Raw genomic sequence first — 123434 nt, forward strand, 5'->3', positions numbered from 1 at the left:
GGGTGGACATCTGCATCCCTGCCCTTAGATGATGAATCCTAGGCAGAGAGAGAAAAGGCTGGGGGTGCCACAGCACAGAAAGGGAGCGCTGCAGAAGCCCACCTCGGGGCTGCACGGAAGGCGAAAGTGGATGAGCAACAGACCGCGGGGCAGGGGTGGAGGCAGACCCCACAACCACCTGGAAAACAGCTTGGACTCTGAGCTCGCAGCCAGGCCAGCCTCAGCTGGTCCCAGGACCAAGGGGCAGAGCCCAGAACCAGGAAACCCAATGCTTGGGGCCTTGAAGGGCAGGTCCCTGGACTCAAGGCCAAGGAGGCACTTGCGGTCATCCAGGCTGGAGAGGGCTGGTCCTGCCTTGACCTGCAAGAGTCCAAGCCAGGCTAGAGGACCTGGAGGTTCATGGTCAAGATTTGCTTTGTTGGGTAGAGGAGAAGCCCTCATCCATCTCCAGTGACCAATCAATGGACCGTACAAGCCCCTCAGAAAGTCAGCAGCATCCCGGCAGCTGGACCCAAGCAGTGGCTCAGAGCTGGCTAGGCATGCCACCCTGGAGACACTCACCCTGCATCAAACAGCGAAGCAGTGTACAAACCAGCAACAGTACATGGTGGTCCTCCTTGCTGCTCTCTTCTGGCCTCTGCAGTCTGGCAATGGGGGCCTAGAAAGACCAAGACCCCCAAGCATTTCGTGCTCTGATCTTTGGCTCTGCTTGTTCGCCTTAAAGAATGATCGGCTGCAAGCTATCGTCAACCCTTTGACTCCCGAGCAGATGTTTCTGCTGCTGCTTAGCCAGTAGGGCCTAAAGGCATTTTGGGGAAGAAGAAATGCTGAGGCTATAGTATTCTGATCTCCCAAAATCCCCATTAAAAATGCACAGAGCGCCTAAGATAACAAAACTCAAAACTCACGGACACCAGCCGCAGCGCAACTAGGCAGCTAGGCACCCAGAACGTGCAAGCAGGTAGGGATGGAGCACCAAGGGCCGCAACCCGACGTGCCATCAGCCATGGCAGGAGAGGCCAGGGAGGGGGGTCAGCCAGGCCTGCTGGGCCTAAGAAGTGGAGGACCTCCAGGTCCCTGAGAGATACTCACTGGCAAGCTTGGTGGCCCCATCGGCTGCAGGAGAGGAGTCAATAACTAGAGGCAGACACACAGGCTTCCATCTGCAGTGAGCGCAAGGAAGCAGGAGCAGGGGCCCGGTGCTGGAGCAGTCTGGGCCCCGTGAACTCTGGGGCTAATGAAGTGAAACCTCCTTCTAGGACAAAGCCCTGCACTGAGAAGAAACTGCTAGGGAAAGCTTCCAATGGACAGGGATGGGGGAGAGTGAAGCAGAGGCCCAGATAAGAGGCACAGTTTACAGCCCACCTCTTCTGAATATTCATAAAAACTCATCTCTCGGGAGAAACCCGAGCAGCAGAAAAGAACTATAGTCAAAACCCACACGGGGAACGCCTGGAGGGGCTCAGTCGGTTAAGCGTCTGCCTTTGGCTCAGGTCACGATCCCGGGGTCCTGAGATCGAGCCCCACCTCAGGCTCCCTGCTCAGCAGGGAGTCTGCTTCTCCCTCTCCCACTGTTCTCTCTCTCTCTCACCCTCTCTCTCAAATAAATAAATAAAATCTTTAAAACACACACAGAAAAACACTGTATTAAAGAGAGGGTGAGGAAAAGTGATAACCCCCGGAAGACATGCTGCAAAGACATGCCCTTCGAACAGATAAAAACTATACATTTGCTATTTCAAAAGTTTTACATGCCCAGAGCTTCGCCGATCTTCTCACTGGAAGTCTGTACTTTAACCCCTTCTGCCATGTCCCCTGCCCTCCTTCCTCCACCTCTGGCGACCATCAGTCTGTTCGGTTTCTGCGACTTTGTTTTTCTTACAATTCTGCAGGTAGATGAGATCACATCTTATTTGTCTCTCTCTGCCTGATTGATGTCACTCAGCCCAACGTCCTTCAGGTCCACCCACACTGTTGTAACTGGCAGGATTCCGATTTATTTTTGTTTTGTTTTGTTTTGTTTTATGGCTGAACAATGTCTGTTATTTTAGAGAGTAAGAAATATTGTGACCGACAGACTGAGCAAGAATGAGAACAAATGCAAAAGTGAAGCAAGTGGAGAAATAGGAAAATTTGGAAGGAGGTGGCAGAACCAAAAAGAATTAAAACCAGAGAGGAACCTAAAAAGTGAGAGCTGAATCAAAAAGGAACCGAGATGAGCCAACAAGTAGCACAGACGAGGTTTACGAGGTTTAAGAAAAACAAGAAACTTTATGAATCAAAACAAAACCTTGAGACAAAATTACAGACACAGAAGACGGGCAAAGAAGATCCAAGAGATGTGTAAGCGGAATCCCACAAAGAAAACTAGCAATGGAACAGAGCAAGTATCAAAATCTATAATTCGTGAAATTAAATAAAATTTTAATGACATAATAGAAGAGCACACCACCCAGAGTAGGAAACCAATTGACAAAGACCAGAAACATGAGTGACTGGATGTTATATAAGGTCATGAAGGCAACCACAGAAACGAATATTGTAAATACAAAAAATACGCACTAAAATAGAAAAAAGAGACAGAGGGTGTGCCAGTGTGGTGGGCTGAATGTTTCCTCCCCCGCAAATTCCTGTGTGGAAGCCCTTGACTCTGCCGTGTGGTATTTGGAGACAGGCCCTCGGGGTGGTGAGGGTTACGTGGGGTCGTGGGGGGGGGCGTGCAGGAATCAGTGCCATCCGTGCCCACATGAGGGCACAGTGAGATGGCAGTGATCCAAAGGCCAGGATAAAAGCTCTCACCAGAGACCAAGGTGCTGTCAACCTTGCTCTAGGAGTCCCCAGCCTCTAGGAGTCCCCAGTCCCCTAGAACTGTGTGTTCTAGGCCCCCGGCCTATGGTGCTTGGTCACGGTAGCCCCGGCTGACACGTGTGTTGTCTGATACTCACCACATGCCACTGCCACTCCTTCTAAGGTTGAGAACGGCATGTCCCAGAATCACCTTCTCTGAATGGTTCCTAGTAAGACTTTACCAATAAGAGGCATTTTCGAAAGATGTGTAAGTTATCTGTAAAGCAGAATTCTCTAGCCATTGTGCCAACCAGATATAACAGCTTCACAGATGCCGCGGGGAGCTTCCGTTTGGCTCTGGGTAGGAGTGAGCAGTGGTCTCCACACCTCTCCCAGGCTCCTCCTCTCCTGCCCATAGTGACCAAAGGTGGTTGCCTCTGGACCACTCCCTGACCTGTGTGTCCCCTCTGCTCCAGCGTCCCAGGTCAAAGTCAACAGTGACTGTTTCCCTGATCTTCTGGGATTTCCAGACCTTTACCCAAAGCTCCTATTCAGAGAAGCCCCGGTTTCTATAGTAAAGCCTTAATTTCTGGAATACTTGGAGAGACTCTGTTTTCTTGATCAAACTTAAATGGATACTTTCTGTAACAGGAGTCAGATCTGGAGATGAGATTCTGAAATGTGGTCTCCGGCCTGATTCCATTTAAAGGCGCCCACTGCCAGAGGGGACTGGGACACCCGTGTTCACACACGCAGGGGGCCAAAACAATTACTTAAACAACCACCATGAGCCCCACGGAGGTTGTGCGGCTGCACCTAGCGACTCCAAGCCAACGCCAGGTGATAACCCAGAGAGACTGAAGAAAAGGCCCGCAGACAGCAATGGAGATGTAGGTTTACTGGGGGGCCTTTGGGACCGGGTGTCCGGGAAGGGGACAGAGAGCATCCACGACAGGCAACCTCGGTGGGAACCCGCGAGCAGCAAGCTTCCATAGTGAAGCCACTCTCTGTGGCCCTCCCTCCTTGACGGCCAGCGCTCCAAGATCAAGGCCTGCCACCCGACGTTCTTCGTTACAATGGAGATGCTCTGGATTGGCCACTTCTGGAGCCCCTGACCTTGAAGGCTGAATAATACGTACTTCTCCACATCCTGCTTGGTGGGAATTTGGTGGGCGGATGGGAGCTGTCATTTCTCAAGTCAGTGATGAACGGGGGTGTTCACGGTGTGCTCTGCCCAACGAGGCTTCCAGCACGTACCATAGAGGATCAAGCGACAACCTTTTCCTTGACAGTGACAATCCTGCCCAGCAGCATGTACATGATCTGGAGTTGGTGGGCCTCTTCTAACTGCACAGGAAAATGAGGAGGGGAGAAAAAAATGAGCTCAAGGCATTAACTATTCAGTGCACGGCCAAGGTAAAGTATCAGAACACTTCCACGACTGCCTGGAAAAAGCCCCCATCTCTTATAGCCACAGGAGATTTCTGAAAATCCAAACCCAAATTCTGACCCGGTGGGGCGCCTGAACTCCGCATGACACGACCATTTCAACTCGTGGCCACGCGCCCCTCCTCAGTTACATGAGGGCATCAAATGGGGAAGAGGGGAGCCTTGAACACTGGAATGAATTCCATTTGGAAAGACTCCAGCGCAGCTGAAGACGCTGGATGTCCCAATTCCACAGAAACTCTCTTGCTGGTCAAAGCAGCCCTGTCCTTTTTCGAAGGTCATTAACTTGAGGAAACGATAAGGGTTACTCCTGCGTTGACATGTCCTCAGGAGCCCACCTCTACCTCCTGCTTCTAGATCTGCACCTACCTCCAAACCCCGGAACAGTCCGGGAGCATGGCAACAAAATATCTGACCCAGGAAGACATACTATGCACAAGAACTGGACAGGTCTTTTCCATTCCCATTGGCGGGAACTTCAAGAATATGTATGGGAACAGCCCCTACCCCCAGGGTGTTGGACCAAAGTGGGAGAAACGTAATGTTGGGGCTTCCCAGGAATGGGCTTCCAGAACTCAATGGAGATGACAGAGCCCGTGTAGCCCATGGCCAGGGAGCCAAGGAGGACGTAATTGCCATAATAAGAACAGTAGTAACCAGAAAAGCTTGACCCATGGTGATCTTTGACAATGGCTATTGGATCGTGAAGTATGTGAGAGCAAAATGTTTGATTTAATCACACAAAAGTGCTGAGAGTCAACCATTTGTTGAATGACTATAATTTAACATAATTCACAAACAGATGAGCAGCCCTACTGAGACCTTCCTCGACTGGAATAAGCCAGAACCCTCTAGATCTGATCAACAGACCGGCCTGAATCACTATGGTATTGAATCCCGACCCCTTTTCCAGGGCCCAGATTTTATGGAGCCCCCTGAGAAAGGACCCTGCTTGTCTACCAAAAATGTATAATGTACAGATCTCCTTGCCTTCCCTCCAAAAGGCCATTTACTTGGGCAGTTGTAATGGAGAAAAGGAAGGATCCAGATGTGTCAGGGGTAGAGTAGAGCACCCTGGGTCCGAGCCGATGTGAATTCTGGGAAACTCACATCCCCCCTGTGGTCCTTTTTATGGAGGTCAAGCGATGAACAGGGTTCTGATACTGACCCATCTTATACCAAGCTCCGTGGGTCCTCCAAGTCCCCATGTGCTCATCCCCCTTGTTCTGGAAAGCAGGGAGGCACAGACCATCTCAGCCGGTGGTGGTTCCCTGGCTGGCAGGGGGAGGGCTGTTGTAACAGAAATGGCTGAGTGGAATCCCCCAGAACTGCTTCTCTCTCCCCACCCCCACACACAAAACAAAAAACCAAAAGGAATATTGTGGACTCGATCAGTGGTGAATTCAGTTTCACACGTTCTTCCAGACGTGCGGGGTCTCCACCAGAGCAAATCAACATGCTCCCAACACCCAGCAAATCCTTTTTCCCCAAACCCATTATTTATAAAACACAAGCAAATGGGAAGCTTGTTTCCACTGAGCAGCGACAATAGTACCCCTGCCCCATCTTCCCCGGGCCCGTTAACTCTCCAGCCCTGCGTCATGACCTTGCACTCTGGGACTTGGGGACTTTGCCACTCCACGGGACAACACACTGACTCATGGTACTGATGACACTGTGCAGCTCGGACCTAATGAGCCAGAGGCATAAATACTCTAGAAATCTCGGTGAGACATGTGCAGCTGGGACGTGGACCCCACAAAAGGCAGGGGTCTGCGAGCTCAGTGAACGGCTAGTGCTACAGTTGTCTGAGGTGCGCAGCGGTATCTCCTCCAAGCGGAAGTACCAGCCGCCGGAGCAGACGGCTCCTGCGACCAAGCAAGCAGCGTGATGCCTAATGGGCCTCTTTAGACTCGGGATGTAACATGCGTGTCATGCCGTGGGCCCTCCCAGCTGATGCCTGCCGGGTCCGAGCAGGGTCCCGGACAAGAGAAGGCTCTATGGTTCGTCCAGGCGGCCGTGTCCACTTCTCCACAGCTGGGGCCGAGTGACCCAACAGACAGTAGACAGCTATGGCTCTGCAGCCCTGGAGAGGTGGTCGGAGGGTGTCCAGAAGTGGCTATAAGGACCGAATTTTCAATGACACCCCTGGATTTTCATTTAACTTGGAGCGATGGTCAGAAATAGGGGTCTACACTGCCTTGTTGGCGGCACCTGATGGAGGGTGAGGGACTCGGGAGAAACAAGATTGGTCACAGAAGGTCTGGGGAAGACTCTCTTCTAGTGGGCACCAAGCGGGCAGAGAGAGATTTGGGTCCCACATAAAGCCTCCCTAAAGGCCAGCCTCACAGAGGAGACTCCCAACAATCAGATGCACCAGATGACCGGCCCCGATGTGTCCCCAGCCTGTGTCCCCAGCTTCCCTGCTTTGCATGGGCTCAGCAGGACCCTAGTATGCCATCTAGGCTCTGAACCAAGAGGCAACGAAGGGTCCCACTATGCTGTCTGGCATGGCTGATCCTGGTTCCAAGCAGAAACTGGGAACCTACCAGGCAGTAGGGAGCATACACCCTCAGAACTCCCAGGTCCTGGTAGGCATGCGGGGGAAACTCCAGCAACCCAAGAGGTAGGGCCCTAAGGGCATGGAACCTTCAAAGATGCAGGTTTACAGCCCCTCGCCAAAGAACCAAGCCAAGCCGAGATGAGTGCAGAAGGCCAAGGGAATGGTCTGGGACAGGTAGAGGAAAAGGAAGTCTCATCTGCTTCGTCGGAGCTGCAGGAACAAGGGCCACTGTGGGTGTGGATGTGCTCTTCCCCCCTCTCCCCTTCCTGTTCTAGCTCATAGGAAATGTGTTATAGTGGCTGCCCAGTGCCTAGTGTTCAAGTTACAAGATCCAGAAGGGATATGGCACAGGTAGAAGGAATGAACACCACCCAGACATGGATAAGGGGCCGAAAGGAGTTTGGATCTCCTCTTCTGGAAGGAGGGTCAGTGTGTCCTTGGTTGTCAAGGACAGCTGGGTTCTATCAGGTAGGATAGTACTATTTCTTTGTTTAAAAGTAAAGTATAGGTCACCACAGTGAGAGCCCACCTTGCACCCATCAGGAGGTGGCCAGGAAAACAATGGGAAATGCCATGTGTTGGCCAAGACGTGGAGAAACAGCCTCTGCTGGGCACTGTCTTGGGGACTCTGGGAGGATGAAAACAGCACAGTGAGTCCTCTAAAGTGTCAAACTAGAATTATCATAGGGTCTAGAAATTCCACTTCCAGAATATCCCCAAAGGGACTGAGAGCAGGTGTCAAAGAGACATTTGCAAAGAGATACTTGGTGTGTCCACAGCAGCAGGATGGGCAACGGCCAACCATGGGGAAAAAACCAAGTATCTCTCCATGAATGAGAGGACAAGCAAAATGTGGTCCATCCCAGCACCGGAACAGTATCCAGCCTTAAAAAGGAAGGACATTCTGACACTTGCTATGACACAGATGGGCATGAGGACCCTAAGTGGTGTGAAACAAGCCAGTCATAAAAGGACATATACTGTGTGATCCCACTTCTGTGAGGTTTCCTAGAGTCGTGAAATTCAGGGAAAGTAGGACAATGGGTGCCAGGGGGATGGCGGGACTGGAGATGAATGGTTCATGGACACAGCGTTTCTATTTTGCAGGACAGAAAGTTCTGGAGACCGTACAATGAATGTAGTTCAAGCCACAGAACTGGGCACCTAAAAATGGTCAAAATGGCAAATTTTATATTAGGTGCATTTTACCACCATGTTTTGAATATCCTAGAACTTAAAACTTCTTGAAAAGAAAAAAAGATGACCTGAGGGACGCCTGGGTGGTGCAGCTGGTTAAGTGATTTCAGGGTCATGAAATCGACCCCGCATCGGGCTCCACACTCAGCTCGGAGTCTGCTTGGGTTTCTCTCTCCCTCTGCTCCTCCCCTGCTCCATACTCACTCTCTCTCTCTCTCCTCCTCTGTCTCTAAAATAAATAAATAAATCTTCTTAAAAAATGGAAAAGAAGACTTGACACACACATACACACAACCAATGTGATCTGTTCATCTGGCAGATGGAACCAGGCTTCAGGGAAAATTCCAGATCAAACAGATGTACCAGAAGCAAAACAATCTTGAGTTTTCTCTGGAAAATACCTACTTATGCCAGAAAGCTTAGGAACCGTGGCCTCCCAGCTCACCCAGCTCACAGAAGACACCAGCTCACCCAGACCTGAGAAGACACTACGATTCTGCACTAGCCCCAGGGAAAACCGTAACCAGCTTGATGTGGGCACCAGCACACACTTTCAGTGTATTTGTATGTATGCATGACACAAGCATAGATGGGAATGCAGAACATGACCTTGGGACTTAGTGCAACAGCAGGCTGCTCCCCCAAAGCAAAGAGGTCTACCCCCAATCCCCTTGAGGGCCTGACGGCCAGCTTGACTGCTGGTCTCAGCCTCTCTCCTCACCCTCCAGCCACCTGCCCTAGGCTCCTGTCTGGGTCTGCAGGTGTTGACTGTCACAGTGAGCCAATGACAGAGGCTGAGGCCATGGTGGGCTGAAGACTAGACCCCCTCGAACAAGGTGGGGCCTTCTCATGACTCCTTTCCTCCTCGGCTCGCTTCCCCACTGCCTTGTAGTGCTTCCTGAGATCATCACCCAAGTCAACTGCGTACACTGTCCCAAAAGTTTAAGTACAGTTAAAGTGGAGGAGAATCACAGGGACACCAGGCCAGAGTTGCCAGAAGCCTGCCCCGAGTCCAGGCCACGGGGACGGAGAGAAGTGCGAAGTTGGGAAATTTCTGTGCCTTAAGGAAGTGAGGAATTGGAAACTAGGTAGAGAGTATCCAACTGGAAAGATGGGAAACTGGCCAAGATGCTGTGCCCACAAGCATCCTGACCTTGGGCTCCAGGAGGCAGCTCTTCACCTGGGCTGGCAGGGGGCTGGAGGCGGCACCCACCTCTCCAGCCTCATCACACACACCTTCACACTCCTGCCCTCCAGCTGACCTTTCTGTTCTGCTAATACACCAAATCCTTACTACCTCAGGGCCTTTGCACCTGCTGTTCTCATCCTGGATGCTGCAGGTCTTACTCAAGCAGAAAGAGCTTCCAAGACACTGACCTTGCTTTCAAAAGTGCACCTGTATTACTTCTGGATGGCTGCGGCAACAAAGGACCACAAACCCAGGGGCTTAAAACAACAAACATTTCTTCTCCTTAGTTCTAGAGATCAGAAACCTAAAACCAAGGAGGAGGCAGGGCCTGTCCCTTCTGGAGCACCTAGAGGAGACCCCATTTCCTTGTCTTTTACAACCTTTAGGAGCTACCTGCATTCTTTAGCTCGAGGTTCCTTTTCATATTCCTCCGACCTTGTTCATTAGTCATCACTAATGATTCTCCCCACTGACTCTGGTCATCACACCTCCCACCTCATCTCCCCCACCAAACCCAGGGATCACACATCACTTTGAGCCTCCTGCCTCCGTCTTATAGAGATCTTGTCACCACACGGTCTCACCCAGATGATCTAGGATTTTCTCCCATCTCAAGATCCTTAGCTTTATCACCTCTGCCAAGTCTCGTTTGCTTCGTAAGGTCATAAACTGTCAGACCTGGGTATTAGGATGTCAGTATTTTAGGCTTACATTAATTACATCTCCCCGCCCTCTCGCCACATCATTCTCTATCACCATCCTTGCTAATTCTCTGCACTGCGTGGATCTCACTCGGAATTTCTGTGTTGTTTCTTTTATGAGCCCTTCCCCTCCTCCTGTTCTGATTTATCCACCATTTCTTCCCAGCACCATTGTTGGTGTTCAGTAAATATGTGTTAAATGTAGAAAAGAATGGATGGATGGATGGATGGATGGATGGATGGGTGGATGGGTAGGTGGCTGGACGGATGGATGGATGAGTGGAGGAACAAATGCATGAATGAAGAAATGAATAATCTCCCACATGCAAGACAAAGGAGAAGGTAGGCTTCTGCATAAGATTCCCGAGGTGCACTTTCCATCACTGATAGTCCACCTGGTTGGAGAAGGGGGAGAGTGGAGGAGGGGAACCCACTCACCCCTGCCCATCAGGAAAGCCACCTAGACCTCAGAGAGACCTTTTCTTTTTAATCTCCAGAGCTGAAACCAAAAGGGCAAAGGGGTTAACCTAGGAGATGCAGACCAAATCTACACTGGCCTTGTCTCTTGGAGGATCTTAGTCAAGTGGAAGTGAACAGGTCCTAGAGCACATGGCCCAAGGAACCAGCCTATGCCCGTAAGAAGCGACACAGCACTGGCATGTGCCCCCAAAGTGGATGAACCTTGAAGACTTTTACTGAATGGAATAAACAAGATAAGAAAGACCACTAAGTGTGTGATTCCACTTCTATGAAATGTCCCAAATGGGCAAATCCCTGGAGACAGACAGTAGATGCCTGGTCACCAGGGACTGGGGAGGGGGATGTGGAGTGACTGCTCACGGGTACCACGTTTCTTTTGAGGGTGACAGAATGTTCCCGAAGGAGCCTGTGGCGATGGCTACACAACTTTGTGAAGGTACTAAAACCACTGTGTGCTTTAGAGAAGTGAACTGTTTGGTATGTGAAATGTACCTCAGCAGCCCTCTGTGAAAAAAGAACCAGCCTCAAGAGCTGGAGTGAAGGGTGAGCTTGGGGCACAGAGCAAGGTATCAACTGGTCACTGGTCCCTGCCCCCCCCAACTCCATGGGATAACTGGGGAAACTGAGGCCCAGTTTCCTCAGTTCATCAGAAGCAAAGCCAGGACGAGATCCTAGGGCTCTGGATCGCTCCTCCTCTATCCTCACACCTTCCCGCCCAGTACTGGGCATGCAGAGGCAGAACCGGCCCCTGGCTCAGGCACTGCAGTGGGGATGCAGGGGCCCGAGGGGAACACAGAGCTGCTCCCTGCGTCTCCGTTTCCTCACTTCCACAGCCTGGGCACCTTGCAGGCAGGGATCACGATCTGTCTCATTCATCAGTGGATTCCCAGAGCATAGCACAGGGCCTGGCACACAGTAGGTGTTCAGGATGTGCACGCTGAATGAATCTGTAAAACAAGGGATGCTGTGAGGACTGAATGATGGAGCTAAGGCAGGCCCTGGCTCACAGGATGCAGGAGTGGGCAGCTGGGGTTGTCAGTCAGCCCTGCACCTGTCCTCCAAGCACATGGCACAAATGGCAGCAGAAAAGTGAAGTCATCGCAAGGAGGGCCACATCCTGGGCCCAGAGGGGCTATTCACAGCTGCCTGGCAGCTGGGGTCTCATCTACCCCAACTCACCTGTGCCACATGCCTCCCTACCCCAGGGCCTTTGCTCGTGCCGTTTTCTCTGCTAGGGATGCCTCCCTTCCCCTTCTCACCGGTGTCATCCCTGCCCAACATTCCCATGGTCTCCATCGTCTGCTCCTCAAAGAAACCATCCTGATCTACTTGGCCCTCTGTCCAGCTGTGCTTTTACACCTGCTTGGGTCATCTGACTCTGAGCCGCCCTGCCTGACTTCTATTCCCTGAGGGCACAGACTGTTGGGTTCATCGGCCTGGGCCCCAGTGCCTGGCACTTAGCATATGCTCAGTAAATATCTGTGGGGGCAGAATATTCCGTTGGGGGCTGGGCAACCTCCCGGGGTCGGAGGGACCACGGGAAGAGCCACAGGCTGTTCCACACCCCGCCCTTCATCCAGGAGCAGCTGGGCAATGGGGGACCCCAGATGGGTGCTGTCGTGAGCTAGCCCTGCCAGAACCCGCCTCCTGCCCCTAGGGACCCCAGCGGAGGAGGGTCCTGGCCTGCACCCCCAGGAGGGGGCGTAGGGTAGGGTGTGGCGGGGCCGTGGCAGGGGACCATTAAAAATAAAGTTCCTCTCTGCTAGGAGGAGGGCAGGGTGGGAGCAGCACAGAGCGTGAGGACAGGATGTGAGAGAGCAGGGACCATGGCCGTGTGACCTTAGCACGGTCCTCCACTTTGTGGCGGGAGGGTGGGCATGAACGGGTGAGTGCCGCCAGGCCCACACACAGAGCCTGAGGCCACGGTTTCCGGGCACTAGCCCAGTTGGGGGCCCTCTCACTGTCCCTGCAGGAGCCCGGCCTCCAGACCTGTCCCCCTCGAGGCCCTGACATGCTGCTCCACGTGGGGACAGCAGCTGGGGATACTGGGTGGCGAGGGGACCCCAGCAAACTCTGCCCAAGGATGGCACTCCCATTTACAAACATCTCTCCTTAGTTTTGAAAGAAACAAATTTCCAGACCAAATAAGGCGTGGACCTCAGAGCTGCTGCCTTCACACGATTCCTTTTAAGTGTCCAAATGCAATTACACTTGGAACTTGCCTGGATTTGGCCTCCCCCGGCCTCCCCCACCCCCACCTCCCCACGTAAACAAGCAGCCCAGCTGGGCCCCAGCTGGCCTGCCCCGGAGAGGAGGGGAGGGTCACCACTGCTCCCAGCCCAGCCTCCCTCTCGTCCTGGGCGTGGCCAAGAGCTTCAGTGTCCTAGAGCCCTCCCCTCCCGCTCTCCTTAAAACAAGGCCCCAGAGGACCAGCTGGACCCTGCGGGGAACAAACGCACTCTGCGGTGGCACTTGGGCAGGTACATCGGGTTCCTCCAGGGGCCGGAGGCCTGGAGCTCCCAGGGCAGGTGCAAGGGAAGCTCTATTTCTGGGTCCTCTTCCAGATGCCCACCCCACCCCAAGCTGGGCACCATTTGCTCCCACAGGGAAAGCATCCCTTGGGCTCCCGGGGGCATGAGAAAGTTGGTGCAGGGCAAGGGGCGGGGGCCTTCCTGTGTGGCTCCCTAGGAAGCCACTCTGCACCACCCCTGACCTCGCAGCCACCCCTGAGACTCCTGCATCGCCCCCTCAGGCTTTGGCTCACTGCCCCAGGACCCTGAGAAGGCTCAAAGGGTGGGGGCAAGCCTGACTCATCCCCTGCAGAGCAGGCACGCACAGCCCGCCACCCGCACCGACCCCCCCATCCCCAGGCAAGCGCTGTGATTTTCCGCTTGCGCCATCTGATTGCTATTAGGGCCAGGGAAAGGGGGTTCCCAGTTCCATACACCAGCAGGGGGCCCTGGGCAGATTCCAGGTGGGAAGGGGGATGGGGTGGCCCCTGGGTGGCTCCGCTGTCCTGCTGCTCAGCCTACCTCTCAAAAGTGCCTACAACTCTCTCTCCAGGGAGGCCTCGCCTCACTACCTCCTGGCTTCTCTGTATCAGGCCCTGAATACGAGGGGACTTGCCCCTCCCGAGGCTGCATGCTCCGAAATGCCCAGTGGGAGCAGAAGGAAGGAACCAAGCAAGTGCCCAGCCCTGTGCTTTCTCCAGGGCAGCCCCGAGGAGCTGCAGGACCGACGGAGAGGAACAGCTGGACTCAGGCAGCAGTGCTCCTGCCAACATGACGTCACCAGGCAGGGAGATGAGTTCCCAGTGAGGCTGGGGGGGCGGGGGGGGGCTCCTGAGCGGGGCATTCCTTCCCGAAGCTTCATCCCAGCCCTGGCTCAGCCCCTCCTCCCCTCTCCTCCTCCCCTTCCCCCTCCCTCCAGGCCTGGAATTGGGTTTGGGGCGGGTTCTGCTCCCCAAGCCATCTCCTCCGCAGGCAGGCAGGCAAGGGCTGTCCTCGACTCTGAGCTCGCCTTTTCCGAGAGTCCAGGCCTTGCTCGGAGCTGGCCTACTGCCCCGGGGATCCACGGCCAGAGGCGAGTGTCGTGCTCCGTGAAGGAAAGACCTCCGAAGGTCAGGACAGCTGCAGGTAGCTGTGCGGGGGGGGGGGGGGGGGCGGGCCACGGCCCAGGGGAGGGCTTTCTGGCTACCAGGGCTGCAAGGCGAAGGCCGGGCAGGGAGGGAGACCGAAGTGGGTGCTGTCAGGGCACTCGGCCCGAGACATCACGTGGCTCCGAGTAGGAACCCTGAGGCTCCAGAAATGACTCGGGCACACTCCCGTGGCTCTGAGAGTCCCTATCCTGGCGGCAGTGCCCGAGCCCCACACCCTCTTCTACTTCCAACTCCTGCTCTGTCCTCCTGGCTGGGGGTGGGGGGGGTCCCGCTCTGTCCCTACCCCCACCCATGCCAGCCATCCAAGTCTGCTTTCTGGAAGGGTGGGAAGGGAACACCCAGCCGGCCGCGTCCCAAGTGCAGAGAGATGGCTCTCCCATGCCCGCCAGCGAGCTCGCTGCACGGCCCCCCCTTCAGCGGCGCGGAGCTCGGGCACAGAAGGTGGAGCAGCTGCATCCCATCCTGTCCCCCGGAGACGATCCCTGGTGTCCCCAGATTAGCCTCCTCCAGCTGAGCTGTGAGCAGGGGACCCCAGCCTCCCTGTGGTGGGGGGCGGCCGGCGACAGCTGGGAAGAAGGGTTGGGGGCTTGCCGTCTGGCTATGCCCACCTGGGCCTTCCGGAGGACAGCCTCACCTGTCCCCGGCAAGTGTGGGGCCGGGTTGGGGGAGGTGGGCTGAAAGAGGAGGTGGACAGGTGGCCAGAGCCCTCGGAGGCCTGGCGCTTGGAAGGGAGGGTCAGAAGTGCATGGAGCCGGCAGCTTTTGCCCTCTGCTGTAGCAGAAGCCGGATCCCAGCCCGAGGAGCGCACACACTCACCCGTGCTCACACACATGCCACACACACGTCGCACACGTATCTTCTCAAAGCCCTTCCGGGCTCCCTTGGCTTCTAGATCTCTGTAGGGGAGCACGAGCCCTTCGGACTGCCCCAGGCAAGGCAGGAGAAAAGCTCAGAGACACACTAGGGACACCTACCCATGGAAGCGACCCACAGAGGTGAGCTGGGGGCCTGCCCTTCGTGCCTGGCCCCAGCTGGCCACCCTTGGGGGTCATCTGGGTATCGGCGGGGGGTCTACCTGGCTGAGGTGTAAGGACGAGGCTGGCGGCCGGACACGCGCGAGGGCCCAGGCCCAAGGGTGGCATCCAATCAGGAGGACCGCCAGGGGGACTGGGAGCACTGTAAGTAGGGGCAAAGGGAACCAGCAAGGATGGGGGCGAAGCCGGTAGCCTGCGGGCAGGGAGAGCTTGGGCAAGCCCCAGCGTGCAGGGAAGGCCCGTCCGAGGCGGCTGGGCCAGTGGCCCGGCTGGAGGGGGTGTGGGGCTCTAGATGCACACTCAGTGGCACGCACCGGACACGCCCACGTCCTCTGGAGTACAAGGCTCCCGCCCCGCTGTCACCGCATGCCGCGCTGTGACCCACACGCCAGGCACACACACACTTGCCCACACCACGGGGCACATGGCCCCGCTGTCCAAGAGAGGGGTCGCAGGCCATCACTGGCCACCCGTCCCCGCCGGACGACAGGCACGCCTGCCTGGGTCGCATGCTGGCTCAGGGAGCAGAGGGACACGTGCCATGGCGGGCCGGGAAGAACTTCTGGGGGATGCTGGCCGAGGAGCCCAGCGTTTCCTCTGGGGAGGAGGGCATGGCCAGTGGCCTACAGCTCGGCCTCAGCTTCTCCACCCACACAGTGGGACAGCTCCGTGCTTGTCTGCTGGGGCAGGGCTCAAACTGGGGAGCGGGAGTGCATTCAAAGGGGACCTGGGGCACATGGAGCCAGAAGCTCTGCCTGGCCAGGATGGAGCTATCTCTATCAGGCGGGGATGCCCCGCTCCGTGGCTGTCACCCCTTCCAGGCCTCCTGACCTGGGGCCGCCGCTGAGTACAGCTGCCCTTCCTCCGGCCTGGGGCCAGGGCCGCTTCGGGGCTCTCCTGGCCAACTCCCTCCACCTCTTCTTCCTCTGCAGCCCCTCGGGGCTCAACAGTATGCAAATCTCCCGGGCTACAGTGGGCACAGGTGTTACCGAGGGGACCCCTGGGCAGGTGGCCGCACCTCCCTGAGCCTCGGAGGCCCCGTCATAAGGGAACGATGATTCCTGCCTCCTAGCCGGTGACAAGGACCACGGGGGGGCAATAGGCACTGGCTGGCTGGCGTGGTGTCCAGCTCCTGGCTGAGAGTCGCTGTCCCAGGAGTGATGGTGGGGTCAGTGATGCTGACGGCTGACCAGGCTGTCCTGCCTTGCAGTCACCTACTGTGGGAAGACCCTAACCGTAGCGCATTACAAACACGGGGCCTGACCCTACGGCTGGGACTGCCTGCCGGGAAGCCCTGAGCCCCCGTGGCCTGGCACAAAGGACGTGCAAGGCCAATGCGTGTGGGCATAACTGCCTGTCCCCAAAAGCCACCTGGCTTCAGAAATCACAAAGACCAAGCAAGAAGGGGTGAGGCCAGAGGCTTCTCCCCCAGCAAGCAGCAGTGAGCATCTTGGCCGTGACAAAGATGTGAACGAGGAGCCCGGGCAGGAGGGGGCAGTGTGTGCAGACATGACCCACCCTGGACCCCGCAGGACCATACTGTGTCCCTGCACAGCCTGCCTCTGAGGCAGCCAGGTGCTTGCTTGCTGGCCTTTCCTCTAAGGAGACAGCTGTGGGGGCTGGGGCAGGGGCGCTGGAAGGTGGAGGGGCCTTCTAGGCGGGTGGGGATCACGGCTGCCCTGACGCCACCCCTTCTGCCTTTGCCAGGAGAAGTGTGCAGGCCAGCACACAGAGAGCAGAGCCGTGAGAAGTCTGGACTCGCCAGGCCTGGAGATGGTGGGGAACTGTTCCTGGGAGGCCCATCCTGGCAGCCGGAGTAAGGCAAGTGCTGCTGGGCAGCAGAGGGGGCTCCAGGCACAGTGGGGCAGGGTGGAGTGGGAGAGGAGGGGTGGGGTGGGAGAGGAGGGGTGGGGTGGGAGAGGCAGGCTCAGCCCAGCGTCCCCTCCCCCTGCACTCTGCCACGCAGACCAATCCTCTGTCTCAGGACACACTGGTGGGCAGGAGACCCTCTGGGCGATGTGCCCCAGCCCTGCTCCCAGGGGCCCCCCGGTCGCCAGTAGCCCCAGCAGCCTCAAATCCCTTCCCTGTGCATACCCTGTGTGAGCCGTTTCTACCTCAAGCAGCCTTGTTCCGTCTCTTCCCTGAAGAGATGGGGGTCAGCTATATCCCACGGCCCGGCCCTGCCAGGAGACCCGGAGGAGCTGGCTCCAAGGTGTCCCTGAAGCCATGGGCCCCACAGAGCATCACAGGCGCTGGGCCACCCTGCCCAGGCTGCTGAAGGCCAGGGTCTGGTAGTCATGGTTTACGTTTCGGCACCGGCTGTGGCCAAGACCCCAACAAGGCATCAAGCCAACCCACCCCTTCTGCCCTTCCCAGCCCCGTACTTCTCTGAGCTCCTGGAAAACTCCGGAGCCCCCTTCTCAATCCTGGGCAAAGCTCGCTCCACATTGGAAGGCCCTTCTGGGTTCATCTGGTACAACTTCCTCCACATCGGAGAAAACGGAGGCTCACGACAGCACGGTACCTCGACTGGGATGAGCCCAGAGGTCGGAACAGAGCCTGGACTCTTGCCCAGGGCCTGTGGCCTTTGGTCTTCTCCCTTGGTGACCACTGTAGAGCAGCAGCTACGGGAGTAAGAGATGGGACCGGCTGGGGAGAAGTCTCCAGAAATCCCCAGAGAAAAGGCAGAGCCCAGGGAGGGGGGCCGGGCTGAGAACAGGCATTTTCCAAGGCCGCATGTGGCTGGGGTGGTAGCTACACGCCCAGTGACTCACCAGCCCTCCCGCTCTGACTCCGGGGAGGGAACTGCAGCCTTTTTCCAGCCTGTGAGGAGATCTGAGAGATCCCTCGGCATGGGCTTGTCTGGGCACTGGGTCTTGGGGACCACTGCTCCGTGGCCTGAAGTGGTCAAAGCCACCAAGAGGAAAGGATGAGGAAAGAGCGAGCTAAGGGGTTTGGAGGTTGATGAACAGAGATGCTGAGCCAATAAGCGCGCCTGGTATATAAGACCCCCTTAATGTGCTTGCCTGGACCTCAGTCTCCCCAAAGTCTTGCCAGCACCTCCAGTCTCGGCTTGCAGACTCCCTTGACAGAACCCCCTCCCCCCGTTATGGGGTACCTGGCAAAGCTGGGGACCATCTGGAAGGCGGTAGAATGTTCCAGCCTCAAGAACCTTTCCGTTTGTTTCCTTTCGGGGAGAATCCTGAGCAATGGGAACCGATACCCCGCCTGAGACTTGTGGGGGGGGCCTGGCGGGGACTAGGGTGGGGGTGTCAGGCTCAGGCTCTGTGGGAAGGAGTGCTGGATGGACTAGTGACGTCTGCCCGGCCGAAGGAGGGGAGTGCTCTCCTGTGCTCTGCGCAGCCCTGTCGCTTGGAATGGGAGGTCAAAGTGACAGCCTGAGAAGGAATCCAGCTTGTAGATGTGTTATGTTTGGCCCACACGATGTTTTTAAATGAGAACATTTAAAGATCAGGGGAGTTCACATTACGATCTAGGGTTTCCTGGCTTCTCTGGAGAGGGGGGAAAGGATGACGGACGGGCCACTCGGCCCACGGTCCCGTGTCAGCTGCCCCCCCTCCCGCCCCCCAGCACCCACCAGCTGGACAGAGCAGCTGCCACCGTGCTCGGGACAGGTGCTGCTGTGTGCACGCCCCCCAAACCAGTGTCCTGCTCCGGGCCCAGGTTCACGCATTCATCCCCAGCGCAGACCCTGCAGGCAAGAGAGCCCCGTGCCCTCGATCGGCCAGACTGTTGGAGCATCCGAATGCCTCCCCAGAGCGCCACAAGTCTCCACCTCCCTGGGGGGGTGTCTGGGCCACTCCCAAATCCCTCATGATCCAGACACCCAGGGTCACCCCAGCCCTGCAGGGGTCACTTCTACATCCCTCTGTCTCTCTGATCCCGCAACAGGACAGGCTCCCACTCCAGTGAGGGCCAGGGTCCACCTTTTCAATGATTTTATTCTACTTTTTTGAAATAAATATTTTCACGTTTTGGTGTGAAAACGTGCACAGTTTGGCAACTGCACAATTTGCACGGACAGTGCAGTGCAGACGTGTGTGTCCTTCACCAGCAGGTGGCCTTTGGCGCCTGTGTTTTCTCTCGATGCCTCCCAAGACAGACTCTTTCCCAGAACTGTTGGAAGGTAAATTGCAGACATCAAGCCCCCTTTTGCCCCCGAATAGCCTGGGGCCTCCGAGAACTAGGAGCTTCCGGTACAGGCCACAGGGCATCTTCCGACTCAGAAAAGCGAACGCTGGTGCGGCACGAGCATACCCGGCGCAGGCGAGCGTTTCCCCGTCACCCGCTAACAGCCTTCACAGCGACCGTATCTAGGTGTCGTATCTGCTGGCCATGGCTCACCACGGTCCCTCAACATGGGAAGGTTCTTCCGTTGTTCGTATCTCCCGTGACACAGACACCTTTGGACGAGTCTCTTCTGACAGGTGGGCAGTCCCGGGCCTCTATTCTGTCTCACAGGCTCTGCTCTGGCTCCTCCAGGCCGCGAGCTGCAGACTTGGGGACACAGAGCAGGGCACCAGGTGGGAGCAGGGCTGTCTTCTGCTCTAGTTCCAGCCGGTTCCTTGGCTTCGCCCCCGTGATCAGCCGGGACACAGGTGCAGGTCTGGGGGCGGGGTCCGGCCCGCATCACAGGTGTCTCCCCCTCTGCACCCGCCCAGATGTGTCCCGCCGTGAGTGAGGCCCCCGAGCTCTACAGCCGCGGCTTCCTGGCCATCGAGCAGATCACCATGCTGCCGCCGCCCGCCGTCATGAACTACATCTTCCTGCTCCTCTGTCTGTGCGGCCTGCTGGGCAACGGGCTGGTCCTCTGGTTCTTCGGCTTCTCCATCAAGCGGAGCCCCTTCTCCGTGTACTTCCTGCACCTGGCCGGCGCCGACGTGGGCTACCTTTTCAGCAAGGCTGTGTTTTCCGCCCTGAACACGGGCGGCTTCCTGGGCACGTTCGCCGACTACGTCCGCGCCGTGACCAGGGTCGTGGGGCTCTGCACGTTCGTGGCGGGCGTGAGCCTCCTGCCCGCCGTGAGCTCGGAGCGCTGCCTGTCCGTCGTCTTCCCCGTCTGGTACTGGCGCCGCCGGCCCAAGCGCCTGTCGGCCGTGGTGTGCGCCCTGCTCTGGACCCTGTCGCTCCTGGTCACCGGCGTCCACCACTACTGCTGTGTGTTCCTGGCCCCGCGGGGCTCCGGCAGCGCCTGTGGGCGCATGGACACCTTCCTGGGCATCCTGCTGTTCCTCGTCTTCTGCCCGCTCATGGTGCTGCCCTGTCTGCTGCTCATCCTGCACGTGGAATGCCGGGCCCGGCGGCGCCAGCGCTCTGCCAAGCTCAACCACGTCATCCTGGCCATGGTGTCCGTGTTTCTCGTGTCCTCCATCTACCTGGGGATCGACTGGTTCCTCTTCTGGGTCTTCCAGATCCCGGCCCCCTTCCCTGAGTACGTCACCGACCTCTGCATCTGCATCCACAGCAGCGCCAAGCCCGTTGTGTACTTCCTGGCGGGGAGGGACAAGTCCCAGCGGCTGTGGGAGCCTCTCCGGGTGGTCTTCCAGCGGGCCCTGCGGGACGGCGCCGAGCTGGGGGAAGCCGGGGGCGGCACGCCCAACACGGTCACCATGGAGATGCAGTGCCCCACCGGGAACGCGTCCTGAGAGGCAAGTGCCAGCTGGGCGGCAGGGGCCGTAGCCTCCGGAGACCCTCTGCTGCCGAGACAGGAGCTGGGCCGCTGCCACAGTGCCCAAGTGCAAGGAGGAAGGTCTGCTCTGGCTCCTCGTGCCTCCTTCTCCGTGGGCTGGAGGCTCTGGGGTGGCTGGCTGGGAGACCGAGCAGCCACCTACACGCAGGCCCTCTGGCCAGGACAAGCTTCCCCTGCCATTCTCCTCCGTGGCCAGAAGCCGGTCGGCAAAGGAGGGGACGGAGGGGTCACCCAGCCCCATCCCCCTCCTACCCCTTTCAATCAGGCCTCCTTGAAAACAATGTAGCCAGCACCACTGCTCCCCCTCGGGCTGCCGCTTTGCCCCCGTCAGGGCACCTGTTCTCTCCGTTCCGCCCCCTCAAGGCAGCATTGGCGAGCCAACCTGAACGCGACGGTGCTATCTGGAAGAGAGTCCTGGCTAACCTGCCTTGTAGTTCCATCCTTCTGCACCCAACATCCCTGCCCTGAATCCTTTGGTAGACTTTAATGGGGGAGTTTCCGATCATGGCAAGCAGCTAGATGGGAAGCGGCCTCGGGCAGCTGGGGCAGGTCACTCTCATTTCCGACTCCCTGCGGGCCAGCCCCTGGGCAGCCTCCCAGAGCACAGCATGTCCATGCTGCTGTGCACCTGGTCCTCGAACCTCGGCCCACTGTCCAGGAGTCTCTGGGCTCCAGTCCCCACCCAGGAGTGGGCCCTGGCTGTACCTGGCCACCCCAGGCCACCTCCAAGCGCAGGGGCCCTGTGTAGCCAATGCAAGTTTTATAGAAGACAATAAATGTATATCAATAAATGTTTTATATCGTGCACTGAGCAAGGCTTCCTGCCTTCTGTCCTGTCTGCACCTGCTCCACAGTGAGGCCCCGTCGGCGACCAACAGCCCAGATGGTCGCCTTCCCAAGCTCCGCCCCCCCCCCACCCTGCTCTGTGCTCTGGCATTTGTGCTCCTCTCCTGGCTGATCCGTCTACACCTCTGGGGTGCTCCCTCTCCCAAATGGTCCGTCTACACCTCTGGAGTGGTCCCTCTCCTGGTAGGGTAACCACCCCTCTGCCTAATGGAGCTTTGGTCAGCTGCCCTGTCCTCTTGGCTAAAGCCTATGCCATTTCTCACCCATTCAGGGCTCTCTGGTCCCCCTGGAAACAGTCTCCATGTGCTGCTTAATACAGGTCCTGTTGTGGAACACAGCGTGTCCACACAGAGCTCCCTGGGTACGGCTGCTGCTTCTCCTCCTGCTACCTGTCCAGAATGCCCCTCACTCTTGCACACTCTCTGAGGCGGGGCTGGGGCTGGCCTCCCTGAACTTGGCACCTCCCCAATGCCCAGCAATAGGCTGGAGCCCCTCCCAAGAGACAGCTCAACTAGGGCCGGGCCAGAGGCTCCCTGATTGCCCCCTGCCCGCCTCCAGCCAGTCCCCAAGAGGCCCGTCTTGGGCTCCAGGTGTCCAGCCTGGGACCCCAGCCCCATGGCAGGGAAGCTCTGGGGGAACCTGCTCATTACATAGGCCCAAGGACAGACCAGGGCAGAGGCACCAGTGGCCCAGGCTGGGGGAAGGCCCCCATCTGCAGAAAGCAGGGAGAGGGCCGGGAGGGAGCCGGCTAACAGAACCACCAGCCGGCCCACCCAGGGTGCGGCGGTACCTCCAGCCTCTCCTGCTGGCCCAGGTGGCACCTGGCATTCCACCTGCAGACCCTGAACTTGCTCTGCCTTACCCTGGTCAACCCAGAGCAAGGGCCGAAGGACCACCCTGGGGTGGGCTGACCCCCAAATGCATTTCTTGGCGACCAATCCCCACGTGGTGGACTCGTTCCTCCTGGCCTCTCCAGGCCTCTGCTCCTGTGCTCCCCATTCCAACAAGTACAGCGGCTCCTCCATCAAGGTCCCTGCTCTGCAGAGAGAGAACCCCGAGTGTCTGGAGGCAGAAGAGCTTCAGATAGCGGAGGCCGGGGCGCCGGCCTCTCCCACTCCGCGCATGGGGTGCACCCGCCCCGTCCTCGCACACTCCCCCCACCTCCTGACCCATCCCCCAACCCCGAAAGCCAGTCCAAGAATCCCAAAAAAGCAGAGACACTTCTGACACTTCTGGGGAGTCAAAGAAGCCAAGTCAGGTCCTGAGGATACGAACGTGGGGCAGGATCCATTCAATGGGAAAGCTTCTACCAGCAGGCCTCCACTGGAAAGAAATACCTCCTAGTCCTAAAGACGGACAAGGGGGCCTCTGAGGAGCCACTGTCTTGGGACCCAGTGAATCCGAGTCCCTGGGGGTTCACCTCTTCCTCAGGAGCTCCCACCCTAGGCCTCTGGCCCTGAGTCTAATGCCAGGAGCTACCCCCCGCCACCCCTCTGGGAGCATGAACTGACCTCCTTGCCTGGGCCCAGCTGCAGCAGCTCAGAACCCCAGTCCAGTGGGCAGACGGGCAGCCTGACTCACTGCAGGACCTGGAGATCGGGGAGGGGCTGGAGCCCCACAAGAATACACATCTGGCCGTGCTTAGTGGGCAGCGGGCTGGGAGGGTGGGGGGTGAACCCCAGGATCGGCCCTGCCCAGCCTCTGGACCCTCCTCAGGTGCGGATCCCTACAGTCTTCCCCGGGAGTAAGGCCTCTCCTCCCCCATCCAGTCCCCAGCCACATGGGGACTGCCGGCACATCCTGTCCACCCCGGACGACCTCCCATCTGTGCTCATGGAGAGGCGGGAGCAGAGGAGAAAGGCTCGCTCCTCCTCCCGCCTTGGGTATGGAGTTACAAAAGGGCCCAGGGAGCTGGCTGCAGGGGTGGGGCACAGAAGCCTCTGTGGTCCCCCACCAAAGGCAGCTCAGCTGGGACCACCCCAGCCTCCTTCTTTCTGGTGTCTGGGAAAGTCAGGAAGCAGAGGGACCCGAGCATCACAGATCTCCACCATGGAACTCTCTGGAACAAGGGGTCTAACCGCCCTCCCCTGAACACTGCACAGGAGTCGAATTCAGGGGGTGCATATCGACATCCCTACTAAGGAACTCGTAGATGGCCCCACAAGGAACAAACACTGGTCTCCCTGCCACTCCAGTTGTTACTAAGCACAACCTGCTACCACCACCGGATATGTGGGGCGAGGACTGCAGAGCCGCCAGGGTTGGGCTGTGGGGCCCTGCTTTCGGTGCCCCCCGCCACGGCTGTCTGGACAAGCACACTCCTGGATGATGCACGTGAGAAACAGGGCCAAATGTGCAAAGTCAAGAGCAAGCCTCAGGGAGACAGGGTACTGCCACCAGAAGCCGTGGGCCTGGGTTTTCTCACAGATCCAGCACAGGCCTCTGGAGCAGGGGCAAAGTGTCCCTTCTAAGAGAGAACAGGGCGGCCAGGAAGGAGGAACAAGGAAAGAACCAATCCCAGACTGGGGAGCAGGGCACAGATTGCCATTCGCAAGGGACCTGCTGTGTGCAGGGGGCCCTGGGCTAAAACCTCCACCAGCTCATGGGGTGCCTGGGTGGCTCAGTGGGTTAAAGCCTCTGCCTTTGGCTCAGGTCATGATCCCGGTGTCCTGGGATCAAGCCCCACATCGGGCTCTCTGCTCAGCAGGGAGCCTGCTTCCTCCTCTCTCCCTGCCTGCCTCTCCGCCTACCTGTGATCTCTGTCAAATAAATAATAAATAAAAATTTTAAAAAAAAAACCTCCACCAGCTCATTTAATCTGCACAGCTGGGATCCCAGGGACAGGCTGCTCGAACCCAGGGTGGAGTCCCCGTCACATCCCACCGCTCTGGTGGCCACGTGCTTGCCCCGGAACCCAGGCCGCTAGCAGCGGCCACCAGCAAAGCACCGGCAATAGGGGCCCCGGGGATGCCGCACTGACTAGACAGGACAGGCCCATCACAGTCCAAGGACAGCCCAGACTGGCCTTGTTGGAGCCCACAGTCCAGCGCCTGAGACCAAAGGAGGGCGCAACCCAGGCTTGGGCAGCTGGCAGATGAAGCGGGCAGGCGGCGGGCCGGGGCCTCGTGCTCGGCACACAGCACAACACACGGCCTGAGAGCTGAGGCCTCTTTGCGTCTTCCTGGCCTGTCTCCGTAAGACCAAACAGAACGCCTCTCCGGCATCGGCCTTGCTGGCTCCCACCCCCTGCTGGCTGTGCTTGTGAGATAACCGAGTTTTCTCTTTGGGGCCAGAATTCTGAAGCCTGAGATCCTTTCACACATGCACTTCTTGGTCTAGAATCCTCTGCCAAGACACTCCGTCTTTTCCAGGAGCCGCGGGATCCATCTAGAAAGTGGGATGAAGGGATGGGTCCATTAACAGTCACCTCTCCCCGGATGGGAAGAAGCCCAGCCCAAGGAAATGTACTCTTACAGACGTGCGTGACCAGACCAGGGAGCTACCAAAACACGTCGCAGAGATCACCCCGTCCACCGGGTCCCTTCAGGGCAACTCGGAATGCGAGCACGGAAGTCGTGTATCCGAGGCCACTGGGAGCTGGAGACAACAGGGCTCCCTGTTCACAGAACAAAAATTCATGGAAAAGTCCGCGGCAGTGAGTCAGAATGCCAGCGCCAAGCTTCCTGGCAATTTGGGAGAAGGCTCACTTACTCAGGCAGATTTTGTCAAAAAAAAAAAAAAAAAAAGGAAGAAAGAAAGAAAGAAAAGAAAATTCTGGCGGTTGACATTAGGCACAATAAAATGAACTGTTAACGCAGTCGATGATCTCTGACACACGTATGTACACTCGCGACCTCACCAAATCGCTGCGAGGAAGGTCTGTGTCCTCCCCCGAAGAATATTTCCATCACCCCCCCAAGAATATCCTAGCGCCCCAGAGTCCCAGGCCCCCACCCCCGCCCCGCACCCTTGTGCTTTAGGCCACTCTAGGTCACACAGGACAGACTGCTCCCGGCCGATCTGCACAGCACGTGATAAGTAACAGAAAAGAGTCTGGTCGGCCCGGGGCGAGGGTGCGGAGGGGTGGGTGTCTCGGAAGTTCACCGACTGCCCTACCGGGGAGCTCCATCAGCGATTTCCAGCAGGCGCTTCCCTCCCGCCGACCATTCCCAGGGCTGCCACCGGAACGTGTACTCGCATTCTCCGCTCCCCCCACCCAAGACACAGGATCCGAAGTCCATTCCGGGGCCCGCCTGCCCAGGCCTGGGCCCAGGACCCGGGGGCTGTCCGCCCCTCGGTCCATCCCACCCAGAAACTCGTCCTCCAGGGCCGCGATCCTGCGGCAGCGGCTGCCGCGGGCAACACTCACCATCCCCGGTGGAACAAGCGCGGATCTCCAGAATCCCACCCGGGAAAGCGGCGAGCGGAAGGCACGCGGGGCGGCCACCGCGCACTCCACGCCCGACGGAAGCGGTGCGGTGCGGCCCGGCTGCGCAGGGCGGGCGCGGCTCAGCCAGTGCGCACCGCAGCCGCCGTCCAAGGCGCTGCCCGTCACCCGCGTCCTGACGCCCGTGGCCTCAGGTGGCCCGTGGGGTCTGCCGGTCCTCGCCGTGTCACCAGCACGACCCAAGCCTGAGCTCGGGTGCGGGCGGCGTCGGCTGCCCGCCTCCTCCCGGTCCCAGGTTCCCCTGGGGTTAGGCTCCTGGGCGGCACGTGACAGAAGCCGCACTGAAGCGCGCAGGCGCACGCACTCATGCGCACGCGCACGAACTACTCACACACACGCACCAACTCGCGCATACAAACGTACCCGCGCACGCACGAACTCATGCACGCGTACAAGCGTACCCAGGCACGCGCACGCACGGGCCCACACTGGAACAGGATTGGCTCATGTAGCTGAGACGTCCGGGTGCGGTCGCGGGCCGGGAAGAGCTGGATCCGGGCCCCTGATTCCAGGGACTCTGTCCATCACCTGTCAGGAGTCGGGAAATGTGAGCCCCTGTACCTGCCAGGCCCAGTTCTAGCCACAGAAGGTACCAGAACGAGACCGCTCCTGCCAGGAAGCCCGTGTCTTCCTGGGTCACCTGTGTCCCCGCCCCTTCTCAGGCCAGGTGTTACCTCCTCGGGGTAAGACGTCCACCACCCCGGCTCGGCAAGCCCAGAGTAAGAGCCTGGGACAGCCCGAGCTGCTCCTCTGACATGGGGATGCTCTGTGTCCACTGGGGACACCCATGAGCACAATGGGGCCTCTCTGTCCTCCGTCACCTGCCCATGACGTAAAGGGTGTTGGTGACACTTCGACATCGGAGCTCCGTGCCTCTCCTCTCTTCACTCACGTGTCTTCCCACAGCTGAGGCCAGAGGTCTCCCACACCCAGCTCTCCTTCACATCCGGGACTGGGCATGAGGGTGGGCAGGACAGCCCCAGGCCCCAGCCACCCGTCAGTCAACGCGTGTAGACCCCAAGCAGCCACCATGTCCCGCGGGGCATCTGACCGCCAGGCTACACAGCTGTGAGGTCAGCCTCCATCTGAACCTGGAGGGGGCTCACTTTTAGAGGACTCATGAATTCCCAGGCAGGAAAGTGGGTTCAGCCAATGTGGGGAAAGGTCACCAACTGAGGTCAAAATGATCCCCTCTCTCTTGCCTCGAGTGCTGTACTCAAGTTATTGAGAGAGACCGGAAGGGATTCCATGAATTTCAGTGAGGCCTCGGATGCTCAGAGGGGTCCCCTAAACCACAAAGCTCCCCAGCGAATAGGCGGACAAACTCAGGCTTGAAATGGGGCCCTGGAGTCCAGGGTCCAGGCTCCTTCCTTTCCACCCCTCAGCAAGCAGAGCCCTGGGCAGGTCCATTAGCCAGAGCATCTCTCCATGCAGAGGGCTGTGTCGACATAATGGCCTCTCCCGGCCCACAAGAGACCCTGTTTCCTGCACAGCGCTATGTTAACTCCGAGATGATAGGGCCTGCTGATGCTCTGAGGCCTCTTTGGCTGTCCCAGATGGCCTTCAGGCAGGGAGACACTGCCAGGATGGCACAGGAAGGGCGTGAACACTCCCGCAGCTCCTCACGGCCCCCAGCCTTATTCTCATTTCCCTGAAAGGCATCCCCCACCCTAGATGGGCAGCCTGAGAGTCCACACCCAGCTAGGTCCATTAGTCCCCAGCCAGCTTGTCTGCAGGCCTCCTGGGTGGGGTGGGTGCCTTCCTGTATTTATGCCTCAAGCTCCCCTTCCAGCATCTCAGAGAGCAGAGTGAAGGTATCCCAGGGACAGGACTCCTGTGAGGCCACGGTGGGGAGCAGCCAAGGCGAGCTGGGAGAAGCCCTGCAGAGCCGGGAGCAGGGAGTGGGCCGGAGCAGCTCGGGGGCATGGAGCCAGTGGAGCTGCCTCCAGGCGTTGGAGTTAGGCACCAGAGCCCGACCATCCTTCCCCGAAGGATTGAGCACTATGTCGGGAGCAGGTAGGAGCCTCACATTTTTACTCTCTGGGTGGAGGAGAGCATGGTGGTGACGGGTGGTGCCTAGCAACAGCCCCGGGGCAAGAGCCCCTGTTCAGCCAGACATGGCTGGGTGGCCCGGGAGGTGCCTCAACTTCCCCGAGCTGGCATCTTCCAAATAAAACGGACGACAGAAGCCTAGCTCACAACCATATTTAAAGTGGTTCAGATCACCCCCAGGGAGCCAGCCACATGGGGAGCCCCCATCAGTGGTGACAGCCAGGCCAGGACAAAGGAGGGATATGCAGGTGTCAGGTGAGCACAATTGAAGAAGACATTCACTTTGTTTTGGGGAAAGCAGCAAGTCATAGGTTTTCATTTCTGTAAAAACGTTATATGGAAATGCACAGAAAAAAATCCTTCAAGGGTGTGATCCCACCGTTAACACTGGGAGGCAGCACAAGGGCATAGCAAAACCTACATCCTCTTGACCCTCAGACCTTTTAAAGGAGACTTTTACTGTCTCATCTAGGTGACCTTTTAAATGTTTAATGTACAAGGAGAGATGAACGTATTAGCTAGAAATGACATTTCCCTAAGACGTCAGGGGGGCTAGTCAGAAATTCAAACAAGGCTTCTGAAGACAGGAATCCTACAGCTAACTCGACAGGTACCGTCTTCTAAACCATCACCTTTCACGTGTGATCACTGAGCACTGGCTACATGCAGGCCTGGGCCCAGGGCGGGGAGGGCGGGGAGGGGCTCTAGTCAGATGCTGGCCTGCCCGAGGGGCTCACAGGCCCAGTGACAGCCAGCGTAGCTCAGAGTCGGAGCGAGTGGGGGGCTCAGGGAAGAGCCCAGCAGAGGGGAGGCAGCGGGGGAGGAGAGTAGGCTCCAGCACCTAGTCTCAGAAGTGCATAGGTCTTACCAGATCACGACCCACCCTCCGGATCTCGGATCTCGTTTCGCCTTGAACACCTAGTACAGGCCCATCTCTGAGAGAAGCGCAGCGGCGTGGTGCCTCAACAGATCATTGAGGGGGACACAGTTGGCCTATAGTGGTCAGGACGAGGTCCCCTCTCTCGCCAGCCCCCCACATCCCTCCTCTCTTCTTCCTTCTTTCACTGGAAAGGAGGAACCTTCCCGCATGGGGTCCCACAAGCTTGGTGGGTTCCCCACTTCTCCCATCTCTCCTGGGCAGTGCCCAGCTCTCAGGCCGCTTGCCCGCAGTACCGACTCTGCCCCCAGGCGCACTCCCCCCGCCCCCCTGCAACCGTGACCGGGCCTGTGCCCTCCGGTCTCCCTCTGCTGAGCAGCTCCTGTTCTCGTCCTCCGCCCCTGGTCCCATTTCTCTACCCTCGCCTCCCCCCTGCCCACTACAACACACCCCTTCAAAGGGTCACCCACACCCCTGCCTCCACAGCTGCCTCCTCGGCACATCTGGGGGTCTCTGTTGCCGAGAGCCGCCCCGCCTGCAGCATGCCCATCCCTCCATGCGCTCTGTCCCCACTGCCGCTTGGCTACTAAAGCTGCTCTCCCGGCAGCCGTCAGCCCCTCTGGGAGTTCCCACCCCGAATGCTGCAATTCTTGCTTGTCGATGGTCTCCCCTTCAAGCGGCATCCCCAGGGAGGTCTGTAGCCCAGGACCCAGAATAGCCCTGGCCTGGTCCGCCCTCTGTCCCCATCAGCGGGTATCAGGTGACAGCTGAGAAGCAGCCCAGGTGTGCGGAGGGCCCCTGTCCAGGCTTCTGAGACCCTGACCAGAGCAGAGGGTTGGGGGGCACTGTATGCACTCAGAGGTGGGGTGGGGCACTGGACTGGGGGAGGGCGTCAGTCGGCCCACAGGGTGACCTTGTGCATCCCGCCCTGCCCGAGTAGCAGGTGCCACCCGCGTCCTCCATCCCTGGGGTGCGGCCCACACACTCCTTACTTAGCGTGGGGCTTCAAGGACACTCCTTCGCTGAGCCTGGCACTGGGCAGGGACCAATCACTAGTGGCTCGGGAGGGCGGTGTGTAAAGGGTTCCGCTGACTGGGGAGGGGCCAGGGGAGCAGGGTCCCAACCCCCTGCACAGACAGACAGCACAGACAGCAATGGAGAGGCCCCCTCATAGCAGCCTCTCCACCGGGCCTCTCCCTGCCACCCTCCAACCTCAGCACCTTCTAGCAGGTCCCTGCCTTGTTATGTACCCCCTGGGGGACAGGGGATAATCATGTCTATTGTACATTCCCCACCCTGGACCGTGAGTTCTATGAGGACGGGCTTTCTGTGTCCTGGCCACTGCTGTACACAGATCACGTGTGTGTGCAGACCGCTATGCACGTGTGTGCATCTGTACTGTGTCTCTGTGTGTATCTGTACTATCTGTGTGTGCATCTGTGCTCCTGGGTGCGGACATGTATTCTGCGCATGTCCATACGCTATCATCTACCCCGTGGGACACAGAGCACCATGTATGTACCTGGCACATAGTAGAAGTTTGATCAATGTTACTTAAACATCTGTGGATCCTGCAGGAGGGCCTCCTGACTGTGACGACAGGGCACCTATGGAGGCTGTGTGGGTCATGGTCCCACCCTCCCACTGTGGATACAGAGAAACTCAGAGAAAACATAATCCCCCTCCTACCCAGCCCTGGAGAGGTAGGGAGGGAAATCTCTGGGTCCTAGAGTGACATCAGATGGGGCTTGGGTAGGGTGGGGATGAGGAAGGGCTGTGGGGCTGGGAAGTCCCTTGGAGTTGGAGCAGAGGGGGCTCCACAAGGCCAAGCCCAGGAGCTCCCTGATGCTTAGACAAGCAGCTTTCTGCACAGAATGCCCTCAGGAGCCTCCCCCCTGCCTGAGACTGTGGGGGAAGGGTGCGTGAGCCGAGTCAGGCGCCAATTTCAGGAACTAAAGCCCCGGATTTGCAGCATTCACGGTAACAGAGTCTGAATTTACAAACGTCTGCACGATGCCACATCTCCGACCCATGAACCCCCCCCCACAGATCTGCTCCTGGACCAGTGACACCCTGTGGATACCAACAGAAACCAGGGCCAAATCCTGGTAGCAGATCTCAGCATTGAAAATGAAGAGGCCTGGGGCACCTGGGTGGTTCAGTCGGCTATTTAGTTTCAGGTCATGATCCCAGGGTCCAGAGACTGAGCCCCCCATCAGGCTCCCTGCTCAGCGGGGAGTCTGGCTCTCCCTTTCCCACTGCCTCTCTGCCTGGCTTGTGCGCTCTTTCCCTCTCTCTCTCCCTCACTCTCATAAATAGATAAAATAAAAAATAAAATGAAGAAGGCCACGACATAAAAGGCACACTTGACAGGGACGGCATGATCATCTTGGATTTGTCCCCACTTAACAAAGATTCCAAAAGCCGAAGAGAAAATGACAAAACTTACTTGTGGCAGATAAAAATATTCGTAGTGCTATGAAATATATCTGTAACAAATTTATGGAAATTTAAATTTTACGTATTTTCAGTGGTTTTTTATGTTAAAATATTTAGGCATGAACAACAGTGAGGACACTACAAACCAAAACGCATGAAACAGCTAAAGAAATACTTAGGAGTCATCCAGAGCCCAAAATGCCCTTTAGAAAGAGAAATTTTGACAGTTGCCTAGCAGTTCAACACAAGAAGCTGAAAAACAATCACAAGGTAAATCCAAAGAAAGTGAAAGAAGTAAAAACATCAATTAAAATTGGAACCGGGGGTGCCTGGGTGGCTCAGTGAGTTAAGCGTCTGTTCAGTTCAGGTCATGATCCCAGGGACCTAGGATCGCGTCCCACATTGGGATCCCTGTTTGCAGGGAGCCTGCTTCTCCCTCTCCTCCCTCTTCATGCTCTCTCGCTTTCTCTCAAATAAATAAATAAAATCTTTTTTTTAAACAGAAAATTGGAGGGTGCCTGTGTGGCTCAGTGGGTTAAAGCCTCTGCCTTCGGCTCAGGTCATGATCCCAGGGTCCTGGGATCGAGCCCTGCATCGGGCTCTCTGCTCAGTGGGGAGCCTGCTTCCTCCTCTCTCTCTGCCTGCCTCTCTGCCTACTTGTGATTTCTCTCTGTCAAATAAATAATTAAAATCTTCTAAATAAATAAATAAAACAGAAAACTGGAAACAAAAAAATAATAGAGACGTTTAAGAAAAAGTTCTCGTAAAACTGAGCCTCTAGCAAACTGATTTTTTATAAAAGAAGTGAGCACACTAATTAAAAATGGAAGATTGAATTAGGGCTTTATAAATTATAAGGGAATATTGTGTAGATTATTTACAGTATCTACCAATAAATGTGAAACCATAAGCATGAAGAATTACCCAGAAAAATAACATTGCCTACTCTAACTCAAGAAGAGATTCAAAATCTGATTAAACCTATTATATAGTTGCACTTGTAATTTTCTTTATACAAAGCCATGCCTGTCTCTTAACAATCACATAAAAATAACCTGACCAGATGGTTTTACCTTCTGCCAAATCTTCAAAGAAAGATAATCCTTACATGCTACAAATTGTTCCAGAAGGTAGAGAAAAAAGGTAATCTCTCCAAGTCACTTTATGCAACCAGTATAATCTTATATCTTTGAAATAAAAAACAGACAAGGATAGTACAAGAGGGGAAAATTATAGGCTAATTTCACTTATGAACATGGGGGGACATTTTCTAAATAAAATCAGGATACCTGAGGGGAAAGGAGAGTGACCAGAGCAAATAGAAATGGTCTATCCTAAAAATGTAACAATGAGTAAATACCAGAAAACTTACCACTATAGATCCACCACATAAAGAGACAAAGGGAGGAAAAAAAGAAAGTGATTAAGTAGATGCAGAAAAATAATTGTGATAAATTCCATCATTTATGATAAAAACTCTCAGACAACCAGGAAGGGAATTTTCTCACCCTGATAAAAGATAATACCACAAACTCAGAGTAACCATCACATCTGATAGAGAAACTTTAAGTTTAGGGAAAAGATAAGTGCACCTGATTGCAACTATTGCTCAGCAGACTACTAGATGTTCTGAGCTATGCTATAAGACATGAAAAAGAAATTAGAGGGATAAGGATAACAGCAAAGAAAATCAAACTTGTCAACAGAAAAATGGATAGGTATGGCCCGCTATATTAGGACATTTGCCTGATTAATAAAAACTACAAGAATCAACAGGGTTCCTCCACACCACCAATCATCAAGAGGAAATACATCAGAGGCATTTCTGTGTCTAGCCACAAGGGAGGAACTGGTACTGGACCAGCCCTCCCACCGTCAACAACCAGAAAACTGGAGAAAACAGAAAACTCAGCAGTGTTCAGATACTGGACAAGAGGCATCCCCGGAGTGTGAACTCCAAGAAAAGGGAAATAGAAGAGGTGAGCCCTGTGATCACCCCAGCTTTATGCCTGAAGATGCTCTCTGGATAGTGGCAGGGAAGTGGGGGAAACCAGCCAGAGCTCAGTGGTCTCCCTGAAGGATGAAACATCATGAAAAGGGCACAGAACAAGTACTAAGTGGCTGTCAACCACACAACACAGAGCTCACACCAAACCACTTATGTATTTTAAACACACATGCCCATAAAAGCAGTGTGTAGGACAGAGAAGCCAGAACAGAGTTTTAAGGGTCCCATATGTAAAGGGAACTTGGTAAGTTAACAGGGAAAAGAAAGCCTTTGATAAAAGTCAATACTTCTTCATGATTAAAAAAAATAACAATAAAAGGGGCACCTGGGTGGCTCAGCGGGTTAAGCTGCTGCCTTCGGCTCAGGTCATGATCTCGGGGTCCTGGGATCGAGTCCCGCATCGGGCTTTCTGCTCAGCAGGGAGCCTTCTTCCCTCTATCTCTCTCTCTGCCTGCCTCTCTGTCTACTTGTGATCTCTCTCTGTCAAATAAATAAATAAAATCTTTAAAAAAATAATAATAATAAACTCAAAACGCAAGAGAACCTCTTCACTTGACAAAGGGTGTTTAGAACAACTTGGGGTATGTCACAGCGGGGCTGGCAGAGTTGGCAGAATGGGAGCCAGGAAAGCGGGGGACGGGCCAAGCCTCCTTGGTTATGTTTCTTATAAACAGAACCCAGGGAAAAGCCTTGAAGATGGACAGTCAGGGTGTGGGGCCCCAAGAAGTCCCTTGGGGCTCCAGCAACACAGAACCTCAAGTCGGTCCATATTCTTTCCACAGGATGAACAAGACTTTATACGATTCCCATGTCCAGAATCCCCCCCTAAGCGACTCCATGATAAACCCAGTGGACACCATTCCCGAGGTGCTGAGCATCCTGGCCACATTCATCTGCGTGTGCGGCATGATGGGCAATGGCCTGGTGGTCTGGCTGCTGAGCTGCCCAGGGCAGAGGACCCCGTTCTGCACGTACATCCTCCACCTGGCCGTGGCTGACTTCCTCTTCCTCCTCTGCACGACTGTCACCCTCTATCTCGACCCCACCCTGCTGGCCTATGAGGTGATGGAGAGAATGAGGTCCTTCACCTACACCACCAGCCTGACCCTCCTGACGGCCATCAGCACGCAGCGCTGCCTGTCTGTCCTCTTTCCCATCTGGTACAAGTGTCACCGGCCCCAGCACCTGTCAGCCGTGGTGTGTGCCCTGCTCTGGGCGCTGTCCCTCCTGATGAACGTGCTGGTCTCATTCTTCTGCAGGGAGTTCTGGGTCAGCCTAAAGCAGTGTTACACGGTGGACTCCGTCTTCAGTTTCCTCATCATGGGGATCTTCACCCCAGTGATGACCCTGTCCAGCGTGACCCTCTTCGTGCAGGTGCGGAGGAGCTCACAGCAGTGGGGGCGGCCGCGGCCCATGCGGCTGTACGTGGTCATCCTGGCCTCTGTCACTATGTTCCTCATCTGCGCCCTGCCTCTCGGCCTCAGCTGGTTCTTCCTCTATTGGCTGGACCTGCCCCAGAACCAGAAGACTCTTTTCCACCACATGGCATGTCTCTCCTCGGACCTGAGCAGCAGTGCCAATCCTGTCATCTACTTCGTGGTGGGCATCCAGGGACATGGGTGCTCGCGGGAGTCCCCGGGGGCCATACTCCGCAGGGTGCTGAGGGAGGAGCCTGATGGGGAGGGGGAGACACCCCCCACCGGCACCAACGAGCTGGGGGCCTGAGAGCCTGGGCGCCCCGGGGATCTGCATGCCTTCCCTGCCCAGTCTGGCCTGCTGTTAACAGCCCCAAAGCCTTGCCCCTCGCCCTATTGGGGTCTCTTTCTTCTAGGCCAAAGCCCCCCATGCCTCAGTGTGGTCTGGCTCTCACAACGGGACTTAGCTGGGAAGACAAAATGCAATTTTTCCTGGGTGTCACGGGGCTCTCCTTCGCTGAGGCCTGGCCTGTGGAACCTGATTGTCCCCCCAGGCTCTGTGGGTGGGTAGCCTGCTTCCGTGTGAATGCAGAAGCACATTCTCCCAGCCTCCTGCTCCCCTCCAAGGACATCTTTGTGCAGGAGGCAGCGTGTGGGTCCTGTGACTTTGTGGCCTGATGCCGGTCCTTGGACACATGCTGGTGGCATCAGCTGACCGCCAGGGGGATGCCCGTGGTCTGCCTGCCACCAGGGGTCCTGCTGACCCCTTCCATGACTGCAGTTCTTGGCCAGCCATGTCCACCACTGACCAAACTCACTGGCCGTAAGCCAGGAGACAGCCTCGTCCTCCACCTGGCCCAGGACAGCGCTTGACCCCTGGCCTTTGCCTTCGGGTCGCTGTGCAGCTCCACACCTGGCAACCATGGCAGGTCTCTTTGCTTTGCTCAGGGAGGCTGCCCTGGAGCCAGGAGAGCCCCTGCTGACCCCCTGGAGATGCACAACGGATCTTGATGGGACTGTGCCCAGGAGACAGGGGCAAAAAAACTGGATAGGGGTCTTCCCAGAGTTGCCACTGGTCCTAAAAATGTGTAGGATGTTAGTGACATTACAAGAATGGGTTGTGACGGGTGCTGGGTGGCTCAGTCAGCTAAGCGTCTGCTTTCAGCTCAGGTCATGATCCCAGGGTCCTGGGATCGAGCCCCATGTCAGGGTCCCTGCTCAGCGGGAAGCCTGCTTCTCCCTCCGCCTCGGCCCTTCCTCCCTGTCCATCGCTCATGCTCTCTTTCTTGCTTTCTCTCAATTAAATAAAGAAAATCTTTTGAAAAAAAAAGAATGGGTTGTAAAGCTAAGTAGTATCTTTAAACTATTTACAACACAATTTTTGATCAACCATGCTAAAAAAAAAGATTGTATTAATCCTCAGTTCCCTTTATGGAAAATATTCAAAACTGTTATATGTAAAAAAATGTCAAAGAGTACGCAGCAAGAATGGTAGAAAAAATATTGCAGATGTTTTCCTGTATTTTGTATTATTTGTGGTATTTGTCACTTCTAAAAATCTACAGTTTGCTATGATTTCTTGTCCTGTTCTAAATAAATGGTCATTGTTGCATCTAACTTTGTATTTATGATTTTGTTTTCTTTTTCTTAAGGAGCATCCCCCTCTTGTTGATAATCTGTACTTGGATGGAGGACAGAGGAATTACCAAACTCCAGGATGGTCAGCAGGACTCAAAGGGGTGACCACTGCGCTACTGTCATAGACATCCATGAGTAGGAGGATCCCCAGGACCACAGGGCAGGGGCTGCTTCCAATGGCCCAGGATACCTCATGTGAACAGAATGACAACTCAAAACTCTAATGTCTTGTTTTGAGGTTAGGACTGCAATTCAGGGACTCTCTGTGACACTGTGGAAAGAAATCTGTGAGTACTGAGTGCGTCTTCAGTACACAACCCACACCCTCCACAGCTGGGGCCAGCCACTCCAGCTTGTTCATGAATCTGTGATTTTTTTTTTCTCCCTTCTAGAGGGCAAACTCCCTGTGAGGTGGGCCTGGCTATTTTCAGCCTCATCCAAGGCTAATGGCAAAGACTGACATCCTTCAAAAAGAACTTGACTTTCAGAATGAAAAAACAAGTCCGTGCATGAGCTGCCACTTCGCTTTATCTATTCTGAGACTATGTTATTAAGAGCATACAAATATAGGAATGTTTTTCATCCTGGGGAGTTGGGGCTTTGGTGACAAATTATGAAGTTACTGTCATTGATCCTAGTCATGATACGCCTTATGATCTATCTCGTCTGATACTAACTTGGCTGCCCCAGTTTTCTTCTGGAGGGCACTTGCGTCTCCTTGCCTTCTTTGACTTTCAACCTTTTGGCATTCTTAACTGTTAGATCTATCACTTTTAAACAGTTGAGAATTGGGTTGAGCTGCACCTTTGGACATTAAACCCAACACTACAGTGAGCAGGCCTGTGGCCCTCCATCCCTCCCAGCTGTCAGTCCTGAAGAGCTGTACAGGTGAGCAGTCCTCACTAAGCTGTTTCAGTGATTGAGGAAAAGGACGGGCTCTGGTTCTAATCCCGACTCCGTCACCACTGTCCTGGGTGCCCTTGGGCCCACCTTGCACCCTCTCTGAGCTGTCTTCTCATCTGTATACAGGGACAATCACCTCCCTCCTCTACCAACCTTCTATGTGGAAAGGACACACAGGTCCCGCATCCATCCATCACTGGGCACTGAGAAGCACCATCCCAAAGGTGGAACCCTGGGCCTGTGGTGGGTCAGAGATATATGGGCACAGCCCAGCCCTGTCTGAGCTATCCCAGGCCACTCTATCCTGTCCCAGGGCCACCAGGGTCCGTTAAAAGATGTCAGCGCAAGGGGACTTGCAGGCTCCCAAAGGATGAACGCTCCTTTCAAACAAGGCCGTGATTTATTTGGCTCTTGAGTCTTCTATGTTGCATTTTCTGAGGCAGGGCTGAACTCCGTCCTGCACTGGGGCATTCCGCTTCAAACTTGGAAAGCCCAGGACCTACTCAGGAGAGTAAACAGAGGGCTGGCCAGGGGCACTAGGATGAAGAGAAGTCAAGATGACAGGGACAGCCGGGTTGACGGTACACAACCTCCCTTCCAGTGCACTCTGCTGCCAAGGACCGCCCCCCCCCGCCCCCGCCCCAGAGGCTCCTCTCACCTCCCTTTTGTCAAAGGGAACATTTGCCTTTTCCAGACCTGGCTCCCTGCGGTCTGTCCGGGGCAGAGCCAGGAGCGTGCAGAAGAGGGAGATGCAGAGAGAAAAAAGAGAAAGGGGCCGTCACCTCCCGAAGCCTTCCTCCTTCCCCAGACTCCTCTCCCTTCTCAAGCATCCATGAGGGAGTGGGGAGGCGGGGAGAAAGGGCCACTTAAGAGAGCCCCGAGACCCTGCAGGTGTAGGTGTAGAGAAGCATCTCCGGCCCCACGAGAGAGGCACACAGGGTGCCGTGGCACAGTGACCGCCCCGCAGAGTGCTCAGCCCTCCGAGAGTGACCTGAAGCTGCCTGTCCTCTGGCCAGGCTGTTCTTCCTGCACAAACAGAACCTGACCACCGGGACAGGGATGCGAATCAGGACCCTGGGCACGCCCGCCCCTGCCATAGGGCACAGCCCTGGCCCCACCCAGACAAGCCCCATCCCAAGCCCAGCACCCGCTCCAGCAGGCCCCTCCATTTAAGCTATGCCCCAGGCTCCACACACCCCCAACACTCCTGCTCTGCCGGCTGCAGACCCTCCCAGGCCGCGCCCGAGCCCCACCCCCAGTCCCGCTTTGCCTAGCAAGCTCCACAAGAACACCCCGGCCGGCCCGGCCGAGCTCCCGCCGGGCCCCGCCCCCCACCCTCAGCCTCCTAAAAAGGATTCCCCCAGCAAGGGCTGGGAGTGTCTTGCCTGGCTGAAGAGGGGCAGGCCTGCCTGGAGAAGGGGCAAGTACCGGGGAGCCCGGGAAGCTCCAGAGCCCCCCCGCGAGAGCCCCTCTCTCGTGCACAGAGCCTCCAGCAGCCGCATCCCCACCCTGGAGTCCCTGCCCCCTGAGCCTGGATCCCAGGGGCGCCTGAGACAGCCTCCCCTTACCCAGCCGGGTCAGGGGAGGCCATGGGCTAAGTAAAGGCCCCCCTGCATGACGACCACAGCCACCCCCTTCTCCATCCCCAGCTGCGACACTGACCCAGGACTTCCCATTCCAGGGGATTTCTCGTAGGGAAAGAATTCACTGAATCAGCCCTACAGGTTTACAGTGAAGATGAAATGAGATAAAGCAGGGGAAGGACCGCATAAGGCCAGGCACATAATATGGACTCAGCACGGGATTATAAACCAGTCACGACTTGCGGGGGGCCGGCCCCCACGATGGGCCTGGCATCGTTCTTAACACTATACAGCCATGAACTGTACAGTCCCCCGCAGCACTGGGAGGTGCTTCTACCAGCACCTCCTTTTACAGCTGAGGCAGCTTAGGTGGGAAAGGGCTGACTGGCTTGTCAGAGAACCAGGAGGCTGCAGAAGGAGGCTCTGCGGCCAGGTATTCAGCTCTAGAGTCCCTGAGCTCGGCCCACGTGCTGTCCTGCCTCTGGAGGGTGGGCAGCAGCGTGGGAGAGCGCATCGCTGCATTTCACACTCCGCAGCAAACTCAGAGCCCAGCCCAAGTTCACATTCGTAAACACCAAGCAGATGACAAATGCCTAGTATTCTCCAAAGTAAAACAAACCAACCTCAGGTTTGTATCCGGCGACAAGCCCAAGAACAGGAATATGGGGCCGTTCTGAAAAGGAGACAAAAGTGAAAGCACACCCTGGTCAGAGCAGAGGACCCCCCAGCATCCTGGGCAGAAGGTGGGAGGGTCCTCACCGGGTGTGTTAGGATGCCTGTGGCTGATGCGACAAAGGACCACAAGCTGAGTGGCTTCAAACAACACAAATTTATAATCTTACGGTTTAGGAGGTCTGAAATCTAAAATGGATCAGCAGGGCTGAGTTCGTCCTGGGCGCTGTGGAAGGGAATCTGTTTCCTTGCCTTTTCCAGGTTCTGGAGGCCATTGCCCTCCTCCATCATCAAAGCCGGTCAGCCGCCCCCTTCACCTCACTCTCTCTGCTACACCCCATCACCTTCCTCTCCCAGGCCTGCCTCCCTCTTTCAAGGATTTATTAAGTCCACCCAGACAACCCAGAATCACCTCCCCATCTCAAGATGCTCAATTATATCTGCAAAGTCCCTTCACCATTAAGGTCACTCACATCCTTAATGGTGAGGCTGTGAGTGACAAAAACATCCTTGGGGGACCATTATCCTGTCTCCCATCCTGCAAAATGGCCTATCCAAGAGATGAGACCTACAGAGTGTGCGTAGGGCTTTCTTACAAAAACCAGTGGTCCCTTCTCTATAAACTGATAGTGAAGCCAGTAATCAACTCAGCCGGCACCCCCATCCACAGAATTATCCATCAGCTCTTAGTACCGTACTCTTAAATAAAAATAGAGTCGAAGATCTCCAGGGTAAGTTTAAACATGAAAGACAAGATGGGAAAACAAAATGGAGAAAGAAACTCCGAGGAAACAGACCGTGCAGGGTGCTGCAGGAAGCCGCAGAAAATACTGCCTTCCAGCGTCAGGCTGAAAACGATCCTCAGCCTCCGGTCCAACCATCAACCGGAGTCTGAGACCGGATAAAGAAAAGTCTTCCAAAAAAACCCAAAAACAACAACAACTCTACCATACCTTCACTCTCTAAAGGCCACTAATAGCAAAAAGCAAGAAAGAGGGGTTTTTAGTTTTATGAGAGTGTTTGAGGCTGTGCATAGGAAGTGCATAAAAGGGCGCCTGGGTGGCTCAGTGGGTTAAAGCCTCTGCTTTCAGCTCAGGTCATGATCCCGGGGTCCTGGAACCATGCCCCGCATTGGGCTCTCTGCTCAGTGGGGAGCCTGCTTCCTCCTCTCTCTCTGCCTGCCTCTCTGCCTACTTGTGATCTCTGTCTGTCAAATAATAAATAAAATCTTAAAAAAAAAAATGAGGAGGTGTCTTAACCCCTCTCTTCAACCCCTCATCTCCCACAGTCTCTCAGCAACCCTGTAGGTTCCAACACCCAAAATATTCTGCATCCGCCCAATTCTCTCCATCAAACCTGCACTCTCTCTGTCCCTGCAGGCTGTTTTCTACAATCCTGGGGGTCTGCCAAGGACCTCATACAGGGTGGCTCTAAGCAAAATCCAAGTTCCCTTCCATGGTCTCTGAGGTCGCACCCACTTGGACCCTCCAATCACTCTGTCCCGCTCACACTTCCCTCCTACTGACTCCTCCACAGTGCCCGCCGGGTTCCTGTCTCTGAGCCTTTGCACTTACTCCTCTTCGGCCGGTGGGACTGAGAACTAGTTGACATGCATCTCTCTACAAGTTTAAGGTGTACGGCATTATGGTTTGACTTACACACCCCGAAATGATCACCCCCGATGGGGATTCGGCTAACATTGCAGTCCCTCCTCTCCATGATCTTTGCATGGCTTCCCCTTCTCAACGTTAGATCTCAGTTCCAATATCATCTCCGCAGGTGTTACCTCTTTGGAGAGGTCTTCTAGGATCCCAGGACTTTCCCCTGGCCACTCTCTGAGATACTCTGACTTCACTGTCCCTCTCCCCACCCCATCCAGCATCACTTCCAGAACATTCCATTCCCAAAGGCATCAGGAACCCTGATGCTCTGTTCACTCCACGCCCCACTGTACCCCAGGATTGGATAGCACCTGCCACTTCACAATATATTTTGAAGAAATGAAGAATCCAAAAAAAAATCATAAACGATCTTACTCGGGAGTGAGCAAACATTTTTCCGTCCTGAGTCCAGGATAGGAAACATTGCAGTCTTTGAGGACGACCCAGTCCCCACAGCTACCTGGCACCACCACTTCAGTCAAAAACAGCCACAGGGAAACACATTGGAATCAAACTTTGCCAACAGACACTGAAATTCACATTTAATACCACTACGTAGGTCTTCTTTTGACTTTTATTTTCCCAACCATTTAAAAAAGTTAAACGTATTCTTAGCTTGCGGGCCATACAAAAAAGGCGGTGGTGGGCCAGATTTTGGCCGGTGGCTCTACGTGCTGATTCATCTAAATAAGAAACACCAGGGGGAGTGGTTTACCAAATTATGGGGAACCACACGATGCAACCCCAGGAGGCTATTTAGAACGACAGTTGTGACAAATACAAACAATATGGGAAACGTTTGTGTCTCATTCGGTGAGAAATAGTGGAGCTCACACGGGCCTGGAACGTTTGATGGCAACCGTGCAAACGTGTGAAGCGTGCGGAGGGTAATCTGCAAAATATTAAAACAGCTGGGCTCAGTTAGCATATCATGGGCAGTTTTTATCATGATTTCTTCACTTTTTTTTTTTTTTTCCCGAGGAGAACCATTATAACAAGGCACGGCTCCGGTCGCAAAATGAGGTTTCGGAGGCTGGGGGAAGCAGTGTAGCCGGTGACTAAAATCCTAACTTTCGGCTGGAAACGGATTTGATCCCGGCTCTGGTCCTTAAGCCTCCTGGGACCTTGCCGTGGCTCTGCCCCCGCTTCCTCTCCGGGGCTGCTGCGAGCAGGCAGTGTGCACCAGCGTCCGGCAGGCTCCCTACGCGTGGGTACCACTGGGACCGCAGGTGTGGAGACGCCTCTCCCACGGGGACCTTCCTCGAGCCTTAACTGCAGCGCGTGGTGTCCTCCTCGGTCACGGTCCCTCACGGGCACCTCCTGGACAACGGTCTCCCGTGTCTTGGTGGTCAGCAAGTGCCCCGCACGCGTCCCCCGGCCCGCCAGCAAGCCCGGCCCAGCCCACACAGGCACTAGCCGCGCTCTGCTCGCTCGGAGGGAGGCGACCTCAGAGCTGCGGAGCCGAGGCGGGGAGGCCAGACCGGCCAGGGAGAGTCAGCAAGTCTTCTCGTCGGCCTGTGCCTCAGTTTCCTCACCTGAAATATGGAGCTAGCGAGCACACGCCCCTCACCGAGGAGAGTAAGGGCCAAAGGAGTGGGCGTCACGAAGAACCTGGCGGACAAGGCAGGCTGGAAGTCTGGGCGCTTTTCAAGAAGTCAGGGGAGGACGGCGGGGTCGGGGGTGGGGTGGGGGCGCTGGGATGGCGCAATCCATCCAGCATCCAGCTCCTGGTTTCGGTTCAGGTCCTGATCTCGGGGCCGAGCCTGAGCCCCTCACCGTGCTCCGTGCCCAGTACAGAGTCTGCTTCAGACTCTCTCCCGGGCGCCTGGGAGGCTCGGTTGGTTAAGCCACTGCCTTCGGCTCAGGTCATGATCCTGGAGTCCCAGGATCAAGTCCCCCATGGGGTTCCCTGCTCAGTGGGGAGCCTGCTTCTCCCTCGGCCCTCCCTCCTCTCATGCTTTCTCACTCTCTCTCTCTCAAATAAATAAGTAAAATCGTTTAAAAAAAAAAAAAAGACTCTCTCTCCCCCTCTGCCCCTCCACCCCTCTCTAAAATAAATAAATAAATCTTAAAAAAAATAGTCAAGGGGACTCAAACTGACCACCTGAGACAAGTGAAAACACGTTCACGTAAAAACATGTACACGGATGTCCACGGCCAAAAATGTACCCAACTGAGTGCATGACTAGGAACGATCCATGAAGTGGGGTCTGGCCATACAATGAAATCGTGTTTAGCCGAGCAGAGGAAGGAAATCCTGAGCCGTCGGTGAGCCTTAAAGCGACTCTGCTGAGTGAAAGCCGCCAGACACAGAAGGCCACGGAGCGTATGAGTCCGTATACGAGAAATGTCCAGACTGGGCGAATGCATAGAGACAGAAGACAGGCCTGTGGCGCCCGGGGGCAGAAGGAGAGGTGACTGCTAACAGATACGGGGCTTCCTTGTAGGGTGGTGAGAACGTTCTGGGGCCACAGATAATAGCTGTACATCCTTACGAAGCCCACCAAACCGCACGCCTTATAGCGGTTAGTTTTAGGTTTTGTGAATTTTACCTCCACAAAAAAAAGCAGCGCCCGGGGAGTGGGTCTGGGGTGGGGGGCTGTCGAGAGCCAGGCCAGGAGTCCTAACCAGCCCCTCACACACACACACACACACACACACACACACACGGCTCTGCCACCCAATACACATGCACTGGCACCCCCGGGAGGCAGACTCTGGGGGAGCAAGGGGAAGAGCTCAGACGGGGACCCTCTCCCTGAAGAAGACAAAGAGCTCCCAGGAAGCTTCACTTCCACCAAGAGGCTGCAGCCTTCCGGGCGTCTGTCCCCTGCCCGGTGCCGCCCACGGTGAGCCCGGAGGGACTCCCGCAGAACAGACGGCCGGCAGGTGCCACATGGCCCGACAGGACTGGAAAATCCAGAATTCCTCATACGCATACATCCCTGAGCCCGCACAACTTCTGGGCGGCACGTGCGGATTAAAAGCGAAAGAAATACATGATTATTAAGAACACTGGGGCGGCCCTTCCTCAACCACTCATGGTTCACCTGGGCCAGAAACCTGAAGATCTTCCCCACCCTTCGCGCCCACCGTGGGTCAGCCGGGCGAGCTCTGATGCCCGAAGCCGCGAATGTTCTACACTTGGGCCTCGCCACCCTGCCCAGCGCCCCCACACACTCTTGCTGCCCTCCCAGCAGGGCCCCCTATGCGATCCCCACTCACCCCGGGCACCTGCTCCTCATGGTCTCCCCAGAGCCATCTTCCTACAACACAGCTGGGGCCTGTCTCCTCTCCCCGTCACCTGCCTTCCCCTCCTCCGACCCGTGTGAGACCCACAGCCACAGTCAATGGACCACACGGGGCCCCAGATGGTGCGCGTGGACCCCAGACCCAGCGGGAATCCCGCCCGCCCTTGCCTGTGACCCGCTCTGCCGACGGCCGCCAAGCCAGCCAATAGGAGTCATTCTGTTCCGGCGACAAAACCCGTACTCAGCATCAGCGGAAACTTGAAGGAAGACAAGTGCAAACAAGATAGTAAGAATCCCACCAAATCCCAAAGGGGACAGACGTTCACAATCTGGCCTTACGCCTTGTCACCTTCTTTTGTGCGTAGACAGGTGTTCCGCAGAAGTGGGACACGGAGTGCACAGTTCTACGTGCCCCCGTTACCAGTAAACACTCCCGCTCGTGACCGAGTGTTGCAATGATAAAATGATCCCCCTGGTTCACTTTACACAGTGTCCATGAGAAGACTTTTCACGTCACAGAGGAGCCTTGGGGTACAGAGGACGGACGGAACCCCCACACCGATGGAGGTTCGCGAAACAGACACGCACCACGCGCTCCCTGAAGGCTCGGGGACGGGGGCCCCGGGGGCCCCGGGGGCCCGGGAGGCGGGGTACGGCGGTGTGAGGGAGGAAGGAAGGGGTCGGTGAGGCCCGAGGGCACGCCCGGAGTCCGGTCCCTCCCTGGGCACGAGCACGTGACTACCGGGTATCTGGGGACAGTCCTCATGCCAACGGGAGACAGAAAGAATATGGAACAAAAATGAGGCAGGAAGCAGCAGACCTCAAACAACACACCAACACCCCCCAACACCAAAGACAAGGCGCGACACAGAGGGACACAGGAAATAGTTCTTCAACCATAAAAACGTGGGCAAATGTTTACGACCTAATTAGAAGGGGCGCCTGGGTGGCTCAGTCGGTTAAGCACCTGCCTTCGGTTCAGGTCATGATCCCGGGTCTTGGGATCGAGCCCCGAGTCCGGGGCAGGGGGCTGCTCAGCGGGGGGCCTGCTTCTCCTGCCTCTCCCCCTCCTCCCTCCCCCCACCCCGCTCATGCTCTCTCTCTGTCTCTCTCTCAATCTCAAATAAATAAAATCTTTAAAAAAAAATTAAAAAGAGCAGAGGAATCAGCACAAGGGTGCAGAAAATGTTCCTGGACAGAAGCATGAAGAGACACCGCCCTAGCTACCGAGGGGGGCACCCAGGTGGCGCACTCAACAAGGGACGCCTGGAAAGCTCCAAGAGGCCAATGCTCCCGCCCCGGGGTGGGGGTCACAGAAAGAGCCACGTGGGCACCACACGCGCAGACCCCTGCACGGAGGCCTAACCCCACAGGGCTTCCCTGCACAGAACCACATCTGTTCACTCTGATGGCCCTGCACACCTTCCAGTCCGTTCGTTTCACTCTTGGTCACCGCCCGGCCCACCACCTAGCACGTGGACTTCACGGCCGGCCACTGGGAAGACGAAAACGGAGCACGAAGCTGGCGGTGCGGGCCGACACGCGCGGGCCGTTCCCATCAAGCTCCGCGTTCCGTCCGCCCGACTCCAGAGACCCCTCTTGCGTCCAGGATGGCCGCTCTGCCTGCCCAGCTGAGAATCAAGGCAGGAGGCTGGAAGGCCGGGGGATCCTCTGGGATCTGGTCAGGAACAAGGGAAGCCACAACAGGTGCCCCGAACCACGGGATCTGATCTGGGACACTGAGATTCACAGAGAGAATCACCTCGGGAAGCAGCCACCACCTTCAGCACGGGGAGGACGGATGGGGACAGAGAGGGTGTCCAGAACTCAGGAGCTCACAGGACGAGTCCCACAGAACTCCAGGGGCACCGCGCGGCCTCTGAGGTCAGGCGAGAAGCTGCTTTGGGAAGTACCAGGAGAGGCCCGGACAGGAGGCAGCTGCCACAGGGGGAATGCTGGGAAGGACAGGGAAGGACAGGACCACAGGCCCTCCTCCCCACTCCCAGTCCCCTCCGGAGCGTCCGCCCAGAGTCGGAGAGCAGAGGAGAAAGGGGCATCTGGAGCAGAAGCGTGTGGTGGGAACACCGCGGCCCTGGGGTGAGGCCGCTGCTGGGGTCCGGGGACAGGCAAGCAGGTTTTGAAACCTGAGCAAAGAGGAGCGGTTGGCAGATCGGGGTGCAGGGCAGAGAGGTACATAGTGACCACAAGCATTTGGGGGCCTGGAGGACGAGGCGCAGATCTGGAAGGTGTGTGACTGTCCTGCGGTGGCCGTGACAAATGGCCACAGACGAGATGGCTGAAAACAACAGAAAATTACTCACTCATGGTTTCTGGAAATCCGAAATGAAGATGTGGGTACGCTCCTTCCAAAGCTCCGGGGTGGGGGATGGGGTCCTCCTTGCCTTTTCCAGCTTCTGGGGGCCCCGGGCGCTCCCTGGCCTCTGCCTTTGACCTCCCACGGGCATCTCCTCCTCTTGTGTGTCTGTCCCCTGTGTGTCTCTCAGAAGGTCACCTGTCATTGGATTCAGAGCCCACCGGCCCCCAGAACAAGCCCATCTCAAGATCCTTAACGACCTCTGCAGACCCTTTCTCCAAAGAAGGGCACCCACACAGGTTCTGGGTATGAGGATGCAGACGTATCTCTTGGGGATCACAATTCAGCCCACGGCCAGGCGGCACACCAGGCCACTCGGGTTGGGACATGAGTCTGAGATGCCTCTTAGATCCCTAAATGGGATGTGAGTAGGTGGTCACTCGGAGCTGGGGGAGGACAGCCCAGCAGACCACAGCTGGGGACCTTCAGCGAGCGCCCGGCACTTAGAGCCCGAGGCTGTGCAGAGGGGCTCAGGTCTGGTTTGCAGGATACAAGCCTGGGACCGGACTCCAGAGTGTGGGGTTTGTTGGGAGAGGCCACGGGGGAGAAGGACGGCCACAGGCAGACTCAGCACTAGTCAGAGAAGACACGGTCTTAGCTGGAGACCATTGCCATCAGCGTGACCCCACGGCGGCTCTGCTGATCCCACAGGAGGCAAAGGGCTGGCCTCGGAAGTCTGCCCTGTCCGAGTTCCTGAGCCCCAGAACCCACGGGCACGGGTAAGCGTCTCATGCACCCTTGGTAACGGGAACAGCCTTTTCTCCTCTATTGAGTCAGGAAATCCTGCCCCAGCTTCTAGCCTCAGAGTGGGACCTGGGCTCTGAGCCCCCCTGAGAATCGGCCCTGTCTGTCCCTGTCACCCACGGGGAAGCACCTGGCAGGCCCACGGTGTCCACACCGCTACCTGCCCTGCTGGGTTTCTGGAACATGGAGATGTTTATCTTCTTTGGAATGTGGCTCCATGTTTTTAAAACTTTTTCCATTTTGTGTGTCGCTGCTGAGTCTGAGTCAGGCCAGACGGGGGCGAAGGGGGGCCGTGCCTCCCAGCATAAACTTGCCATGTCACCTTGACCTCCTACGAAGCGAGCTGCCCTCCATGCTGGGGCCTGGGGACGTGCCCGTGGGGTGAGCCTCCTGCTGCCTCACCGCTCAGGAATGAATGCCACGAGACCACGACGGTTGTCCCGAGCAAGCCGTGGCGGACTGCTGCCTGGCCTGGAAGACAGCTGCATGTGGGCTCGGTGGAGGGAGAGGAAAGTCATTCCTGGCTGCAGGGGCCCTCCCCGCTCAACGACCCTCTGGCCACCCGCAGGAATGTGTTTTCCCGTACATTCGGAGACCTAGCTAGCGGGCTGGAGGGGCTTTGCTACGGCTCCGCCCCGAAGATCTCTGAGGAGGGGACAGAGGAGGACAGGGAGGAGCAAGCCACAAGCTCGGTCCACTCTGTCCTCTCGACTCGAGGGACGAGTATAAGAGACACCAGGACGCTCCTTCATCTGCGACAGAGGATGGAGCAGAAACTCCCTGCACAGGGTGGGCTGTGTGATCTCCCTCTCGCACCCCCTCCCAGCCCACAGCCAGGGCCGCCAGCAGCCCCTGCAGCGGCGCTGAGCAAGCTGGAAGCTGGTGTCCCTTCCTCTGAGTGGCCACAGCCTGAGGGCACGACTCAATGGAGAACAGCAGCCCCAACTCGGCCCCAAAGCTCCCCCTGCACGGTCGGACGCGGGGGCCTGATGCGGAAGGTGCATGCTCAGGGCGAGGGTGAACACGCGTGCGTTCCCCGAGGACGGTCTGGGCACTGCGCTCAGTGGGGAACAAGGGGCACAAGAAACCCTTCGGGGTCTGTTTCTCGAAGTCCTAGAATCCCTGTCTCATTTGATGATAAGAACCCAAGCACAGCTGTCCCATAGAAGGAGAGTCACTTCCGATTCAGAGCAGACCCCAAAATGATGGTTTCCAAATACGCCCGACCACATAGCCTATCAGCCACACGTACTTAAATTAAACACCATGACCGAGTGGGATTTATCCAGGAGTTTGAGCTTGGTTTAACATTCAAAAATCAATTAATGTGGGCCACCTGGGTGGCTCAGTGGTTAAAGCCTCTACCTTCAGCTCAGGTCATGATTCCAGGGTCACGGGATCGAACCCTGCATCAGGCTCTCTGCCCAGCGGGGAGTCTGCTTCTCCCAATAAATAAAAAAATAAATAAAATCTTTAAAGAAAATCAATTAATGTACTAGAGGCCATATTAACAGAATAAAGGACCATCTCAAAGGGCACAAAAAACCTTTGATGAAGTCCCAAGTCTATGCATGATTTAAAAAAAAAAAGTCTAATAAAACCTGTATAAACAAGTAAATGGGGATGCCTGGGTGGCTCAGTCGTTAGGCGTCTGCCTTCGGCTCAGGTCATGATCTCAGGGTCCTGGGATCGAGCCCCACATCGGGCTCCCTGCTCAGTGGGGAGTCTGCTTCTCCCTCTCCCTCTGCCCCCCAACTTGTGCCATCTCAAAAAACTTAATTAAAAAAGTTTTTTTAAAAGATTTTATTTATTTGACAGACGGAGATCACAAGTAGGCGGAGAGGCAGGCAGAGAGAGAGGGAGGGGAGCAGGCGCCCCGCTGAGCAGAGAGCTGTATGTGGGGTTTGATTCCAGGACCCCGAGATATGACCTGAGCTGAAGGCAGAGGCTTAACCCACTGAGCCACCCAGGTGCCCCTAAAAGTGTCTTAAAAAAACAAGTAAATAACTAAATGAATACATAAAGTGTCCTCAAAGCAAGGACAGCAGGGAACGTGCGGCCTCATCGCCGCACCGGGTACGAGGGAGCGGGTGGGGCGGCGGTGGGCAGAGCCGTCTGCGTCCCCCGCCGTCCGCAGAGCCGCAGGCTTGCAGGGGTGGCTTTATGATCTGGCGACGGCAGCACACCGGCCACGAGGGCAGGGCTGAGAGACGAATGGCCAGGCAGCCGCACGCAGGACAAGGGAGCAAAACAGTCCTCGCACTGGACACGGTGTCCCGGCAGCCCCAGATCCACCCGCCCAGATGAGCCGTCTGCCTCCTCGCCCCCCTTTTCCTCCAAGCAGAGAAGTTTCCAGACCAAATAAGGCTGCGGCTTTTGCAATGCTCCCAGCACACACCACAGGTCCCTTTAAGTGCCAGGTTATAACTCGGGCCTCCAACGTCCCAAAGCAGCACGGTGCCCGTCAGCCCGCCGGTCCCTCGGGTAACGGTCCAAACAATCCGGGTAAACACAGAGCGGGCTGGTCCCGTCCTTGGCCCACCAGCAGGGGGTGAGGGTGAGCCCCGTTATCCCCAAGGAAGCCAGGTGTGCCCACGCAGGGCTGACTGGCTCCTGAGGCCCCGGGCGCCCTCCCCAGGGCCCCGCATGGGCAAGGCTGTGGGTCAAACCCTCCCGAGGCACCTGCCCCTCCTGACGTCTACAGCTTTGCAGACCTTCCCTGAGCACGCACGTGCCAGGCGGTTTTGGGGGCCCTGGGACCTTAAAGCCTTTCACCTGCACAGCAACTCGGGGGGGGGGGTGGCAGGTCCTGTTATTCACCCACTTTACAGATGGGGAAACAGAGGCAGGAGCCACACAGCCCATATGGGGTGAATCTTGAATGAACCCCCAAACTGACCTGGTCCACACTGGGGCTCCATCCTGTGCCATGTTGCCCCCTAACCCCAAAATGAGAGACGGGGCTCCCTGCTCAGTGCCCACCCGGAAGGGAACCCTCAGCGCTGGGCAGCTCCTCCAGAAGGGCTGTGGCCCGCAGGTTACCAGCAAGACCACCTTCACAGCCTGGGAAGATGTTTGGCTTGGCGCTTTTTTTTTTTTTTTCCCTTTTTTTTTGGGTTACCCTGTCCGGGCCAAATGTAGAACATTCTTCAAGCAACCAGCTACAAACATCATCCTAACAAGGTCTCCCTGGATGAGAAACAGAAACGTTTTGTGTTGCAACGGTCAACTCTGACATTTTAACAATGCGTCAAAACCAGCCTGAATGGAGGTTGGTGGGGGAGGGCAAAGGCTCCTGCAAGGGGCAGGTGGGCGTGGCAGCCACAGCAAACCCTGTGCCTGGCACTGCCACGGAGCAAACCCTGTGCCCGGCACTGCCATGGAGCCTGACCCAGACCTAGGGCTTAGGACACACAACGCTGCCCACAGATCCTTCTGTGGATGTCTTGGCCTGGCTAGAGGTGAAGACTATTGTCAACCCCATCACCGATGAGCAGAGGAGCTCAGGGAGGTGGGCACTTGCGGAAGCCCACCCAGGGCCTTCTGATTCCGGAGGCCTCCCACCACCCCAGCCCGTGCTGTATTGCCTTCCTTCCTCTACTTCGAGCTCTTCCTGGCAAGGTGGCCCCTGGGAAGAGCTCTCTCTAGAGCAGAGGTGTCCTGATTCGATACTGCCTCCATGCTGGGACTGAGTATGCCCAGTAAAGATGTACAGACAAAGGCACGACTGGACCAGCAAAGATCGTGCTAGCTGCAAGTAACAGAAACCTAAGGCAGACCTTCTCCAGCTAAAAAAAGACACTAGTTCAGGACACTGGGAAGAATGGGGTGGAGGTCAGGTGTGGCTGGATCCAGGTGCTCAAACCACATAATTGTGTTATTTTCCTACCCCTGTTTACCTGTTTCTATGCTGGCCTCCTTCCCGCCTACAGACAGGCTTCCTCTCTGCCAGCCACTCTCAGGAAAAAAAGCGAACATCTTTATTTCAGCATCCGCATGTGGACCCCAGGCTAGATCCCTGATGGGCCCTGTTTGGACTCTGGCCCATCCCTGAACCAGGCCTTGCTGTGGCCAGAGGATCAGAGTTTATTACCACAAAGACAGGGAGAAAAAGCAAGCATCCTCAGCATGCGAGACAGGTGCCACTGTGTCCCTCGAGGACAAACACCGCTCTGTGTGCACAGATCTCACTTCCTCGAAATCTTGTTTCCCACCAGCCACTGGCTGCTAGGGGCGTCAAGAACTTTAGCTAGCCATCTGCAACGCTCCACGTGGCTCCTGCAGGGGGCGGCACCCTGTGCTGAGACAAACCAACCAGAGGACTGTGTTTGGCATGCGTGCACACGCGCGCACACACACACTGCCATGGGGTCCCCACTGCTTCCCCTTCCTGCACAATTCAGTCCTAAAGCCAGCTGACAGGAGCAAGGAAGGCGTCCACATAAGGAGGAGGTGGGGGGCCAGGTCCACCCTGGGCAGGGAGAGAGGGTGTCCCCTCTAGGCAAGGGAACGGGCTGGCCCTGGAAGAGGGTGGCCCCGCATCTGCGAAAGCAGACAGTCCGAGTGCATGAGCCTGGGGCCAAAGACACAGTCAATAAACTAGCTAAATAAAGGGTACTTGGGGACCAGTGGCAGGACAAGACAGAGAAGGCTCCTAAGAACAACAAAGACATCGTTTTTCTTTTTTAAGGATTTTATTTGTCAGAGAAACAGAGAGGGAGAGGGAGGGAGAGCGCTCACGAACAAGTGATGGGGGAAGCAGAGAGAGAAGCAGCTCCCCGCTGAGCAGGAGCCCGATGCGGGGCTTGATCCCATGACCCCGGATCATGACCTGAGCTAAAGGCAGACACCTAACTGACTGAGCCACCCAGGTGCCCAGAACAACACAGACATCTTGAACGCTTGGTCAGGGAGGCTGAGGTCACAGGGACACAAATGGCATTTTGGGTCAGCAGATGCAAGTTCTGTGAGACCAGGTCTGGTGAAGGCAGGTGGGTCAACCCTGGGTTCTGAGCCCGCAGGAAGGCAGGGTCTCTGCCACCTGCCTTTCCTCCCGGGGGCGGCAGCCTCTCTCCTGCCATCTCTCCATGGAGGCTGGCCTGGTTTGGACCAGTTGCGACTCCAGCCTTCCCGACTTCAAACTTCCGTTCTGATAAAAATGCCAAGGGTTTTTTCCCTCCCCTTTGTCGTCTGTGAATGGGGACAAGGCCCCCACAGGAGCCCTGCATGGCCACCTCCTTGCTCTGGGTGCTGCCAGTGCCTTCGAGATGCCGAGCGCTCGGAGCAAACGTGGGCTGGCCCTGAGCTCTGGGCCACTCCGGGAAAGGCACGGGGCGCAGAGAAGGGAAAGCGTGTTCACCACAGACACATAACACACACAGCAGGCGGTGCGCGTAGATCTTTATTTTACTCTTAAATAATTTATGTCCCACTTAAATAAAACTCTGAGACGAAGACATCACATCCGTCTGAGGCCGTCCTCCCTGGAGCAGCTGGTGGAGAACACTGGGGAGCACCTGTGGGCGGGCTCCTGCTTCATGTTGGCCACACCACCGCTCTGCGGAAGCTCTTTCCCGCGACCGCCGCCCACGGAGGGCTCACCCGGGCCACATGCCTCAGTGGACTCCAGACCTCGCAGGAGCAGGAGCGGTCTGAGCTGTGTCCGCTGCCCTGCACAACCAGGACAGGGCCCCACAGCCGGCAGGGAACAGGACGCAGACGGAAGCAGGCCTCCGCGAAGGCAGCTACATGTGGACGCATGGGAGAGGTGCCCGGCGTTCTCAGACACGTGATCTGACTTTTCAGGTGTGCTCCCTTCTTCCGGCGGCCTGAAAGCTGGCCAGCCCCGGACGGTGGGAATTTCCTCGTACGAAGACTGAGGGGGTATCAGTCCGGGGCAGGGGGACTCTCATGACAGCACCCCAAGGTTCAGATGGTGGGATTTCTGTTCTAACTAGGAAGACACTGGGAAATGCTCCAGGCAAGAGAAGGGGGACAGGGGCACACACGGGCCAACCCACACCAATTCCAGAGAGAGGGCCACACGGCAATGACCACATGCCCTGGGCACCCTCCCCCGAGAGCTGTCGGGGGGAAGAGCTCATCTCCAGAGTCCAGAACCCCACCCTTGCTCCCAGACACCGTGCCCCACCTGGCTCCGGTACAGGCAGGTGGGTCAGGTTGCGCACTGTCACGGAGCAGCTACAGGGAAGCAGAAAGCAGCCCTGATGTTTTCCAAAGACAGCAGCTCTGGAGCTGCGCGCAAAGAGCCTGCCCGTCACTTGTCCTTCTCCCGCCGCTTACTCTTCCTCTGGCCGCTCAGTTCATCCAGCTTCTTGTCCAGCCTCCTCTGCAGCTGGGCCCTCTTGGCGGGGTCCAGGGACCTGTCCTTGGTTCCACTGCCGGCGTAGAGGATTCCCTCCCGGCTGATCCTCTGCCGGGCGTGGGCACGAGCCCTCTCGCCACAGCCATGGATCTGCGGGGGGGACACAGCAGTCAGCGCGGAGCCTAATGGGAACAAAGGCCCTGCAACGTGGCCCATCGCAGAGTCCGGGGACCGTTAAGTCCCAGCACGAGGTCTCGGAGGGGCTCCCTCCTCTTCCTGCAGCCGGGCCCCTCCCCATCAGGCTGCCGGGGTGGGGGGTACGAGGAAGCACCCTCCACCCCCGCCCTCAGCTCAGCCCGAACATCCTCTGAGCACACGCGGACGCACGGCCGGATCCCCACAAGCTCCCGACGGGGGGCGACGCGCGCACAGGGCCGCCGGCAGCGGTGTCGCAACAAAACGCCAATGCGCTGTCGGCGTGACCCTGCGGCCACGCTGCCCTTCCGTGAGCTCCAGCCCAAGTGCAACCGCCGTCCCCTCCGGGCCTAAGGCTCCACTCTTTAGTCTGTCCCCAGCGCCAGGCCTGGGGCGGGGCCCCGGAACATGCCTGACCCCACAAAGGGCCCCCGTTTCCGGGAAACTCTCACGTAGCTCCTCCTTTAGAAAGGAGAGGAAGGAAGACGGGAGGAAACCCTCCGAGCACCTCCAGCACCAGGCGTGACAGCCAGCACGCAGGTCACGGGGCCTTCCAGAAAGCCCGTGCTTCCCCGCTGCACACACCGAGGGAGTTCCCTTGGGAACTGCCGGGTGGGACCCCGTTTGGACCTCGCTTGTCGGCGCCCCCAGCCCTGTGCCCAGCTAAGACCCCTGTGGCCCGCCACCCACGCAGCACCTGTCCCCCTCCCTCCCTCACTACGGGGTGTCCCCACCCCGCCCCTCCTGGGCAGCCCTGGGCCCGCAGGCTGCCTACCACGGCTCCCCCAGAGACAGTCGTGCGGCGCCATGCCCTCCACGCGGCCCAGGACCCCACACGCCGTGTCCCCGCTCCTCACCGCATCCCAGTCAGGGGGCAAAGACTGAGACACGGCACCCAGAGAACGTGTGGGGAGAGCGGCCCCGGGCTGAGGCAGAGTTCCCTCGCCCACGTCCCAGAAGAAGCGGGTGACAGCTGGTGCTTGCGGCCCGTCCCTGCCACCCAGCCCTGTGCCATTTCTGCACAGCCTCAGCCCACAGAACATCTCAGGGCAGGGCACCTGTGGCCCTGCCCGCAGCCAGCATCCCGTCACACGGACACGGTGCCAGTGCCCTCCTCGGCCCTGCCACCAGCCGCACGGGGCGGGCGTGCTCTCGGGCCGGGAGCGGGAGCCACCCGGGGCTGCTGCCTCTCACCGCCCTGCACAGAGACCTGCACAGGCTGTGCCAGGAATGCGAGCTGGTCGCCCAAACCTCACACCTGATGATCTCTAAATGTTCTAGATAAACAGATCCTAAAACGCCTCATGCTTTGTCAACAGGAACAAATACAGACCGCGTACACGTGCGCGTGCATGAGGAGAAGACAGTGTGCGCGGGCGTGCGCGTGGAGGGAAAGGGGGAGGAGGAGGGGGAGGAGACCCTGCCCCAGGGGGACGCCCAGTCTAGGTTCCGAGGCAGCAGAGGGCCCTGTGGGTAGGCAGCCGCACCCCTGACCCAGAGTGGGACACACCCGGACCCCCACGCAGCTCATCTGAGACAGTGCCAGGACAGGTGCCACGTGCCCTCCCCACACCCACCCCTCACCAGCCTCCAAGAGCCCCACCGCCACCTCCCATCGGCCCGAAGCAGAAATCCAATGGCCCCTCTGGGTCCTCCTTCCTGTGCTATCGTGACCCACAACCCATCAGGGCCCACGCCCACCGCCCCACGCTCTCCACGACCCACCCCAGGACATCCCAGCCTGGCCCTGAGCTTCCCCGGTGCTGCAGCCAGCGCTCCGGCAACACGGCAGGCGCTCCAGAACCCCCACAGCTTCCAGAACCAGGGCTCAGCTACTCGGGCAGAGGCTTCTCGGCCTGCACTCCGTCCCTGCCTCGCTCTGCTCCCAGCTGGACAAAGGCACCCCTCCCTGGGGCCTTCACACGTGTCCTCCCCAGCCCAGCCCCCGCTCCTGCTGCCAGCTTGGCCCCGGATCCTCCCACACCACGGTCGGCACGTGGCACCAGATGTGGTCTCACACCAGGTGCCTACAGGTCCTCACTCCTCGGGGCAGAGATGAAGCCTGCTCTGGCCCCCAGCTCCCCAGGCCTGGCAGACGACATTCCCATCCAAACAAGCTCAAGAAATGAATGAAAAAGCAGCCGGCCAGCCAGCCCACTTCAGACCCAAAGCCAGACCCCCAACCTCCCCTAGCCTAACCCACTGACGGACCCCAAAGACACTGGTACAAAGTCCTCTCTGTCCAGAATTCCCACCAATTTTCTCACAATTTGTCAAGTGTGACATTTTACTTTCTCATACCCTGATGCACTCAAAACAAAGCACGGGTCTACACCCATTCAGAAAAACCCAGCGCTCACCCCCAGCTCCCATCTGTGCGTGGAGCTCGTCTGCCCAGAGCCCTGGAGACACAGCCGCCCCGCCGCCGTACCTCGGGCAGGTGGTGGCTGAGGCAGAACCGGCGGCCGCAGTGCAGACAGAGCTGGCCCAGGGTTGCCACGCTGGCTGTGCACTTAGCAAGGCCACAGGTGTTATCAGCCTTGATGGCGGCCGCGACCAGGGCCTCGAAGTCCTCCTTGCCGGGCAAATCTATGGCCGTGTTTCCTAGGGAAGAAAAGGGTCACTCAAACAGGGAAGAACGTGGACGTCGGGCCCATGGCTGCCCCGAGCTGCCGCGAGCAGCTCCCACTCTCGGTTCACAGTGATCAGGCCAACGGCCCTCAGTCAAGCCTGGTGTCCGTCCAGCTGGTAGCGGCCGACCTTCAGCGGCCTAATACCCGGCCCTACCAGGAGGTGTGGGCAGCACACGGACTTCCTAGAAGGGGCTGGCATGGCACGTGCCCCCGAAAAGCCCATCCTCTTTAATCAAGAAAACTTCTAAGCACGAGGACGCTCCTCACGATGGGAGCTGCACCAGGGAGCCGACGGCGTGCTCGGATGAATCCGGCGTACTCGCGGGTCCCCGCGGTAGGGGACCTCGGCGTTCCTGACCAAGTACACAGAAACCTTTTGAAGAACAGAAAATGCTCACAAGTGGAAAACGAACCCGAGACCGCGCCTAAGTGTAGCTCTGTGAAACAGGCGTGCACGACCGGAACACACAGGCGCGGACAGCCGGGGAACACCAGGACGGCATCCACCAGGAGGCCGTTGCCAGTGACTGGGGGCACTGCACAGACGAGACACTTCCCTGAGCGAATTCTTCACACTCGGCTGGTACGCAGGTCAGGACGGTCGGCCGCGGAGGGGACCCAGGGGAAACGGGGACCTCAGCCCCCCTGGCATCTCAGCCGGCCGCGGCCACACCGGTCCCTCCATACAGGCACAACTCTGCCACGGTCCCCAGCCCTTCCCCCAGACGGGCTGAGGAGCCCGGCTCTACCCCCTCACACATGCCGAGCAGCTGCGCAGCAGAGGGCAGGGGCGAGACAGACACGCTGAGGCCCAGGAGCAGCGGCAGGAAGCTTGGAGAAGGGCTGACGAGGTGCCCACTGCTCGCCGGCGTTTTCAGGAAACAGAGAAGACGCAGGGACGAGGCACAGAGTGTTCAGAATGACACCTCAGTGTTCCGACCGCTTCTCCCACGGGACGGAGCGCCTGTCACTGCCCCGACGTCCCGAGCAGCAGGCAGCCCTCGCTGCATTCAGCGGCAGCCTCCCCGGGGGGCCACCGCCATGGCTCTAGGGGCCTGCTCAGACCATCCTCTGCTTCTCAGCTGCGACGACCTCGGCAGAGCCTGGGGACCAACTGGACAGGGTCACGTTCTGAGCCTGAGGGGCAAGGTGAATTCTGAAGGTGGCGGCCTAAAGAAACTTCAAACCTAAGTGGAGCTACCGTCGCCTAAACAGGGCAAAGTCTCCCCAGGATATTGTCCTCCAGTGAGCGCGCCATACACGTTGCCGAGCGCAGATCAGGACCCCCATCACGGTGTCCCCGCACCTGCCCTTCACGGCACAAACCATCTTCTCAGTGCGGCTTAGAAAAGCACCTAACGGGCGCCTCAGTGGCTCAGTCCTTAAGTGTCTGCCTTCAGTTCAGGTCAGGGTCCCAGGGTCCTGGGATCAAGGCCCACAACACGCTCCCTGCTCAGAGGGAAGTCTGCTTCTCCGTCTCCCACTCCCCCTGCTTGTGTTCCCTCTCTCTCTGTGTCTGTCAAATAAATAAACAAAATCTTTAAAAAAAAAGAAAGAAAGAAAGAAAGAAAGAAAAGAAAAGCACTTAACATTCCTTTCCTCTACGCACCACTTCTTTTCCTCTGTCCACAGAATGGATCGGCTACGGCCTCAGGCCCGAGGCTGCTTTCCAAGACCAAGAGTCCTGTGTGTACAGCTTTGCTCAGAGGAACTCAACGGAAGAAAGAAGACACAAGCGGCTCCACGGGCGTGCTCGGAGGAACAGCTGGAGCACAAGGTTACCCAGAGGCTTCAGAAAACCCAAGTCTTCCAAGCTCAGCGCCCGTGGATGCACGATCTCAATGAGGCACGGGGGCGGCGAAGCAGAGCCCCAGGGGACACGTCAGTGTGCAGCCACCACAGCGCGCACAGGACCGGGACGCAGGCCAGCGGGACGTGCGAGAGCCCGATCAGGTCTGGCAGAACAAAGCCGTCACCCAGCACGGATTCTGCCTGCCTGAGAGCTCCTGTCCACTGTCCTCGTCTCCTCCACCAGGCTCTTCCCCAGCAGTGTACGCACCCCAAGGTCCTCCTGCATTTCTGTGTACTTGGTCAGGAACGCCGAGGTCCCCTCATGCTGTGACCCGCGAGCACGCCGGGATTCACCCGAACACGCGGTCGGCTCCCTGGTGCGGTTCCCATCATGAGGAACGTCCTCGTGTTTAGATGTTTTCTTGATTAACAAGGAGGCCAGGCCCTGCCTGAGGATCTGGGGACGCGATGGTCACCGTAAGCAATCACGGCCCCCAGAAAGCTCACATCAAACCAGTTAAAAACAAGTAACAAGATGCCCAATAAGGGCCTTAGCACCCAGGGGAAGTCCCAAACCTCTCCAAGGGTGACGGCGGGCTTCAAGTGGGAAACACCACAGCGAAGGGGACGCCAGGCTGGCACCACCCCCATCAGGTGAACCCACTTACCTTTTGCTTCTTTCTTCTTCTTCTTCTCTGGTAACGTGCGCAGCCCAGAGCGCGAGGCCTGCTGCCCGTCCCTGGCGGCCCCGTCCGTGGCGGCCCCGTCCGTGGCGACCCTGTCCGTGGCGACCCTGTCCGTGGCGGGCCGCTCCTGCTTGCTCTTGGCTCTCTGCAGCCTTTCCAGGTGCAGGGCCTTCAGATTCAGGGTGTCCTGGCTGCGCTGCCCCCCAGCAGGGGGCCCGGTCTGGGTGGGGCCGGGCGCATCCGCAGGGGTGTGGTTGCCGGCCCCGGCTGGAGGCGGCGGGGCTGGCTGGGCTGGCGGGGCTCTCTTGCTCACGGTGATGAACCTCTTCTTCCCTTCCCCGGAGCTGTCGTGCCTCAGCCCGTGCTCCTCAGCTATCTGGTGGACCCACATCCTGTCGTGGGAGTTCAGGGAAGCAGGAAACTCCAGCTCAGTTTTCTCGCTCGCCACAAACTCGGCGATCTTGGCCCGGAAGTGCTCCGCGGGGTCTCTGGTCGCCGCTCCCTCTGGGCTGCCTCCATTGAGGCTGGGCTGAGAAGGGCCCTCAGGGCCCGAGGGTTTCCCACCCGTCCTCTTCCGCTCCAGCCCGGCGGCTGCTCTGGACGCCCGGGTCCCGTCCCGCGGCCGGCCTCCACGAGGCTTCCTGGCTGACACCGCGGAGCTGTGGGGCTTTGCCCCAGCTTGGCTGGGGCCCTGGGAACCCTCGTGGGAGTAGTTTTCAGGGACGATGTCGTCAAGATACTCAAAGGCCGTGCGCACTTCCCCGTGCTCCGTGAAGTGCCCCAGCAGGGTCTTCAGGAAGGCGTGGCTGCTGACAGTGCGAGAATCGCACACGACCGCCACGTGGCGCCGAGCGCGGGTGACCGCAACGTTGATCCGCCGGTCCTCAGCGAGGAAGCCCACGTCGCCTAGGAGCAAGCCAGGGTGAGTGGCAGAGTGGACCCAAGACTAAGGAACGGGAAATGGACTCTTGCACGGAGCAGCACAGGTCACCGAGGGGATCACCCAACACCCCCCGCACGGAGCACCGGCCCGCCCCCACCTGGCAGCCTGCCCAGGTGTCCTGCTGCCCTCCCAGGGCTCCCCAAGTCTGGCTCCCACCGCACGTGGTCTGGGCGTGGCGGATGCCAAACCACTGTTTGTCTCCAAGTACAACCTCCTCCCTCAGCCCAGCTGGGGGGGTGACTGCAGCCAGCAGCAGGGACAGCATGAGCGGTGCTCCAGGACCTTAGCTCCCTAGCCGCCCCACTCCGCTGTCCTCGGCTCTCCGCCGACGGTGCCTTACGAAGCCCAGACAAGCCGTTTCTGGGTGCAACACCGAACGAAGAGCCGCAAACTGCAGTGGCACTGAAGCCGGGCCCTGAGGCTAACGGCGCCCTGAGGCCAAAACCCGAGCTCTGTGTTGCAGGGGCCTCCCTGTCCCAGGAAGGGTGTCCAGGCGGTCCCCGAGAGCGCACCCGGACTCCCATGCTGCTTGACCTCATGCTCTGCTCCCTCTGCTGGGGACACCACGCCCCACTCCCGCAGCACCCCAGGGACCACGCCCACCTCCTGCGGCCTTGGCCCCCAGCGGGCTCCGGATGGGCCCCCACTGCCCCCCACTCCCTGCCTGCTCTCTCACTGGGGCTCAGCACAGCCCCCAGTGGAACCCCAGTCCGCCCTCTGTGCCACCCAAAGGGACTCTGCTGAGTCCCACATACCTTTCCTATTGGATCTGACGAAGGACAGGACCACAGCCTCCTTCTCTCGGCCTTGGAAACCATCGACAGACTTAATTTCAAGCTCGGGGTACCTATGGGCAAGGCTCTGCCTGAGCAGGTCCACCTGGAACACAAGGAAGCCACGTCCTCAGCTCGGCTCAGGCCGGGGCGGCCTCGACACTCAGCGGAGGGCCTCCCACTGCAGCGCGGTCCCCGCCGCTGTCTCATAGCTCAGCGAACTCACACAGCAGCACACGGACAGGTCAGATGGGACCCCGTACCCCAGCACGACACTGACCCCGCAGAGCCACCAGCCTCAGATGCCCCGGTGGGTGGTGCCTGTGACCCAGGAAGGGGTGGCGACCGAGCCACAGACCTCACGGTATTTTGCTGCGGCTGCATTTTCCCACCCAGACAGACAGGCTTCGCTGACAAGCACACAGGCATGGAGAGAGAAAACGTGAGAAACCCTGGAAAGAAAGGAGCTGGCAGATGATGCTCCCACTGACCCGGAGACGGGAAGGATCCTGCTCTGGCCACAGCAACCAGCTCAGGGGCAGGGGCTGGGGCCAGACTCATAAGATTCTAAGCTGAGAGCCTGTGGGGGAGATGCCATGGAGGGACTAGTGGTCCAGGGCCACCCTATAAGGATGCCCAAGGCAGCCAGGGCCACCGGGGAGGTGGCCAGAAAACAAAGCCAACCAGGGAAGGGGGCGGGGAAGAGCAAGAACAAGGGGCGGGTGGGCGGACAGAGATGCTCGCCGATGTCACATGAGCCCCAGACGCAGTCGTGAGGCAGTTGATTCTACCTGGAGTTTACAGCCACAGATGCTACATGACCCGTCCTCGGGCACTTGGGGGTGACTGCGCCCCTGACACACAGACAAAGCAGCCCCTCGCACCTGGAGGTTGTACGGCGTGATGACGGCGATGTCACTCGCTTGGACACCAGCGTCCACCAGGGCCTGGATGTGCAGACTGACGAGGCGCACTTCACCTGGGGGGCAGGAAGCAGGCTGTTGGCCCAGGTCACCCCATGCTGTCCCGTCACCCGTGCTCGTCCCTTCAGCCTGCCGCCCACTCTGACGGATCTTACATCGCGCCTGGGGTAACGCCCTGAGCCGCAGGGTCGCAGGTCCGGCCTACGAAGATGCAGGCCGTGTAGCTGAGCCTCAGTTTACCCAGCAACACTGAGCGTGCAACCCGGCAGGCTGGTACTAGGGTGAGCAAGGGTCTCGCCCAAGCCTGAGCAGGCAGAGCTCCCGGGCCTACTGCTCCCCCGAACTAGTGCTGCCAGCCAAGAAGGGCACTGCGAGGGCTCCTGTCTGCCTCGAACCCCCCAGCTCATCGGGGACGGGCTCCCACTGCCCCTTTCCTCCCGCCCCGCTCAGCTCCTCTGAGGTCGGCAGCTGCAGACACTGGGGTTTCTACAAAGAGGAGCCCAGGGTCCGCGTCAGCCAGAAAGCTGGCCCCGTCCGAGCGAGCTCACCAGGATTCCCCTTAGACTGGTCGTCGTCCTCCTCCAGCTCAAAGAGCCCGCAGCCGGCCGTGTCCACGAGCAGCAGGGGGACGCTCGTCTCCTCCGTGGCAGCCACTCCTGGGAGGTCCCTGCACACAGCGGGAGACTGAGCATGTGAGGCCAGCGCGATGACGTGGGACCGAGGTCCTGACCACAGAACTCGCGTCTCCCGTCACCCCCCGGGCCGGGCTCTTCCCACGGCAGAACGGGGCTGCTCCACAGGGAACAGGGGGCGCGAACGGCATCAGAGACCGAGCACCCCACGCCAACTCTCCAGGGCAAGGCCCCTCTCCCGTCATGAAGATCAGCCTCAGAGGTAACTTTGTCTCTAAAATCTCTCCTGAACGCAGTTCACAGGGCCCTGGGGGAACCAAGTCAGGCCGGGTGGGCAGGACCAGGCCACTCACCGCAGGAGGTGCCCCGCCACGGCAGGGTGGGCGGTGAGCCGCCCGCTGTAGAGGGCGTCTGAGGCCCAGCGCATGATGGCCTGGTGCATGCGGTACTGCACCGTGAGCGTCCGCACCACCTGCGCGCCGAGCTCGTCCGCCAGCCGCTCCATCAGGCTCCGCGACAGCCCCGCCAGCGCCGCCCTGCGCCAAGACAGCAACCGGGGAGAGAGGCCTGAGTGCCCGCGTCCAGCCTGAAACCAAAGGCCAGGGAGGAAGGCAGTGCTAGAGCCTCAGAACCCAACCCCCGCCACGTTAGGACTGAAAATTAAGGGTGTGGTCACCCCAGCGATGCCTGTGGCCTCACGCCAGGACCTGCGACTATGCGACCTGACGTGAAGCTGGGCCCAGTGGAATCATGGGCGCCTTCTAAGAGAAAGACAGGAGGGTCAGGCTCAGGGCAGACGACGCGACCAAAATGAACCCTCCCCTGGAGCTTCCTGCCACCATCCGTGACCCCCGGACGCAGAGTTTGGACTTCCGACGTCCAGAGCCGGAGACAATCCACCTGGCTTACGCTGGTGATCCGGCAGCAACAGCAGCCGCGACGGACAGACTCTAAAGGGGCAGCACGCGCCGGCCTCAGCAGCCCCACAGCAGGCCGAGCTAGTGGCACCCGCGCTCCCTCCGCGCTTCCCGGGAACGCTTCCCGCTACTGACTCACCCGAGCCCCACAAAACCTCAGGAGGTAGCTCCTGTCGTGCTCCCCACTGCCCCAGGAGGTGAGCGAGACACGGAGAGCTCAAGGGACCAGCCCAAGGCCACCCCGCCAGGGGGCTGCAGAGCCAGGAGCATCTCTCCTCCACGAAGGCGCAGCAGCTCCCTCCGAGCCGGGGAGGCTAGACCCGCACGAGAGCTCCCCGTGCTTCAGGGGCTCGCTCCGTGGGCTCGTAAGACCTCGGGGTCACCCTCTTCCCACACGGCGCCTGCTGAACCCAAGTTGCGCCAAAGACATAAGCGAGGCGGCTGCCAGTCCCAACCACAGTGCAGGACGGGCCGGCACGCATCCTGCCGGCACGGGAGGGGGCGTCCCTGCTCTGTGACTTACATCCTGGCTGGGCCGGCCAGGAACCCGCAGACTGACTCGCACCACCGCGAGGGAGCCAGGAGTGCTCGGGAACACTGAGAGGCACTGAGACCGGCTGGTCACGGGGTGCCCCGGGGGGCTCACCCGAGAGACTACTGAACGGAGGAGGGCACAGCCACCCCGTGTCCGGGAAGGAGCCGTCCGGATGGAGAGAGCAAGGGCAGAGACCAGTGTGGCCAGAGCAGTGGGTGAGGGGAGCGGCGGGAACGAGGTGAGGAGGGGGCTGGGGGCGGCTGAGCTCACTCACGCCAGGGACTGCCACTGCGTCTACGGCACATGGGACTGGAGCCTACGGAAGCGCTCCCTGTGGCCTAGGTCGCAGGATGTGCCGACAGGACTCAAAGACTCCACGCCAGGCCAGGGGCGGACTGACCCAGAGGCCAGTTGGCCGGCCCACAGAACCATCCCTCAGACCCCACCTGGCCGGAACGGGCACATCGACCAGCTGGCCATGCCGGGGAAACTCCATCCACCTGGCCCGGACTGGGCACAGTGCCAGGAGCCACGACTACGGAGACGCACACAGTGACTATGAACCCCGAGCTTGGGCACACGCAGCCTGTCCCCCGACACCTACAGCGGCACGCACAGTACAACGGGCAGGAGACCCGCAGGGGAGGGCATGTCAGGGCTTCTTGGTCACCACACCCTGGGCTGCACCAAAGGGGTGGCGGGCAGGGCGGACAAGGGCTCCGTGGGCAGGGCCCTTACTTGTGAGAGACGGTGGTGGGGGGCAGCTGCTTGTGATCGCCGGCCAGGACGCACTTCCTGGCCTTCAGCAGCGGGATCCAGCAGCTGGCTTCCAGGGCCTGTGCGCACTCGTCGATGACCACCACGTCGAAGTGGCCGTCGGGCAGCAGCTTCAGAGGGCCGTCGGAAGAGGCACCTGGGGAAATCGGAAGTGTGAGCCTTCGCCGAAGGTGCTGGCTGCGTCCCACCGCTGCGACCTCACCGAAAGAGACCCCACAGGCCGGCTGGTTCAGAGCCCAGTCTGACATTCAGAGTGTGTAAGAGGTGTGCATCTTGGAATAAACATCTGGGAAGAACATTAAGAACATCTGTTCCAGCCCACCTGTGTTTCAGTGTGGGGCAGTGCACCCCCAGGAAGGGCCACCCCAACATTCCAAGCATCAGAATCCATCACCCCTTGGGGCTGGGACCAAAGCCTTAGAAGGGATCTGATTTCTAGTGTTATTTCTATACCATTTTCTAAATGTAAACCTTCGTTAATTCCCCCGTAAGATGTCCTACTGGACACAAAGAACAATGAACCAAGCATCAGTCCGGCAGGGAAGGGAGGACACACACCCCCGCCGCCGCCGCCGCGTACTTGACAACAGCCCCAGCTCCTCCTTGGAACAGCCTGCCCTGGCAAGAGCTCACGTGCGAGCAAGACCCGGACCCCACGCAAGCCTCATAACCAGCAGGGGCCCAGGCAGGCCGCCCGCCTGAGCCTGCTCCTCGTCTACAAACGCGGGCACCACCTGAACTGCACAGGCCCGTGACGATGACCAAATCCTAACACGGCACACAGGCGCTAACACAAAGGACACAAGGTGCCTGCCGCAAGCTGGGCGGTTTCAGCGACTCTGAGACTCAGACGTGTGTCCTCATGAACCCCGCAGGACAGGGTTTGCAGGGATAGCTGGAGAAGCTGCTGGAAGAGGCTTGGTGGGTTCAACGTACGGACACGACTTCATGGTGCAAAGAGCAGCACGTCCAAGAGACCCAGTCTAGCTCCCTCCCAACAGGACGGGAAACTTAAGGACCACAAGCTGACCTTGCTGAGCTGGCGGGGGTGCGGGGGGAGGCTGCACTGTGGTTTCAGGAAGCACCAGATTTAAAGATCTGGTCCAGTGGAGAAGGACCTCTGCACACCCTCTCCCTCCACTAAAACGAGAACACAGGCAGCATTGCCGGAATCCACCTTCTCAGAACTCTGCAACCTAGCAGCTTGGAGCAACCCAGGGAGTGTTTGTTTTAAAGATTTTATTTATTTATTTGTCAGAGGGAGAGAGGGCGAGAGAACACAGGCAGACAGAGGGGCAGGCAGAGGCAGAGAAAGAAGCAGGCTCCCCGCCAAGCAAGGAGCCCGATGTGGGACTCGATCCCAGGACACCGGGATCATGACCTGAGCCGAAGGCAGCCACTCAACCAACTGAGCCACCCAGGCGTCCCGGGAGTGTTTGTTTTAGAAGACGCGGCTCTCGGGGCGCCTAAGAGCCTGAGTCCATTAAGCCTCTGCCTTCGGCTCAGGTCATGGTCTCCGGGGCCTGGGACCGAGTCCCACGTCAGGCTCTCCGCTCAGCAAGAGAGTCTGCTTCTCCCTCTCTCTGCGCTCTCACTCTCAAATAAATAAAATCTTTAAAAAAAAAAAAAAAAAGTCATGGCTCAGTCTGGGCCAGAACAGCGAGCTCTGCGGTGTTCCTGCGGGAAAAGCCTTGCCTGTGTCCCGACTTCTGTGGGAGCCTTGAAGCCAAGGGCCAGCGATCATGGGGAAAAGCCGCATGAACTCCCTTGAAGTCCCATTCCCTGAGAAACGCCACAGCCGGGGCCGTCTACCAGCGCCCCGGGCGATCCCACTACCAGGACGGTCTTTATTTCCCCCAACTTGGAGCTGCCCTGATGCAGACAGTCCTTCCTCCGGGCAGTTGCCCAAAACCATCCCTCTCTGAGGCAACGTGGAACAGCTGGAGAGAGCAAGAGGTAACCAGAAAGCTCCCAAGGAAGAGTCGGGAAACGAGAAAAGCTCCAGTGTCCCTGGGGAACCCGGAGGGAGACACACACACGCACACACGCATCGGGCTACGCGCGTCCACATGCAAGACACGAGGAGGCCCCCAGTGCTCCCAGCTGGCCCACCCCTGGCTCTGCACCAACAGAAAGTGAGGCCTAAGGGCTGTAAAAAGTGCACCCCAACACGCACACTGAGCCCCCTGGCCAAGCCCAGCAGACATGCTGCTTCTGGAGGAGGGACGCTGCACAGTCCTTCCTGCCCAAGCTGGCGGCTTCAGTGGCCTCGTGGGACAACAGAGGCCTTTCCGAGTCAGCGCTGCAAAGTCGCTCAAAACGGAACACAGCAAGCCCCGGAGAGGAGGGGCCCCGATTTCCAAACCAGTTACAGACCTCACAGATGTTCTTACAACTAGGAGATGACACGGACAGCTTCAGACCTACGCATTCGATCGGTGAGATGACCAACAAATTCCTCCCATTCCTCGAAGACAGCAGCCCGCTCAAGGACACCTGTTCCTGTATCACTACCAAACTTCCTTACCAGGACAAGTCCCCGGCGGACCCCACCCACCCTCTCCAGACAACTCTACGCCACTCCAGCCTGCCCCAGGAAGCAGGAGGGCTTGTCCCAGCCCCTGGGGGTCACAGCCGGCCTGGACCCGCCCCCCTCACCTGTGTTTGTCGCCAGCACCACCGCGGCCGACCTGAGGCTCTCCAGCATCGCGGCCTCCTCCCTCTCCTTCAGCTCCTTCCTCAACAGCTTGATTTCACCCCAAACGCCGCTCTTCTCTCTCTTCTCCTGGGTCTGCCTGTTCTTCGCCTGCGAAGGAAAACCAAGAACACACACGCATGTGCGCCGACTCCGCACCTACTTAGCTCTTTCACGCCCATGAAGCAATTGCGTTCATGACCAGCTGGCGCACTCCATAAGTTTCTCGAAAGGCACTAAAATGTCCAAAACCTGTCTTGAAGGAGCAACAGACCCACACAGGTGAGCAAATGCCTGACACCCCGTGTGGCCCTCCAGCCAGTGTCACCTGCACAGGGACAGGCAGAGGGCGGAGTCCGGGCCCTCAACCCACATGGCGTTTTGAGCTTAACTCAGATGAAACCAGGAACCGGGACCCACGCTCCCGAGCACAGGCCCCGCACAGGCTCTATGCAAGAAGGGCCCCTGCCGTCCAGATCTGGGTCCCCGCTGCTTCCCAGTGAGGCCATCCTTCAGCGGGGATTCCACACTTGCCAAGAGAACAACAAATCTTCAGCCTATAAAATGCTTGCCTAAGCCTCGACTTTCTGTAATACTGAACAGGACACCCTTCCTATGTGTGATTTCCGCTGTGGAGGACGGGGTGTGGCCGGCTCGGCCGGAAGGGTCTGCCTGCGTCTCCCTCCCGGAGAAGACCCAGGTCAACGGGGACAAGAGGCAGAGTCCTCCACGCTGTGGCGGAGGCAACACCATCCGTGCGTACCGCTAACCCCTCGGCCCTCGCGTGACACGCCTCATCCTGTCCCCACCTCTGCTGGGCCCACAGGGGCATCTGGAGCACCACCCAGCACTCCGGCACCACCGTGAGGCCGTGAGACCAGCTGACGGCGAGCACGCGGAGGGGACGTGAACTCAGAGAACCAGCGAGCTCCCGAGCACTGGACTGCAAGATAAAACGTGTCTCCAAGGAACCTGTCACTGCTGCGTCTGTCCCACAGGGAGGTGTAAGATGGACCAAAAATTGGAAAGATGAGTTTTTGAATTTTCACTTTAAAGCTGCTGGGGTTTTTCTTGCTGACGTTACCCAGCCACGACCAGACCCAGGGATGCTTAGAGACGTCTTCCTGACGACGACCCTCACCTGCTCACGAAACTACTCCGAAAACAGTCGAGTCCCTACTACGTGCTGAGTACAAGTTTCTATCAAAAGCGGCCAGTCCTTTATTTCTTAATAAAACTGAGGGGGAAACTTTTTTTTAATGAGCAGTCCTGAAGTCTGAAATTCTTTTTTTTTTTTGAAGTAGACTCCAGGCCCACTGCGAACCCCTACACAACCTGAGACCAAAACCTGAGCTGATCAAGAGCCAGACACTTAATGGACTGAGCCTCCCCGACATCTGAAATCCTTAAAAGAATTGACAGAGACCAAAAAAGGGAGAGGAACACAGACAGAAGTGACTCCTAGGAAAGTCTGCGGGTCAGAACCCACGCAGAGCGGTGGCAGGGAGGAGGCACGTACGAAGGCCTGATCGATGTCCTTCCTGATGTCTGCGACAATCTGGGCGCTGTCACTCCGCGCTAACACCGCGTCGAGGGAATGCTGCTGAATGGAGTCGAGCAGGCGGGCAGGGTGCCCGAGGCGCACGATCCTCTGCTTGCTGCGGGCCAGACGCTCCACCAGGTTGTCCACGGCGACGTTGGAGGGAGCACAGCACAGAACCTGCGGGAGCACAGCTCCACTTAACCACTTGAGCTCGCGAGAAAACGAAGACAGTCTTGAAGGCAGAGAGGAGGCCGGAGTGTGCACAAGCGGTCAGAACACAAACACGGGGCTGGCGGGAAGGGTGGGCGTGGCCTAGAGGACTCAGACTGCCGCAGACTCTACGGGAGCCGGAACGTGGGTCTGCAGAACTAGTCACCGAAGCACCAGGAGCTTAAATCATCTGCGACCAGAGAAGAAAGGCCTCGAAGGTGAAAGCAGGCCCTGAAGTGACCGGGTCCGGCGACCAGCGCACCACCTGCGGAATCACCTCATCATCTGACAAAGTGGAAGGAGGGAACATCTTTCTGGTGGGCTCAGTCCTGCTCCTAAAACTATTTTCTGCAGTGATTTCAATCAGGAGAGAAAAGCCTCAAGTGCCACTGTGAGGAGCAGGTGACAGCCGGCAGGGGCGGCGGGGAGAAATGGCCCCGCCCACACGAGCCTCAGAAGCGGGCCGCTGCGGCTGACCCCGACCCGCACCCAGGGCCTGAGCGGGAACAGGGGCGTGTTCTGTCTGCCTGTGCACACAGAGGCCGTCCAATCACGCCTCCAGACCCGCTTCCTACCGGTGAGTCGTCACTCTCTCAAGTTTTCCAGTGCCTCCACCAAGTCACTCACTCGTAGGAAACTACTGGACAGCTCCGTGACCCAGCGCCAGACCCCCCTTCGCCCCGAAGCAGCAGCACTTCTGCCTGCAGAGGAGCGTGGGGCTCGGAGCCGGGCCCCGGAGAGCGTCGCCCTGAGTGCACACCCTGGCCTTGCCACCCGCGGCTCGGGACTGGGGCGTGTGCCCTCAGCTCTGTGTCCTCCAGAAACGGGGGGCACCGGCTGTCCCCAGCACCCGGGGTTTCTGTGAGGATTACTGGACAGCACTCAGAAGGGGAACTGCTTCATAAAAAACACCCAGTACAATGTTGACATTATTCTAATTCTTACCATGATCTGACACCTACAAACAAGAAAGATTTTCTAGAAGTTTCGCACGTGCTCAGAATCCATGATGACTCACGATGACGCGTGAGGAAAAAAGACCCTTTCCCAGCCAACAAAAACGTAAGTGAACGGTGACACACAACACTCGCCTCGGAAGGTCGGACAGCGGCGCACAGCACGCGGGCAAGCGCGGTCCTGACCAGGCTGGGACCCAGCCGCGCACCCGCGAGCCGGGCACAGGAGCTCACGCGTGTTCACAGGAGCTCACGCGTGTTCACGGGGCCCACCTTTAAGCCCTGCCTCACAGCCTGAAGGATGATCTCGACCACGGTGGTGGTCTTCCCGGTGCCAGGAGGCCCGTGGATGATGGCAAGCTCTTTCTGGGACAGCGCGAAGGAGACGGCTTCCTTCTGGGAGGCATCCAGGCCAGGGTTGCAGAACGGCAGCGGCTCTGCGGGAGAGGACAGTGTTAGGCTCTGGCTCGGCGCGGCTGGCGACTGCTCCGGGCAGACGGAGCTGGTGGAAGGAAGAGCCGCCCGCGGGGCTCGGAACCTCCCCGGGAGCCAGCCAGGAGACACAGGAGCAACCTGCCGGGTCTCCCACCAGGACAGGAAGTGGCAGACCACGGACCACAGGCCCAATGCAGCCGGCCGCCTGCTTCCGTGAGTGCAGTTTTCGGGGGCCCAGCCACGCCCGTTCACTGGCCCGCGGTCTCTGGCTGCCACAGCGCCCACAAAGCCGAAAATATGTACAATCCATCCCTTTATTTGAAAAGTTTGCCAACTCAGGCTCCACGGTAACAGACCTTCCTGAAGTAAATGTTTCTTGGAACCTGTTCCTCCCAGGGGCGCCTGGGTGGCTCATTAAGGCACTGGACTCGTGATTTCAGTTCAGGTCATGATCTCAAGGTCACCAGACAGATGAGCCCCACACGAGGCTCCGTGCTCAGCAGGGGGCCTGCCTAGGACGCCCTCTCCTCTCTGCCCCTCCCCTCCACGTGCGCCCACTCCAGCTCACTCTCTCAAAACTAAAAAGAAAATAAAAAATCAACAAAAATTAAAATAAGTTATTTATTTCTACCACGTTGCCCCTTTTTAAGTGCCCGTAAAATGACAAAAAAGAATTAGGAGCAAATTTTGGAATCCTGTTTCTCCACTGAATCTTCCACAATGACCCGTCATCTGCTCCCGTGCTGGATACTCTGAGAGTGGCCACTGCGGGTGCAGAGTCGCAGGCCCTGTACGTGGAGACACCGGACCCGTGAGTGAGAACTCCCGGGCACGGGGCCCTCGTCCAGGCTGGCCAGACAGACACAAAGCTGAAAAGCAGGAGCAGACCTGACCCAAAGTCTCGGCATGTCCCACTCCGCACCGCTTCCCTTTTCCTTAAACGCCCGCCTAACCACAACCTACCGTGCTCCCTAAAACACGGTATATAAATTTCTAATTCAGCTTCCACTGCACAGCAGCCTCTCGATAAATACTTGACAGAATAAAACGCTGAAACGTGCGTGCCTTCAGAACCCGGACAGGGGCCACCCAGCAGCCCTGTGATTAAAGCCAACACGACCCTGCGTGCTTGGCACAGGCACGACATCGCATGGGCGCAGGATGACCCCCATCTCCCCAGGCAGCAGGAGGGACTGAAGGCTTCACTGAGGCCATGCTGGGAAGGTGGCAAAATCAGAATGTGGAGGATCGGCAAGTCACGGCAGCCGCTTGAGACAACATGCTCCCCTCAGAACTGGAGTTCTTCAAGACCACAGAGGGCTGGGAGAAAGCGCACCAACAAGGAAGGGGTGCGTGCGAGCATGTGTGTGCACGTGTCTGTAGGAGAAAGACCCGGTGTTCCACGTGGAAAAGACTAGACTAGACACAAACACAGGGAGATTGACTCCAGATGGCAGGTTCGCAAGGCTTCTGTTTCCCTCGTTAACACAGGTCTTCGTTTCCAAATATTCTATAATTAACACCTAACACGGTACTCTTCTCATCAGAAAGGAACGACCTTCAATTTGAAGGACGCCGAGAAACAATCAAATGCCTTTAGAATATGAACTTCTCAAACAAACACAAAAACACTATTAAGCACAGACTGTGCTCAGCCATCCTATCTCCACAGACCACTGAGCTAGAACATCCTTACATCCTCAAAGAACATACAATCGTTCGAGAGGATGCTGTAAAGTCGACAGAACGAGCTGCACCTCTGCACCGAGTACGAGAGTCTAGTGCGCGTGAGTCACTCAGATTTACAGAAGACACAAAGACAGATGCCGTCTAACCATGTGTCCCCGAACTCTCGCTCCAGCACCGGAGGCCCTGCTGTTCTCGGAGCTTCCACAGTGACTCTGAGCAGAAAAGAAAACACAGGGTTCTTACGGATCTCACTGGCAGCACTGGGGGCGGAGCCACCAAAGAGAACGTCTATGAGTGAGCACGCGGGGCCGGAATGGTACTTCTTTAGTGTGATCAGAGCCCTGCCAAGGGAGAAAACTAGAATTAGGAGCTTTGGTGAAAACCAGACATAGATTCCCTGCCCAAGCCCCTGCCCAGCACGGCCACCGCAGCCGCCGGCTCCCACGAGCGGCCCCCAGTGACTCCACACGCAGCCCAACAGCTCTCAGTGTCCAGCAGGACACGCGGTCAGGGTGAGCGATGCTTGAGGAAAAGGAACAGGGGATTCCCAGTCACACACACGCCCTTACTTTTTCAGTCTCTTGTAAGTGACATCATTGGCCAGTTTTAACAGCCTGTAGGTCTGCTCCCTGTCCAAGCTCAGCTGGAAGTCCTGGGACTCGTCAAAGGCCACCGTGACCGATCTCTGCGTGATCCGGGTCAGGATCCCCGTGGCCAGCTGACTCCCTTCGTCGTACAGACCCACTATATCGCCTGCAGAAACACAGATTCACGTTACACGAACACTGAGCAGACTTAAGCCGTGGGTTATTTCATGTAATAAATTCCAGCATATTTCAAATAGCCCATCACTATTGCTTTCTTTAGAAATGAAATCAGTAGCGGTAAAAGTCTTATTTTTTTTTTAAGATTTTATTTATTTATTTAACAGAGAGAGATCACAGGTAGGCAGAGAGGCAGGAAGGGAAGCAGGCTCCCTGCTGAGCAGAGAGCCCAATGCGGGGCTCGATCCCAGGACCCTGGGATCATGACCTGAGCCAAAGGCAGAGGCTTTAACCCACTGAGCCACCCAGGTGCCCACAGTAAAAGTCTTTTAACCAACACCTCAATTAAACATGAAAACCGACTTGAGACCGATGAACTATTTAAGACAAACACACCCGTCAATAGAACACTTCAAGGGCCGCTCGCTCTGTGCCAGACACCGCTCTAGGCATGGGTCTGATGGGGAACAGGACACAGACATCCGCACCAGAGGTTTTAAGGAAAGATGAAGCCCAGGAGGCGATGGGGAGAGACAAGGACATCATTTTAGAAACATAAGGCAAGGGCCCCTCTGAGTGGTGACAGGTAAGCAGGAGGGCCCTGAACAAAGCGGGGGCCACAAGCACATCTAGGGAGGAACGTTCCAAGCAGAATGGGAACAAGGGAAGGAGGGAGGGAGGTCATGTGCCGCCCACTCAGCACGGGTCTCCCCACTTCCTGTGGTGACTGCTGGGCGATTCCCTCATCGGCCACGTGACCCTGACACCAGGGGAGGAGCGCCGGAGCCAGTCCCAGCGTCCCACATCCCTGGCCACAGTGACTGTTCGGGGATGAGCACGGGACCAAACCTGCCCGAGATGCAGTGAGACTTGGCCTGGCCCTGGGAAGAGGCCCTCCGTCTGTCCAGCCGGATCAGGAACCTGAGGGCATGTTGGGGCCGGGAGGGCTATCATGTGTCCCCTGAGAAGGAAGCCAACCCAGAAGAGGGCAAATCCAAGAAATGGAGAGAAATTAAGTCCAAGCGACCTCCTGTGAGCCCTGAAGTCAACTTCCTAGTATCGCAACCAATGCAATCCTTCTTCCCCACGTCAATTTGGGTTGGCTTTAAAATAAGATTATTTTAAAGATTTTTATTTATTTATCTGTCAGAGAAAGAGAAGGAGCACAAGCAGGAGGCGTGGCTGGTGGAGGGGAAGCAGGCAGCCCGCTAAGAGGGAGCCCGACGTGGGGCTCAATCCCAGGACTCTCAGATCATGACCTGAGCCGAAGGCAGACGCTTCACCGACTGAGCCGCCCAGGCGTCCCTGGCTTGGCTTTTCAACACCTGGAACAGAAGACAGCTCTGACCAAAACAAACTCCACTCAGATAAAGCCAGAGCCACTCACAGATTTCCACCCCCCCATTCCCCTTATTCTGCGTCAGAAAGTGAACACCACGGGTGCCTGGAACAACCAGGCACGAGACGCGCTCCTAGCCGGGGCTGTTTTCCGCCAGCGATGAGCTTCATCTGCACCTTGAACCTCTCTCGGGCTCCTTCCCAACGTTATCGAGACAAGCAGCAGGCGGCAGCAGTGCTCCTGGGGCAGGGTCTGGTTCTGTGTGCGGGGCCCACTATGGGGCTAAGCACGCTGACCCCACGCCTGCTTGGACCTCCCCACCAGCGCCCTGCAAGGGGTCTATGTTTCTAGGCCAAGCCTGCAAACTGCTCTTCAGAGGATGAAGAGGTGACAACCCACCTCGATCTGATCCACAGTTGCAGTGACACAGCAGATTTCCACAGAAATGCCGCTTCCTTGGCTTCCCGTATGGGAACGACTCAGCAGTTTCTGCGGTCACAGCGCACGGTGCGGGCTGCTGCATCCACTACTGAACGTGCGTCCACTCTCGGACTGCACAGTGTATGACCCCCCCACATGGACATTCGACCCTGGCGGCGAATCAGAAAGGGGCCACCATATCGCCCCCAGCCCCACCTACCGACGCGGGCGGCGACGAGCTCTAGCTCCGTTAACAAGAACGTGGAAGACCGGACTCCACCCCGCGGCCCCCTGCATCCCCTGTCTCCGAATCCAGCCGGTACTCCTACAACTTTGCGCAAGAGTTTGGGAAATCAGAACAGCAAATGAGAAACCCCCGTCCCCACCAAAACAAGATGGAGAGTTTTCTAGAGCCAAGAACAGCGGTGGCAAGGCTGCTGTCTCCAGGTCTGAGGGCGACGCCAGACACCCCTCGTCTGGGTTCAGCGGCTCCTCGCCGCCGCTGCTCCTCTCCAGCAGGGCGGGCACGCGCGGCCCCCGGGCGTGCTGGGCTCAGGAAGCGGAAGACAGAACTGCACACGGCACCACGGCGGTCCGAGACAGATAGGACGGCAGTCGCGTGGAGTTCTGCACTTTCTAGGAGCCGTGATAAAAAAAATTTAAGGGGCGCCTGTGTGGCTCAGCCAGTGAAGCATCTGCCTTCGGCATGATCTCAGGGTCCTGGGATCGAGCCATGTTGGGCTCCCTGCTCTGCGGGGGGCCTGCCTCTCCCTCTACTTTTGCCCCTGTTCATGCTCTTATCAAATAAATAAAATCTTTTAAAAACATTTTTCTTAAAGACACACGTGAATTGATTTTCGTAACAACACGTTTTAACTCAACACACGACAGATACTATTTCCACACGTATCCGAAATGACTCCGGAGATAGTCTCAATTTTTCTCTACTTGGGCTTCAGAATCCGACGAGCACCGCACACACGGCACTCACGCCCGCCGTCCGGGCGCCCCGAACCACCGTGGCCCGCGGCTGCCATCCTGGACACGCTGACCTGGACTACCGAGAAGCCACGGAAGAGGCGAACTTCTCTAAGCGTTCATCGTCCGCGTTAACTCTCCCGCTAGCCCCGTGCGAGCCGGGCTTCGCGGAGTGCCAGGCACGGCCCGGAGGCCAGCGGGTGCAGCGCGCGCCTCCGCTGCAAACGCACAGACCTGACGTAAAGCTGTTGCTGGGAAGCACCGCGGCCGCCACACATCTCCTGGGCTCCAAGGTGACCAGCAGCCGCCCGTAGAGCCCCGTCCGCTGGCTGGACACCTGCAGCTTCAGCAAACACACGCCTCGGCTCTGGAGTTCTTTCAGGGAGATGTTTTCCTGCCAAGACCTGGAAGACACCCAACGCTGAGGGTTCAATATTTACACTCCACCAGCTTTTACTTCCACCCACCCGGGATGAATGTAAAAGGGAGAGGGAAACAGACAAAGATCTGTGCCCAGGCTCTAAATAAAACCCCAACGGGCTCCGTATCTGACCCTGGCGTCCTGCCCCTCCCCATCCCATCCGGCTGGTACAGCTGGTCTCTTCACCTGCTCTACCCGCACTCTGCAGTCCGGTTCCCCTGTGTCACTAAGCCCATCGGTGCCCCCCATCACCACCTGCCATCTATACCCGCACGAATCCACTCTGCCTCTCATCCTCACCACCACACCCCTGCTTCAAGCCACACCCCTCATCGTCTGGACCAGACAGAGCCTCCTGCCTCCAAACTGGCTGACCTCGGGGTGGGGGTGGGGGGGCTTGCCCCGACCAGTCACAAGCAGCAGCGCCCACGCGATCCACCTGAAATAGAAATCTATCTGCTCCCCTTTGGAAGCTAATAGAGGGAAACTTCACCAAAGTGGAGGGGGGAGACCAGCAGGAGCAGCACCATCCGGTCAGTTACAGACCCTGACAGGACAGAACCCTCCATCACGCAGCAGGGAGAGATGCACATTGCACACCCTCAAGAAACCAGCCACCCCTGCAACTCAGTCAGTGAGCAACAGTCACCCACGTGAACTCCTGCCTTTCCGGAACAGGCTTCCGTTCAAAGAGACCCCTCCCACGCCCTCCTTCTCCGTGAAATGAAGGTCCTCTCCGTCACCGGCTATGCTAGCCCAGAGCGTGGACCACAGCTCCCTCGGCCCGAACTGCAACTCTCTGCTGTGACGGATAAACCCATCTGGCTGTTTTATTTTTAAGGTTAATGCCCCCCCTCCCCCGCCAGCCATCCGCTGGGCACGGAACACCACACGCTTGCCCACGAGGCCCTGCTCAGTCTGAGCGCTGCCAACCTCTCCGCGGGCGCTCACTGCTCTGGGTACCGAGCGGAGGGCCTGACCGCAGCCCGTCCTGCGCTCACAGCAAACCTGCCAGGTGGGAACAGTCCCACTTCGCAGGCGAGGTGGGTGGCTGCGGCTCAGGGATGGACCCTGCAAGGTCCCACAGCCACACGTGGACCTGCGGTTCTACGTAGGTCGTTGCCACCACAAACGCCCGGACCTCCGGACCCAAAGCCTCTCGCACAAACCCCTGCACGTCTGCAGTGCAGCGACTCACTGCCAGGCCCAGAATCAGACTGCCTCCCCTCTAACCCCGGGCAAGTCACCGAAGCACCCGCTGTCACAGCTCCCCGGGCACAAAATCTTAACAACACTGAGAGTTCCAGGAGCCTGCGCGGCCCTCGGTGAGCGCTGGATGCTACTATTTCATGTGTATCCACCTTCAGAAGCAAACAGAGCTCGCTCCGCAGCCCCTGTCCCTGCACCTACTCCAGGAAGCCTCCCCCTCCACCCACCGCACGCATTTTTCTGTGAGCCTGGCACCACCGGTCCCCGAAGCCAGCCTTAGCCTCACCGGGCCGGGGGCTGGTCTTTCCCCGCGCCTGCGCGCTCACGCTGCCCCGTCCCCGCGACGCTCACGGCGGGAGCACACCAGCTGGAAGGCCCCGCTACAAGGACCCGAGCCCACCCCCTGGCCCAGGTCCCCCGACCAGGCCCAGATCCCTGCCCACCCCTCTGCCCACGGCCAGACCCACCCCTGCCCAGGACCCCTGCCAGGCCCAACCCCTCTGGCCAGGCCCAACCCCTCTGCCCAGGACCCCTGGCCAGGCCCTACCCCTCTGCCCAGGACCCCTGGCCAGGCCCAACCCCTCTGCCCAGGACCCCTAGCCAAGTCCAACCCCTCTGCCCAGGACCCCTGGCCAGGTCCAACCCCTCTGCCCAGGACCCCTGGCCAGGCCCTACCGCTCTGCCCAGGACCCCTGGCCAGGCCCAAGCCCTCCCCCACCCTCACCCCCGCCCCGCTCCGCCCAGGCCCAGGCCCAGGCGGCCGCATCCTCGCGCCCTCCCACCGGCCCGCACCGGAGGAGGAAAAAGGGCCAAGGACGCGCTGAGGCTAGTTAAGACCCAGGACGGAAAGGTCGGGAGTGGGGGGCTCCAGGCCGAAAAGAAAAGGCTTCTCAAGGGCCCCGAAACGGGTCGGGCCGCCCGGGAGGCGACAATCCAGCTCCAGCGGCGGCCGAACCCCCCCAGCGCCCCGGGCGGGACTCAGGGCGGCAGGGAAAGTCTCTGCCCGAAGCCGGCCGCGCTGGGGAACTGCCGACCGACCCCGTACCTGCGCTCCTCGACCTCCGCGTCTCTCTCGAGCTCCAGCAGGTCCAACTGCTTGGTCACGAAGCTCTCCACAGCCGCCGAGGCCATGGCCGCCGCCCGGCCGGGGCCCGGAGGAACTGAGGGCCGGCTGCCGCGCGGGGCGGAGTTCCCGGGCCGGACCCTGTGCGTCGACGCACAAGGTTCGAGCCGACGCCGTTTCCGCTTCCGGCCGAAGCTGCGGGAAGATGGCGGCGGCCGTAACAACGCGGGCCGTGACGGTCGCCTTCGGACGGCTGGTGTCCGCGTGCAGCCGCAGCGTCCTGAGAGCGTCAGGGCCCGGAGCAGGTGAGGAGGGTGAGAAGAGGGAACGGGGCGTGCGGGTTCGTGTCCGCCCCTTCGGTGTTGACCCCTTTTTTGGTGAGCGAGTATAGTACTCGCTTTGCAGCTGGGGAAACCCGGGTTGGGATCCTGGTTCCTTTCGTTAGCGGCTTCGCTGCTGACGTCAGCTCTCCGGCTCGCTTCGGTGCCTGTGTTGCCGGGGGAGCAGACTGAGGCTCGGTTCGGACAGCTTAGGTGACTTGCCCAGGGTGACACGGCTGGGCGGTGGGACGAGCGTGACTCGTGATTCAGACGGGTCTGTCCGGCTGCGAGCTGTGCGGGACCGTGGCCGCGGCCTCGAGCCGCTCTGTGCACCCTCCGGTGGCCTCCTCTGGAAACCGGTGGTGAACGTCCTTGCCGAACCTTAACCCCTTCGTCAGAAGCAGCAGCCTTGTTCTTAGGAAGTTCAGAAAAGTTATCTCCGTCTAAATCAGTGTATTTTTGCTTGAAATGATTGGTGTGTGTATTTGTGTACAGAAGTGTTTAATTGTGTTTTAAAACTGGGTCCAAATGTATGTTTGATATTAAAGAATTGTTCTCTTTTTTAGATGTGGTAACAGCGCCTCCGTTGTGTGTAGTTCTTAGTGAGGATATTTACTTTTGATAGAAGCATGCTGGCGTCTTCACTGATTTAGCAGTATACCTGTGGTTTACTTAAAAATAATTGCCAAGTTGGGCCAGAGGCAGGGTGAATCAAAAATCTCGGTCGTGAGTTGGTAACTGGTGAGTCGGCTGCTGGAGGGCTGGAGACTGACGATTCTGTTTTCTTTACTTTTGTGTGCTTGACGTCTTCCATTAGTGAAACTCGGGTTTAAGCAGGGAGGGACGATTTCACAAAAGCAGTGGGAGTTACTGTAGCCTACCGACTTAAAACCACCTCTGGAATGCTGTGTTCGATTCCAGACCCCCGCTTTCGGAAACACAAATAACATGGAGTACAGACAGGGTGACCGGAGTGATAGGCAGGTGGGACCTTGAAGAGTGAGAGGGAGAAACAGGATGGAAGACACACCACAGTCCTTCTCCTTACAGAGCTAAAGGACGACCCCCCCGCCCCCGAGGAAAGGAAGGAGCACATTTGTTCCTTCTGGGGTCCAGGGCTAAGGCAGGACCGTAGCTCAGAGTTACAGGGAAGCAGATCAGGTGCAGAAACTTTGCAGCTGAGCCTTCCGCAGTGGGGCGGCCCCCAGGAGAGGTGCTGAGTCCCCCGTCAGAGCATCTTCCGAGGGGGGCGTCATGTGCTGACTCAGCAGAGTGGGCTTCCTTCATTCACCCACCATTTATTGAGCACCTTTTCTGGATCAAGCAGGGGTGGGGAAGGGGTGGAATACAGGAGTAATAAGCATAAGTAAGCCCTGCTTTAATGAACTGGCATTTGGGTGGGGGAGGGGGGTGTGGCAAGACAGGCAGTGTCTAAAAATAAGTTACATAGTATGTTAGAAGCCTTTAAGTCTTATACAGAAAGATAAAGGGTGAAGTGGGAGAGAAGGGGTCAGTTTTAAATAGGACAGTCAGGGAAGGCCTCTCTACTGAGATGCTGTTTGAATGGACACAAAAAGAAAATGGGGGAGGGGGGCCAGAGGAACAGCAGTCCAGGCACCCAGACTTCAAGGCAGGCGCATGCCTGGCACGTTATGGGAATGGCCAGGAAGCTGGAGTGGCAGATGCAGAGTGAACAAGAGGTAGGGCCGGAGAGATGGGGGGGGGGGGACGCATCATGCAGCCCACGCCCTAGAGGCCCCTAAGGGCTTTGGCTTTTTCTCTGAATTAAACAGAAAGCTCTTATGAGAGTTTCAGCAAAATAGTGACAGGATCTGACCTAAGTTTTCACAGGATCACTTTAGCAGCTGCAGAGAAAGGAGGTAATGGGGAAAGCAGGCTGTTAGTAACAACTCAGGCAAGAGGTGGTGGTGGCTTGGAGGATGTAGGTGGGCAGAGCCTGGATCTCTTAAAGAGAGAGCCAGGAGGATTTGCTGATAGCTCTGAGGGTATGCGAGAGGACGGGGTCAAGAGTGACTGAGATTTCTGGCCTGCGCACTGGGAGGATGAAGATGCCATGGTGGGGAGTGCGGTGAAGAAGCAGGCGGGGGGGTGGGGGGGTCTGGAGCCTTCGTAGGTTTTGAGATGCCTCCTAGAGTTGTGAGTGGTGATAGCAAATACACAAGTGGATCGTCAAATCCAGGCTGCGGGTGTAAACCTGGGAGTCGCCAGTGTAGACAGGATATTTAAAGTCATTTCTCTGGGTGCAGTCAGCAGAGTAATGGTCATAGAGAAAGAAGAGATAAAGCCGAAGGTCTAAACCCCAGGCACGGCAAGGTAGTAGAGGAGAAACCAGCCCACGACACCAATAATTGGGAACATTTGCTAACAGGTAACTATAGAAAGGTGAATTTCAGGAAATGTAAATCACAGCTCAATATAAAAAAAAAAATACATCAGTAGATGCAAAAAATAGTTGACAAAAGTCAACATGCGTTCATAACAAAAACTCAGATAGATACAGATGAAACTTTTATTTTTTTAATTTAAGTTGACTCCATGCCCAACATGGGCTCGAAACAACCCTGAGATCAAGGGCCACGTGCTCTACCATCTGGGCCAGCCAGGAGCCCCCACGAAGGAAACTTCAGGAACAAGACATCTTCAGACGAATGAATAAATAAACCCTCGACAGTTCCTGAGTTGCCGTCCTCTGCTTCTCACTCCTAAGCTCTGCATTCTGGGCCCTTCGCCGGGTAGACCGTGATTGCCTTTGTCCCTTGGCGTAGTAGTCGTCTGTCGCTGCAGAACAAGAGTTACCCCAAAACTTAGCAGCTGGAGATGACCAGCATTTGTCGTGTGCACCACTTCCAATGGTCAGGAGTCCGGGGGCCGCTTAGCTGGATGGTTCTGGAACTCTCATCAGCTGGGGCTGGACTTTCTGTTTCCAAGCTCACACCTTGGCCGTGGGCAGGAGGCCTCCGTTCCAGTCTTAGAATTTAATCTCAGAAATGCCATGCCCTTGGTGCACCTGGGTGGCTCAGTCGGTTAAGCATCTGCCTTCAGCTCAGGCCATGATCTCAGGGTCCTGGGATTGAGCCCCACCTCGGGCTCCATGGTCCATGGAGAGCCTGCTCTTCCTCCCCCTCTCCCCCTGCCTGCCGCTCTGCCTATTTGTGCTCTCTCTCTATCTCTCTGTCAAATAAATAAATAAAATCTTTAAAAAAAAAAAAAAACCTGCCGTGCCCTTCCTTCTGCCACATGCCATTGGCCACAGAAACCAGCTCCATTCAGGAAGTGGGCTCCGCAGGCTGTCTCGGGGGGAACAGAGCTGGATCTGAACCCACCAGGCATGTGGCGGTCAAGGAACAGATCAGTGGGTGAGCGGTTCTGGTTTTAGGCACTTTCCCGTGGTGTGATGAACACATCTCGGCACACGCGAGCTGTAACTGTGGGCGCTGCTGACCCTGGCCTTCCCGCAGGTGCGTCGGGAGCCGGCGCCCTAACTCGGGCGCCCGCAGAAGCAGTTCTTGTGTGTTTTGCCTTCTGAAGAGCGGTGACGTTTCTTACCGGTGACGATCGCTGTTTCTTGTTCCCTCAGCTTCCCTGGGGTCCACTTCCCGAAGGTTCGGTTCGCAGAGCACGGCGGTTCCGGAAGGGTAATACCGAGATGTGGGTTTGGGTGACTTGTCCTTTGTAGGACTGTCTTTCTCAAGTCAAAACAGTAGATGCTTGGGTTTTCAAGAACATCTACGTTTTCTCTTAACTTTTTGATGGTATTTTTTTAAAAACCCTTGACATAAACGTAGACAGGACATCGAGTGTCCGGACAAATGTGCTGCTAGGGCTTATGCAGCTGATTCTGTTAAGGAAATTTCATGGCTCCTAATTAGAAACTTCTGAGAAGATGGAATCACAGGAAGGATCAGAATTTTTAGGGAGAACTTAAATATCATTTGGAAGAAAAGTCGCACCCACTAGTAGGAATATCCAGGAGCAGTGGAGGATGGCAGTTCAGAATTAGGAAGCTCCTGGGCCCTCTCCTGGCCCCGCCCCTTGCCGGCCAGGGTCCTTGAGCTTTGTTTCCTGTCCTGCCAGATGGAGATGTTAGTATCCCTCTCCGTAGGGTTCTGTGCGCCTGCAGTGGATTTCTACATTTGAAGAGCTTAGGACAGCGCCGGGCAGTGACTTGTCAACAGTGTTGGCATCACAGGCTCAGAAGTGGGGAGATTCAGGGGGCTCTTAGGTTTCTCAAAAAACAGAATCAGGTTATAGAGAGAGATCCTAAGGGGGAATGTCCGTTACTTTGCCCTTTCTGTCTCTTCCCCATGGAGTTCGGGTTTCCCGCGTCCGTTGTTTTGCTGTCTGTAGCAGGGGATGGCCAGGCCCTGCAAGGAGGCTGGGGCTCCCCCGTCAGACCCCGTTCCTCCTTGTCCATCAGAGGTCCCCAGGCCACAGCTCAGGAGCGTGTTTCCAGGTGCTCTGAGCTGAGCGCAGTGGACGAGCTCCGTTTCATTTCCTTAGCCGGTTGACGCCCCGGCACCCAGAGCTCCGCTGTGGGGAGCGCCTGCTGGCTCCCCGCACAGCACAGGGGCCCGGGGCGGCTGCGGAAGCAGCTCTTCCCCGGCGAGCTGCCTTTGTTCCTTGCAGGAGCTCTGCCACAGAAAGACTGACCTTTCCCTCTGGCGGCAAACAGCAGCAAGAGCTTTAAAATGGTTCTGAGTAACTGAATTCGATGTGGGTTCTCCCGAACTCTCCCCTCTTTGTAGTCTGCAGAAATTCAAGGCCAAATGAGGGCAGGAAGTGAGACAGACCTTGCCTCCTCCTCTTGCCCGAGGGCTGCCCTCCACGCACAGCTGACTCCTCTGCTACAGGACAGACAGACTTCAGTGCCGTGGCCCTGAGCACGTCCCCATACCACCCAGTCCGCGCAGCCCTGGGGGCAGGTGCTTTTATGCCCATTTGCTCCATGAAAGAAACTGGAGCGCGGAGTCGTGAGGTGGTTGCCAAGGTCATGTTCACCTGGTGCCGAGGCGGGGTTCAGTCCCGGGGCTCCTGTCTGGGCATGAAGGCCGAGCAGGCACATGCCTGGTAGGAGTTAGGGGTCAGGGTGGACCGGCCAGGGGCAGAGCAGGGGTGTTCCTGTCGTGGGAGCCCTGCCCACAGAGCCCTAGAATGTCGGGGTGATGCACAGGAGCCCAGCGGGGAGGCAGAGAACTCTTGGCCTGGCGGGGCAGGGGGCTGTTGGATGGCCTGGGTGGGTAGTTATTCCCAGGAGGGACTCTTCTGGAATAAAATGGCTGGATTTCCCGTTTTGATTACTGAGGGATAAGTGGGTGTTTCTTGAAACACAGGGTCATGTGGGAGCTGTCCCCAGTGCCACCAGGGGGTGGGTCTGTACCAAAGAGTCCCATGTCGGCAGGGCAGCGCCGGCCCTCTGGCCTGAGCACAGCCATTTCTTACAGATTCTGAACTGTCTTTTCCCACGGACGGGCCACACACGCGTCACATGTGTTTTACAGATACGTTCCTAAAACATCGCTGAGTTCACCACCTTGGCCAGAAGTTGTCCTGCCAGACCCCGCTGAGGAGACCAGACGCCATGCAGGTGACCCAGGCGGACGCCGGAGCGAGGGGCGGGGAGGAGGGCCTGTCCCCGGCCACAGAACAGGATCTCACGTCTTCACATGCCCTGAGACCCAGCGTGGGGTGAACGCTTAGGCTCATTTTTGCCACTGGACACAAAAACGTAAACCCTCGTTCATTGCGCAGATACTCCTGAGCACCCGCCGAGGTCAAAGAGGGCGGTGCGAGGGAGGGAGCGGCCCTGGGTCCCTCTCCATCTCCCCGCCGTTGGCAGGGTGCGGGGAAGGGAAGCTTTCTCCGCAGCCGGGGGAGCACTGGGTGCTGGTGCTGCCCCGGGGGGCGGAGAGGCTGTCAGGGAGCTGCGACGGGAGGAGGGACAAGGTGGCCGGCCACCACCGCGTGAGCGAGCGCAGGCCTCCGTTTTCCTCACAAGGCTGGAGATGCAGGTCCGCGTGGGGCGTCTTCCAGTTTTAGTTTGTTCTGTTTTTTAAAGATTTTACTTATTTATTTGATAAAGACAGCGAGAGAGGGGACACACGCAGGGGGAGTGCGAGGGAGAAGCAGGCTTCCCACTGAGCGGGGAGCCCGATGCGGGGCTCGATCCCAGGACCCCGGGATCATGACCAGAGCCGGAGGCAGCCGCTTAATGACTGAGCCCCCCGGCCGCCCCCATCTTCCAGGTTTAAAGTACCATTTGAGATGCGGCGCGAGGTCAGCGGTGTTCTGCCCTTCTCCAGCCGCGGCTCTGGCCTGACTCTGCTTCGGGAACGAGAAGTGTGTGTTCCTCTCCAAGTGCCCAGCCCCAGGCCAGGCGGGGTGGGTCAGGGCTCATAGACGCTTACCTGACAGTGACCGGGGTGGGAAAAGCAGGTGATGAGCCGAGGTGAGGCTGTGGAGCCCAGAGCTGTGCGGGCAGCAGCTTGAAGGTAGAATCTAGCACAGGGGGGGCGGTCATTCTGCTTCTCCCGGGTGCAGAACGGCCTCTCCTTTCACTTGGCCAGCCCTCTGGCTTTTTCTTAATAAAGACCGGGAACCCCACAAGGTGAAGGTCTCCCCCGCGCCGCCCAGTCAGAGGGACGGAGCCAGGCACGCTGAGTGCTCAGGCCAGAGAACACAGGCGGCCGTGGGGGACACATGTCTTTAGGTGCCTCCCGTGCCAAGGAGCCCATGCCCCTGGGAAGGGCAGGTTGAGCCCCAGCTGTGCGGAGAGGCACGGTGACACCTGTCACACCCACCCCCGCCGCCACTGGAGCTTGCCGTCCTATGAGGGAGAGCAGGGGGCACGGGGCCTCATAGGACCACCGCTGCGGGCCTGGGCTGTGTGGGGCCGCGTGGCTGCCATGCCCGGTGTGAGTGGCCGACCGGCCGCCGCCATCCTGGCTTTCTCCCCCACAGAGGTCGTGCGGAAGGTGAACGAGCTGATCGCCACGGGCCAGTACGGCCGGCTCTTCGCCGTGGTGCACTTCGCCAGCCAGCAGTGGAAAGTGACCTCCGAGGACCTGATTTTAATCAATAACAAGTTAGACATCGCGTGTGGAGAGAGGATACGGCTGGAGAAGGTGAGACCGTCCGCGTCTCAGGGCGCAGTCACCAAATGTGCCCTCCTGCCCCCGGGTTCGTCCTCAGGAGGCTTTCTCGGGTCGGCAGGCGAAGGCGAGCAGAGCCGGAGGCAGGAGCCAGGTGTCCCCCCGGGTGCGGGCGGCCAGCGGAGCGAGGGCAGGTGCGGGTGGCTGGCCCCAGCCCCGGAGACTTCGTGCAGGAAAATATGTGTGCCGAGGTCCCACGTCTCGGGAATGTTCTCCCGGAGAAAAGAATGAGCCTCCCAGGTACAGGCAGAGGGTTTTCAGCCGCGTGGCCGTGGAGGGTGTCTCGGCGGGAGCGCTGCGCCGGCGTCGGGTGGACGGCGGCTGCTCCCGGCGCATCCGGCTGGCACTGGTGGGCTTTCCCGGCCATTCCACGCCCTCGGCCTGCGAGTCTGGCGTTTCCACCCACCACTGAAAATGCTTCCTGCTGTTTCGGGCGGCCTTTTTGTTTTTTCTCTTACTCTGTTTATAAAAGCATACAAAGTCTAAGTTCTCAGGGGTGCCTGGGACGCGCAGTCAGTGAAGTGTCTGACTCTTGGTTTTGGCTCAGGTCATGGTCTCAGGGTCGCGGATCAAGCCCCGCCTTGGGCTCCCCACTTGGCGCAGGGTCTGCTTGGGGCTTCTCCGTCGGTGCACTCGCTCGAGCTCACTCCGTCTCTCTCAGATAAAGCTTAAAATATATATTTACTCAAGTGTTCTGCACTAGCTTTCTATACCTTTCTTCTTTTGTGACTGCAGACTTTTTGAGTCTGTACACCAAGGGGAGCATTAAATGCTCTTTTGTTTCGTATAAAGATTTTACTGATTTATTTGTCAGAGCGCGCACAAGCAGGCAGAGCGGCAGGCAGAGAGAGGGAGAAGCAGGCTTCCCGCTGAGCAGGGAGCCCGATATGGGGCTCGATCCTAGGACCCTGGGACCATGACCTGAGCTGAAGGCAGCAGCTTAACCGGCTGAACCACCCAGACGCCCCTAAACTCTGTTTCTAAGATGGTCCTCCCGGCCTTCAGTCTGAGCTCCGAGCTGCGCTGACTGACCGTGTGGACTGCAGGAGCCACCAGAGCTCCCTTCTCCCGAATGCCACGGGGGCTCTGTCGTGAGCTCCTCAGCATGGGCTCGTTTACTCCATAACGTCTAAAGTAGGAGGGGGGCGCCTGGGGGCTCAGTCGTTAGTGTCTGCCTTAAGCTCAGGTCATGGTCCCAAAGTCCTGGGATCAAGCCCCGCATCGGGCTCCCTGCTCGGCGGGAAGCCTGCTTCCCCCCTCCCACTCCCCCTGTTCGTGTTCCCTCTCTCGCTGTGTCTCTCTCTGTCAAATAAATAAAACCTTTAAAAATAAAATAAGTAGGAGACTCGAGTGTATCTGAGAAGATTTCTAAAAAGACATTTTTTTAAAGGTTGCTTTTTTTAGTAATCCCTACACCCCATGTGGGGCTTGAACTCACGGCCCCAAGATCAGGAGTCACGCATTCCACCAATTGAGCCGCAGACGCCCCCCAGAAAGATACTGTTTGGAAACCTGTCGCATGAACAAAAACATTCTCAAAAGGACCACGCGATCCGATTGCTTGTCCTCACTTAGGTTGAGTGGCAGAGAACGCGTCAGCCTGGAAGTCACTGTGAGACGGTGTCTCGGTTATTTGTCGTCAGAGTCCGCTGATGTCGCTGTAAAGTACGCTTCGTCTGTCGATGTTTAGGTTTTATACGATCCGGTATTTTCCTTTTTTCTTTTTCTTTCTTTCTTTTGTTGTTGTTGTTGTTGTTGTTGTTGTTGTTGCTGTTGAAGATTTTGTTTACTTGAGAGCAAGGGAGCATGAGGGGGAGAGGGTCAGAGGGAGAAGCAGGGTCCCCACTGAGCAGGGAGCCCAGTGCGGGGCTCGATCCCAGGACCCCGGGTCATGACCTGAGCTGAAGGCAGACACCTAACTGACTGAGCCCCCCGGGCGCCCTGATCAGGGATTTTTCTTATCAGTAAAATTTAAGATGGCCTTCCAGCATCTGCTAAAAACACCGCTGTCCTCGCAATGCAAAGATGTCTTCATCTGAGGCCACACTTGGCCACGCCTGGGCGCGCCGAGGACGGTTTCTGGACCGTCCACATGGACGTTCCCAGTCTTTAAAAGAACAACCTGAGCCTCCGTCTCGGCGGGGTCAGCAGCTGTGAACCGCCTCAGGGACGCCACGGCGTGGCTCTCCCGCATACATCGTACCTTCCAATAAAAAGTTAAAAAAAAGGCCATCGTTATTTGCACGGGACGGTTGACACTGTCCTCCGGGCGGGCGATCAGCATGTCAAGTGCTCAGGGACACTGGTCCGGGCTCTGCCGTTGGGCCGGCCCAGGAAGGTAGGCCCCGCACTGGGGCCAGGGCCGGCCACCTCCCCGCCGTTCGATTCCCGGGAAACACTGAGGTGACGGGTACCTTCTTCCCGCTCCGGTGTTTGCGCTGCTGACTTTCCTGGCACTGGGTGACACGCCCGCTTCGTTCGCAGGTCCTGCTGGTTGGAGCTGACAACTTCACGTTACTCGGCAAGCCGCTCCTCGGGTAACACGCGCACTTGTGCGGGGCTTTTTCTGGGACTCAGCGGGCTGTGGGGGGAGGCCAGATAGAGCACGCCCGGGCCCAGCTAGTGCTGCTAATTTATTCCTATGGGGCTTGTAAGATTTGTTGACAGACTACCCTGTTCTTTTTTTGTTCTTTTTTTTTTTTTTTAAGTAAATACTACATCCCCCGTGTGGGACTTGAACTCACAATCCCAGAATCAAGTCCTGCGCCCTTCCAACCGAGAGAGCCAAGGGCCCACGTGCTTTTTGGGTTTTTTTTTTTTTAAAGTTCTATTTATTTGTTTGACAGAGATCACAAGTAGGCAGACAGGCAGGCAGAGAGAGAGGGAGAAGCAGGCTCCCTTCCGAGCAGAGAGCCCGATGCGGGGCTCCATCCCAGGACCCTGAGACCATGACCTGAGCCGATGGCAGAGGCTTTAACCCACTGAGCCATCCAGGCGCTCCTGTTTTTTTATTATTATTATTATTAAATTACAGCTCACATAGAGTATCATGTCCGTTCTCTATACCTTACCCAGTGCAGATCTTCATTGGCCTAGTTACCCTCTGTCTCCTCCCAAAGTGATTACAGTCTGATCAGCTGGATTCCCCAGGCCAAGTCACAGCCCCGTGACTGATTTATTTCGTGACCAGAAGTTCACACCCCTTGATCCTATCCCCTCAGCCTTTGCCCCTTCCTTCTACACCGGGCTCGATCATGCTTCTTGGTGGTTTTCAAAAAATATCTGTAGGAAGGACGTGTTACTTTTATAATTGGAGAAAAAGAAAGTAAAGGTTTGTTTTGGAAATTCTTACAGAAGTCATTAGTAAGATCGAAAAATAATCGAGAAGGTATGTCATTGATTATCCTTCTCCCTCCTAGAAAGGATCTCGTTCGTGTAGAGGCCACAGTCATTGAAAAGACAGAATCATGGCCAAAAATCAATCTGAAATTTAGGAAAAGGAAAAACTACAAGAGGAAAAAAGGTAAGTTAGAGAAAGCGTGGCAGGTGTCCTGTCCCCGCCCTGCTCCGCGGGATGGTCCTGCGGCTGTTGGGGGTCCGGGGCCACTGCGATGCACCAGCCACAGACATGGGGGAGAGAGCTCTGCCCCAGTACTCTGGGTCCGGCGTGGAGGGGCAGATGGAGGCCCGTCTTAAACAAGCCAGAGGTGTGGAGGGAGAGGGCCCCGGGAGCTCCAGGCCCTCGCCACAGCCCGACCCCGCGTGCCCCGGGAGACACGGACGCAGACACCAGAGGCAGCAGTCACGTCCCACACAGAGACCGGACAGAGAAGCGGGACGTGGCGGTTGCCAGGGGGCCCTCTCAGCGCAGCGTCACAGAGAACGGGAACGAATCTTGGAGCAACACCCGACCTTGTGCCTCCGGGCACATATGTCCGTCCACATACGCTTGTACCTACACGTGTGTGTGACGGAACATGGGAGGGCGAGGAGAGGGAGCCCGTCTGCAGGGCCTCCGGGGGAGCAGGGAGGCAGGAAGATGGGGGCTGTTGGTTGATAGAGAAGGGAGAGCCAGAGGGGCCTGGGGGCCGGGGTGGGGAGCGTGGGCTTCGGTGCGCCCACGGTGGGGGGACGCCTCGGACGGGAGCTTGGCTCTCTGCAGGGCCGTCCCCGCAGGAGCTTCTGCTGGAAGTCACCTCGTGGAGGCTGCTCAAGGCTGGGCCCGTGGGCTGCGGCGGCCTGTCTGGGGAAACCTGTAGCCCTCACAGTCCTTGGTCACCACGGGAACTGCTGGCCTGAACTACCAGTAGTGGGGAGTTAGTCAAATACCCTGACACCATGGGGTGGCCTTTACCACAGGTCAGTCACCAGGAGCCTCTCCTCCGCCCTCTGCCCCCCCCAGGCAGCCCACGGGTCTCACCACATGCCAGGAGAAGGAGGGCCAGGCTGCTCCCGGCCTCCGAGGCCCCGGGTCTTACAGCCTGTGCTGCTTCTGATGGGGGCTCACGGAGCACGGGGGTCCCTCAGGAGGCCCTCATGGCACGTGGCCGGCAGGGCCCACACAGGGTCTGGGTGCCCCCTGGGGGGGGCTGGTGCCAGGCTGACCCACGCTCATTCGCAAAGAGCAGGAGGTCCGGTGGCAGGGTCTCCCCGCGGCTCGTGAGCACGCCGGGTGCGGCCAAGCTGTGACCCTGCTCTCTCTCTCCCAGTGATCGTGAACCCGCAGACTGTCCTCCGGATAAACACCATCGAGATCGCTCCACGTTTGTGCTGACCACGAAGGCCATGTTTACAGAATATAAAAATAAACGCCTGTTTTCTGGAGACCGTGTTTCTGAGTTCCGATACAAAAAGCTCGGCATTCCTTTGGCCGGTTGTTCGAACCTGAGCACCGTGTCTGTGAGCTTCGTTCCGTAAGCAGCTCCCTGAGCTGGAGAAGCTGGGATTTGGGAAGAGTGACAAGCACGGCCCTCCCAGGGCTGCAGATCGGAGGCCTGCTCAGGAGACAAGGTCGTGTTCTTGGCTACTCTCCACTGCACCGAATGTGGTAGGGCCCAAGGGCGTGGTGCAGGGGGCGCAGCTGGGACCCGGGAGCTAAGGCCAAGAGAAACAGTCTGGATTCCGCTTCTGGTGGGGTGCACAAAGCCTGAGCAAACCCAGTCTCTGAGCGGACTGGTTGCTAGTGTTCTGCTCTTTTAAGAAGCTTGGATTCAAACCAGTTTGGGCCCAGAGCCCTTATTCTTGTCCTTTGCTCCTGGTCCAGCAGAGAAGGAGGGTCACAGTGCAGGGGGCTGGTGCTCCAACCAGGACGCGGAAGGACAGGCAGCAGGGGGCGTTGGGGGTTGGAAAGCCCGTGATGCATGACATGTTCGGGGTGGAGGGACAGTGGCAGAGACAGCCGAGGGGCCGGAGGCCTTGCGGGAATGGATCCAAAAAAGCCACCTGTCTTGGGAGGCTTTGGGGTGGCCCAGATCTGTGTGGGACCTGTCAGGCAAGGAGGGACAGCAGGTCCTGAACCCTGAGTGGCTGCGGGAACAGGAGAGTGGGTAGGGACAAGGAGCTCTTTGGCGGCTGGGCCCCCTGAGCTGTGTCATTCCCAGAGGCAGGGCCTTCCTCCCAGAGGACAGCCGGGGCTTGCGAGCACACAGAGGACCTTCTGTGGAACCGTAGTGGATGTTTCCTTCTGCAGGAGTGCTCGGAGAGTCCCGTGGGGGTCGGGGCCGTCCCTACCACGCGGACTTGATGGCCACAGAGCCGGTGACCCCTGGGGACACTCCCCCTGTAGTACCCTCCGTGGACGGCAGGGGGCGCAGTCCCGCAGGACGAGGAGGCCCAAGGGGGCTGGTGGGGGCTGTGATGCTGGGGTGTGAGGGGTGGCGGGACCCAGACCCCAGACCAGGACTGCTCTCCCCCAGGGCCAGGCTGCGAACTTCCGCGGATGTCCCTCAGGCCAGCAGGAATCCCCTTCCACGTTCTTTGCCTCTGGCACAGCCACATGCTGGAAGCATCGAGTAGGTTCCGGAGAGCCTGCTCCAGCCAGCAGTATAGTTCTGGGGCTGCGGGGTGGTTCTGGGGCCACACAGCTGGGGTGTGAGCCCCAGACCCGTGCACCCTGGGCCTCGACTGCCTCCCCCGTCCAATGGGGGAGGTCGCAGTACCCGCTTCACCGGACCACCGCGGGGACGCCGGGTAACGGGGAGTGCTGGCTCGGTGTCCGCCGAGCGCATTACCCAGAACGAGACGCGGCCGCTGCTCTGGGAAACGGGATGGGCCTTCCGGGCATCAGTGGGGCTGTTGAGCTCGTGAACATTCACTGCTTTTACAAGCTGGGCTGGGCTTGGGGCAACTGGGGGGCTCAGTTACGCATCCGACTGTTGATTTCGGTTCAGGTCATGATCTCAGGGTCGTGGGTTCAAGCCCCGCGTCTGCTTGTTCCTCACGCTCTGCTCCCCTGACTCTTGTGCATGCACGCCCCCTCTTTCTCCCACAAATAAATAAGTAAACCTTAAAAAAAATTCACAAAAAATTGGACTGGGCTTGTTCACAGCAGCCAGAGTGCGGACAGAACTCCAGGGTCAGCAGGCGGGTGGAGAGACGTAGGTGGCCCCTCGTGCGGTAGGACGTTGTTCAGCCACAACGATGACGAAGTCCCCAGCGGCTGCCGCGTGGATGGACCTTGAGTGACCCTGGGTGGAAGAAGCCGGTCACAAAAGGACACGTGTCGTGTGATTGCACTTGAATGAAACACCTGGGATTTGCAAATCCGCCGAGAAAGCAGGAGAGAGGCTCCCAGGGCTGCAAGCCCTGGGGAAGAGGGAGTTCTTGCTTGATGTCGGAGGTCATGGAAAATCTGCAAGCAGATGGGGGTGAAGGTTACACAACATTGGGAATGTCATGACTTTAAAGTGACTGAATTGTCACTTTAAAATAGTTGAGGAGGGGCGCCTGGGGGCCTCAGTGGGTTAAAGCCTCTGCCTTCAGCTCAGGTCATGATCCCAGGGTCCTGGGATCGAGCCCCACATCGGGCTCTCTGCTCCGCGGGGAGCCTGCCTCCCCCTCTCTCTCTGCCTGCCTCTCTGCCTACTTGTGATCTCTGTCTGTCAAATAATACATAATCTTCAAAATGGTTGAGGACGGGGACGCCTGGGTGGCTCAGTTGGTTAAGCAGCTGCCTTCAGCTCAGGTCATGATCCCAGGGTCCTGGGATCGAGCCCCACGCGGGCTCCTCGCTCAGCCCGCGGGGTCTGCTTGAGATCTTCTCTCCCTCTGCTTTTCCTCCTCCCTCTTCTCACCTTCTCTCTCTCCCAAGAAAATGGTGAAGATGGTAAATTCTATGTGACATAGATTATGCCACAGTAAAAAAAAAGAAGAAAATCGGACTAGTTTAATGACATCCATTGACTTAAAAAAAAAAAAAATTACCCACGTCTGTGTTTTTGCAGAGTATGAACATGAGCTCGTGGGTTCTTTGCGACACAGCAGTGCTGTTCTGGCCGTGGATGGTGGACGGGCGCCCCAGGGTTGGCAGGGCACCCTGGCCCTGCTCCTGCTCTGTCCCCGTCCCGCTGCCCCCAGCTCCCTCAGGCCAGCTTTCTGCGTGCTTTTCCGCGGGAACGCCTTGCAGCTCCGGGAACGGCCTGGGCTTCACCCAGGGCCTCCAAGCACCCGCCCGCCTCACCTGTTAGCCCCTCTGCACAGCGGCACCGACCTTGGCCTGACCCTCTCTGACCGTTGCCCCTCAGCGTGGCGCCCCACTGTGCTCCCCTGGCCTGCAGAGCGCACTCACCCTCTCCAGGCCACCACAAGACCTCCTGGCCGATCCCAGCATATCCCAAGAACACAGTGGGGCATCGGGTGTTGTAAGGAGACCGTGGAAGGGGCCAGTGGGAGGCAGGACAGCCCCAAGGTTAGGCACAAGGGCTAGGTCCCCTCCACCACTAACCCACTAACCCACCCCTAGTGGTCCCCTCCACCACTAACCCACTAACCCACCCCTAGTGGTCCCCTCCACCACTAACCCGCACGCCAGGCTGCTGTGGGTATGAGTCACCAGCTCGGATGGGGCTGCTGGGCCATCCCACCTCAGGGGACACTTCCCCGGGTCACTGTCTGATCGCCGCCTTCTTCCTGGGGTCAGTGCATGTGTATTCACATGCCCCAGGTTCCCCGCTGGCCTCCCTCCTGCCCTCCCTGCACGGCCAGGATGACTCTGCCTGGCTCTCTAGCGAGGCTGATGGCCCAGGGGTTTCGTGGAGGAGATGAGCCGTGTCTACCGGAACCACGCTCGGACCGAGTCTAGAAGCATCAGAGATGTAAACTGCGCAGGCACAGGAGGAACTCAGCGATGGAAGCAGGCACATGGCTCCCGGGAGCCTGCAGGAAAGGCTACACGTGGCTGCCACGCTGGCCTTTCCTCCCGCCATCCCCACACCCCGGGCCTCAGACTCCAGGGGCCAAGGGTCACTTCCGTGAAGGCAGGGCACAGCGCATGGCTCTAGGGGACCGGTGCCACACCCCGGGAGTCTGGGCACACTTCGACCCACTTCCTGTGCGGCGACACTGTGGGGACTGAGGACACATTAACTGGGGACACCTAACGTCCCCTAAAGATGCCCTCCGGGTTTCTTCTCTCTTTGCTCCTGCTCCTGCTGCCGGGTGATGCAGCGCCCCCTCCTCAGCCGGGCCAAGAGTTCAAGGTCCACGTGAGAACAGAATGGTGAGGTGGGGGTCTTGCCCTGCCCACCCCCCCGAGCTTCTCACCAAACTTCAGGGCCGGCAGAGTCTATCAGATTGTCTCCGGGAACAATCTCTGAGGGACAGAGCACATCGGCAAGGATTATTTTATTTTATTTTATTTTTAATTAACATATAATGTATGATTGGTTTCAGAGGTGGAGGTCAGTGATTCATCCGTTGCATGTAACACCCAGCGCTCATTCCATCACGTGACCTCCTTCATGCCCGTCACCCAGTCACCCCCCCCCCCCGCCCCAGCAACCCTCAGTTTGTTTCTTTCCTATGATTAAGAGTCTCTTATGGTCTGTCTCCCTCTCTGGTTTCATCTTGTTTTGTTTTTTCCACTCTTACCCTATGATCCTCTGTTTTGTTTCTAAAATTCCACATATCAGTGAGATCATACGATAATTGTCTTTTCGAGGGGGGTTTCTGAATCGTGCAAAGGACAGGGTCTGTCGGCCGGGGAGGTCGGCCTCCGTGCCCCGAGTGAGCCCAGGAGACTCCTCGGTTTCCTGTCGGTGCTGGGGGCACAGGGGCAGCGCCGGCCTGGCCCCGCACCAGCGCCCGTGCTGGGGGAAACGTCCTCATCGTCACGGGCGTGGCTGACGGCGGACGCACGTGGTGCCCCGCCCCCCCGTGTCTGGCCTTCCGGGAAAGTTCTCCAGGGATGACGCCGTGCATGCAGGTGGGCACACCTGGTATGTCCGCCCCTCCCGGGGGTCTCCACTGGAACTGCCAAGTCCGGGCTTTGTAAAGAAACTGGTATTTCCCCTGGTAAGGGATGTTTTCCTTAAGAAAACCTTCTAAGTCTCCGAAGGCGCCAAAGGGAACCTGTTCCCTTGAACAGCCTGAGGCTGGACGTGGGAGCCAAGTGTGTCTTCTGATGTCCCCCCTTCTGCGAACAGCCCCAGGCCCCGCCCCCACCTGCTGCCCAGAACTTCCTGGAGCTCAGCTGAGGCTTGTAGAGTTCTCTCTCCTGGAATGTTGGGACTGGAATAAAATGTCCTAGGATGGCTCCGGTGGTTAGGCGTCCCACTCTTGATCTCCACTCAGGTCATGATCTCAGGTCACGAGTTCGAGCCCCACACTGGGCTCTGCTCTGGGCTGTAGAGCCTACTTCTGTTTGTTTTTAAAAAAACAAAACAAAACAAAAACAAAAAGCAAAAACAAAAACAAAAAAACTAGGATACCCAGAGAAGATTCTCAAAGTCATTTCAAGCAGCAGAATTCGAGGCCTGGGCTCAGAGCCCTCCATCACCCCAGAAAATCCCCTCCCCCCACTGCACCTTCGCCTCCGGCTAACACCCCCCTGTTCCTGCGCCCTCCCCAGTGACCACAGGGTTAATGTTACCGTATGAAGAGTCGCCTGGGTGGCTCAGTGGGTTAAAGCCTCTGCCTTCGGCTCAGGTCATGATCCCAGGGTCCTGGGATCAAGGCCTACATCAGGCTCTCTGCTCAGCGGGGAGCCTGCTTCCTCCTCTCTCTGCCTGCCTCTCTGCCTACTTGTGATCTCTGTCTGTCAAATAAATAAAATCTGTAAAAAAAAAAAAAGTTACCGTATGAGCACGTAGCCTTGCTGAGTCTGCCGTGTTCATGACGCAGGGTCTGGGCGCAGTTCTCTTGGTGGGATCCCTTCACCAGCTCAGGGCGGGCGGCCCTGTAAGGGTCCCGGTTCTCACGGGTGAACACTTTCTCCTCCTGAGCCATCAGTCTTATTCTCCAGAAGGACCCGTGAGCCCTTCCCTGGCCATTCAGTCCACCTGGCCAGGACCTCAGGGCACGTGCCCGGTGGTCACCTGGGCGAGCCTCTCCTCCTGGCTGGCAGGGAGCTGCAGCCCTCTGCTTTGTTTCATTTTATTTTATTTTATCTTATCTTATTTTATTCTATTTGGCATATGGTTTAAATCTTTTATAACTGATTTTGTTAAATTATGCATCACACTCTCTGGTAACAAGTGATGCAGAGTGGGATTCTACGGAATAAAAACCATTCTTCGAAGCGGTCTCTTCTCTGGCTTTAGTTGTGGGGCTTGTTCTGTCCGTCTTCAGGTCAGTTTCTGGGATATTCAGGATGATTTGATAATTACCTGGTCGTGCTCACGGGACAAGACAAGCCTAGGGTCCTCCTGCGCTGCCACCACCTTCCTCCCTCCTCTGCCTCCTCTGCATCCCACTGTTTGAAAAAATAGAGCTCTTTTCTCTAAGATTTATTTATTTATCTATCTATTTAAGAGTGAGCCCAAGCAGTGGGGAGGGGCAGAGCTAGAGGGAGAAGCAGACTCCCCGCTGAGCAGGGAGCCTGGCGTAGAACTTGATCCCAGGACCTTGGGATCATGACCTGAGTCAAAGGCAGACACTTCACCAACGGAGCCCCCCGGACTCATCACCAGTGAGGTACAGCGAGGCCGTCAGATCGGGAGTCTGCTGTCCTTGAAAAGACAGTGTGCTGCTCACAGATCCCGAGAGGCAGGGGCGCACTGCCATGGGGGGCACACAGGAAAGCACCAGGTTCGGTCAGGAGGCAGAGGGAGACGGGAGCTGTGGGCAGGAGCCTTCCCTGTGGTTTCTGTGGGACAAACAGGCGGGGGCAGAATGAACAGGCTGAGGCTTGGCTAGTCTGGATAATTTCAGGGGATCTGGGACCCAGGGGCTGTCCCTGGCTGTCTGGACCTGCCGTGGGCTCCTCAGGACGGGAGACAGAGGCCCCGAGCGGGAGAGCCCAGTAAGACAGGTGGGGGGGGGGGTGAGGGCTCTATGTGGGCTTCTTGGCACTGGAGAGTCGCCCTCTCGGGCTCGTTATTCACTGTCTCTAGGAATCGCTAACCCTGGAGGCGCCGTCCCCCCGGAGTCAGCAAGGCCCCCAGCGCCAGAGCTTCAGAAACACAGAAGATAAAAGACGCGGTTGACACACACACAGGCCAACAACACGGAAAATTTGTGAGCATCTAGTCCCTGCACACGAATCAGAGCAAACAACCCCATTGTCCACTGGGGCCAAGTCCAATACGGCCACGTGCGCGGTGACGCCCAGAACATGGCCAAGCCCTGTCCATGCTGCCTTTCTCCCAGGACAGCTGCCTAGTGCTCACACACATGCACACACCCACACGTGTGCACATGCACACACGTGCACACACACATGCACATATGTGCACACACCCATGCGTGCACACCCACGTGTGTACACACGCACACACACATGCACACACACAAGCGCACACAGCAACCAGGAGACTCCCTCCTCTCTCGAGTCCTCACTGAGACCCGGTGTCATGCAGGAGGCCCAGGCAGGGGACACTGCAGTCAGCTGGGCGACCGGCCGACCCTTCGACGGACAAGGAAGGAGCAGCGTGGGGCCAGGAGAGGACCCCCCAGCAGGACACTGACCATGATGCCACTCAGAGGAAATAAACAGCACTGAGTTCCCAGCACCCCGGAGGAAGGAAAGAGTTCGAAGGTTCTGGGAATTGTCCATCAGGCAGTCACTACGGGGGAGGGGACCAAGAGGCCAAGAGACACCATTACGAAAAGCTGGACTGGAGAGAATAAATCCCTTTGTGGCCACAGTAAACACGGGCGAGCACCTGGGTGGCCCAGTTAATTAAGCCTCTGCCTTTAGCTCTGGTCATGATCCCAGGGTGCTGGGATTGAGCCCCATGTCAGGCCCCACAGGGAGCCCGCTTCGCCCTCTGCCTCTGCTGCTCTCTCTTCTGCTAACTTGCCAACTCTCACTCTCTCTCAAATAGATAAAATCTTTTTTTTTAAGAATAACTACAGGCTTTGTTGCAAGCACATTTCGATGTGTCTCATGCTGTTTCTCTGGTTTGAGAAGCAGCTGAGCCACATTCTGTGCCCCGTGTCAAACTAACTGCCACCTGGGGCCAGATTCCCAGAGCGGAGCCCTGCCAGGGCGTCCAGGTGGCATGCAGAAGCCTCCGGCTCCGGGCGAAGTCTGCGCTGGCGCGCAGCAGACCCTTGGTAAGTACAAGTACCTGTTGGGTAACTGGGCCTTGGGCATCAACAGAGATTAAAGGAACTCTGGCCTTTCTTGGCCGCTCGTGGGGGCAGGAGCAGCCGTGGCGTGTCGGTCCCCTGTCGGACTCTCCCGATCTCTGCTCCCAGCCACGCGGGAGAAAGGCCACCTTCATGTATGCGGTTCTCGGACCACACGCTCTGCTTCTGCTCCTGGGGGGCTCAGGCATCCTATCGTCACCCAGAAACCAAAGGCCTCTGGCCACTCAAGGGAAGCCCAAGTCCAAGCTCAAGCAGCCTCGGGGCAGCAAGACACGTCACAGCCCAGCCCTGAGCGCACACAGGTGCATACCACTGCCAGGGCCGACCCGGAGAACGGAGGCAGCCCCACTAGACGGTCGTGCTGCGTTGAATTGTGTTCCCTCAAAATTCTTAGGTTGGATCCCTTACCCCTGGCATGGCAGAATGTGGCCTTATTTAGACAGTGTCATTGCAGATGTGACCCGTTCAGATGAGGTCGCACTGGCCTAGGGTGGGTCCTGATCCCTGGAGATTGGGTGTCCTTAGGAAAAGGGGAAACGTGGGCACGCACACTGGGAGGACACACTGTGACATCGGGAGCGACACAGCCACAAGCCGCTTCAGCGGGAGAGGCCTGGGACTGCCCCTCCTGGCGCTTGCTGCGGAGCCTGGCCCTGCCCACCCAGTGATCCCAGGCTCCGGGCCTCCTGCACCATCTCCCGGCCTCCTGCACCATGCGACCACAGACAGACGCCCGCTGCGTGAGCCCCTGGGTCTGCAGGACCTTCATCCAGCAGCCCCAGGAAACGAAGACAGTGGTGAAGATGGGGGGCGGGTGTGAGCACATTCTTGAGCCCGGAGCTCCGATTCCCACCGTCTGATGTCCCACCTGGCTCCCCGCGTCTAGCCCTGGGCTTGAGCTATACGGGCTCTTCGTTTTCCTTCAAAAGCCGAGCCAGCTCACAGAGACCCGGTTCTTCCTCGCTCTGGTGGCCGGAGTCCCTCCAGGGACTGCCCAGAGTGAGCTGCCTAGAGTCATGGAGGAGCAAACCCGTCAGTCCCAAAGACCCACCTGCCGGCTTGTCGGCTCTTCACCTCGACAGGGTGTGGCCCCGACCAGCCCAAGCCGCTAAGACGTAACCCAAAGCACCTCGGGTCAGACCTCCTAGGGGCCGCTAAGAGCAAAGACTCCAGTCCCAGCTACTTTTCCTTCCTTCTAACTCCCATCCCTGCTGATCCCTTAACCCCGAAGGCAGCCACGGACCCCAGGGGTGTCCCGAACGGAACCCAGGCTGTGTGTGCTTGAATCCACTCTAGTCCACCCTTGGTAACGAAAGGTCACCTTTCAAATGTAGGGACCCGAGGCCAGGGCGAGGGGATGTGTAGGGAGATCAGGAGCTCTTTCAGAAATCTCTCTAGGACCATGGCCCTGGCCCCCAGCCATGTACTTTTCCAGCAACCCTGCCAGGACCCGACACACCCCTCCCCTCCTCCTCCTGCTTGGACCAGCGGGTCATGTGCCCTGCCACTCACTCGACCCTTCACAGCGGTGCTTGGATGGTTCCTCCTGGACCCGTTTCCTTTGGCAGCACAGCGGCGAGCTGATGCCTGAGCACTGTGAGAGCCTCCGGCCCAGCCTTCCTGCCTCCGTGTTTGTCCTTCTCTGCAGACGCAGCCCCAGCCCACGCACTCGGTCTCCAAGCCTCGCTCTCTGTCCCCCGGGGAGGCCGAGACGCCAGCAGACAAGGACAACATAATCATAGCTTCGGCGTCCTTCGGAAAGCCCGGCCGGGCGCCCCACCCTGGTGACAAACTGTTGGCCAACCCGGGCTGGTGGAGCCCGCTGCTGTCTGTCGCCACCGGCCACGGAGCCTACCTGCGGGGTCAGCCCCCAGCTCTGCCCTTGTAAGCCGTGGGAGCTGGGAACAAGTGGGTCAGCCTGTCTCTGGCTAGATGTTTGCTGCAAAATGGGCAAAATAACTGTGGGTAAACCAATATATATATATATATTTTTTTTCTTTTTTTAAGTAGGCTCCACACACAATATGGGACTGGAACCTATGTCCCTAAGATCAGAGTCTCATACTTTTTTTTTTTTTTTTTTTAGATTTTATTTACTTATTTGACAGAGTGAGAGATTACAAGCAGGCAGAGCAGCAAACGGAGGGAGAAGCAGGCTCCCCGCCGAGCAGAGAGCCCAATGCGGGACTCCATCCCAGGACCCCAAGATCATGACCTAAGCCGAAGGCAGAGGCTTTAACCCACGGAGCCACCCAGGCGCCCCAGAATATCCAGCTCTTAATCTCAGGGTCCCGAGTTCAAGCCCCACATTGGGTATGAAGACTACTTAAAATAGAAAGTTACAAATATATTCCTGTGAAGTCTGTGTAAATAAATGGCAGAATGAGCGACTGAACGACGGATACATCGTGCTGGGAGAGAGTCCTGGCCAGGTGATTTCTCAGTCCAGTTACGCTCATAGAAAATTTTCCCACACAGACGCGATCAAATTCCTGGGTAGGGTCCCCGCCGAGCAACTGTGGAGATGCAGGGAGGCAGGGCAGGGACGCCCTCTGAGAACAAAGCCAGTCGTGCTGGTTGTTCACTTTGTTTCTAGTTTTAACATTTTATTTATTTATTTTAGAGAGACGGAGAGAAAGAGAGAGTGCACCTACGCACGGGCTGGGTAGGGGGGAGGCGGCGGGGAAACAGGGGCAGTCAGAGAGGGAGAGAGAGAATCCCAAGCAGATTCCCCACCGAGCAAGGAGCCCAACAGGGGGCTCGATCTCACAACCCTGCGATCATGACCTGAGCCGAAATCAAGAGTCAGATGCTGGACCGACGGAGACCTGCGGGGCCCTTGTTCTGGTTGTTTTCGTTGCCACAGACAGACATGGGATATTTGGGAACAAAGTCAAGCTTGAGGAGAGGGCCTGTCTTGATGCCTCTCATCACCGAAGACCGTGTCTGTGATGGGTTCGAACACACACTTACCCAATTCCCGGCATGGGAAGCTGCCCTGTCCACACTGCATTCAGGGTTAAGGGTCTTCAAATCGCAACAGGACACTTGTTCCTGGAGGGTCTCCCAATCCGGTCTGGCCCATGTCTCGACTAGTTACCAGGAAATGTTTGTTCACGACGAACGAGCTGTCGTAAGATACCATTTCACTTGGGCAAAAACTGCAGAAAAGTATATGTTTGTCCAACCATGGACTGTCTCTGGAAGACGGGAGAGCGTCTCTTCAGAGTGGGGAGCTGGGAGACCAGAGGACGGGGACGCATGCTTCACGTACGCCGTTTTGCACCTTTGGGGTTTGAGCCATGGGCAAGTATCACTACCTGTGCGACAGAAGACGTTAAACTCATTCAGAGCAGCCCGCGTGTGACCCCAGCTTCAGGACGCGGCGCTCACAGCCCCTCCGTGCAGAGGCACAAGGAGCTTCTGTGCACGTGCGCAGAAGAATCAAGAGCAAACTCTGACCGCCTCGCATCCAGAATGTCCCGCAGGCCCTTCCATGAGTTACCACTCCATCCCCAAAGGATCGCACCATACGCGTCCAGGACTCGAGGAACAGCACCAACAGGACATACAGAGGTACACGGACACAAATGTGTTGTCAGAGACTGACTCACACAGTTCCCGAGGCTGAGATGTCCCACCATCCGCCACATGCAAGCTGAAGACCCAGGAAAGTGTGATTCCAGGCAAGCCTGAGGCCCGAGGCCAAGTCCAGGGCAGAAGATGGCGGCCCCAGCCCAAGCAGAGAGGGCAAACTCACCCTCCCTCTGCTGGTGTGCTCCATCCAGCCCCCAAGGATGGGACGGCGCCAGCCCGCATCGCTGGGGATGAGGGCGACCCTTTTCCCTTAGCCCCTCCCATGAAAGGCTAATCTCTCTGGAAATACCTTCAAAGACGCCCAGAAATTACACTTTTCCAGCTCTCTGTACACCCCTCAGCCCGGTCAGGCTGATGTAAAATCAACCATCACATCCATGAATTTCCCACAATCAACCTGCAAGGCAGGTTTCAGGATCCCTGCCTCACCAGCGACAGGCCTGAAACCCGGGAAGTTACGCACACACCCTGCCCGGCGTGGAGGCACCTGGATCTGAGACCTACCAGGGAGGTAACAAAACGCAACAGAGCAAACCACCTGCCTAATCGGCTTTATTCAGTGATTTACGAATTGTGCAGCAGCCCCTGTGGCAGGTAGAGGGGACTCCAGGGACCTGTACAGAACCGAAGGATTGATTTTGCAGGTGGAAACAGGACAGACAAGGAGGTTATTAGCAAAAGAAAAGAAAGGATTGTTTTAAGCAGGGTCACCTCCCTTTGAGGGTGGGGCAAGGGGCGGGTCTATCAAAGTTGACCTCACTAGGCCTGGGAGGGGCTGCAACTTTAGAGTAAGTGTGAAATCTTGGTCGGGAATCATGACAGTGAGTGGAAGTGACTCCATTTTCGCTCTGTTGTTTCTTTTCTTTCTTTTTTTTATTTTTAAATAAGATTTTATTTAGGGGTGGGCGCCTGGGTGGCTCAGTGGGTTGAGCCGCTGCCTTCGGCTTGGGTCGTGATCTCAGGGTCCTGGGATCGAGTTCCGCATTGGGCTCTCTGCTCAGCGGGGAGCCTGCTTCCTCCTCTCTCTCTGCCTGCCTCTCTGCCTGCTTGTGATCTCTCTGTCAAGTAAATAAATAAAATCTTTAAAAAAAAAAAAAAGATTTTATTTAGGGGCGCCTGGGTGGCTCACTGGGTTAAGCCTCTGCCTTCGGCTCAGGTCACGATCTCAGGGTCCTGGGATGGAGGCCCTCATCAGGCTCTCTGCTCGGCGGGGAGCCTGCTTCATCCTCTATCTCTGCCTGTCTCTCTACCTACTTGTAATCTCTCTCTGTCAAATAAAAAATAAATAATCTTATATTTTATAAAAAATAAAAAATCAGGGACGCCTGGGTGGCTCAGTTGGTTACGCAGCTGCCTTCGGCTCAGGTCATGATCCCAGCGTCCTGGGATCGAGTCCCACATCGGGCTCCTTGCTCAGCGGGGAGCCTGCTTCTCCCTCTGCCTCTGCCTGCCACTGTGTCTCCCTGTGCTCACTCTCTCTGTCAAATAAATAAATAAATAAAATCTTTTAAAATAAATAAATAAATAAATGAAAAATCTTTTTTAAAAAGATTTTATTTATTTGAGAGAGAAAGAACATGAAAGGGGGGCGGGGAACAGAGGAAGAAGCAGACTCCCCAATGTGGGGCTTGATCCCAGGACCCTGAGATCACAACCTGAGCCAAAGTCAGACTCTGAACTCAATGAGCCATCAGGTGCCCTCTTTTTTTAAAAAAGAAAGAAAGAAAGAAATTCCTTTTATTCCCATTACCCAAACTCTACATCCTTCTCAAGAAGTAATAGCTGATGGCAAAATCTTCCAGACTTATTTCAACCCATTTATCTCTATTAAGTGTAATATAATACGCATTTTTAAAAAATATTTTATTTATTTATATTTATTTGAGAGAGAGAGAGAGAGAGAGCGCGAGCATGGGGGGGGTGGGGCAGAGGGCAAGAGAGAACCTTAGGCAGGCTCCAAACCCAGCCTGACCAGGGCTGGATCTCTCCACCCTTGAGATCATGACCTCAGCCAAAATCAAGAGTCAAACCCTCAACAAACTGAGACACCCAGGTGCCCCACATTTTTTTTTCCCCCACAATGCCTGTAGGGGAGGAAAAAGGTCTTTCCTCCCCCCATTGTAGGTTGTGCAGCTGGGGCCCTGGGAATGAGACTGGCAAAGACAGATGAAGGCAAGAAGATCAAACAAGTTTGCTAACGCGCCCGTGAGTGTGGACGTAGGGAAGAGCAGCCAGGGTAGTGGTTGGAATTTGGGCTTACATACACCATCTTCTCATAACCGTAAGAACCACCCAGGTTAAAACTAAGGGGAAGGGGATTTGGGCAGCAAGGTGGGGGACCGGGTGCGGGGAGAGGGGGGAATAGTGGGAGAGGGGGCTAAAGAATGGTAATCGAGGTTCAAGCTCCGAGGTTTTTGAGCAGATCAGGGTCCCAGCCTCCCACTGATTTGCCCCAGAGCCCTCCACTTCCTGTGTGAGAGCCGAGAGCCAGAGCCGCCTTACAAATGGAAATTACCTTTATAAATGTAAATTTCCTGTACAAGAAACCCCCTTGTGACCTGTTTTTAGAGCTTTCCCTGGATCCGCTGGTTTTCAATGGCAATTTTGAACTAATCTGACTCAAAATAACCCAAAGGCCAAAGAGGCCTATTTGGGGGTGGCTTGTGCTGGGGCCCCAACCCTGTTGGGCTGCCCCCACCTCCAGCATCCTGAGAACAGCTCCCAGAATTGTGCTCCAAGGACCCTGGGCCTAGAGAAGTCCACCCAAGGTGTTGATCTCACGATCCTCGATGTACAGTGTCCCAAATTCTGTAGGGTGTTGCATGGCTGAGGGATCGCTGTTGGGGCCACTGCAGCCCGCTCTGGGCTGGATCCCCACAAAGCATAGGGTGCCTTAGGAGTCCAGGAAAAAGGCAATCCCATCAGATGTTAATGTTTGTTTCCTTCCCAGCCACAAAACCTCTCCAAAAGCAGCCAGTCCTTACTGCAAGCAGAAACAGTGGAACCACACTTGGAGAAATAGCTCAGTGTGTGTGTGCGTGCGTGTGTGTGTGTGTGTGTGTGTGTGTTAAAAGCATTCATTTTTGGAAAGAAAATCAAATGCAAAGTGAATGTCATACTTCCAAGCCTTATGGAGCAGATTTGGCAAATTGCTTCGAAAGTATTAGCATTCACAAACTCTGATCTGGTTTTATCAGTTCTAGGAATTTGTCTTAAGGGGGACACCTGGGCATCTAGGTTGGTTAAGCCTCTGCCTTCAGCTCAGGTCATGGTCCCAGTGTCCTGGGATCGAGCCCCACATCGGGCTCTCTGCTCCACGGTACGCCTGCTTCTCCCTCTCCCACTCCCTCTGCTTGTGGTCCCTCTCTTGCTGTGTCTCTGTCAAAAAATATAAATAAAGGGGTGCCTGGATGGCTCAGTGGGTTAAAGCCTCTGCCTTGGCTCAGGTCATGATCCCAGGACCCTGGGATCGAGTCCTGCTTCGGGTTCTCTGCTCAGCAGGGAGCCTGCTTCCCTTCCCTCTCTCCTGCTTGTAATCTCTGTTAAATAAATAAATAAAATCTTTAAATAAATAAATAAACAAATATATACATAAATAAATCAAACCTTTCTAAAAAAATAGCAAAATATAAAAGAAACATTAAAAAAAGAAACATGCATTCATTAAAACAGGCGGGGACATAATTCTGTACAGCCTTTTTGAAGAGCCATTTGGTGATTTGCCAGAAAATGTGGAGTGCCCTAACCTAGGTCTCCTTTCTTGGCGTTATCTTACCAAATGGCTGGAATGATCTCCCCCTGCAGCCGTCCAGTGCTGTTACACCCAAAACAAAATCTCACTTCACAGTTAGCTGCAAGGCCCTCTACGACTTGAACAGCTGCCTCCTGCAGCCACCCTGGTCTTGCTGTTCTCAGACCGGCCGAGCCCCTTCCACCCTCAGACCTCTGCCTCTGCGGCTCTCTTCGTGGGCGGCGCTGGCTGCTATGGAGGGGGACCCTTTCCTTACACCATCTGGGGGTCTCCGTGCAACTGTCCTCTCCTCACGCTGGGCTGCCTGCTCCAAACTCCTCCCCACCAGGGTGCCAGGATCCAGCATGCTTCTGGAAAAAAGAAAGAAGTTGATGTACGTTTTGCGTCATTTACCGGAATAAGATCCAAATGGACCTAAGTTTTATTTATTTATTTTTAAAGAGTTTGTGTATTTATTTGTCAGAGAGAGAGAGAGCACGCATGAGCAGGGGAGCGGAAGGCAGAGGGAGAAGCAGACTCCCTGCTGGGGAGGGAGCCTGTTGTAGGACTTGATCCCAGGACCCTGGGATCATGACCTGAGCCGAAGGCAGACACCCAACCAGCTGAGCCACCCAAGTGCCCAAAGCCAAGTTTCCAATGCAAAATCTGGAAGCCTACAAGTGCCAGAAGAGAGTGTAAGAAAATTTCTTCATATAATCCTAGCATGGGGACAGTTTTCTCCATGAGTCGATATGCAGAAGCCATAAAAGAAGTAGATTTAGGGGCGCCTGGGTGTCTCCGTCGTTAAACATCTGCCTTCTGCCCAGGTCTTGATTACAAGCTCCTGGGACCCAGCCCCGAATCAGGCTCCCTGCTTGGTGTGGAGCCTGCTTCTCCCTCTCCCACTCCCCTGGCTTCTGTTCCCTCTCTCGCTGTGCCTCTGTCAAATAAAAAAATAAAATCTTTAATAAAAAATAAGAGAAAGATGGGGCACCTGGGTGGCTCAGTGGGTTAAGCCTCTGCCTTCGGCTCAGGTCATGATCTCAGGGTCCTGGGATTGAGCCCTACATCGTGCTCGCTGCTCAGCAGGGAGCCTGCTTCCCCCTCTCTCTCTGCCTGCCTCTCTGCCTGCTTGTGATCTCTCTCTCTGTCAAATAAATAAATAAAATCTTAAAAAAAAATAAGAGAAAGAAAGCAAAATTCAACAGAGTAGATTTGAAGATCTAATTGGCTTTGTTAAATGATTCCCGAATTAGGCAGCATCCCACCAAGCAAATAGAAAGGAGTTCTGGGAAGCTGTACCAATGGAAGGCTTTTGCAGGCAGAAGGGGGCAGAAAAAAGGAGTTTCTAGCAAAGAGTGGATTGCCTCGGGCAAGGTTACCTTCCTTTAGGAGAAGGCAGGGGCCTATCAAGCAGATGACCTCTTTAGTATTGATCAGGAAAGTCTAGATGGGTTTGTTCAAAATTCCCCTTCTGGGAGGGGCTGAAACTGGTGTTAGGAGTTAAGTCTTAGTTGTCTGGTGTGGAACTTAGCACGGTTGACTCCATATTGGGAACTGTCATGTCTTTTTTTTTTTATTTTTTTATGTATTTATTCACTTTAGAGAGAGAGAGAGTGGGAGCAGGATGGGTCAGAGGGAGAAAGAGAGGGAAACTCCTCACTGAGCTTGGAGCCCCATGCAGGGCTCGATCTCATGACCCGGAGATCATGACCTGAGCCAAAACCGCAAGTCGGACACTCAAAGGGCTGTGCTACCCAGGGGTCCCATGGGGCCTTGTCATGCCTTTTTAAACAACGGTTATAATCATAATTACAGGTCATAGCAAGTGTTTGTGAGGATGTAGAGAAAGGGGAACCCTCGTGCATCACTGTTGGGAATGTAGAATGGGGCTTAGCCTAAAAGAGGAAAGAAGCTAAATGTTTCTCAATAGACAAATGCATAAAGAAAGTGTGGTCTATTCATACAAGGGACATTGTCATATAAAAGGCATTAAGAACTGACATGTTACGGCACAGATGAACTTCTAAAACATGTTAAGTGGAAGAAGGCAGACATACAAGGCCACATAGTATCAGATCCCATTTGTACGAAATGTCCTGGGCTGGCAAATCCACCCAGAGCAAAAGGGCGTTTGTGGTTGCTTAAGTCTGGGAATGTTGGAGGAAAGTGACAGGTGACATTTGGGGTAATGAAATGTTTCTGAAATTGATTGTGGTGATTGTTTCACAATTCTGTAAATATACTAAAAACCATTTTGAAATGGTTTGAAATATACACTTTCTTATTTTTTTTTTCAATGTATACGTTAGCCGGCTGAATTCTGTCATACAGAATTTTATTGATAATGCTCATTATAAAAAGACATGCTGGTTAAAAAGTTATTTTTTTTTCAGCTCAACCTATGAAAAGGTCAACAACGTAGCAGAAAAAATAGGCAAAACATATGAGCAGTACACGGAAAGGAAATACAAAAATTCCCCCAAGTTTGTGAAAAGATCCTCAGCCTTACTCATAATGAGTAAATGAAAAAAAATGCAAATTAAAACTGCATGAAGACACCATTTTCACTTCTCCCGCTGGGGCACATCCAGCATTTGGGGAGACCTGGAGAAACACTGCTCTCATCCCGAGCCAAGGGGAAGGCAAACCAGGAGAACTCCAAGGAGGGTACGAGGGCTAATTCTATTTGTCAACTTTACTAGGCCAAGGAGGGGCCCAGGTATTTTGTCAAACATGATTCTGGGTGTGTCTGGGAGGCTGCTTCTAGATTAACATTTGAGTCAGTGGATTAAGCAAAGCAGATTGCCCTCCCTAATGAGGGTGGGCCTCACCCAATCAGTTAAAGCTTGAAAGGATGACTTCCCCCTGAATAAGAGGGAACTCCTAACTGCCTAGGAGAGAACTAGCTGCCTTGGAACTGGGACATTAATTTTTTTTTTCCCTCTGTCTTCAAACACTCTTCCTAGGTCTTGAGTCTGGGGGCCTTCCCACTCTGGAAGTACACCCCCAGCTCTCCCGGGTTTCCATCTGGGCCTCCCTGCACAGTTTAGTACTTGACAGGCTCCCTAACTGAATGAGCAGATCCCTCACAATAAATCTCTATATCACATTAAGGCATACGTATAATATCCGGTTGGTTCAGGGTCTCCAAAGAACCCTAAGTCATACAGAAGGCAACTCAGTGACGTACATCAACAGTCAGCACACATGACCTTGACCCGGCTGTCACAGTTCTGAGGATCCAAGCAAAAGTTAAACTTACCGGTGGAAGGACTGACCTTTGTGCCGCTGTTCATTGCAGCAAGGTTTATAAAGCAAACGGCAGGAAACTCTAAATGCCACAGGGCACAGATAAATCATAGTAAAGTATGCGATGGAACACTGAGTACCTTCAAACAATAAATAACCTTAAAGGAAGCTATCTATGCAATTACAGGAAAATAACCCAAGACATTTTTTAAAAGGCAGGAGTGGGGGGCGCCTGGGTGGCTCAGTGGGTTAAAGTCTCTGCCTTCGGCTCAGGTCATGATCCCCGGGTCCTGGGATCGAGCCCTGCATCGGGCTCTCTGCTCAGCAGGGAACCTGCTTCCTTCTCTCTCTCTATCTGCCTCCCTGCCTACTTGTGATCTCTGTCTGTCAAATAAATAAATAAAATCTTTTTAAAAAATAAAATAAAATAAAAGGCAGAGGGGACATCTGGGTGGCTCAGTCATTAAGTGTCTGTCTTTGGCTCAGGTCATGATCCCAGCGTACTGGGGTCGAGCCCCCGCATCCTGCGATCGAGCCCAGCATTGGGCTCCCTGCTCAGCGGGGTGCCTACTTCTCCCTCTCCGTCTGCCTGCTGCTCTCTCTGCTTGTGCTCTCTCTCTCTGTGTCAAATAAAATCTTTTAAGGAAAGAAGGGAAATACACACACCTCCTCATTTTGTTGTTGCTGTTCATGATTTTTTAAAAGTTTTTAGTTAAATCCCAAGTAGTTCACCTACAGTGTAATCGTAGTCTCGGGTGTACAATATAGTGGTTCAACAAATGCATACGTCACCTGGTACTCATCACAAGGACGCTCCTTGATCCCCATCACCTGTTTCCCCCAACTCCCCCCCACCTCCCCTCTGGTAACCATCTGTGTCTTCTCGAAAGCTCAGAGTCTATTTCTTGGTTTGCCTTAGTATACTCTCTAGCTCCCTCCATGCTGTTGCAAATGGCAAGATTTCATTCCTTTTGATGGCTGAGTTATATTCCAGTGTGTGTGTGTGTGTGTGTGTGTGTGTGTGTACCACATCTTCTTTATCCATTCATCAGCCCATGGACACTTGGACGGTTGCCGTAATTTGGCTGTTGTTGATGATGCTGCTATCCACATGGGGTACATGTACCCCTTTGAATCTGTATTTTTGTGTCCTTTGGGTAAATACCCAGCAGCGTGATTGCTAGATCATAGGGCAGCTCTATTTTTAACTTTTTGAGGAACGTCCATACTGTTCTCCAGCGTGGCTGTACCAGTTTGCGTTCCCACCAACGGTGCAAGAAGGTTCCCGTTCCTCTGCATCCTCGCCAACACCTGTTGTTTCTTTTTCTTTTTCCCCCACACCTGTTGTTGCTTGTGTTGTTGAGTTGAGCAGTTCTGACAGGTGTGAGAGGTGAGCTCTTTGCACTTTTGATTTGCGTTACCCTGGTGATAAGTAACATACGTACTCGTTTTTGCTTGTTTTTTTCTCCCCTTATATTGTTATAAGGAAATACCGGAAGGATAATACGAGAGCCATAAGAGTGGTTACCTGTGTGTTAGATGCGCAGGGGTGTGGCTTTTCTCTAGATATTTTTTAAAACATTGATATTCAAACCATATTAGTGATTTGCGCATATTCCTTGTTCAAAAAAAATACAATATCCCGTCTTCACCCACATGCAATGTACCTGTTCACTGCGCTCCTGGAGAGTGAAGCTGGGAAGGTGCGGCACACAGCGGTGCTCACGAAGCACGTTTGGGGTCAGAGTGACACTGGAAACAAAATGAACACGAGGAACAACAGAGAAGGCTTGAACTAAATGAAGGTGCGCTCAGACTGTGGCATATTGTTAAGCTAGGAGGTAGGTCCAGACCAGCTGATTTCCGAAATATACTGTTAAGGGGGAGAGTGGGAAGCAAGTTCCGGAACTATAGACACAACCAAGTCTGATCTCCCTAAATTAAAACCATGTATTTCTAGAGGTGTGATGTAAGAAGTGGGAAAGGGCTGGAAGAAGATACAGCCCACTCAATTTTGGTTACTTCCACAGAGGGGAGGGGAATGGGGGTGGGAGGGGAGGTGACAAGGGGGCTTCGGGACAGCTGTCATTTGTCCCCAAGAGAATCCATCTATTGGGGAGAATGAAAAACGTCAAATCAAGAAAAACAGAATAGAAGCACTTCTATGCCCTACAACCTGCATTCTGTAGACAAGCGGGGAAGGACAGGACAAAGATCCCTAGAAAGCAAGGCAGGAGGGTGCCTGGGAGGCTCCGTGCATTAAGCAACTTGGCTCTTGGTTTTCTCTCGGTTCATGGTTCTCAGGGTCCTGGGGTCCAAGCCCTGCCTCCCCTCTGGGCTCCCTGGGAGTCAGCCTGAGTTTCTCTCTCCCTCTGCCGCTCCAACTCGTGGGCGCGCTCTCTCTCAAATAAATAATAAATCTTAAAAACAAAACAAAATACACACAGAGAGAGGAAATGCCGCCCGGTGTTATGTAGTGAGATTCCAACCAAAGTCGCAAAGCTTTTTATTTGACCGTTCGGTGTTTCCTGTGCTTCCACGATCAACGCGCAGTAACTGTGTCGCTGGAAAGCGTATTGGAGACGCCCCTGAGCCACCTGGCGCGCCCGGCGGCGGGACCGGTCCGCTGCGCGGCCAGCGGCTCTGCGAGGGGGGTCCCCGGCTCCGGTCCCCGCCAGACTCCGCCGGCGCTGCAGGCCTGGGCAGCCCCGTTCCCTCGCCCCCAGCCCGGCCGCCTCTCCCGCCCACTCCACCCCCACCGGGGCGCAAAGGAGCTGCCCAGCGGGGCCCTGGGACGCAAATGGGGCTGTGGGTGGGCCCCGAGGGGAGCCTCGGACGGCAGGGACGGAGGCGAGCGAGGGCGGGCGCCCCTCCCCGGCCTCCGGGACCCTTCCCTCCTCCCCCACCCCGGGCCACGCGGGGCGTCAGGGACTTTGACCGCGCCCTCGGCCCCCGCCGCTCCCAGGGCACCTCGGGGGCCCACCGCGTCAGGAGGACCCCCAGCTTCCTGCGCGAAAAGCACAAATTCCGGGGAACAGCGCGACTGGGCGTTTGGAACTGAAGCTACGTCCTGCAACTGCCGGCGACCTCCGGTCCGCTGCCCCCGCCCCGTCTCCTCCGCGCCGGTCATTTCCGCGTCCCCACCCCATCCCACCCCGGATTTCCCGGCTCCTGTCTCCTCCCGTGTCCTCTCATCCAAAGCGAGTGATCTCAAGGAAATAGGGTATCTGGCGGCCAGTTAGCGTCCAGCCAATTTCCCTCTTTTCCATTCCACAAAGGCTCCGGCGAGCTGCTGGGGGACCCGGGCTGCGGTTTGGGATCTGCAGTGGGGCGGGGAGCCGCCTCCGGTCTTAGGGAAGGCGGACTGTCCTGCAGCCGGGCCCTGCGGGAAGACCCAGAAGGGGGGATTATCGGTCTCTTTGGGAGAAATCTGGAGCAGGGAAATTTTGGCGCAGGTGGTTTCGGAACTGGACTTTGAAGGCCAAGTGGAAATTTTCCAGGCAGGAAAGAAGACCATCAGTTGTATTTCAGGGTCAAGGCCAGAGTGGTAGGGGGGCACCTGCAGGCTCCAGGCATGGGGAGCTGATGTGTGGGTGCTGTGGGCATCCACCAAAATGAAGTCTGGACCCACAATGGACTGTTAATCCAGCCATAAAACGGAGAAGAGTCCTGAGACCTGCTACAACATGGCTGAGGGGTGAAAACATGGAAGGAGTCGGACACAAAAGGCCACATAGGGCTGGGCGCCATGCACGTGAAACACGGAAACACCCGGACAAACAAATCTGTAGAGTCAGGAAGTAAAGTGGTGCTTGCCAGGGGCTGCAGGTCTGCGAAGAGCACTGCTATCGGGAATTGGGTTTCCTTAAGGAGGAATGTGTGGGGAATGTTCTGGAACTGTGTTGTGGTGATGGGTGCACGACCTCGTGTATACATTAAAAACCACTGAACTGTACACTTCATTTTTTTTAAAGATTTATCTATTTATTTATTTGACAGACAGAGATCACAAGTAAGCAGAGAAGCAAGCAGAGGGAGAGGGGGAAGCAGGCTCCCTGCTGAGCAGAGAGTCTGATGCAGGGGCTCAATCCCAGAACCCTGGGATCATGACCTGAGCCGAAGGCAGAGGTTTTAACCCACTGAGCCACCCAGGCGCCCCTGAACTATACCCTTTACAGGGATAGTGTTATAGTACAGGGGAGTCATATCTTGTTTTGTTTTTTTTTGTTTTTTTTTTTTTTGTTTTTTTTTAAGTGGGAGAACTCACAAGGGCTGGGAGGGGCAGAGGGAGAGGGAGAAAGAGAATCTTAAGCAGACTCTGTGCTGAGCACAGAACCCAACATGGGGCTCGATCTCACAACCTTGAGGTCATGACTGAACCCAAATCAAGAGTCAGATGCTTAGCCGTCTGAATCACCCAGGCAGCCTATATCTTAGATTTTTAAAAAAGTAGGAGGGCTGCGAACAGAGCCCCATTTTGTAATAAGGAACAAGAACCTACTTGGGGCCTCACAGGTGGGCAGGGCCACAGCCCAACCAGAACTCAGATGCCCTCTGAGCATTTTCTCTGGAGAGTCTGGACTAGGTCTGATTTACCCCATCTCCTTTCCTAACATCTAGCCCATGGCTGAGCACAAAGACAAGAGGTGGGTGGGGAAGGCATCCTGGGCAGCAGGAACAGTGGGAACAGTTGCCCAGAGGCAGGGAGTGGGGTGAAGTCTTGAGGGAAGGAGCACAGAAGTCAGTGAGGCTTGTAAGCCCTGGCTGGGCGGCCCTTCAAGTGAGTGTTTAGGAAGACCTTCAGGGCAGGCCCGGTTTCATGGGTGTGTCACCCACGCAGTCACAAGAGCCAATAATCTCTAGAAGGACCCTGTGGTTGGTTTAATGCTCAGTTGTCACCATCTTGAAATGCTTAATAATTTTTGAACAAGAGTCTCTGCATTTTCATTTTGCTTTGGACCCGACAAATTATGCAGCTAGCTCTGCCTGAGGCCACAGGGTGCATCAAAGGTATTGTGACTCAGAAGGTGATCTTAGGCACACCGTGAAGAAGAACAGGTAGGAGTGAAGTTTAGGGCATCCTGAAGAAGGCTTTGTGATGGGTTGAGGGCCTACAAAGGAAGGGCCCGATGGGAGGGGCAAGAGGAAGCTAATCCTCCAGGGCCACTCACCCACCCATCCATCTCTCCATCCACTCACCTGTCCATCTGTCTACCCATCTACCCAACCATCCATCCATCCATCTGCCTAACCATCCATCCATCCATCTACCCAACCATCCACTCACCCATCAATCAATCTTCCGGCTCACATTTCTGAGACTCTATGATGGGGGAGGTGAGGTTACAAGGGTTCCCACCCTTCAGAACTCATGGTCTATTGAAAATACAAGCTAGCCTCGCCTACCTCGTGTTAGGCCATGCACCCCTAGTTCTACTCCCCATTTTGTTTTTCCTCCTTTGCCCTTTCTTTTCACATGAAAGAGTATTTGCTGCTTGCCCCCCTCTCCTACTGGAATGTGGGCTTCTGAGGACAGGGCTTGGCCTGAGGCTCTAGCACTGTTGGGTTCCAGTACCTGGAACAATTCTGGCAGTCTGGAGGTGCTCAGAACATGTTTGTCCAATTAATGAATAAATGAACAAATGAATGAATATGGGTAGGACTAGGGCTGGATTCAGATTTTTTTTTTAAGAGAAAGAGAACACATGCTCAAGTGGGGGAGGGAGAGTGAGAGGTAGAGGGAGAGGGAAAGAGAGAATCTTAAGCAGACTCCATGCCCAGCACAGAGCCTGACGCGGGGCTTAATCCCAGGACCCTGAGATCATCACTGGAGCCCAAAACAAGATCTGGCCACTTAACTGACTGAGCCATCCGGCCACCCCTAGATTCAGATCTTTTGAGAGCCTTATTTGCTAAAGGAATTAGGGTGACTTCCTCATATGTAATTAAAAAAATACATACTAGACTAAAATAAGCATAAGAAAATCCATCAAAGTTCTAATTTTCCCCTTGATGACTATCTGCTGCTTTCTGTGACATAGAAAATATAACACACACACACACACACACACACACACACACACACTTTTCTCTGTGGCCCTGCCCCACTGCACTTGAAGACAGCCTTCTCCTCCTGGTGGGCCACTCAGCCCCCGGAAGCAAGTGAGTCCATCATTGTCGCTCAGGAGGGCCCCCAGCTGGTGAGGATTTGGGAGGATCAGAATGGGGGTGCTCACGTGGCCTCGTGGGAGCTGCAGGGGAGCAAGGCTGGCCACCGAGGCAGGGCTAAAGCAAGAAGCTTGGAGCCACATCTGGTGTGGGAAGGGCAGATGGAAGTGAGCCAGGGAAGGCTTCTGAGAACAGGTCCCAGGGGAGAAGGAGAACCTGGGGCCAGGGTGACTCACAGGTTACAAGAGGAGAAGGCCCCTGGGAGGGGAAGATGAGGCAACTGTGAAATGCAGCACAGGGTTCCAACAGGATGGGTTCTAGGGAAAGAGGCAAATGTGGCTTGCCAAGTGGCCTCTGCTGGCCCAGGAGGCTCGTGGGTCACTGGGGTCACTGGTGAGCTTTGGGAGGACTCGTGCTGGAGGAGGAGACGGTTCTAGAGGAGATGGAGCAGGGCAAGAAGGGCCTCAGAGGATCTCACATTCTGCGGTCACGTTCTTGTTGGCTTGTTGCCTGGCATACAGCAGGTGCTCAATAGATGCTTGAAAGTTCTCCCACCTCCTGGAGAAGTCTCCACTGATGAGTCATTGGACCCTCCTTTTCTATACAAGGAGGGCCTGCTGGGACAAGAAGGGACTAGCCCGGGGCAGAAGTCAGGGCAGTACTTGGAGCCCATTTTGGTCTATGGACCGCGGGACGCAGAAATGCGTGCTCTGACCTGAACCCAGAATCTTGAAGTTATTTCCTGCTTGGGATGAGAACCAAAGAAAGGCGGCACCAGGCTGGGTAGAGCCCGTGCTTTTCCTCAGGTCCTGAAAGTTCCAGTCACCCTAGGGCTTTTTTAGGGAAAAAGAAAATACAGAATGCATCGGAATCGAGAGGATAATAGCACGTGTGAGTGGAAAGTGTACAAAGTGTGGGTCTTGTACACACGGTTCTGCAATTTACCAGGTGGCCTGTGCTGGTCCGGGGAGGCTCATGGGAGTGGGTGCCCCCAACTCTTCCCCAGGAAGGTCTCCCCTAGGGTTGCACTGCTGCAGAAGGATGCTATGGGCAAAAAGGGTGCCCCCACCCCACCCCCCAGCAGCTGTCTCAATGTCTTGCCCTCAGAGAGCTCATCAACATCTTTGTCATACCCTCTAAGACATCAGTAAAGCTAAGTAAGTGTTTCCCCTGGGCTCTGAGAGCCACTCCAGCAAATTCATCGGGCCCGAGGAGAGGTCTTTGGAACCTCCATAGTGGGTTGGTCAGAACACAGGTGACCTGTCCCCTGTCATTTGAAGGGGTGGGGATAGGGGCACATCTTGTGGGACCGAGCCCTTAACCAGGAGGATCTGATGCTCTCTGGGCAGTGGCGGTTTGGTGACTGGAAGTATCAGAAGCAAAGAGCTGTGCTGGGCAGTAAAGGAGATGCACGGGGAAGGTACACACTGCAGGGAGAATTGCATTTCCCCTACAGAGGAAGGCGGACACAAATCCGAGTTTTTCCTAAATAGGTCCCAAACCGCTTAACATCCTTTAGGGCAATGAAATCATAATTTGGGGGAATACTTCTTTTCCCCCTACCAACAGAAATTCTTTGCATTTCTGTTGGACAAAAGTCCCCTGGTTAACATGTAACTTCTTAGAGTCCAGGGCCCGGTCAAGATACACTACCCCAGTCACATAATGAGCCCGTGAAGGAACCGTCAAGTATCCTTTTGCTTTTTTTCTGAGTTTCAGATGATTTTTCTTCACCCGTCTGAGCTGGGCGTTTGTCAGTTGGGCTTGGGAAGGTCAAAGACTGAAATTATTTCCCGCTGCTTGTGTGTGTGCACTTTTCTGGGGAAAGGTTTGCAGCTGTGGGCAGATGTTCATTAGGAACCCTCCCCACGGAGCATAAAAGCCATTGACGCAAGATACTGGGGAAGGGGGTTTGCTTCTTGACACCAAAGTCTTCAGCCAGCGCTCCCAATCGGATGCTCAGGCAGCTGTTAACAGGTGCTGTGGGATGCTCACCGCTTCGGCACCCTTGAGGTCCCGGTGTCCAGGCTGGCCCGGCTCCCGCTGGGGACGTGTCGAGCCACCGACTCCCTGGAGTGCCCTCTGAGCTGTCACCTGCTGTGTGCCCAGCACGCTGCTCTGGTCATACCTAGAAGCTCAGACCCCAGTCCCTCTAGCGCATACTCTCCGGGCAGGCTGGGCTAGCGGGGACCTCGGAGATGACTGGGAGCTGTCACAGTGGTGGCCCTTGAACTATTCTGACCTTTATAAAATGGTTTCCGGAGGGTCCATTTACTTGAAGAGGTTTCATTTATTTGAAATGAAACTGTGTGGTTCAAAAGGCCCAATTTTTTTTTTTTTTGCTCATGGTTGGCAACGCATCAGGTGTTGGCAATCTGGACTTTGGAATAAACATCTGTTGAAAGTGTGGCCGGAACTCAGGTTGGTGGCGAGCTCTGGCTGGCGATCGTATCTGCATTTCTGATTAATAAACCAGGAAATGAGTTATTCATTGATCACATTTTACTGTTTATAAACAAAGGCTTTTAAAACAGAGGCTCCACGGAGGGAAACTAATACTCATGGCTAACGCGTGCATGGCACCTACCAGTTCTGGGGACGCTTAAGCCCTTCTCCCATCATTTACTCGCGTCATTTTCACTAAGACTCTCCAAGGAGAGTAATCAATACTCTCCCCATTTTACAGATGAGGACACAGAGAGCTTAAGATCACTCAGCCAGGCGAGCGGCAGAGTCAGTGTTTGAACCCAGGCCATGTCTGGTTCTGGACTTCACCCCCCTAAGCCACTAGAATTCCTGCTTCTCCAAGCCGTAGTGAGAAGGGTGTGTGTTAGGGCCCGAGTGCCATGTCCTCGTGTAGGTGAGGGAACTGACACCCAGACCCAGGCTGGTGGCAGGTGTGCCCACTCCCGGACCCCCGCTCTTCTTTACTGTGATGACTCCCCAGGAAGGCAAACTTTGGCCGGCCTTCCTTGTGCCCCCGACAGGCCCATCAGGGCACTGGCTCTTTCCAGGTGCAGAGGGAACAGGGTGCAGTCCTGGCCTTGGAGGGGAGGCACAGGCAGCCGGACCAGGAGGAAGAGTGGGGAGGGAGGCAAGGGACTGGGGTGTGCAGGCCTCCTTTGCCACTCCTGCACACAGCGTTGTCACCTCCTAGGCTCTGGATGCTCTCCCCGGTGCTCTCCCCACTGCTCCCCTGCACCAGCAAGAGGCTGGCAGCCAGCCTCTCCTCCACTCCCCTCTTAACGCTGTCCTCTCCCCGGTGACCCAACTCCGTCAGTGCTCTTCATTTCACGACCCCGGAATAGCTTCACCCTTGCCACCAAGGGCCAGTACCCCATCGACCTTGAAAGCTTTTAAAATTTTTTTTATTTTAAAAAAGGATTGTATTTATTTATTTGAGAAAGAGAGAGTGAGAGGGAGAGAGAGAGCTGGAGCAGGGGTGGGGGAGTCCAGAGGGAGAGAGAGAAGAGGCTCCTCACCGAGCAGGAAGCCCCATATGGGATTCGATCTCAGGACCCCAGGGTCATGCATGACCTCAGCCAAAGGCAGACACTTAACCAACTGAGCCACCCAGGTGCCCCGAGATTTTTAATTTTTTAATTTTTCATTTTATTTTTTAAAAAGATTTTTATTTATTTATTTATTGGACAGATAGATCATAAGTAGGCAGAGAGACAGGCAGAGAGAGAGGAGGAAGCAGGCTCCCCGCTGAGCAGAGAGCCCGATGCGGGGCTCGATCCCAGCACTCTGGGATCATGACCTGAGCCAAAGGCAGAGGCTTAACCCATTGAGCCACCCAGGCGCCCCGTTTTTAAATTTTTTTTAAAAGATTTTATTTATTTATTTGACAGAGAGAGAGAGAGATCACAAGTAGGCAGAGAGGCAGGCAGAGAGGGAGGGAGAAGCAGGCTTCCCGCTGAGCAGAGAGCACGATGGGGGGCTCTATCCCAGGACCCTGAGATCATGACCTGAGCCTAAGACAGAGGCTTAACCCACTGAGCCATCCAGGTGCCTGAGATTTTTAATTTTTAAAATTGAGGCCTAACACGCAGATAGGAGGGAGGATCACGTGCTTAGGCACATGGAGGCATTTCCCATTACCCCGGCGAGGCCCCCTGTGAGCTCCTCCCTGTGTCTCTCAGTCACGGCAGTTAGGACGCACCTCTTGTTATAGAAATCATACAGCACGTAAATGTCGTGTGTGCGTTTGGCTTGCTTTCCCACAACCTGGGATCTGTAGGATCGGTCCCCTAGGGCTGTTAGCGGCTTTCTCTTTTTTCTTGCCGCTTATAATCCCGCTCTATGGAAAAACCGCAAGGTATTTATCCGTTCCATGTTGATGGCCATTTGGGTTGTTTCTGGATTTTTGTCCCTTCGAGCGAATCTTCTGTAAACATTCCTGTACCAGGGTCTTTGCACAGACATAATGCTCTCATTTCTTCCCAGGGGATACTCAGGGACAGGATTAGTGGGTCAAAGGGCAAGCTATTGAATTAAGAGTACCCTTTGGCTGTTGCTAGGAGTTCCTATCGCTGGCACATGGTCGAGCTACCTTGGCCCAGTTTGCTTGCATCTGCGTGACCTCATTCTGTTCTCATCAAACCCCAGTGACGCTGGCTGAGCAAATATTGTCACCACCCGACACGGGACCGCTGCTATTTGTCCCCGTACCTACAGCAGCTCAAGGTTCAAGTTCAGAGGGGTTCAAAGCTCTGGAGAGGAGCAAGAAGCACAGAACTTTGAGATTACAAAATTGCTTCCTATGGGAAGTGAGAGCTGAGTTCCAGAAGGTCTTACATGCTTTGAAATCAGAATCTGCTGGAAGCTGCCAGCAAGTGACGGGGCTGGCAAGAGAGTGGGACTCAGCTGTGCCCTTGGCAGCCCAAGAGGGCCTTACAAGTTCTGTATTGGAATTGTTCTGCTATTTTAGGTTGGGCAATAGCATTGAGGGTATATTTTGTGTGTGGGGTTTTTTTTTTTTTTTAAAAGAAACCATTAACTTTTAGACATCTTTACTCAAGAATGCAAGGACAGGGGCGCCTGGGTGGCTCAGTGGATTAGGCCTCTGCCTTTGGCTCAGGTCATGGTTTCTGGGTCCTCTGATCAAGACCCGCATCAGGCTCTCTGCTCAGCAGGGAGCCTGCTTCCCCCTCTCTCTCTGCCTGCCTCTCGGCCTACTTGTGATTTCTCTCTCTCTCTCTCTGTCAAATAAATAAATAAATAAATAATCTCTTTTTTTTTTTTTTAAAAAGAAAGTTAAAAAAAAAATTGCGAGGACAGAACAGTAGGATTTCTGGATTTGCTTTAAAGAAATCCAGAGGCAATGGCTGGGGTAGAAACAAACAAGTTTGATCCTCACTTGGTAATTGTTGAAGCTGTTTTATTCAAGTATCCAAGACTGCATGATACTGATCTCGTTAATATTTATATGCTTGCTTTTTTCCAGAAAAGGATATTTATAGAGTTTTAAAAAAAAAAAAGCAGGAGATTTCTTAATGATAATGAAGACAGTAGGTGCCTTTATTTTTTTTTAGATTTTATTTATTCCTTGGAGAGAGAGTGAGTGAGAGAGAGCACACAAGCAGGGAGAGGCAGAGGGGGAGGGAGAAGTGGCCTCCCCGCTGAGCAGGGTGCCCTCTGTAGGGCTCCATGACCGATCGGGGGATCATGACCTGAGCTGAAGGCAGACATTGAACTGGCTGAGCCCCCCACGCGCCCCGACAGTAGGTGCATTTAAAAAAAAAAGTTTCCCTGTCGCCAGGCTAGGCAGCTGCTACACTATGTTCCATTCAAACTGGGGAAGAATTGAAACAAACAAACAAACAGAAACGGAGCTTGAGAAAGATTACTCCAGTTTCTGAGGCCAACTTTGGGATATTTTTGGCTCAAAGGGAACACAGGATCCCACAGGCCTGGAGCTCCCCAGAGGTCTAGTTCCTGGGGTTTTTATTAATATCCACTGCTAAGCCGCCCTGGGGAGCTGCATGCCAGGGGGAGCAGAGCCCGGGCAGGCGAATGAAGCCTCTAGGCTCCGGCTGGAAATACTTGCTGCTGCCAGGCGAGGGTGGGCTCGCCAGGTGATCCGGAGACCCGGTGGCCCCCAGGACCGTGGTCCCGCCCTTGTCCCTGCCTCACCTGGCCTGCAGGTGGCACCGAGGCGGCGCGCGGGGAGGGGTGCGCAGTCAAGGCCGCAGAGCCCTGGGAAACTACAGGGCGCGGGACTAATCCCAGAGGGGGAGCACGGCGAGACTCCAGTGAGGAAGAGAGTGACCTTGGGCCGGGACCTGCAGGCTGATGGCCGGGGAAAGGAGGGAAGGGCATTTGAGGTGAGGGTGAGAGTCCAAGGCACAAGCCAGGAAGGCCTCCGTGTTAGGATCGCGGAGCGGAGGACGCAGGTGCCGGCTGCCACCTCTGAGCAGGTGGGCCCTGGCCCAGCCCACCTGCTTTCTTGGGCGGTGAAATCTGGAGAGGAGGGGAGGCCTGGGACCGCTGGGGGTCGGGGATGGGGAACAGACCCAAGTCCGCAGCGGCAGGAATCTCCAATTTCTAACTTCAAAGAAACGCAAATTAAAATAAGGAGCGTTATCTCCCGCCCTCAGAAGATGTGCAGAGATGGAAAGAACTGATAGTGACGGACAGCGCTGACGAACTCCCAGAGCCGGCTGCATTCCCACGCCTGGGTGGGAGTAGATGTTAGTTAGTAAGCTTTTCTGAGGGTGGCTCAGCAAGTCACCCAAATGTCACAGGAGCCTGCTCTCTGACTTGGTTGCATCGCCTCTAGGGACCTACAGAGAGAAAGCAGAGCTCAGAAGGGCACGCGACAAACCGGTGCCGCTTTATTTATACCTGCAAGGATGAAAAGGGTAGGTTTAAGCCTCCATGGGGCGGGCTAAACCCTGCGAAAGAGGAAATCATCTCTGTCTCCACAGGGAACTCTGCACGACATAAGCCAAGTGAAAACAAGAGTGTTACAAACAGCACCTATCCTGAGACTTCATTTAAAACAGCCCGGACAGTGCACCAATAGTTAACCGTGGCCGTGGCAGTGAGGGGGGCGGGAACAAGAAAGAACTTTCATTTTCTCTTCTAAACCTTTCAGTGGTAGCCACTAAATAATGCAGACCGAAAGATGGAGGCAAGCTTGGGTTTTTAAGAGCCAGAAGGAGTCACTGACCTTTAGGAGGACTGGGTCTCTGTTCCTAAAACTGGTGCATTTATGGAGCACCTGCTGTATGCAGGACCACCAGCTAGAGCCTGGGAACATTTCAGACAAATGGGGGGGGAGGTGAGGTTGGAGGGGAAACACTGCCGGATCTTCCCTGAGCGCCATGTGGCGGGTGCCCCCAGCCTAGACTCCTGGGATCTGCCAGTGAGCAGTGTCCACTCCTGGCCCCTCTCCTGAGTTCAGTGTCGCATACAAGGGTCTCTCTGTCATTCTGTCCCCACCTTCAGGCATGTCTTTCCTCAGCAGGTAGAATGCTCCAGGCGCCTGAATAATTAATCTACCAAATCTTATCAAAGCCCTGGAGGGAGGTATTTTTCTCCCAGTTAGATAAGGAGGAGGCCCGGAACCGTCGGAATTCGCAGTGGCGTGTTGGCTCTGCGGGCCACGCGGCGTGGGGATCGCCTCAGCGGTCACTCCGGGGATCGGGTCCGATTTGCGGCGTGGGCTCTGGAGTCAGACCTGGCCCCAACGTCGGATCCATTTTCTTAGCTGTGTGGTCGTGCGCTAGCGCGGGCTGGGATCAGCTATTTATAGGGGGTGCTTTGAGGATTACAGGTGGCAATGGCTGTGAAGGGCTAGACTGATCCAGACACGGTGCTGAGAACTTTTATGGGCTTGGCCCACATGAGTTGGCCCATTTTTCAGATGAGAAAACAGTCTCCAGGGTAAGGAATCTCGCCCGGGGCCCCG

At 56.5% G+C, this 123434-nt stretch overlaps 4 protein-coding genes across 9 annotated transcripts; 3 read left to right on the forward strand and 1 right to left on the reverse strand.

The window, feature by feature from the left end:
- The first annotated feature begins 13605 nt into the window (after window positions 1–13605).
- Window positions 13606–21579, forward strand: MRGPRF (MAS related GPR family member F). Of its 5 annotated transcripts, XM_044260020.1 has the most exons (4): window positions 13606–13679; window positions 13796–13985; window positions 16766–16879; window positions 19741–21579. In XM_044260020.1, exons 1-4 carry the CDS (start codon window positions 13648–13650, stop codon window positions 20722–20724), a joined length of 1320 nt encoding a protein of 439 aa, XP_044115955.1. In that variant the 5' UTR covers window positions 13606–13647; the 3' UTR covers window positions 20725–21579. The 5 variants fall into 5 exon arrangements, with proteins under 5 accessions (XP_044115955.1, XP_044115956.1, XP_044115959.1 ...); XM_044260021.1 differs by lacking the exon at window positions 13606–13679 and having other exon boundaries at window positions 13905–14001; XM_044260024.1 differs by lacking the exons at window positions 13606–13679; window positions 13796–13985 and adding an exon at window positions 14478–14541.
- A 6406-nt stretch (window positions 21580–27985) lies between these two features.
- Window positions 27986–35162, forward strand: MRGPRD (MAS related GPR family member D). Its single transcript, XM_044261239.1, has 2 exons — window positions 27986–28077; window positions 34220–35162. Exons 1-2 carry the CDS (start codon window positions 27986–27988, stop codon window positions 35160–35162), a joined length of 1035 nt encoding a protein of 344 aa, XP_044117174.1.
- A 17899-nt stretch (window positions 35163–53061) lies between these two features.
- IGHMBP2 (immunoglobulin mu DNA binding protein 2) lies at window positions 53062–78623 on the reverse strand. Its single transcript, XM_044260025.1, has 15 exons — window positions 78513–78623; window positions 76072–76241; window positions 72906–73089; window positions 72580–72677; window positions 70486–70649; window positions 69023–69223; window positions 67467–67614; window positions 64770–64944; window positions 62933–63115; window positions 62496–62614; window positions 61909–62003; window positions 61007–61130; window positions 59291–60214; window positions 56630–56802; window positions 53062–54153 (listed from the first exon to the last, which is right to left on the reverse strand). Exons 1-15 carry the CDS (start codon window positions 78596–78598, stop codon window positions 53956–53958), a joined length of 3042 nt encoding a protein of 1013 aa, XP_044115960.1. The 5' UTR covers window positions 78599–78623; the 3' UTR covers window positions 53062–53955.
- Window positions 78624–78702: 79 nt separating this feature from the next.
- MRPL21 (mitochondrial ribosomal protein L21) lies at window positions 78703–90843 on the forward strand. 2 transcript variants are annotated; one of them, XR_006385712.1, is made up of 8 exons: window positions 78703–78835; window positions 82449–82506; window positions 84370–84455; window positions 85829–85992; window positions 88504–88556; window positions 89439–89542; window positions 90182–90378; window positions 90729–90843. XR_006385712.1 is itself a non-coding variant. In XM_044260027.1 (7 exons), exons 1-7 carry the CDS (start codon window positions 78736–78738, stop codon window positions 90791–90793), a joined length of 630 nt encoding a protein of 209 aa, XP_044115962.1. In that variant the 5' UTR covers window positions 78703–78735; the 3' UTR covers window positions 90794–90843. The 2 variants fall into 2 exon arrangements, 1 of the variants encoding a protein (XP_044115962.1); XM_044260027.1 differs by lacking the exon at window positions 90182–90378.
- Window positions 90844–123434: the final 32591 nt, after the last annotated feature.

The sequence above is a fragment of the Neovison vison genome, chromosome 7 (assembly GCF_020171115.1).
Source record: "Neovison vison isolate M4711 chromosome 7, ASM_NN_V1, whole genome shotgun sequence".
NCBI lineage: Eukaryota > Metazoa > Chordata > Mammalia > Carnivora > Mustelidae > Neogale > Neogale vison.

Excerpts from the sequence above, each read along its gene's own strand:
- MRGPRF (XM_044260020.1), top strand. The coding sequence starts at position 13,648 with ATGACGTCACCAGGCAGGGAGATGAGTTCCCA. Across the intron at positions 13,680-13,795 it reads GGCAGGGAGATGAGTTCCCA|GCCTGGAATTGGGTTTGGGG; the intron begins GTGAGGCTGGGG and ends CCCTCCCTCCAG. Across the intron at positions 16,880-19,740 it reads ATCCTGGCAGCCGGAGTAAG|ATGTGTCCCGCCGTGAGTGA; the intron begins GCAAGTGCTGCT and ends GCACCCGCCCAG.
- MRGPRD (XM_044261239.1), top strand. The coding sequence starts at position 27,986 with ATGGAGCCAGTGGAGCTGCCTCCAGGCGTTGGAGTTAGGCACCAGAGC. Across the intron at positions 28,078-34,219 it reads GAGCACTATGTCGGGAGCAG|GATGAACAAGACTTTATACG; the intron begins GTAGGAGCCTCA and ends TTCTTTCCACAG.
- IGHMBP2 (XM_044260025.1), bottom strand. The coding sequence starts at position 78,598 with ATGGCCTCGGCGGCTGTGGAGAGCTTCGTGACCAAGCAGTTGGACCTG. Across the intron at positions 62,004-62,495 it reads CCAGTCTAAGGGGAATCCTG|GTGAAGTGCGCCTCGTCAGT; the intron begins GTGAGCTCGCTC and ends CCTGCCCCCCAG. Across the intron at positions 61,131-61,908 it reads TCACGCCGTACAACCTCCAG|GTGGACCTGCTCAGGCAGAG; the intron begins GTGCGAGGGGCT and ends CTTGTGTTCCAG.
- MRPL21 (XM_044260027.1), top strand. The coding sequence starts at position 78,736 with ATGGCGGCGGCCGTAACAACGCGGGCCGTGACGGTCGCCTTCGGACGG. Across the intron at positions 82,507-84,369 it reads AGCACGGCGGTTCCGGAAGG|ATACGTTCCTAAAACATCGC; the intron begins GTAATACCGAGA and ends TGTGTTTTACAG. Across the intron at positions 84,456-85,828 it reads GGAGACCAGACGCCATGCAG|AGGTCGTGCGGAAGGTGAAC; the intron begins GTGACCCAGGCG and ends TCTCCCCCACAG.